Genomic DNA, 144179 nt, shown 5'->3' on the forward strand with positions numbered 1-144179 from the left:
ATCAGGTGTCAACTAACTGTAGGAGTTAGGAGTTACTTTTGCTGGAGAATCATAGCTGGTCTATGAGCATGTAACTTAGTTTACACTGAAGTGGTTCAAAACAGTCTCCTTCCTTGCTTTTTTTTTTTTTTTTTGGCAGGTAAAATCATGTGAGTTACAAAACTGATATGGAAAACAAAGCAATAAGCTATTTTAAATTTCCTTGTATAGGTCCTGTTATACTGTGTCTTAAAAATTAGGTGTTCTAAATATGATTTTACTCCAGTGCAAATTTAGGTTAAAAACTGCAGCTGTGCTAGAGTGGAAAAAAAGATCCTTATTTAATAGAGGTTTGTTTCTTTAGAAACATAGTACATATAGCTGTGAAATTAAAAAGGCAAATAATGCAAAAACATTTCGTCATGGGTGGTATAGCTGGGAAATTAAGAAACAGGTAGGGTGATGTAATAATAAATGAAGGGCATTCTGTGTTTTTTTTCTGTAAATTTTTGATATTCTGTAAGGTTCTTTAACATTTAAGTGGGATATTATTTGAGTGAATTGTATTGAATCTTTTTAACAGTGCCACTTGCTCTTTTGAGGAATAATCCTTTGCAATAGAGAAGAAGAATGTTTGGTAGGGATGGAGCTGGAAGTGTTAGGGAGTGAATATCTTTGTGTTGATTAAGATCTAGAAAAGTCTTCAATTTTTTAAGATCCAAGCATGGTGCTAGTGGGTTGCAAAAAATGGAAAAGTAAGGACTGGATTTATGTGGGTAGTTCTTTTACTATTTCCACATCTTGACTTATCCTTAGCCAAGAACTAAGGAAGTTCTTATAACCAGAAGATGACCAAGGAGGTGTCAGTCTGATGGTTTTACCTGTAATGAGTTGGTAGTGGAGAGAACCAGTGAAAGTGTTGTCTGATAGCATGGCCAAGAGCAAAGGGGCAGCTGCCAGATCAGAGAGCTCAAGGAGCATCTTTTGGGGTTATTCGTAATGGACTCCAGCAAAAAGCACTGCATTGTCTTGGCTGATAAGGACAACTGAAGAGGAGTGTCACCAGCACTCTGGAAGGCTGGGCTTGGTAGTAGGGCTGGATGGTTAAATCAAAGCCTTTCCTGTATGCCTGGAAGAACTAGTGATGGCAAATAGGGGCTTACATCTGTGCTATGTAATCCAGCTACCAGAATTGAGCTAGAAAGCAGTTCTCCACTCCTATAAACTTTACATTTGGAACATGTCTGACTGAAAGCTTTCTGTGTTGTTAAGCTATAAAAGAACTTTATCATTTTATTCTTCACCTTAGCCTAATGTTGTTTCCTGCAGTTTTAGGAGAGCTTTGAGCATCTCCATTTTTTCTGCTGTAACAGCCATTAGGATTCTATATTTGAATTAAGTAACTCAAATTCTATATTGCCAAGAGAGTACATAAAACATGATGTGCAATGATAATCACATCTGTTGATCAGAGTAGAGGATTTATAGTTTAATCTAGTGTTGGAACGTATGCACAGACTAACAAAGCTTCATGTCAGCTCTTGTGTGTTGTATCATCCTTTAAATAAGCTATCTGAGAGTTGCAGATGTCATTTCAGTGTACTGTGGAGGACTCTACATCCTAATCACTTAAAGCGTACAACATACCAAGTTCTTAATAGCATTCAGTTGCTACTGAATGAAAAAACAAATCACCACATTGCCATATAGATTGCCATTTTGTTATGTAATTTTTGGCAAATTTTAGTTGAAAATTACTAATTAGCTAAAGTGATCTGCAGTTTGAAAGTGTCATGGTCATGCTTGATTTGATTGCTTCTGCGTTCCTGTTCTTTGTGAAATAGCTTTTAATGTTATAGCCTTAAAAATGTTACACATGGCATGAATGGATTTCTGTTTTATCAGCTTATGAAAATGAAGACCATTTACTTTGGAAACCTGATGTGATCTCAGAAAGTAAAGTTAAAGAATACCTTTTTGAAACCTCCTTAAGAACAGGAAATGAAAAAATGATTGGCAGAATTCCTGAAGGACTGCATACACGGGACAATGAACAAGTAGGTTTTATATCCTGTTCCATTTGTGACACAGAGCTCTGTAATTAACATGTGGTCTCCTTCTCTGCTTTATACTATAAAGGCACTGCTACTCAGTGTTGGATATTTTGAAGTCAGGATCTTACTTAAAATGTTTAAGCACATGTTTAAAAGTCTTGAGTATTTGAATGTTAGCAGCCTTGTGATCTGTGATGTTTCTGATTGTCATACTGTTGACAAATTCAGCCTTTTTAATAATTTCATATAGTGTTTTACATTTTTTTAGTTAAATCTTGCCTCAGCTTTTGGGTGGTTTTGGTTTTGGCTCTTATTTTTAAATCTTCATTATATGTAAAGATAAATACTTAATTTTTTTTACACTAGATATGTTCACTGCAAGACTAGTTTTGGAGTCTAGATTGGATATTGGAAAACAGACTTTTTCTAAAGACCTTTTTTATTTTATAGGCACTGTATGAACTTCTTAAAAGCAGCCATAATGTTAAAGAAGCAATTGAAAGATACTGCTCAAATGGAAAGGCATCTCAGGGTAAGGGAATACCTGTTTTTTCAGAAAAGTGTGGTTTAAAAAAAAAAAGTTGTGTGGGAAATCCTTGAGTAGGAATCACATTATCAAGCACATCCCTGTCATGATGATTTTAGCCCAAATTAGGTGTAATCTGACAGTTGGCCAGTTGAAAGTTCTGCTACAGTAGTTTGCAGTTTGTAGAAAGGCTGAGATTCTGCGTTTGATCTTCCCTTCTTTCTTCCCCAGCTGTTGTAACCATGAAACAGATTGAGAAGGGTGGGGAGGGATGTGATTCTGCTGCTATAAAGCTGTTCTCACCCACTATTAATTTAGTATCTCTTTGAGATAGTGATTGATTACAGTCTGATAACATTTGTACCAAAATCAGAATGTAGGTTGGTACATAAGTAAGCCCCCACACTGTGTTAGCATTTGTGCTATGCCAGCCCTGAGCAGGCTCTATTGTGTAGTTCCATAGGGCATGGAGAGCGTTCTTTGAGTCTGCATTGGAAAATGGGCTTCCATCTTGTTTGTCCTTATTATTTATTAATCCCTTAAGTGAAAACCAGAGTCTGTCATTTAACAAAGAATGGGGTTTTGTCCTTTATTTTTGCATGTGTATTGTGTGAAGTGGAATGGGTTATGAGCTCTGCTGTAAGTTGATATTCTGGCAGATAGCCCTGTACTCAGATCCAGAGGGAAGCTGCATGTGTGCAGTGTAGGTGCTGTGAGACACAGGTGTCTGCGTGCTTGAGCACTGGCTGGCAACTGAAGTACCACACAGCTGCTCACTCACTTCTGCCCCACCACTTCCTTTCCTGGTGGAAGTAAGAACTAGAGGAGAAAAGTAAAACTTTGGTATTGAGCTAAGAATAGTTTAATAATGGAAACAAAAAAGGAATACAGTAATAATACCAGTGATACTGATGACAATAATAACTGTAATGAAAGGGAAAGACAGAGGACTAAAGCCCCAGGGAGGCAGTGATGCTCCGTGACGCGGGTGCTCAGCACCTGCTGGCTGATGCCAGCCCATCCCCAGCAGCTCCCCCAGCTCCATCCTGGCCATGCTGCTCTGTGTATGGCACATCCCTTTGGCCAGGTCGGGTCAGCTCTCCTGGCCTTGCTCCCCCAGCCTCTGGGGCACCTGAGCAATGCAGAGCACAGGACACTGAAATGTCCTTAATTGCACAGTGTGTTATCAATATTGTTTTCATATGGGATCCAAAACACAGCACTTTACCAGTTACTAGAAAAAAAAGGTATCTCAGCCAAAATCAAGATGCTAAGGTCAAGGTGAAGGGGACAATAAGGACTATAAGAGGAATGCTTTAAAAAGTCATGTACAAGAAGAGATTGTGTAGACCTTGAAGTGTCAGCTGTAGGGCTGTATCCTAAGTCCAGTACCTCTCTGGAATTTAGGTTCCTGTTTCAGGATTGAAAAATACCTCTGTTCTTTTGTGGCTTTGATGCCTTGTGAAGGCTGACCTAGAATAGAGGCTAGATGGGGTTAAAGAACAAAGTAGGGATTTATTAAGAGGCTTAATGGATGCACATTGGGCAGTGCATCCACAAGAGCCCAGCCAGGGCTACACACAAGATGAACCCAAAATGGTCACAAAATGTGCAGCCAGAGATGAGGTCTCTCACTTTTTTAAGTTCTGATTCATTTACATATTGGGAGTTAATTGTCCAGTTACAGCTTTAGGTTATGAAGTCCCATCCTTCTTGTTTTTCTCTCTCATTCTGCCATTGTTTATGCTCTTGGGCCTGAAATTTGGGTTGGTTGTCCTTGGTCCCAAGCTAGGAAAGGAATTGTTTTATCTGCCTGCTCTGTGAAGAGAGCTCACCATCCCTTCATATGAAGCTCAGAACTGCACACTAAAGAACTGCACAGAATCTGAAACATACAAAAGCTAAAACCTGAGGCATCAGCTTAGAGGCCAAAATTCCATCCTAAGGACTTGTAGTCCTTACCCATACCCCATCGCCAGTTCAAATGGAATTGTCATACTCTCATTAAAATGGTACGGGATAGATGGAGGAGTAAGGCCTAGTAGATGAGGAAGAGGCTGTGGATGTTGTCTACCTAGACTTCAGTAAAGCCTTTGACACCATTTTCCTCAGCATTCTCCTGCAGAAGCTGTCAGCCTGTGGCTTGGACGGGGGCACTCTTTGCTGGGATAAAACTGGATGGCTGAGCCCAGAGCATGGTGGTAAATAGAATTACACCCTGCTGGTGTATTCCCCAGGGCTCAGTACTGGGGGCATTTCTGTTTAATATCTTTATCAATGATCTGGAGCAAGTGCACTCTCAGTCCATTAGCAAGCAAAACCAGTTTGGGTGGGAGTGTTGATCTGCTGGAGGGCAGGAAGGCTCTGCAGAGGGATCTGGGCAGGCTGGATCTGGGCTGAGGCCAGTGGTGTGAAGTTCAACAAGGCCCAACGTCAGGTCCTGCCCTTGGGTCACAACAGCCCCAGGCAGTGCCACAGGCTGGGGCAGAGTGGCTGGAAAGGAGCTGGGGGTGCTGGTGACAGCAGCTGAACATGAGCCAGGCTGTGCCCAGGTGGCCAAGAAGGCCAATGGCATCCTGGCCTGGATCAGCAATGCTGTGGCCAGCAGGGCCAGGGCAGGGATTGTCCCCCTGTGCTGGGCCCTGCTGAGGCCACACCTCCAGTGCTGTGTCCAGGGCTGGGCCCTCACTGCAGGAAAGGCCCTGAGGGGCTGGAGAGAGTCCAGAGAAGGGCAATGGAGCTGGGGCAGGGTCTGGGGCACAAGTGCTGTGAGGAGCAGCTGAGGGAGCTGGGGGTGTTTGTCCTGGAGAAAAGGAGGCTCAAGGGGGACCTCATCACTCTCTACAGCTGCCTGAAAGGAGGCTGTGGCCAGGTGGGGATTGGCTTCTTCTCTCAAGAAACCAGTGACAGGATGAGAGGAAGTGGCCTCAAGGTGCATCAGGGGAAGTTTATATTGGATATTGCAAAGAACTTCATGGACAGGGTTGTTAAACATTGGAATGGACTTTCCAAGAAGGTGATGGAATCACCATCCCTGGGGATGTTCAAGAAACAACTGGATATAAGACATTTAGTGTGGTCTAGTTGATATGGTGGTGTTTGATCAAAGGATGGGCTTCATGATCTTGGAGGTCTTTTCCAACCTTAACGATTTAATGATTCTGTAATGCTGTCAATGTCTGTCTCTTCAAGTAGCCTTTATACTATGATCTACTCTACCTACTGAAACTCACTACTGTTCTCAAAAATATACCACTCCAAGGTGAGTTTCTTGGCAGTGAGACTTTCCATGGGGGTGTTTTCTCCTCTTCAAAGGCTGAGAACTCTGTAGTAAGGAATGCAAAATTAATGGGGCTCAGAAAGAAAAAAACAGCTGTGCAGTAGAGCGATTATCACTTTTTATCTGGGAGCAAAAAGGTCTTCTTCAGTGTCTGCTTCCAGAGATACTTTGAAATGTGTGAATGCATTTTGCCCCACTGGCTTTACATTTTAGGCATTACATCCTGAGTGGAAACTTTTTGAATCACCATTATGAATATAAGAGATCTGAAAAACCCCTCCTTGCTTATATATATACCCAAAGCTACAATCAAGATAGGAAATTAACAAGAATCTTGAATGATTTTTGTTGTTGTTTGTCAAACCAAAATCCAGTTTTAGAAAATGTAGGCTTAATTGTTAAAATAAAAAAAAGAGGAGAAAAGAAGTTTGCAGTTTCTCCTTAAGAGATCTGACAGGGTTCGAAGTGACCCCCTGTGGCTCTTTAGGACCAGGTGGTTATTTGGGGTTTTTTTCTGGATTCCCTGATATCCCTTACTTTTCAAAAGCCTGGATCATGTTAACTGTAGTCCCTGTCAGTTGGTGCTGTATGGCTTCCTGACCTAGGTTTGGTGCTGAGGCACTCCTCCTCAGTGGAGGAAAAAGTGTGGAAAAACTACCTCACCAGGGGGTTTATGATACCAGGCAAGGTGTTGTGTGTTCTGGGCAGTCTGTCTCATGCTGGATCCATCTGGCTGTCAGTGTCAGGTTGGAACTGCCCTCTTGATGACAGTTGATCCCATCCTGTGTCTCAGCTGTGATTTACAGTGCCGTGCACCATGGCTGGCATCCAGGCTGGTCCTTGGATCCTGGGTAAGACATGGCCTAGACTGCTGAGTGCCTGGGAGGGTGTGGGCCTAGTACTGCTCTGTGGTTTGCACTGCAGGGCTGTGCTCTCTCAGGCCTTGTTGTCTGTGATGCTCACTCAGAACAGGGCCATCTGTCAAAACAGGATTTTCTTTTGCTCTTTTTTCCAACAACCACTGTTCCTTGTGTCCTGTATAACAAGAAATATTGAGAAAAATTATCATACTTACCACCTCAGTGATGTTTATCAATCACTATTTTTGATGACAAATGTATTAAGAAAAATAAACCTTTGAAATATCCTTTGCCTTCAAGTATGAAAGACTTCTGAAATCAAACTCTTCTAGATCATTCTTTAAATTTAAATTTCAGGTAGGATAGTTTCTCAGTAGGGGAAATAAAATTATCTAAATAACTGAATTACTTTCTTTTTAGAATGCATTTGAATATTCATCCATTAGGAACAATGATTTTATTCTTTGTAAAAGATTAATGAGTGAAATCAAGTTTCTCATGCTACTTTTATAATTATCTAGAAGAGATGACAGCATGGTCAGAAGAAGAATGCAGAAGCTTTGAAAATGCACTTCTTATGTATGGAAAAGACTTCCATCTCATACAGAAAAACAAGGTTAGTATTTTACAGTATTTTCCATTATTAAATGGAAGAGTTGGTAAATTGTATGATACTATGTGAAGGCAATCTGTTTGTCAGAAGCCATACAAAAGAGGGAAATAAGAACAATATTAAAATAAATTTGGCATTTTTGAACTAATTTTTCCTTTCTTTTGCACTAATGTTTCCAAATGTCACTGGAAATACTAGGCATTGTGAGATGAGTTAATATATTGTCTCTGAAATCAGCTTAAGTTGACATTACTTCTATGCATGTATGTGCATTGCAATTCAGATTAAATTCATGCCTTTCCTAGAAGTGAACAGTATTTCTTTACCATGGCTATAGGAGGGGAGAATGCATCTTTGCCTAATTTATTCCATCACCAGGAAGGTGCAAGTTTACAGAATCAGGCTGAGTTCTGTGTTTTCATACGGTATAGTCATCCATAACACTCTTTTCTGAGCAAAAAATTAGTTCTAAGCTTGGTCTGGATTGCTTCTGATTGACTTCTCTGTGCCTGAAGAATAGGCCTTTTTGTTATTTTTATCAAAAAGCAATAGTTTACAATATCAATATTTCCAAATGTCTTGTATACCTCTTTTATGTTTTTGATACTATATTAAAGGGTTTCTTTCTTTAGGAGCCTTTATTGTATTTCAGGTGAACTTTGTAGGGTTGTGATTGCTGTTCAGCAACTATCTGCTGGTCTTACCCAGTAACTGGTTTGACCTATCCTAAATAATTTGGATAGCTGAGATTTTAAATGGACTTTAACAATAAGCATTAACGCATCAGAGATAAAAAATATATTTTCCAACACGGAACAAAACACTTGTGTTGATGTGTCACTATGGTCCATAATTTGTCTAAGAAGTCTGCTGGGTTTTTTCCCCAGGCAAAAGGCAGAAATGTTTAGGGAAAGTTCTGGGATCCAGAACAGATAAGGTGATGTCACTTGTACGTAGGAAGTATCAGCTAGACAAGATTTAGTGTGTGGAGGAGCTTAACAAGATGTGTTTCCTTATCACTGCAGCGCAAAGCTTTGTTAACTGGGACTTCATGCATTAGCATGTGGACATCTGCTAATTTCCTCCCCTTCCTGGCATGTCTGTGCCTAAACTAGCAAGGTTTACTACTGCACCCGAGGCATTTTGGATTCACCACTGATCTTTCTGCATGTTTGGAAGTGCTCAAATATATTTTACTGCCTGACTGTATTGGATAGCATTGTATATTGGATAGAGTTGTAAAACTGGAACTGTGGATGATGTGATGATGATGCGAAATGTTTCAGTCCTTACTACCTTCTCAACAAGACTACAGTTTTATTTTGTTTAAGCATTTACTGCTCTGGGTGGACAATTCTGTTGCCAAAGCCTCCACAGTTCTGGACTTTCCCCAAAGAAACACATATCCAGAGTCTTTGATACTTCACTCCTCTTAGATCATTCATTTGCTCAGCCTTTTCCTTCACAAGAAAGGGTATATCTTACAGTTTAAAAAACGCTTATGTCTAAGTACTTCAGATGTAGATAGAGCTTCAACCTAGATTAAGAAAAAACCATCCAATAATGCATTGAATAGAACAAATGTAATACTTGAAACTATAGGTCTGTTTGAAGTCTGCTAAGATTTGTTCCAAAACAATAAAAACTAAAAATATTGCAGGAGTGGGAATTGGGAAGATGACAAAACCTAAGTCTTTGCATTAATCTTATCGATTCTTCTTGTTGCCCTTTAGGTAAGAACCAGAACAGTTGCTGAGTGTGTGGCTTTCTACTACATGTGGAAGAAGTCGGAACGTTATGATTACTTTGCTCAGCAAACACGATTTGGAAAGAAGAAATATAACCATCATCCAGGAGTTACGTAAGTAAAATGTTATTGGAATGTGTTTCTGTTGCAAATCTATGTAATGTAGAAGACTTCCCCCCCACCCCACTTCTGTCATTGCAGTGTAAATGGCACTATGGCATTTGTAAATGGCTATGGCAACTGAAATGAAATCTATCATCATTTATAGGTCTTGTTTTCTAGTTACATAATAAATTATGGATGCAATATTCTTTTAGGGACTACATGGATCGTTTGGTAGATGAAGCAGAATCCCTTGGAGGAGCAGTACATTCTTCAGCCTTAACATCTAATAGTCGAACAGAAACCATTCCTGACCAACAGCTAAGCATTCTGAACTCTATCACTGCCAATGAGTTGACAGGTAAATCAAGGGGAAAAAAAATAATTGTTGGAACTACGCAAACAACTATTTCATTTGCATTTGTGTTCGTCTGTTTTCCAGCACTGACAAACACTGTAGCTACAGTCTGCCACACTTCAGATGTGAACTGCCTGGATGATGCATTTCCTCCCATGGACAGCTTACCCCGAGCACCAGTTAATCATGTGCCTGTTGGAACAGAAGAATTGCTTAACTTGCCCAGCAATGGTGAAAGTGATTGTTTTAATTTATTTGAGACTGGCTTTTATCATTCAGAGCTAAACCAAATGAACATGTGCAGTGAGGAGGCAGAAAGACCTGCGAAGAGATTGAAAATGGGGATTGCTGTCCCAGAATCTTTCATGAATGATGTCTCTGTAAATAACCTTGGTGTGGACTTTGAGAACCACACACACCACATTACCAGTGCCAAAATGGCTGTTTCAGTGGCTGACTTCAGCAGTCTATCTGCAAATGAGACAAATGGTTTTATCAATACCCACACTCTCCACCAACATGCTGCCCTTCATTCAGAATGACTGTGGAAAACTAAACAAACAGTGGGTACTTTATGCAGTAGTAGTAAACTTGATGGGAGCTATCAGGTTTGCTTAGTCTTTCACTGGAAGTTTGAACTTTATGACATCAGTGATGTCTTTGTATGTATAGAACTATATCTTGATTTATCAAGAGTAATTTCTTTTTTCAGTCCATAAATGTGGAAATGTCATAGGATGTGTGGCAGAGTTTGGGACTAAGAGAACTCTGTGATGCAGCTTTAAGCTCTGCTTCAGTTTTTTTTTCCTAAAGCCTGTAGACGGAGGCCACCGTTTCAAAACCAGCACAGAAGTTCTGAACGGATTGGAGTGGCTTTTTTAGTAAGTTACTTTTGCCGTAATGGATGCAGTGGAATAACAATGTTTACAGGTACCGATCCTAATCCCTGCTCAATGTAGCATTTTTTTTCCCCCCCTTATAAAGGCAGGGATGGGTTTGTTTATTTTAAACTGCACAAACATACAAGGATGTTTTTTAAATGGAACCTTCTCTCATGTGATACTAAACTAGAGCACTTCAGTTTACAAAGCAGCAAATTCATGTTGGTGGAAGCTAGCACAAGGGACTTAAAATGAGTAAAGTGAAGATCTACACTTGAATGCTGTTGCAAAATTAAAGGTCATGGCTACCTTACAAAGAAGTAATCATGCTGCCATAGACATCTGTGTACTTTAAACTTACTGGCTCAAACAGATGAGTTTTTAGGCTATGTTGTATTTGGAAGGGGTTTGTCCACAACTTTGAAGAGTAATGCAATCGTGTACCTTAACTTTCCTAAGGCAGCTGATGTATAAAGCTACAGTCTGCACAGCTTAGGATTTACCACTAAACAGTCTACATTTGGAAGACATCTTAAGTTGTTTGGAGCACTGCAGTTCAAGTGTTACAGTTTTGAGGGACTATCTAGTTTATATAGTAATAGTAGAACCTTGAAGTACATGCTTGAAAGTTTTTATTTAGCGTGGATTGCATTTATTTGTTTTGGCAAGTCATTGGCTTCAAAACGGCACTTCACTTCTGTGGTTAAATAGGAAAGGATGAGTATAAATGCATCCTATAAAAGCAACTATTTAACTTCGTACATTTTTTTATTTTGAACCTTGAGTGCAATTTAGCCATCCAGGATGTTTGTCTTGCAAATGTTTGTTCCAATTGCTGCAGGAACCAAGCATAGTATTGGCTTGTAAGATGTTGTAGCATACAACTTGCAGTGTGTTCTAATGAAAGCCTGAGCGTCCCTTCAGGAGCATTACTCCTGTCCCTCCATACTTTTTCTTTGCACTGTTTGTATTACAAGTTTAATTGCCACTAATTTGTTTTCATTATTCAAGCAATTAAGTTTGCATTGTTGATATTTTCAATAGTTGCTTCAAGGTTGTGGTGAGTAATTAGAAGGTAGTGACTTTAATATTTGAAAGGGAAGAGGGTATTTATTACGCATACTGTGAACTGCATTGATATCCCAAGTTTCAGATGCAGCATATGGAGTTTTCTTTACAGCATTATAATGAAGATTGCTTTGAAGTGTTTATGCAATAGCACATTTATCATATTAAAAACAAATTAGTTTAGCACAGTGGACAAAAGTAGATATGATTTTGTAATCAGTTCTTAACTTAAACATCTGAAATATGTAACTTTAGTAAGTACACAGTAAATAACGGGTAGCCTTGGCCCTGTGTTGTACTCTTGACATCTTTAGCCAAGTTCTCAGCTTCTTACTGCTGTGTTTTGTGCTGAACTTTGTACCTTGTTTCCTTCGTTTATGAATCAGCCCATTTTAAGTAATTTTGTACAATTCTGGCCATAATCTTCCATTGTTACACATTCAAGTTTATCTGTGGGTTTACAGTGAGTGGCTGGTCTGTATAAAAATCATACAAGGATGACTGAATGCTTATACCAGTTGCACTTAAATGAACATGCCCATTTTCATTAGTTGATGCAGTAATATACTCAGTTTATCTATGCATTGCTGGGCTCTTAAAGTAGGCAGAGACTTGTCTAAGGTTTGGGTTGTCAGCAAGTTGAATGGACACTTTAGCTATTTAATAAAGACTTTGACCAAAATTCAGAAAATGATATGAGAGAAAAATGATTTCCGGGTAGTCTAATATAAATGCTGATCTTATTTAGCCTGTTGGCTAGCTAGCTGGTATCGTTTACTTTTAATTCCTTGTTAAAATGAGGCAATAATTTGCAAGATTTCGTAAATATGTAAATTCTTCATATCTTTTTAGATACTCTTCCAATATTTTCTGACTACTTCTGTGTATAGTAACATTTTTGTGCATGCTTGATGTGACATCCATGAATTTGTACCACTATGACTTTATCCATGTAAAATAGCTATTTATTGAACTTTACTTTTAAAAGCTGGACTTACTTTTTTTCTCTCAGTTTAAACATTTAAATGGAGAACTTGTTACTGTTTATTAAAAGAATTGTGTTTTGAAAGTCAGCATGGAGATAACTGAATTGCAACCATGTGAAGAAATTACAATGCCTTGGCTATTACACAGTGAAGCACAATTCTTGTAACAAACTGTGATGAATTCTTTGTCCTTTGCCACGTGTGTTCTTCATACAAACAAACCAAAAAATCCATAATGGGCAATTGCAGTGTTGGTAAATGTATCCTTTTTATGTACAGGGCATCTAAAGAGGGTAGCAGATCCATGTAGAAGTGTAACTGGTGCTGTGATTATAGCAATACCACAGTTGGTCACACGTCATCTTCCCATGCTAGGTTCTTAAGTGTTTAGTCTTCCTCTTGTAATGGTCAAACTGCTGAATTTACTTGAAGGATGTACAATACTGTTTGAAGAATACGAAATTGTGTACAATTAGGTCAGTGAATTGTGCAATTGAAACTGAGAGGCAGAAATATAGGAAAACTTCAGTTCAAGTAGAACACAGTGATACTACTTAATTTAACCAAAGTTTCTAATGAGTATTTCAACTTTGAATGTAAACTAATGGATAAACTGACCAACAGGGACGCTATTTGCCCAGCATTACAAGCACATCGTCTACAGACAGGGAAATGAAATACAGTAATTTGTAAGATAATGACAAGGTTACTATTTTTATTATTCCTATTTTGCATTGAAAGAAGGAGGAAGATGCTATCAATTGTACAATAAAGTAGGAATGGTTAAAGTCTTCCTGATAAAACAGAGATTCCAGTTATTCTCAGTTCAAAGTAACTACCCTGTGCATAACAACAAATCAAGTGACAATCGGAACATGTTTTAGTATCAGATGTTCAAGAGGAAGTCGCTGTTGTTGCATTGGTTTTAATATTTGTACATAAACACTGATTTTTTTGAGCATTATTTTGTATTTGTTGTACTTTAATACCTGGTGTACAGTTCCAGAAATAAATGTCTGGAAACCTTTCTTTATTTGTAAAGCTCTTCATGCATCTACACTAGTGTTTGCTACTTCATTTCCAGAGATATTTTAGCAGTAACTCTGAATGCACTTTTAAGAACTCTGCACATGCTGCCATCTTTGTAGAGGTACACCGAGGAGTGAAAAATGCAGCACATGGTGGTGCAGGTAGCTAATGAGTAATGGTTTCCCTCAGACATTTAAAACATTATGGCTAAAGTATAGCAAATCTCAGATGGGACTTAATTGTAGCTTCAAGGTAACACATTGCAGCAGTGTCACCCAGAGCTCTGACTGTATCTAAGCTGTAGGGAACACATACCTGTTTTCTGGGGAAAGAAAATTCACCCAAATTCATAAATCCATGTCAAGCTAGATTACAGCTGTGTGTACAAAAATTTTACTTGGCTTAGGCCTTAATATTGAACTTAAACAGTTTGAAGTGCTTTTTGCCTTGATTTTCCAGTCCCTCAAGACAACAAGCACTGATCTTAGATCCTGAAAAGCTGTAAAATCTTATGTACCAATTCTGTCAAATGCCAGATGGAGTTAGTGGAGTTCTCTGCTAGACCCAGCATGCTTGTTTTTACAGTGGCTGACACAGTAAATCTTCAAGTGAAGAAATTATTATTTTTTTACTTAGACAGGAGTACAAGCTGGTATAATTCTAAACAGCAGAAATTGTAATTTGCCAAGTAATAAGCTTTGCTTCCCCTGATGGAGACATACAAGGTTGTCTTTCTAATGATGGCCAGTACAATCTGCAAAACAAAATACCTATCCAAAGCATTTCAGTTACAAGCTGCACCTCCCTTTTTTAGTTGTTTAGCATAACGATCAATGTTACAATAAATGATTAGGACTGACCCCATCTAGTTCTTGTTTTGATGCAACTAATTGTTAGCCTTGCAGTATTGGAGTCTTAAAAGTGGTTGTATTTTTGCATGTGTGTATATTTAATCTAAACTCCCCTCAACTCAGTTACGTAACTTACACTTCCATTTAGTGTGGAACCTAAGTTTCTGTCAGCAAAAGGTAAGATTAAGTCCTTAGAGTGCTTAGGCAACAAACAGCCAAGTCATAGGATCATAGAATATGCTAAGTTGGAACGGACCCATTAGGATCATCCAAGTGCAGCTTGCTGTCCAACCTCTTATTCCCCTGCACACAATACCCACTGCACACCATGTGTCTGAGAGCATTGTCTGAGCACTTCTGGAACTCTGGCAGGCTTGGTGCTGTGACCACTTCCCTGGGAGCCTGTTCCAGCCCCCAGACACCTTCTGGGAGAAGAACCCTTTCCTGATATCCTACCTAAACCTCCCCGGGCAGAACTCCAGGCCATTTCCTTGGGTCCTGCCACTGGCCATGAGAATGAAGAGATCAGTGCCTGCTCCTTTGCTTCCTCTCCTGGGAATGCTGAAGACGACAGTACAGTCTCCTCCAGGCAGCACAGACCAAGTGACCTCAGCTGTTCCCCATCAGGCTTCCCCTCCAGAACCTTCAACCTCCTCATGGCCCTCCTCTGGATGTTCTCCAGTAGTTTAATGTCTGATACTGTGGCACCCAGGAGTGCCCCCAGCACTGGAGGTGAGGCTGCCCCAGGGCAGAGCAGAGCAGGACAATCCCCTCCCTTGCCTGGCTGCTGATGCTGTCCCTGATGCCCCCAGGACACGCTTGGCCCTCCTGGCTGCCAGGGCACTGCTGGCTCATGTTCAGCTTGCCATGGACCAGAGCCCCAGGGCCCTTTCCATGGCACTGCTGTCCAGCCTCTCCTTCCCCAGGCTGTCTGTACATCCAGGGCTGCCCCATGCCAGGTGCAGAACTTGGCACTTTCCTTTGTTAAACTTCATATGGTTTGTGATTGCCCATCTAATTTTTTATGGTCTCTCTGCCCTCAAGGGAGTCAGCAGCTCCTCTACGTTTAGGGTAATCAGCAAACTTACTATTCCTTTTCATCCTTTGTCCAGATCATGTATGAAGATGTCAAAGAGCACAGGCCTGATGACAGAGCCCTGTGGAACCCCCCCAGTGACAGGTCCCCAGTCTGATACCACCCCATGCACTGTAACCCTTTGTGCCCAGCCCATGAGCCAGCTCTCACACATCCCATGGTGTGTGTGTCCAGCTGTGACCTGGACATTTTGTCCAGAAGGACACAGTGAGAGAGAGCAATGGAAGCTTTAGTGAAATCCAAAAAGATCACACCAATTGGCTTTCCTACATGTGCTACCTCATCATAAATGGAAATTGGGTTCAACAAGCAGGACTTTCATGAAGCTGTGCTGGCTGTGACCAGTGTCTGAATTGTCCTCCAGCTGTTTTTCAATACTTCCCAGAATAATCTATGATTTTACTGGGCACTGAAATGAGATTGACAGGCCTGTGTTTTCCAGGGTCCTCCTTCTTTCCCATCTTGAAAATCAGGACATTTGCCAGCTTCCAGACAGATGGAACCTCTCAGATTCCCAAGACTGCTCAAAAATCGAGAGAAGTTTTGTAACAACATCACTCAGCTCTTTTAGGATTCTCTGATGAATGAATCCTATCCATCCTGATAGGATGAGTCCTGTCAGACCCCATAAATTTGTAGGGATCCAGCTAGAGCAGCAGGTCCCACACAAGCTCAGGGTCAACTGGGAGCTTATCATTCTCACAGTCATGGTCCTCCAGCTCAGGGCACTGAGACTCCCTTGGTTCATCATCCTATCAATATTATTCTTTGTTACTGTAAGAATCAAGGAAAACACTACCTGTACTCTTGATCCCTCAGACTCCCAGTTGTCCAGGGACCTGAAGGCTCTTTTGATGGCCCTCAGACTTCTCTTTGGTTTTTTTGTCTCTGCCAGTTTGAACAACCAATAGCAGATAGTAATCAAATACCCCTCCTAGACTGAAGAGCTTTCCAGTAACATCCTTTATCTGAGCCCCTGGGAGCCAGCAGACTTCCCGGTGCATTGGGTCCAATTGCATATTGGCCCTCTGTCCTTAGAAGGGAATCTCCTATTACAACCACCCCTTTTTCTCTTAAAAGACATGTTGTGATGGGGAGTACGTGTGGTACAGGTTGTTTTACAAGGCCTCACTATTCCAGAAGGATCTTCACCTATCTCATCTGTTGTCTGCACTTCTAGTTCCAGGGCCTCTGTTGTAACAGGTGCTAGTCCTAATTGTTTTCAGGAGGAGAAGCCTTCCTCCTGGTACATGCAGTGATCTGCTTTCAGCCTTCGTCTTCAGCAGACGCTTGGCTAATTGCCTTGCAGAATTCTGAGTCCATCAGCTTCTCCACTACCATGGAGGTTTGAGACTCCTGAGAGTCTTGAGACTGTAGCTTCTCTGTAAACAACTGGTCAATCACTTACGCATTCACTCAAATACTACTTAACTTGTTTACTTCTTCCTCTGCTCCTTCACCCAGTTACACATCTCTTCAACCACAGCACACCTACTGCAGAAGAACTGTTTGTTGGCCCAGCCCAAGAGGCATCAGACATTTCTGGAGATACATTTGTCATCAGCAGGTCTGTGTCTGGCTGAAGGCCTCTGACATGGCTGGGTCAGTGACTCCAGCAGCTTGCAGGGGAATGAGCTCTGTGGTGCAGCAACACCACAACACCAGAGCTTATGCTAATATTAGCTTACACTAAGAGGACCAAGGCTGAAAGGATCTTTTCGTGGCTCTTCCCCACCAGATAATGAGTCTGTTTATCGGTCTCTATTGACTCCTTCCAGATGGTCAAAGGATCCCTTCCTGGTCATGCTGCTGTGTTCCTGTTCACTGCATTCTGGGTTGCTGAAGCTCCTTGGAGCTGATTAAATCTGCTGCATTGTTCCTGGCAAAGTGGCTGATTGGCTGCCGAGGGCTTCCGGGTCTAGACAGGGCTTGGAGCTGCTGCTCAAGTGCTGCTGAACTGGGGGATCCTATGAACAGCATGACCTAACCCTCACCTCCAAATCTACCCAACCAGTCACTGCTGTTGCTTCACCCACTGACTTGTTTTGTCTGCAAGCTGCAAGGCAACAAACACTACAAGCATAAACCCTGGCTATCAGTTTGATAAAGAACTCTGCTAGTTCTTGTATTTCTCTTCCGTCTCTGTAAGTCAGTCTTGTCCCTCTGACAGGGGAGGAGGCCAGGATGCCCCAGCAGAAATGTGCTTTCCTGCTCCCTTCACCGTGCTGAGCCATGGGCACACTCCTGCCCTGCAGCATGACTTCTTATCCCCACCTGCTCCTTTGCTGCGACTGGCATGCACCTGCCTACTCTGCCAACAGGCCTGACATGTACAGTTCTCAAGGTGGCAGAACATCACCACCCCCACTTGCCGCAGTTCCTGACATGGTTCCCTGTGTTGCCAGGCGAGCTCCAGAACCGGCAGGGGGAGGAGCAACCGGCAGTGGGGAGAAAAGCAGTCTGGCAGGTAGTGAGCAAGTACAGAAACACCTTTATGGGCAAAATAGAATTGTCTGAAAGCACAGCTTTGTAAGACCCAGGGAGTCAAATCAGTCAACTCTGGCATCACCAATGGGCTTCCTACTCTCTGGCTCACTCTGGCCCTTCTATAAGCTGTTTTCTATGAGTTGCTTCAGCTCACTGCTATAGAAGAGAACAAAACAGCAGAGAAAGCATGGGGTGGTGGTGGTGGTGTTACTGTGCTTAGCAAGTCAGATCAGCTCATAGGAGGGTCTGAAGAATAGTGGCCAGGAAAGAACAGCAGGTGTAATAGCAAGAGAAAAGGGACAAATACGCAGCAATATAGACACCCCTTTCCTGCTCTCCTCCTTCCAGAGTGCCATGGGAGCTCCCTGGGGAACCACACCCCTGGATGCAAGTGCCCCTGACATCCAGCTTCCTCCACAGATCAAGAGGTCCCAATAACCTCTGAGAGAGCTGAGAAGAACAGTCAGCTCAGGAGAGAAGGGATCCTCAGAGTCAAGGAGGATGAATCCCCTCTTCAGCAGTGGTGATCACTGCTCTGATACCTTACCAAACAGTGATGACACAAAGAATGTCACCAGAAGTCACCCTGAGCATCTTCATGAAACTTGCACAACCCATGCTGAGCCTGATGCCATTGTCTCAGAGCTCTGCAGGTTAACTTCAGCTGGTTAACTGCTGAAATAGCCAGACTCCTCTGGCAGTGAAGGACTTCCAAATGAATGCGGCAGGCAAGCAGACCATGTAATGCAAACGCCACAAAGCTTTACATTCTGAAAAGGAGATGATGCCTCAGCAGCTAAGCAGGGCACTCTGGCTGCCCCAGCCACTCCCCAGTTTGTAACAGCACAGCATTATTCCCCAGCTCCTCCACTCTCATGAGCTTATGCCAACCACAAATTCATTGGGAGGCTTGCTTGGACTTCTGCAGTTAAATACTGGTTTCATCCTTCTGAAAGCAGTTTGCAGACAGCAGCAAAACTCAACGTGGGAAGCACTGGCCTTGTTTATACCAGCAATTGATTAATGAAGTTCTCTTGCAGAATAGAAGCAATGGAAGTTGTTACATGCCAGGAAGCTTGCCATGAATCACTGGAATCAGGACTGGGAAAGGCTTAAAGGCACACAGGACTGGCACAGCTGAAGCCAGTGGCTCAAGATGGCCTCAAGATGACAGCGCACTGTGCAGGTACAGCTGAGGGCCCATCAGCATGGTTCCAAAATGGGCTTCATACAAGATCAGGACAACAACTGCCTGTACTGCTGCGCTTTTTAAAAGCAAGCTGATACCAAAGGGGTCAGCTGCAAGAAAACCAAAAATAGACCTAGTAACTACTGTGAACTATGAGGATTAGCATTATATATTATACAATTCAAGAGGATAGTGATTCTTACAAACTGCATACTTTTAAAGCACAGGAAATTAAATGGAAAAATACTACAACAGTCCCAGTTACAGACAACTGTGCAATCTGGTAGATTAAATTACACGTCCAGAACTTAGGTTTTAATTTTATGAACTACGTTATGGACAGCTGAACACCAAGTACAACTACAGAAATATCAACAACAGCAGACATCTGAGAACCTAATGATGTAAATAGCTAAATCTTCACCTGTGCATCAAATGTGGACTATTTTCAGAGAAACTCAGTTTTGCTGAATTTCTACAGTTTTTGCTCTCTGGATGATAAAACGACAGTTCTCCCTTACACAAAAATGATGATGAACCTTGAAGTACAGGCACCATACATATTTTATTGACACAGATTTCTCCCATTTTGAATCTATTAATTCAGCTGACAACAGTGTAGTAATTTGAAAAAAGTTCTTCTCCTTGCTTGATGTCTCTGAGGGTGACAAGAACTACACATCTCAAGTGGCTGTAAAAGAAGAAGCAAAACACGTGAAAATGAACAGTTATATCTTCCTTTAAATTGTTTTCAATTCCCCATTTCAAGAAGGTAAACAAGTGGCCTCATCCAGATTAGTTTTGAGTAATATGCATAATGCAGGGCAGGGAACATGGGAAAATGACACTGGAATACAGACAGCAATATAAGCAAAACAAATATAATTTAAAAACCAGCAGCCTATGTGGGTATGCAAAAAGTGTTTCCACTCAATTGCTCCACACAATCATTCAGAGATGAAAAGAATTAGTCAAGTCTGCAAGAGACGCACTTACACAAACAGGAACAGAAGCTACAGCAAAGTTCATGCAGCAGAAGCCATTCCTGTGGACACACCTGTCCACAGGTGCCAGCTGGCTAAAGCGTCTCTCCTAGGGCCCACCACCACCCAGGAAGACGGCTCCTAGCTGCACCAGAGACCTGCTGCCATCTGCAGAGATGGGTCAACGACCACACAATCACTAGGGTGGAAAAGACCTTTAAGACCATTGAGGCCAACCCATGCCCTAACACCTCAACTGAACCATGGCACATCCAGTCTTTTTTTTAAACACATCCAGGGATGGTGACTCCACCATCACCCTGGGCAGACCATTCCAGTACTTTATCACTCTTTCCATAAAAAACCTTTTCCTAACATCCAACCTGTATTTCCCTTGTCATAGCTTAAGACTCTGTTCTCTGGTTCTGTCAGTTGTTGCCTGGTGAAAAAGACCAACCCCCACCTGACTACAGCCACTTTTCAGGAGCTTGTAGAGGGTGCTAAGGTCACCTTTGGGTCTCCTTTTCTCCAGGATAAATACCCCCAGCTCCCTCAGTCAGCTAAAATCAGGAGCTGGCAGGCAGTTTTGCACAGAGAAATGTAGAGGGATAGAAACCCACCCCTCTAAACTTCCTTTTAATGAATGATCATGCCCTAAAACTGAAGTATGCGTTCTGGGAAGGAGAGCACATGCTTTGTGTACTGATGAACCAGGAAGTGGAAAACATAATGAACTGAAGTCTCCACTATTTGAAATTTAGTGTGAGGCCATTTTGAAACATACGAAACAACAAGGTAAATAAGTACTGAGAACTGTTTCATAAGACATAAAAAGATCTAGAAACCAGATAATCTATGTTGTCAGTATGGTATACATGAGTATTGAAAAGAGCACCTAGAAGCAGATGGGATTTTTGTCTGGTAGCAGCACACTGGGAGAAATGATGACCAGAAGACGGTATTTTCTTGGACAGATTCCAAGCAAGAGCAAAATTCCCCCTTCCTGCAGCAGTCCTACAGTTTATGTGCTTTCACACTTCAAGTACAGTATCCAGGCTTCCTGAGAATTTAGTTCTACTGCTTATTTTATTAGCACTTATTTAATTATCTGCAGATTCCAAGTGCATCTTTGACCTTCACTCAACAAACTCTACGTTTTATCAGAAAAGCAATTTTTCCAATATGCACAACTTTCTCCAATGAAATTTCAGAGTACTTAAATAACTCCAGAATTACACTAAAAGTTCAGATCATATGCTCTAAAATTCTTATACATCCTTGAATTAGGAGATTTATCTCAGAAATATTTCCAAGTATTCTAATTTCTGAAAAAAGTTGGACTTTCAAGCCATGAACAGGATGCTGTAATTTTCCTAATTGTACTGTAACTATATGTCCTTATATTGCATAGTATTTTACTTGTCTCTATAAAATTTTAGGTTTCTTCTTGCAAATTCATCTGCCTATTTGTCACATAAGCAGAAGACATAGAGAACAGAGAGTAAGAAGCCTAAACCTGAATTATCCCAGAAGGGCTTTGGTCAAGGCTGAAACAGATTTGAGATATGTACAGAAAAGCTTCAGTACTGTAATACAAAGTACAATTACTGCTTTATGGAATTCAGAAGAATTGCACTATAGTGCAACACTGCTTGTAAAACTGTGTCTTCAAAGATATGCTGATTTCATGTGTGAAAATGTGAAAAAAAGAATGAGGAATCTTGTAACTAAAAATAGTCTATTCAGAAAGGTAACTCCCCCGTATGGTTGCACACTCTTGTGTAACTCATCTTCATACGGTTTGCTTTTCAACCATGTCTGTCTCTTCTTTACACATGCAGTATGCTTTGTATTATACAAATCTATGAGCTCTTTCATTTGCTGCCAACCTCTCTATGTCATGGCTGTAGACGATGTTTGGAAGATACTGTTTCAGTTCTACTGGAAAATGTCCTGGCACGTCAAACTCTTGATAGCACACGTTTGCTGCTTTTTCTAGGAATTAAAAAAAAAAGTTATTAGATAGGGCTTAGAGACATGTAAAAACATCAAATGTGCTGCTGCTACAGAAGAACCAGATACTTCACCAAGCCTGAAAACCATTCCTCTGTTGGGAGGTACTGCGGTCCTCTGAAGGCCTATTTTGAAATACACAAGCGGTATGCAATCAACTACAGGAGCTTTGCCCAGTTATCAACAAGTCAATGAAGAGGCACATCTTGTTTAGTTCCAGGGGTAGCTTACAGTGCTACTAATAGTTCCAAATACAGAGTGTTTGCTTTTACAATAAAAAAAAAATTGGAAAATATTTTTGCCTTGTGGCAAACATGTCAGAAACATAGGCAGGGAGAAAAATCACATACACATGACCTGGAAGAAACAGTTTCATGGGACATCCCTGTATCTCTGTGCCAATCACCAGCAAGCTTTGCTCCTCCAGCAGCCTTTCTGAATGCTACTTGGAGGCAGAAAATCTTTAGTGTAATGCAGGTAATGAAAACCACTTAGAAGCTGAGTATGGTATCAATTCAACTCTTTGTACAGTACAACTGTTCCTGTGAGTTACTTAAGACCAACAGTGACACAGAATAAGTAGTTCCCTTCTTCAGGTCCAACAAGTGCGATTACAGCAATTTCCTAGATTTTGTGCATAAATGTAAGGAAGTCTAAAAAAGGTCTTACAGTTCAAAGTGAGCAGTGATAGAATCTTACTGTACATGTCACCGTGGGTAGTTTTCTCACAAAGCCTTCTAGAACAATACTGGGAAACTTGATCTGCAACTCTAAATTGTCCTAGTCCGGTGATATTTTGCCAGATATCCTTTCCCACCATCTCACTTTTGGGGTGTGTGCCTTTCATTCTACATACCAGGAGGGAAACTGGGGCATTAGTGAGAAACGAAAAAGTGTATTTGAAGTGTTGCTGCATGGAAGGACTCTAACAGTCAGCTGTGACAAAAAACCTCAGAAAAGTTTTACTCCATAAGTGCTTGCTTTAGACAGTACTACTGCCCCCCAAGATCAATTTCCTGTTCTCTCTGTCACTTCAAAATAATTTATATCCATAAAGCCAAACACATTCTTGGAAAATTTACCTGACAACTTACCATGTGAGCAGTTGTTGACGTACTGTCCCACTGCCAGTGGGTTTTGCAGGGTGGCTGTGAGCCAGCTCTCATCACTCATTTGAAAAGGGCCAAGTTGATCTCTTCTGCTGCAAGACCTGAAATGCCCAACAGCATTAGCGTGGATCAAGGCTCCTTCATCTCACACGTTATCTTACTTCCTCTGTAGGAATGGCCACTGCATAAACTTACAGCTGCCCAACCCACCTGGGGTGGAAGGCATGTGCATAGACCAACAGATCCCAAACAGTTCACAGAATGTTTCCGTGATGCTCTTAGTCACACGGTTCAGTTTTAGGTAGTCCCACAAGGAGCAGGGACTTGGACTTAATGAAGTAAGCAGGTTTGAGTAACAGCTCAGAAACATTTCAATACTTTTACACTACATCCTGCTGTAGTACAACTGTTTTCTGTACAGGAAGATCTCTACATCAAAATGCATCTCACTGGTGTTACAGATGAAGACACAAATACATAATGGATCACACCCAACATCTCTCACCCTTGTGCTGTTTGCATTATGAGCAAGGCACAGGTGGATGACAATCACGTACAACTCAGGGTAAGAAACAGAGAAGATGAGGAGTATCCCTGTTTTAAATCAGAAAAGTGACAATCCTCTATTTCTTCTGCTTACCTGTACACTGATCTTGACAGTCCTTTATCGTTCCCATCAATAAGAACACCATCAATGCACCTAAAAATAAAGGGATTGCCAAGGGACTGGAAAAAGATGGGCTCATGCTTTCTGTATACTGTACCTGTTGCAAGACAGATATTATTTCAGAAGAAAATAAGTTAACTGTCAGAATGGGCTTTCAGTCCCCTCCACACAGAAACTCAAAGGAGAGACAGTGGGTAGGACAGAAATCCCCTCTCACTTAGTGACACTGACATCTGTAAACCTACAAACTTTCAGACATAACTTTTTGGGATGTAAAAAATCCCCTCTCAAGTAAATGAGCTGATACGTTATAAAGAGAGAAGCCTCACAGAAAAATCATACAAGGCCTGAAATTAGTATCTTTGGGAGAGGTTGATTAAGCCCTACAGCCAACAAGCGTGCTTCAGAGATGAAAACATCAGGTGATACTTGTACAGGAAAACACAGCTCCAGGAATCTGAAAAATACACACAGATTCAGCAAAGAATCTGAAACACCTCCCTCCATTACCACAGGGATTTTGTTTGGTCCAGGAGATGAAAAATGACAAACCAGCAACAAAATATTTCAGCAGACTGTTGCCCAAATCTGAGGGGAGGATTTAACCTGCCATGACTTCCAAGCAGAGAAAAGCAACCGGCAGGTTGACTGGCATGCCAATTTTCATGAAATTGTTGTCCTGCATCCCTCACACCCTCTGCATCTTCAGCACCTCTGCAGAAATCCTGCACTGCAATCTCACAAGGAGCCAGGCAAAGCCACAGGCAGGCTGCCTTGCCTGTACGCAGGTCCCATGCCCAGCACGGCAGGTCAATACCCTGAGAAGGCATTTCAACAGCCCATCCTCTTGTTTTGCTACAAGAGCTGTCACACGAGACTCTGAATGAGCCTACCCTCACATCTAGTATGTGCCTGAAATCTGAAGCGAGCTGCACAAGTGGTAGGCTCTCTCGCTGTCACTCAGCTACCAGTCAGTCCACGAGTAATCAATGGCAGTGGCCAGGCACTCCAAAATATGCACTCCACTGCCCCGGGAATGCTGGGGCTGCTCCCAATCCTGCATTGCTGGCACAGGCCAGAGACCACAGGAGATGATTTTGCTGTAAGATGAAACATTAACAAACCCAAAGCAACTCAGCAGAGCTGCTATCTTCGCCATACTGACAGAATTACAAACCTTTTAAAGAATGTATGCAAATACAGTTCTGAGAAATGAGGAAGAGAGAAGTACTGATTTTTCCAAACACACTTCATAGAATAAAGTTCTGCTAAATGAAGGTTTTATTTCCATCCTCCACTCTGTACTTCTGTACTTTGAAGAAGCTCATGCAATTGTCTACTGACCTGTGTGGAGACCTCAAACGTCATTTTTCAAATCCTGAACCAAAACGGAAACCCCAAGGAATTCAACCGTTCTGTTCATCTACTTTAAATTTCTCCTGTGCACTTACATTTAAAGAATCTGAGACAAGTCTTGCAGCTGCAGGAAAATCAGGCTTTAACTACTAAATTTTTTTTACAAACAAATTTTTTTTTATATTTCCAAAATAACTCTAAGTAGTTTATAAATATTCTCATGCAGCCTAACTGGGGATTTTGTTAAGGAATGATAGAAAGAAAACCCACAGAACAAAAATTAGTGTAGATCTTTGGCATTCCATGATCAGATGGTTAGAAGTCCCATCTAACTTAATCAAAAATAGGAAAACTCCATTACCAGGATACATAGACACAACTGTCCCCCTGGGAACAAAACCTCTGGTAACAAAGACTCCAGTTCCAGCAGACACCAGCGAACTCCGGTCTCTGCTAACAGTGAACCCAAGCGTGTTGAACAAAACCTCCTCAGGACTAAACACATGCTGACCCTGATGGTTACAAGAGTTAACTTCTGATCGCTTCTGCTCCACAGAAAGTAATTCTAGATATTGACACTTGACTTCTGGAAGTAAGGCCAGAATATCTGCTTGTCTACTTAAGTCATTAATGAACAGAGCTTTAAATGTTTTCAGTAGTGTTTCAAAGACATCTTCATCAGCAATAATTTTGTCTTGAGAGCTTTCAGGAACATATCGAAGGGTCCTGTAAAGAAAATAAAATATTTTAAAATTAGAAACATATATTACTTTTTTTTTCCTAAGTAGAGAAGAGCCATTTTGCAGCACCCAGTAACTTCAATACACTGTTTTTTTAGAAAACCCCAAGCTTTGTTCATGCTTGTTCAAGCTAAAGCTACTGTTCTTAAAACACTGAAAAAGACTGTTTAATAAAAACTAGTACTTGCTCTACTATAAATCCTCATTTCTGAGTATTTACCACAAGTAAGTTAAACCTTACTGAGCTCTCAGTGGAAAAAGCACCGAAAATAAAACATAATTATAATGTTTATTTTAAAAACAAAGAGCTCATTACACTTTAAATTAAGCAATAAAAATATTGCATGGGCAAGGAAGGTTTTAATTTAGTTGCTTATTTTAATTTTGCTACTTATAACCATGTCATAATAACTTAAATTCAAACACTACTTTTACGATGGCATACACATCTTACCAAGAAGGAATTATTTATCTTATCATATAATCTATCTATCTATCTATCTAATCTACTTACCTACCTACCTACAACTTTAAACACCATTTTAAGGTGCCTAAGAATTTAATGACAGCCGAGGGGCGACCAATGCTGAAGCACTTCTGAGTGAGCTCCTGCGGCGCCCCAGACCATCCCGACGAGGGGCAGCGGGGTCTGGGCTGGCGCTCGGGGTCTTTCCCCGCGCCTCACCTGCGCTGGCGGCGGAGGTTGAGGGCGAGCCAGGGCACGAAGCGGTACTTGTAGGAGCGCCAGCGCCGCCGCAGCTCCCGCAGCATGGCGGCCTCTCCCTCACGGCCCCGGCACCGCCCCGCTGCCGCGCCGCGCCCGCGCAAACTGGAACAGCCAATCCGCGCCCCGGACACACACCGGCGCGTTTGTGTCGTGAGCTGCCATTGGCTGCGGGCGGCCGGCGGGGCGGTGAGCGGCGGGCGGGCCGTGAGGGGCAGCCCCGGGGCCGGGGATGAGGGCGGCTCTCGCTCCGCGGGTAACGAGGCACGGTACCCAGGGTGGGGAGACCTGCAGGCACCGGGAATGAAAACGCATAGCTCTGGGTGCACACTTACAGACGGAAATACACACGGTTCTCTCGGAACAATGTTACGTTGCACCTTCTCTGTTGTACTGAACAATCCGAAAAGACAAAATCAGATGAAAAGGTGGTTTAAAAATAATCTAGAAGCGGCCGTTGAAGACCACTCCTTACACTGTCACAGCACCTCTCCAAATCATCCAGTGCCTGCTTCCAGCGATTTTAAGGGCTGTTAGTGCCTCAGATAGTCACAGAACGAATTAGGCTGGGAAAGAGCTCTCAGATCGAGTCCAACCTATCTCCTAATACCACTGTGAGGATCATTGTTCAATTTTCCCTTGAACACCTCCAGGGACCGTGACTCCACCACCTCCCCCTTTCCAATGTTTTATCATCCTTCCTGTCAAGAAATTCCTCCTAATATCCAACCTGAACCTCCCTCAAAGCAGCTTAAGGCCACACCCTCACATCCTGTTTCCCGGGAGAAGAGGCCGGCCCGCACCTGGCTCGAAGCTCCTCTCAGGCAGGTCACCTCTGAACTTCTTTTTCTCCCGGCTGAGCCCATCCCCACCCCCACCTGAGCTCCCTCAGCTGCTCCTCCTAAGACTTGTCCTCCAGAGTTGTGATCCATGACATAAAATGAGCGGCTCAGTTATAGACCTGAGCCTTGTTACACTTCTGTCCACACTTTTAGCTAGTATGTGGCTGTGGTCACAAGGAGACATGAGTTGTACTTTGTAGCATCATAAGCTACTGTAGATTTAAAGCTTCCCACTGCTGTACAGCAAGCAGCAGCATCGAAGTACACAGATTGAAGGGATATATTACAAATCACAAGCATTTACAAACAGGGGCATAAACCCTTTTGGTGCCACATTCTGCCATCACTTATCTCTAAGGTAATTTTAAAAAATGTAGGAAGGAAAACAATAATTCAGCAATTGGTCTTCAAAAATTAGCAGTGGCCCCCAAACCATTCTCTACAAACCACCACTGATGTAAAGATAAGAGTACTGTTATAATTTTTGGCCACCGTTGTCCTTTGGCTGCTTGGATACTTAGTTTCATAAAAATTTTATCTTTGGATGCTGCTCTTTATCTTCAGTTTTAGTTTAACACTGCCAATGAACTGGGACAAAAAGAACATGTATGCATGTATTTTACTTTATTCAGAAAGCAGTTTTAAAAATATGGACCGTTTGAGAATTGGTTTTGGAGTAAACAGAGAAATCAGACCTCAAAACACTCTAAGGGGTTACACTCCCTCCTCTGGACCTGAAATTTTGACAAGGGTTTTGGAAATTTGAGACAGGCCCATCAAAGCAAGTAACTATAAGAATTAACTTACCATCTCAGAGCTTTACAAATGTTTAAAATTGTGCCTTGATTTATTCCATAATCACTTCAATTCCATTGTTGGCCTGCCTCATCTTTTCCAAGAACGGGAGCTGAGGGAAGGGCTAGTGCGAACTGAAGAAATTGAAGGAAAATGCAGGAAAAGGCACAGTGGCCGCTGCAAAGTGCTTCCCTGCCATCTCCTGGCCTTCCTCGGTAATTACAGAAGAAAGGTCTTCGAGACTTGCAACTCGGGTTTCAGCAGCCGTGTGCTATAACCATAAAACAAGATACACGGTCACCACATCACATGTGTGTTGTGGCTCTTAAAAGTAAGGCAGTCACAGCGGGATTCTGATTACTAAGGAAGACTAAGCAATGAGTGAAAAGTTAGTAAGGGAAATAGCTTTAGGAGGTGGGCTGTTAGGTCACAACAGCCATTCACCCAAGTTGCCCACTACCATGTGATGAAAGGACATATGTGGCATTCCAACATGTTCTGGAGGCAGTCCTTAGCCTCAAGGGAGAACTTGCAAAGATGAAACACCACCAGACCTTCAACCTATGACCAACATGCAGAAACGTGATTTTATTCCCACCGGAGAAGTCACACCAGGCACAGAGCTTTCCCTTGGCCTGTGAAAGAACCTGCCTTGTGCACATACTTGGTTCCCTAAACAGGTGTCTGAAATTCACTGCCGTCTGCTGGGCACCAGTCACCTCTGCCATCCCTCGTTCCTGAAAAGGAGGCTGCAACAGCACAAGTAGGACACAGTACTGCAGGATTCAGAACTTCTATAGTAAATCAGATAAAGATACATTATAGTAAGTTTGTCTCCTACTAAATCCTTGCCATGTATTTTCCTTTCTGACATTTCAGGTAGTACATTTTTCTGATTTGAGAAATCAGGTATTAGAATTTATTTGAAGATTTCTGCTGCCAGTTTTTTCTCAATTGATGCACTTGTATCTATCTGCAGAAAGCATCCTACCTAATAAAAATAATAAAAAGTGCAGTCCTTCCAAATACAAAATTTATAGTCATAAGAAAGCCTATAGTTGAAATCTAGTTCCATAAAAAAATTATTAATTTTTAAACTTCCAAAATACCTGGAGAAAGACAAGAACTGAAACAAGCCCTAGCTTTGCAATATATGGATTGCCTGGATGATAAAAGGCTTATGTTTGCAATTAAAATCTCAAGCAACAGAATGATTTCACCAGAAACACAAAACAGACTGACTTCCAACACATGCTTCAATGGCTCCAGAACTGACCTAACCAGCTCACTTGAACAGGTAATTGTTATCTTTGCAGTAATGCAAAATTTAGACAATTTCTCGCTTAAAGGCATAATCAAGTGAGATTTGTAGATACCAGTGCTGTCATAAGAGAAGTTCCTTTCTTCATCAGGAATTTTACAAAATTGGTCTTTGTTGCTGCCCTATATTAGAAAATAAGTCCTGATATATCAAGTGTATGAAATTGTGTATAAACAGTGAAGTGTACCAGAAATATTTTATTTCCATCAGTAAAAGGAATGTGTTTGTCTTACAGTAAGCAAAGGACAAAGTTTGTTCAAAAACTTTTATTTACTATAAAGACAAAAACCACCAAAATACGTACAAATTATACTATATAAAATTGGTTCAATGGGGTAAAAACTTTTAATTAAAATATCTTGATATATTTAAAATAACAAAGGATACAATGAAGCCAAATTTCTTAACCCAGAGATTTCTGTAAAATTTGCTTGCACAGTAAGGTGCTAATAGAAGTTAGCCCTTAAGCCCTGGAAGTCTTAGGAATCAGTCACATAGCAAATATAATTTCATTGTGAAAGTGAACTTTGGTAGAAGAAACTCTATAGGACACCTGAGGTAGTAGAAACTGGAATAAACAGCAGTAGACGTTATTTACAACTTAAGTACCAAATAACATTAAGAACACAAAAATAATTACACAATACAATTTTCAGTCCAGCTTTGATCCAAAGAAAATAAGAATATTACATCACATCTCCATTTAAAAAACACCACAATTACCAGCAAGCCGAGGGAAATGCAAACTCAAACAAATGCATTTGGACACCTAAGAGGCAGTTTGAGTTTGAAATGTGGTAGGCATGGTGATCTACATAGTAATACTGATTAGCTGAGGTTCATCAGTTTATACAGTTTACATTTCTGCCAGAAACAGTATTAATCTGAAAACTGATCTTCCAGTACATGAATTGGCAAGAGTGCATCCTTTAAAGCTTGCACATAGGAAAGACTTGGAAACAATCTTATTAGAATGAGAAATTCTAAAGTGGTCAAAAAAAAGTCAAGTACAAAACAGAGCTACCAAACTTCACATTTCGGTATTATCTTTTTAACTCTTCAAAGTCTGCCAATCTTCAAAAACAAAGGAATGTAAAATTTCCAAAAGAAACACATTCACAACTAATGACATGGTTTGTTTTTTTTTTTTATTAGTATGAGCACTATCATTCATGTAAACGTATCTTTAAGATGTCTTGCTTCCAATTTGTATTATACACTTTTAAGGTACTATAGCTTATTTAGCTTGTCCTGAGTCTTTGAAAATAACCAATTCTATTTGAGTCCAACAATCCAACTGGCTTCTGAAGAGTTATAACATGAACAGTAATTTTTTTCAAAATGGATTAAACACAATCATTATTAGATTAAAAAAGATCCCCATTTTTAAAAAAGCAAAAGAAAAAGCTGCCATTTTCCTTCAGAATTACATGCATCAGAATCTAAAAACCTGCCTTGAAAATAATTTTTAAAAACTGTTTAAAAAAAAACCCCACATCTCCTAAAAACCAACAAGTTTTGCACTACAGGTGAAGCTTTACTTCACATTTTACTTTATCTGGATCTTCAAGTCCAAGTTTGTTTCTTGTTAAAATAAATACCTTTCTTATGGTAATATTTTTAACATTTTCAAATTAAATTACCACTAATGGCTACAGTAAATAGATGATGTACGGCAGAAGGAAAACAGCAGGTAAAACTTGTTACCAGTAGAGAATGTAACCTCAGTTTCTTTACACAAAGAATGAGATTCGCTCATTTGGCACCTGCTCACACTGAAGCACATGCCAAGGTCTCCCATAAAAACTTTAATGGAAGCTGGGTTTGGGGGGCCCTTGACATGAAACTTCTCTACACGATTTGCCAGAAGAAACAGCTATATGAAAAAAAAGGCTCAACAACTTCTAGCATGGTTCAGACTAAGTTACTTTATACAGAACAATCTTGTTTATTAAATAACCTATACTATCAGAGCCTTCAACATCCTTGTTGAAAGTGGCATTTTATCCCAGATTTCCAGCAAATCTGGTTTTAAAACTCTTGTGTCAGGAAATATTCCTTGACACAGCTTGCATCTTTTTTTCTAAAGACTATTTTAAAATATCCCCTTTTCATGAAAGTTAAAAATACAAAGAAAAACTTTGATTTCAAAAGAAATTACATGGCCAGCAGTAAATGCACAGTGAACCATGAGTGCCTGCTCTTACTTTATAGGAAGGCAAATGCTTATTTTAAAGTTTCTGTCAATATTTGGATTTGTAACTCAGAGAGCATCAGGTAATTAAAAGGGACAGAATGTCCTTTTAACCAGTATTGAAAACTTACTAATTGCAGAGCATCTACATGTGAAATTGAACAGTGATTGCAATATTAAAATAGATCTTGAGCCTCTCAGCTTCTAATAGTGCTGAAAAAGTGCTCTAAATAAAATAAAAATCACTTACCTGCTAAATAATCATGCAGATTTAAGGAAAAACATTTTTATGTTAACATAGAGCCAGATGTTTGAAAAGGCACAGTTTACAAATCTCTGCATGAATTGTCAAATGTTGCATACTGAGCTTAAGTAAAGATCTTGATTTGTCAATCACATACTTAGGTAGGGTCCTCCACTGGCCTTATGCTCTTGATGTATCTATCATTAAGGCCAGCAGAATAATATAATTTGCTGCACGTAACTGCACTGCAAGACAGTTACTGTATATTCAGTAGCATTTTCTTCAGTATTTCAGCCTTACAAATAAGTAGCTACCATGTAGTACGGAAGACTGGGTGTTTCAGCAGCTCCCTTGAAGGTGGTCTGTCCTGAGGTTGAAGTTCTAAACACCGAAGAGTCACATCTTTCAAGCCCGGAGACAGATGTGTAGGGATTGATGGAGCAGTAGTTGCACTAGCAATCTGAACAAGGGGAAATAACTTTTTAGAAGTCCGTGATAATGCCTCCTCTCTTAGCCCAAAAACATTCTACAAACTGATATTTCAGCTGATGAATTTTTCTCTATTCAGCATGTTTCCTACTGCAGTTTGAAGATTACATTACTACTTTCAGTTTATTGTCCTTATGCCTATTGCTTTTTAATTTGACTCCCTCCTGATACTTTTCTCCAAAAGTTCTCCTCACAGCAAGATCTTGCAGTGACCATCTCAGAGCAGGCCACAGGAAAAACTCCTGCAGCACACATATGGACATTCTTTAGTTGACTAGCTGCCTTCACTGTTAACTGGCATGAGACACCATAGAGAGAGATGAAGCTGAGCAATGTTACGCCACAACAAGTTACACTGGGTGTGCTTTCTTGCACTGCCTTTAGTGTATTTCTGCTACTACCCCAAAGGCAAATATTTCTCAGAAAGACACAGACCCCTCCCAATCAAATTAATTTTAATGTTATCTATCTGGATTAAAGCAGAATGACTGGGAACACTAGAGTGGCACCAGCAGATTCACAGCAATGCAGAACCAAGACAATTGCATCTCTTAGCACAAGTGATTCTACTTAGAATATTTCTGAGTACTGCTGTGCAATGTCTGTTTTCTGCAAACACTTCCTTTACTTGCAGCAGTATTTTCTTCATTTCTTCATTCATTCTTTGCTCATTTGGCACCTGCTCACACTGAAGTACATGCCAAGGTCTCCCATAAAAACTTTAGTGGAAGCTGGGTTTGGGAGGGCCCTTTAAAACTGGACCTTTAGAATTAAAATAATTAACTGATTTTAGTATAAAAAATGAATGCCAAGATGAATGATCTAGCAAGCAAAGGAAGGGGCAAAAATCATATATAGCATGGCATATTGGAAAATATCTTTCAGCAAAATCTGATTGTGGAACATTAGGCTTTTATAAAAGAACTTTCCCCACTGTGAAATATGAATACTTACACAAATGGTTTATGGAAAAAAGAGCTTTTGTATTTTACAGGATTGTAAGAAAAAGTTAACACCCCAGTCTTCTGACTCTATTCCTAATTTTTTTTTTTTTAGCATGTTATACTATATTTTTAGTGTATAGTATATTTTATAGTGTATATTTTTTATATTTTTTATCTTAGATCAGACATTTCTAAGCAACCTGGTCTAGTATAAGGCGTCCCAGCACATGGTGGGGAAGGTAGAACTAGATTATCTTTAAGGTCCTTTCCAACACAAACCATTCTATAATGATTTTGAATATCATGTATTACTATCTCTTTTTTGGTATCCGTTTCTTTGTTGGTTTTTTTAAGAAGCAAGTATGATTATATTGGTACCAGTATTGCTTCTGTGCTAACAGCTCCAACATAAAAAAAACACCCTATTGCAACAACCCCTGCTACACACTTTTCTAAAATTCATATCGCTGTATACAAGATTACTTGTCTTTTTTTGTAGTATATTGGTAATAACAAAAAACCATACCTTAAATATCAGAGCAAGATGATTGGAGTGTTTCTCTGCGTTCCAAGGAGGTTTAGCACAAGCCATTTCTATGACAACACAGCCAACGCTCCACACATCACAGCTCCTCCCATATTGCTGACCTCTCAGGACCTGAACAGACAGATACCAAAAATCAGATTATATAATTCAAAGTCTCTTAGCTCTAAGTCATTTAGAAGTAAACCTCAACACATCATCAAACAAGTGTATTCTGATTAACATTTCAGGCTAAGAGAATGACCAGTAATGTAAATGCCACAAGATTTACACAGGTCTAGAGATCTAGTAAATAAAATGCCTGACCAAGTGGCAAGCAAAGTACCTTGCAATGGCTAGTTTTTGAGCAAATGGTCATTTGGGCATTAGTAACAACACTTGTGATAACAATATCTTGTAGCAAACTGCTTGAAACAATGACAGCAAGAAAGAAATGTCATCATCGCCATGATCATTCCCAATCTTTAGAACAAAGGCATTTAAAACACATTTGAAGCATACAAAGCAATTTTATGTTACTTGGCTATATGAATTAGCTTAAAGACTTCAAACAAACTTTTTGAAATAACTTTAAAAATTGGTTTCTTACCTCTGGTGCCATAAATGCAATAGTTCCCAACAACTGTCCCTGAAACTCCCCAGCACCAGTTCCTTTTGATGCCAACCTGGCTGCAGCTCCAAAATCAGCAATTCTTAATCTATGACCTGTGCTGTCAATTAGCAAATTGGCACCTGTCAACAGTAAAATAAAAAAACTACTAGTTGGCTTTCTATTACAGGGAAAAAGATGAACATTTTTGCTCTCTTCACCTCAAAATTATAAAACAGTTTGACATTCCCCACCTCAGTATCAAGGAAATCTAAAAATCAAGGATACGGTCTAATAACCTCACTTTTCATTATGCCTGAATGATACTGCACACAGCTTGAGGCTGTTCAAGAGATTTCGAGAGGCAATCAAATTTTCAAAGTAGGGCAAACACACAGGATTCTGGAACAATGCCTGGAGATGGTATAATGGAAGGAAATGGTGACCCAAAGTCCTGGAGGCTTTCATTGCCTGTAGCTCCTCATGAAATTTGAAGTTATTTTCATGATCAAGCAACCCTGAGTTGCTTTAAAGATGTTACAAACAATATAAAGTTTTACTGTTTCAAAAATAATTAGTAAAGACACATATGCCTTCAGTATGTTCTACTTATATTTATATGTCTCCAGTTCATGGACAGCTACAGTGACATTAAAGGGAAAAATTCAGTAAGACTGGTATTTCCCAGTTAAGTTCACATTTTACTCAGGGTGCAACTGTTATTTATGTTCAACTAGGATGAAGTAAGAAAACTCATCACAGTGTCTCCACACATTAGAAATCTAGCCTCTTTATCTTGGTTTGTTCACAGATTTTACTATCATTTCAGCATAAACATTTACATTAATTTAAGTAGCAGTAGTTTTAAAAATGCATGGGAACTTCCTATCTTATTTTAACCAACACAGACAATTTTTCTAAACTATTAGTACAGGTAGCAAATACCCACAAGCTTGCCACAAACATTTTGATTAATTTCAGTAACAATTTGATTAATTTCAGTTATGGAGTTTCTTATAAATGATCAGACAATCCCAGTAGAAGTACCACTCCTGAGATGGTATCTGAGAGAACAAACAGATCTCAGGCCAAAACATATGCTGCTTTTTGAATACTCCTTCTAAAAGAATTTATCAGTTATTCTCACCTTTAACATCTCTATGGATTATCTGATTCTCATGGAGGTAAGAAAGGCCACGTAAAAGTTGTTCTGTGTAATTAATAATAACCGATTCTTTGAAGGCTCCATATTTACTTAACAAATGAGCAACTGAACCCCCTAAAAGACAAAACAATATATTCTATCAACACTTAACACATTCCATTAGTAGAGTGTAACACTGCATCCTAAAACTGGAACTTGATATTAGTATTTCTAAGTTATATTTCTCCTTCCTCTTCCTCCCAAAATTAAAATAATTTTGTAGGTAAAAAGTTATGTAGTTCATTCTTCAATTACTTTCTAAATTGAATTGTACATATTAAAGATGAAAGTCTTCATGCTTCCTAATGATTTTATACTTCTTTAAAAACAACACTTTATCCACACTAACATGTAAACAGCAGAACATTAATTATTTTTTGAGGCAATAGGCAACCTCCAGCAAGTATTCCCTTTAAATATTTCAATTTATGTTTGTTCTCATCCAATACATAGAACTATGCAGACAAGCAAGGAAAAGCAGTATCTTCCTCTGTTTTCGAAAACTGGTAACAGATTCTCAAGATTTTGGATTTCAAACTTTTCTCTCAGAGTATTGTAATATAGTCTGGGCTTGAATGAGGCAAATGCAATTCCTGACATTTAACTAGCTAAATAATAATATTTCAGAAAAAAATTACACTTAAAAGGTTTAGCACTTTAAATTTTGAGAAAATATTTCTTGCACTACTTATTGTAATGACATATACTTGGGAGCTTTGCATGTTAGCACTCTGACCATAATTTAGGGTGCAATGCTTTCATTTACAGCAATTAAGGATGTATAAAACACCACTTGGTAACTGGACAGCAGCAAACATTCATAAAATTAATAAAACTACTTCTCAAAATAAAGACAGATTTTATTGTCCGTACTCTACACATTTATGAAAACATTTCAGTTTTTTTTACTAGATTACCAGTTAAAAGGTTTAAGGTTTGAATTAATTTTTCCAAAAGTACTACTTACTACTTATTTGAAACTTACTTTAAATGTTCTTAAATACCTCTACACAATGCCTGACACAATCTTTATGAAAAATCTTGGGACAAAGTGACAGGTATTCCAAACTTTCTAGGAAAGTTATTTTTAATAATAACCTATAGCTACACAGATACACTGAAAATGCAACAGTTTGAGAGAGAGTAACTTCAGTTGGAAATAAATCAAAATTTAAAACTTCTCACTTGGAGTCAGAAATGGAAAGAAAAGTCAGGGTTTCCAACCAACTGTTTTAAGAGATTAGGTATGGAAAATTCCAAATCACAAAAGGATGCACCATTAAGAATATTGCTACAACCACTTCAGCTGTTCTGTAAGCAGACCTTTACACAGACTGCGAACACAGCAATGAAAATATAAATTCACAACCTCAAGCAACACTAGCAATACCACTAGCAAATACCATTTCAAGACTCAAATGTTATTTGCACCGGTTGTTTACCTGCCATCCATTCAATAAACAGGTTATAGTTGCTCTTCTCACATGTAGCACCCAACATTCGAATAATGTTAGGATGGTTCAGATGACTCATCATCCTTATTTCTTCCCTCAGTGCTTCAACCACCTCTTCTTGCTCAGATGATGTGTTCCTAACATATGTCACCTGTTTTGAAATATGATATTATATCATTTATATAATATAAATATTACTAATTTAAGTACAAGTCCTGTAATTGTCTTTCAGTACAGCAGCAAGAAGAGGTTTTCACCCTCTGAAACTACTTTTTACCTCCAACCCCACCAGCTGAGAACCTATCTCCATGTGAGACAGTCACAGAAAATTAAGAACGATCTTCTAGGGTACAAACAAAATCTTCTCCAAGTAAAGAGTGGGGAAACATCCCTCTTTTCAACTCTGTTTAAACTAGGAAAAAACCCTTGGTTTCCCAATATTGAGAAAAACTAAGAAAGAAAAGGCCTGAAGTGGGATTCTGAACGTCCCTTATAAAATTTTACCAGTTAAATGATAAATGTTTCGCAACTAAAGCTCTTACAGAAATTCAACTTGACAGGTCAGAAGTAATGTAATTGGAGCCAGTCTCAGCTGTGATCCATACCAAATATGACATACTGGTATGCTGCAGGGAATTTCCCCAGGCATCACCATCATCATCTCTCTGGGACCACATGGGAAGTCCCACTTGAAAAGAGTTTCAAAGGAGGAATAACTGATGGCACATACTCTTCCCTTGAGCAACTTCAAAACATTTTCTCTACCTCATAGGTGTAACTTCACTGTAGAACTGATAAGAGTGTTGGGACTAAAACGCCCTCTATTTTGTTACTACTAATTCAACCCTAGGGCAGCTCTAGTGTGAACAATTTACTCACACCTGAAACCTTCAGAAATCTTGACTGAAGCATGTGCCTCTTCTCAGCCACAACTTCTGTATCTATTAATTTAAATAGTAAGATACTATTTATACTATATACTATACTAATATAGTATATAGTATATAGTATAAATAAACTATATACTAATACTTGCCTCCAAGCTAGTTAGTTAGCAAAGCTGAATCACAAGATACAAACACTAAACTATATTTCCTCCATTTAAAGTCACAGGGAAAATATTCTTGACAAGTGAGGAGAAACTATTTAAAATAGCAACCTTGTAAATAGGGCATTCATTTGGAATCAAGTTATCTGGGCTCCATTCCTAACTCAGCCACCATTTTATGAATATGATAGAAGTGAAAATGCACTTGAAGAACTATGGAAGAAAATGGGCATAGAACAAAGGACTTTTTTCACTCTAAGAAGACTAAAAAAGCTTGTATATAAAGTTAATACATGCACATAAAGGTTTTTTAAATTATGTTTCATGTCAGAACACATGACAGGGAAGAAGCAGGAACACAAGAGGTCTGAAAGAAAAAACACAACAAAGTGAGCTACTTTCCTGAAGTATTTACCTGTTTTACAGCCATTAACGTCCCTGTTCCCACATCTTGAGCTTGGTAACAGGAAGAGAAAGCTCCAAGACCAATTTGTTGACCTTTAAGCCATTCTGCATCTTCTCTGTAATGGTGTTTTGCTTTGGTATGTCCAGGCAGGGTTTCCGGTGTCTGCAAATTAAATTCAAAATCAATTCCAAGTTTACTAACATGCATCTAAAATACAGACATTCTAAAGTGTTAGAAAATATCCTAGTTTACATGCCTCTCCTCTCCCTTACACCTCCTTGAACCGCTAGTTACATACGTTCACATAGTTTATAGTTATACAGATGAGAGCACCAGCGTATGCTGTAACCCACATACTCTACTACATGAAACAGAGCTTCCTCTGTGTTACTACATGAAGGTGAAAGGCAAGATTAGAGGACACAAGTAATTTTCTATTCCTTGACTCACACTTAGTTAAGGCTTTAGCTTGTACCTACAGTAAACAAAACCAAAATTAGGTTGTTTTCTATTTAATTCATCCCTCCGATTTCATGCTTTACATGCTGTTATCTCAAAGGATCACAAATAAGCTTAAGATAAGGCTTTAGCTTGCAACTACAGTAAATAGAACCAAAATCGGGTTGTTTTCTGTTTAATTTATCCCTCAAATTTTATGCTTTACATGTTGTTGCCTCAAAGGATCACAAATACAATAACCCTTTATTATTATTTCTTGTGCTTTTTGTCTATTCGCAAATATATATGTATTTTTTTCTGACTAATAAAGTATCTCTCATCTTCTCTCAAGATAGGATGACAAGATCTTTTCCCATTCTTTCTTTCAAAAATTAGTTTGGTTATGTACAATTGCCTTCAAAGTAAATCAGCATTAGGACTCAGTACAGTTCTACTCTTGCTTAAAATTTTTAGTTTTATTTCCTGGTTTCCTCAACTTTACACTTTCTTTTTTGTCACTTTAAATGTTGATACATGATATAGTGCTTCTCTTGCAAACACCTTCTCTAGATTTCTTAATAACATGGAAGGATTCTGTTAGTACCCTCAAATTTATACCCAATTTCCTATGAAAGGGTATTGAGCACCTTCATGTTTTCTATCACTTTTGAAATGTAACAGCACTGCTTTATCATTTCCATGACCCTCAGTTGAGACTTAAGCTAAATTCTCAAACATATACTTACATCCTGCTGAATGATTATGATATCTTCACCATTTTCAACCTGTAGCTGGGGAATTACTGGCAAGGCATCTTGGGATGCTGACATTGCCATAGCAATAGCTAAAGCTTCCTCCTCTTCAGCTTCCATCTTTTCCTTGCATTTTTGATTATGATTTACATCATCTTTGTAAGTATCATCATTTTCTGCCCGCTCAGGAGAAAGAACTGCAACTTCAGACTTGAATGTAACTGTGCCGTCACTTGTTGGCATGGAGGCCTCAAGCAGGTCCTCAATACTGGAATTGAGCTCTGCATTAACATCCAGCCGGCACTTCTCATCTACTGGCGTGAACACTGTCTCTTCACTTGGTATAACTGCACTGCTATTGCCATCACACTGTGAAATATCATTCAGGTCAAGTGTCATACTGCTTTTTAAGGTTTCTCCTTGCTTATTCACATCATTCGGAGTGGGTCGTGATGGCTTTGGCCTATGTACATGACTGGATGGCAATGGCCTGGCTTGGGTGAAAACCGGAGAGAGTTTCTCAGATTCTTTATTTTCAGAACAGTTTCGCTGAAACTGGAGAGAAAGTTTCCGCTGTGTTTGAGGAGAAGGTGAGGGGATTTTGCAGGGAACAAATCCCTGAGGTCTGAGTTTAGAGATATCTGTTACAGTGCCAGCTGGTACAGATGGGTTTGATGGAGACAGAAGTGTTGGGAATAGTGACTGGGAATGACTGGATGAGGGAGAAGAGTTCCCACACTGACTGTGGGGTTTTCCTTTTGTTTGTATGGCTGGTTTTGGTTGCTCAGTGGTTACTGACGAAACAGGAAGTCCCATAGCAAGGCCAGCTAGCATCTCAGAAATGTCATCTGGACTGGCACTCAGTTTTCTGTCACTTAAACCTTTCCCACTTTTCCCTGATAACTGGACAGTATTATTCGGAGTATTATTTTCTGTAGTTTCTGGAGAGTTGTCTGGCACAGGTAGGTGTAAAAAGTCTTCATGTCGGCATTCCCCAGAGTGCATTTCTTCCATGCCCAGCTGAATGGCTTCTGCAATTTCCATTTCATCTGCTATTGCCATCAGACGTCGACGCATCCTTGCATAATGAGTTGAGCTTGTCACACTCAACATATCTAACAGCTTTACAAAAATATGGGGCACTCTTGCTACCATTCTTGCTGCACTCAAAAATATTCTCCGTGACAGTTTGCCAACCATTGAGTGGGAATTGTCAATTGACTGCAAGGCGAAAGTTAAGAGGGAAAGAAGCTTCTTATACCTAAAAAAAGAAAAGTGGTCTTTTATAAATTGACATACTCTAGTTAACTGGTATCAAAAAAGCTGTTTCAAAACAATGTATTTAGTTGTCAGTTCTGAAGTAGGAAGGAGATTTATTGTTGCACTGGTGCTTCAAAAATGCTTCACAGGTCAGTTGTTTTTAAAAAGACACTTACTCTGTAAAGCAAGCATACTTTGCATATAAACATATGTTATTTGTTTACAGGAATTAGAACAGTTACTTCTTTTATGAAATCACCAACAACAAATTCAACAACAAAGACCAAGATTTGTATAGAGTACAAGAAAGTACCTGTCAACTACGGTATCAGCCTGCAAGACATCTCCACAGACAATGTGGGGATAAAATTCACTAGGAAATTCCAACAGAAGCCTGTCTATTAGACAAAGTCGCCCCAGCAGTGCTTGCCAGTTGCTAGATTCAATTTCATTTCCAAGAATACAGTTTAAGACATAATCAACACCTCCGATACCAATGGATCCTATAAAAAAGTTGATAAAATGAAGATTAGGTAATATGTTCAGAGTCTACACAAAGATCAGAACTGTATCACACAGAATTACTCATTGTTTGCCCAAATTAGCCCCCTTCCAAACTGTTGACAGGAATACTGTTCTCTTTGCTATGCTTGTACTTGATAAATTCCAGTATTACTTGCTTGTATAATTCACTTGTATATGAAGTTATTACCAGATTTAAGTATTTCTCTCCCAACTGCCAACTCGCCCGCTTGACCTTTACACATCTCCAATAGCGTTGAGACTGAAAGTTGACTTGTTCGACTGTAAGAAAGTAAAACCAAAAAAAGAACTCCTTTAGCAAATGCTTTCAAGGAAAAAAATCCTATTCGTTATACTTAAAAAATCATCACCTAGGAATTATGTGTAAAATGATTTCACACCACCTTATTCCAGTAAATTTCTATAACCCACTCTTTGTAAGCTTACCTTACAAAGGTAAGGTAAAGATTGTGACATTTTTACAAAGATGCTTCCAGAAATGTAATGTCTATCACTAATATACAAACAAAACCTCAAATTACCTTGTTCTCTTGCCAAATGTAGCCAAATGCATAAAACCACTTCTATTTCACCTACTACTTTAACTTTAGATATTCTCTTGCTAGACTGTTGCTGGGGGGATCTCTAGCTGCAGTTTCAGAAAAAAATGCTGCTTAGAAACTAAACCTTGAGACACAAAACTCAAGCTGGTGGAGTTCTAGTTCATCTAGTTTACAGTACAGGAAAATAAATGGTTGGCCTGGAAGAACAAAGAGGGTAGCCTAGGACAGGAAGACTCAAGCCAAGGGAGTTCACCCTAAATAGCTATCTCCTACCACTACAGTCTGAACTACAAATCAGAACTGTTATGTTACTGCTACTACTTCATGGCAAACGTGTTACAACTTCTGCTGAAGCAGGAAGAATACTGAGGAGTACTTGCTCATAGCTCTAAGGAGAGTCATGAGAAATAGGCCAAAACAACAAAAACAGAGATGGGAGGGATAGGTTCATGCCTACACCTAACATCTTCCTTTACTTTAAGGGGGGCCAAAAGCCCTTACGAAAACAAGCTATACAATCCCTTGCCTGCAAAGCCTACATATTTCAAGCCAGAAGTTTGCAAGCAGCAGTCAGGCTAGCAAAATAATGACATATATTTACAACCCACACATTTTATTTTAACACCAACTGGTTACACATGAATAGCAACAAATGAAGCTTTAAGGTATTTCAGTATTAATCCAAAATTAAGTACATGAGACATCATACCTGTTAGCATCTGCACATTTAACTAGTATTGTCTCTACAACTGGCTTGAGAAGTCGCTGTAGTTTAGTCCTCTCTGCCAAGGTATGACAGGGAGTGTACACCAGCATGGCTCTTAAAGTTTTCTAAGAGAAAGGGAAAAAAAACCATATGAAATCCAACTAGCTACACAATTTAAATTTTTTTAAAGAGACCTAAATAAACATTAAGGAGTTGTAAATTCAGTTCTACATAAATTGTGTTCAAAATGTCAGTGAAATGTCTGAAGGATAAAGAGCTTACTACATATTCATTGCTAAAACTGGTCAACTCCTCTTTGAGAGTGAAAAGACATATAAATACTGTCAATACTTAGCACTGTGGCAAGTGACAGTAAAATAATGTCCTTTCACTTATGATGAGTATCTTGATCACCTCACTTTCAAAGCATACTTAAAAGTCACCAGTGGTGCTTAACAAGTGCTAGGATTCCTGATTTCACTCATCTTCTCCCATTTCCTCCTCCTTCTAAAATGAAGTAATGTGAAATTAGTAGAATACAACAAGTAAACAACTACTTACTAAAGCAGCAACATACACTTTGTAGACAGGGTCAGCACAGACCATGGACAGCACACTGCAGCAGGATTCTACCACCACATCTCCTGAGATACTGGTCTGAGACGACCCACTAGCTGCTCCCAGAGCTCCAGCACTTGTGTTGTTTCCATTGCTGCTTCCAGAGTTTCCAGTGCTTTCACCGTTAGCCAGTAACAGAGCACCACTAACATCATGGGAAAGACGTCTAAGTGCCATCTCTCGTATATTCCAGTTTCGAGAAAACAAGCAGCCAACTAGCTCCATCCCAAATACCTGCAAAGGAAGAAAGCAACATTACAGGAGTCAAAATTAATAATGCTGCAACTTAAGTACCTAACAAGAGCAATCAAAAAGAGGAAAGGTATTTCTAGTTAAAAATCATCAAGGCTGACAGCAAAAATATGTCCAAAGGTACAGTGTATTACAAAAGATTCTGTGATAGAAATAAAACATCATCAGTTAGATGCTACTTGGTTCTGTAAAAACTCTGTTAAGAGCATTTTAATTATTAAGCATGAAGCCAGTTTCAATACATTAACAGTCCTGAAAACAAGGTCTGGCTATACCAGACAAAAATAATGGCAGAAATAAAGGAAATACAAGTTCTCATTTTTAAGTGTATTGACCCCATGTTCAGCTGAACCCATCTTCACACTCTAAAGTCTATTATGTCATTTCACAGAAGAGAATTACCTGAATCCATGGCTCAGCTGAATCTTTATATGTTGAAGGGATCTGCTGGACTCCATAATGAGTAAGGTTAAAATTGCTATCTTGAGTTCTTCTCTGTGATCCAACTGCTGACTGCTGCTGAGATTGTTGCTGAACCATACGAAGAACAGAAGAATCCACAGGGCTTGGCAATTCATGACTACAGATGAAGAACAACACAGATTACAAATTAAACATCTGTGGTAAATAATGCAAGATATTAAAAAATATCAATTAAAGATGCAGAAACAGATAGCTTATTGTACACCAACTGAATCCTCACCTATAGAAATCATGAGATCTCCATTTAGATCTACAGAGTGGACAGATGAGTGGCTCTCTGTTTCTTCTACATTCTTCTGCCCCTGGAATACAGCAACAGGATCATATGCACTGAAGTTTTATAGTGTACAAAACCAGAAGATGGAATAACTACTTCTAGGTTTTACTGAAGAACATTAGTTTCATAATTAATACTTTTGAACTGGGCCACTTTCCACAGCCTAAGCATTAAAATATGGATGCTTAAACTATTTTTTTCTGCATGAAGAAATGCTTCAACTTTAGTACTACAATTAATATTTTAATTTATGAACTGAAATTCAGGTCCTTTTGTACCTCAAATATACAAAAATTTTATTTGTTAATGCAAAATGCAAATATTTATATATTTTATTTGATGTATTATCGAAACATACTTCATAATTCATTATATAACCCTAGCTGGCTTTACATTACTTTTATGCATTCTAAAGACAACTCACAGGAAGCTGAAAGTCTGTTCCTAACCTTGTTCTAATTAGACATAGTGTTTTCACTCAGGTGAATCTCTAAACCTGCAGGCAACTTCTCTATCAGAGCATCGAATTACAAACTTGGTTTGTGAATAACTGATGAAATAAGGTGTATCAATAGTACCTGAATGATACCAAATGTTCAGAGTTACCAGTCATCATTTACAAGCAGATCTCTGGTTTTTTTATTGAGCATAAAACAAACAACTCAAAACCATACTGAGCTATAATACTTTTGCAGGTTTAGAGTCACCAGAACTTGACAAAACAAAGATAACATACATATTGACATGCAGTGGTGGTGTAATTTGTTTCTGCAGCCATCTTCACACACAGTTAGACTCTCCTCATCCAGCATGCCTAACAAACAAATGGGGCACATCTGTTCTTCTTCATCCTTCATACTACAAAAAAAGACATTTCTGATTGTAGAAGAGGCATATCAGAATTCAGAACAGGCTTTAACAGTGAAAAAAGATTAACTTCCAGTTTGGAACAGTCACTTCTGGATAACTTTAGGCTATTCATGAATCATTCTCCTAAACCTTGGTCTGAGTAAGTAAGCAACCAGATTTTTAGAAGCACTGAGTACAGACAACACTTTGTTAAAATGAAAAGGAAACTCACAAAACACATGACATCTTTTCAAACTAGGTCAGATACCAATTAGAGATAGAAAGGCTCAGCTTTGGGCACTTAACATTTTTTCCCTAAGGCTTCTTTAAACAAACCAACCTTCACTTTTTAATTTATCATTTGGGTTTGAAAACCCAAGGAATTCTTATAATTTGAAAACTACCCACATTCTTTTTCATCACATTCCTTTCAAAGTATGGAGTCACAAGGCAGTTTTTAGCCCTTTACAAGAAACTGTAAACACTCTTTGATGAGCATATTAAAACTCAAAAACTAAACAACTACTCAAGAATTTTCTGCCACTAACAGAAACTGATGGAACAGATTCACATAAACACTAACATACACGTCATACACAGATATTTAAAAAACTTATTTTCCCTTTTTTGCTGTTTATTTTTATCCACTTTAATTTTTAAACGGATCACCATTTGCCAAAAAAACTCTTCTAAACTTAAACAAAATGCAATGAAAAGCACAGACTTTTAACCTACTGCAATACTATTTAAATGTGCAAAACTCTAATAACTCATGGCAAAAAAAGTAAATTACAGTTGGCGTGCATCTAAAATTTCACAGGCATCCTGCACTTGTTCACCAACAATATATTTTCAAAATAAAATCAGCTTGTACATGCATTATTCCTATACATATGTATTCCTTTCTATTTCTCTGTAAATGCTTGCAAAGCTATTTATTCCTTGAAAGCTCCACCAAGTAAGCTTACAATTAAAAATAATTCTCCACATGTGCGTGTGTATATATATTAATTAGAAACTTATTTCTGACAAATTAGCAGTAAGCAAAACATATTTGCTAGTCACAGGAACTATCAGAACTGAGTAAACTTCCAACTCAAATGAATCTGATACTCAGTGTTATTCAATTCCTATATCATACAAATTTAGACTTGGACAGAATAGTAGCTTCTCTCATTCAATCGGTATTGCAGGGTGAATCAGTACCACCAGGTGTAGTGGCAAACAACTGAAAATCTTTCATCCTGTAATAAGTGATAACTAATGCAGCAAAGTTCACAATCCTGTGGAAAAAAAATTCCTACAGAAAGCACTGACATAAAAGGAACTGGCTTGCCAGGTAAGTAGTTCCAGAGTAATTATATATTTAACAACTTTGTTTATGCAACTTATTTACAGAGACACGGTTTGGAAAAATAAGTAAAAGATGAAATGAGATTAATGTCAGTCTGTATATCAGAATTACAAACCTGTCTGAACATATTCATCTTACTATATGCTTATTATCACAAAGTAACATATCAAGGTACTCCTTAAGTTAGATTCCACTTCACACAAAACAAAGCCTCAATTAGGCTTGCTGTCTTTGGTCTGACCTCTCTAAATGAAGTAGAGTTTACCCACTAAATAATGCAAGCACAAATTATTTGTTAAAAAAATTAATCAGTATCTTTTCAAAACCATGGAAAAGTATGTACTAAAGAACTCAAGTAGAAGTAGTCAAGGAAAAATATACGAAAGAATAACACATCACTGGAAATTCACAGACAAGGAATGAATTCACAGGCAAGGCATAACTACTATGTTAGTAGCTCTCTTAAAATATTTTAATCAACCATTTTTGATTAAGTATTTTAAAAACATATGCTTGCTTCTGTTTTTATATTTATGTATGTGTTTATATACTGTGCATTTAACCTAAACATTTTTAAGTGTATTGTCAGAGCCACAAGCTTTTCTCCAAAGCAGACAGGAGACAAAAAAATCACATGTATTCTTTTGTTAACATTTGCACAAGTGCTATATTAAAAAAAAAGTTGCAAACAATAGGCTTCCAAAGTTTATGTATGCTTCAATCTGCGCTCAAGATTTAAGTTTGTTTCGCAAAATTATTTTCACAACTTTACTTAACGTTTTCCAAACAGAAGTTACAAAACAAATATGCCCACTTGGTACCACAGTGACTAATGTATGCTTGACTTGATTGCTTGCAAATGCAGAGACTTAACGTGGCTTGAAATGAAAGCAGCTTTGAACAAAAAGAATGTAGGTGATTCTGAAACTACAAAATAAAGCTTGTAATTCCTTTAAAAAATACTAACCTGTTTTCTGAACTAGATGTAGAAGTACTAGATGATGACAATGTATGAGAATTTGACATGCGTGAGACAAACTTCTGGATGGTGTTACGAGATGGAGCTTTGATCCTCGAGCTACGCCTACTGTGATATTTCTGGAACAAACTCTCAACCTAACATCAGAAAAAGATAGCAACAGTCTTATTTATGCTATGAATATCTTGTTATTAAAAGTCATATTAACGAAGTGTAACTACTGCTAACAGGAAAAATCTATTCACCTTCACATTAATGCATTAGCAGTCACGGCAACAATTTCACAAGTCTTACTACTAAAAAGATCACAAGAACATTTTACACCCAAAACTTATCTGCTTATTGAAAATAAATAACAGCTTAAAGTATACATACAATTACTTCAAAATACCCACATTTTTTCTTCCTTTTAACAAATCAGTGAGACAGATCTATAAATCTTAATAGAAAATCCCATGAGTTGAATTACTCATCAAACTACAGCTCTCTACTATTTATACAGTTATGTCTTACATTTGCAGGTAATTTTTTCCACTTACAGAACTCCAGAGACTGAATTAAAGATATAATTATAAACATATACTTTTGCTACTTTGAAATCTAACAGTTTTCAGCATGTTTCAGAGAGTGTCCTGAAGACATTATGGAGTGTATTCTAGATCATCATTACATCTATCAGAAATTGATTACCTCAAAGTTCTTCAGCGTCTTTCTCCACAGCATTGGGTCTGAGGGTTCAAGCTGAAAGACCCTCAGCATAACAAACAGCAGATGAATACAAAATGTCCCACGGCCGCAGCTACAAGTCTGCAAAGAAAAGAATATCCTATGGTTCTACTGACTTGACAATTTTTCCACATTTAAGTGTATCATAGAACATACCCATCCCCTCAACAAAAGTGTTTCATATATAGACATAAATGTTCTCTTGCATAACCTTACAAAAACAGAGAATTCCTAAAATATTATTAAGAAATGCAAACATGAATGCATAAAATTACAACACCAGTTTTCAATTCATTTTCTTCTCCCACCCCCTTTTTTTTTTAATCAACTGAAGCTATTTTTATGCTTCATACTGGAAGTATGACGTCACAAGATGACATCAACCAAACTTAAATGATATGCTTCTGTTCACCCAAACCTGGATGTGTCCCAATATTGCATCACATTAGTACCAAGAAAGCCTATGAAAATGATCTCAATTATGGGTATGAATGAAATTATCACACTATTAAGAGAATTATGTATTTGTAATTTATACACATTTCATGAATAGAGGAATTAACTGGCCAAATTTTAGCGAAGAATATCTAAGGCATATAATTCAGAGCCACTTCTAAGAATGAGTCTTTTTTTCTTTTAGAAGACTCATTCTCTTTTAAAAAAGAGAAACTGTAGACAAATGTAATTTGCAAATTACAAACCAATTTTGGTATTGTATTAGTACAGATTAGAATTTTTAAACATTAATTTATAGAACAGCGATCATCAATTGAACAAATCTGGCTTTGGACAGTTTTCCAAAGTTAACTATGAATTGATAAAAGCTATAGACAAGACAAAGATGTTCCCTACCTGAGGCCCAATAAACACTCTGTATTTATTATCAGGGCTGTCGCCTCCAATTAAGAAAGAGTTGGGTCCTATCTGCTGCAGCAAGTACAGCCTGGCTCGCATCACTTTGTTGACTCGGCGATTTGTCTCCTCAGGGCTGTACGGAGAGAAGCCATCTGGAGATGGGGCTCGTCGAGGCGGCGTTATCCGTCCGCTCTGAAACTACACAATGCCCCCGTCATGAGCAGCCAAAGGACAGAAAAATGTTTAAATAGGTATGGTTTGTTTATTTATTCACAGAGTAAGCATCCCCAAAACCTGGAAGTACTACAATCTCTTCAACTATATGATTTAAAAGGATTACTTTTCTCCCATGCCCTGTAGCCAAGGTCAGAAGAAAACTGAAATTCTGCAGCTGAAACTTGTCTGACATCGGGACACAAAAGGAGTCTTTCAAATTGCTTCTTATTTTCATGCTGTCATATGTTGCCTTACCATATTAGTACTGAATTATCAATTTTAATTCAATCTGATGATAATAAGGGACTTATTACTCAATAAAGAAGATTATTCTATATAGCTGTAACACTAATCTATTTCCTAAATGAAAAAATGCTATGACTGCAGGTTAAAAGAGGGAATATAACTTCAAGATCAAAAGTTTAAGAAATTTCCAAAGAAAACAAAAAAAAAGATACAGCTTGCTCCCTTTTCCACCAGTTAAGCAACTTTTAGATGAGGATGCTTTGGCGTTTTTTTAATATTGTTTCCCCATAATCAAAAAGTAAATGGCCCAAACATTTTGGGAAGATTGTCTTCATTAAAGTTCTTCACATTTCTCACATTATGAGATGCACTAATGGTTCCATCCCATTTCAGATCTTCTGCTTTTATTTGTATGCATTGAATTTCATGTTAGGATGAAAGTAATCACGAATTCACTGTCCATCAGATAAGTAAAATATAAACTGGATTATGATATTTTTTAATGAGAAAAGTTAATATAAAACAAAAACCCCAAGCAAGTAAAAATAGTTGTTTTCTCTTTTTTTAACCTTTCAACTTCTCTTGTCAAGAGGAAAGGACCAGTGCTGCTGTCCTGTAACTTCTGATACTTACCTCTAGTTCAGGAGACTGACAGTACATTTTTTAACTGATACCGGAAAAACTTGTTTAGAACAATGGGAAAATAAAACCAATTACATCTTATTTATCCTTTAATTGCATTGTGAATTGCACTGTGAATTTAACTGTTGATGAGCCTTTTTACAACAAGCTAGAGTGTTAGATATTATTGCTCAAAATATACTCTTGGTCTTTTTTAATTAAGCCAGTTACTCTTGCTCAAAACATTCTATTCTAGATGTTCTCTAGAATGCAGTGATAGTAAGTGTAGACTTCTAACAAAGTACATATATGAAGTCTCCCCTAATTTGTACATAAAGGTAAGTTCTGAAATAGAGGATCACTAGAGCATACCAGTAAGACTTTTCTACAGGAATTTTCATCTCATCCACAGTCCCATCCTTAATGGAATATACCTGCACAGAGAACTGACAGGTAGGAGACACTGGCTAGTTATTTAAAAAAAAAAAAGACAAGAAAAAAACCCCCCCACCAACGAACCAAAAAACCAAACCAAACAAAACAACAACAAAAAACCCCCTCACCAACAAAAAAACTACCAGTAATTCTTCATGCTAATCAAGCTAAGAAAACATACATGTATTCATGATTGAGTACCTATTTTTTTTTTTTTGTTTCCTAGCAAATGAAAGCAGGACTGAAGGAAAAAGAAAAACACACATGAGAAATACCATATGAGATATATAGGTCATTCAAGTGATATTCTGTAATAACCTACTCATATCAGAATCTTGCTCTACAGAGGGAGGACCTACTGCCCCTATAAGCAAGATTGTAGAATATAGCCAAACTGAAAATTACATCACAGCTTGCAACTTACAGGCACTGGAGATACCCTTTTTCTTCTAACACCTGGTGACTCAGATTTAACTGTCCTAGCAGATGATGAAGAGGAACTGCTAGGAGAAGGACTACGTCTTCCTTTTTGCGTAGGTGAAGAAGCAATGCTGTGTCCTTCAGCTTGAGGATCTAGACAGAGTTTGTTCATTTCTGATCCATCTACTTTTCCAGGGATAGGTTTCACCACCTTGCAGGAATTAAACCAGATGTTAAAATTATTAATTGGTAATTTCACATTAAAGCAAAGCAAATTAATCAGTAATCCCTTTGTTGTAATTAAGCTATTATATGGATATCCAAATACTTCTTAGGCCATACTACTAACATTTGAGAGGAATTAGCTTAATGATCTATATGCAACACAAAAGCAAGAACCTTTCTTCCTGTCAATTTGTGCAGCTTATATTAGTTATGGCAGCAACTGATTTGATTCTCAAAGTACTCCTGTAACTATCATTCACGATACCTAAAAAACCAGCTGTTTCCCCATTGGCATAGTAGAAGCCAAAATACTTTTCTTCTCTACAGGTACTGTTCTTATTAAGAGCTATAATACTGGATCCATGCATTCCACATGGTACCAGCTGAAAAATACTAGGGCTACTATATCTTTAACACAATACTTTTGCAAAACAAAGACTTCAAACATGGAGGTAATCCAGCAAAATTAAGTATCCCATTCTTTGTAACAACCAGGTTTTTTTGTCTGCCATACAAGCAAAAGAGCTACACCACATCCAGTATCTGAGCTAACCACTATGCATGGTGGATAGAGGGAGAGTTCAAGCAAAGGGAGCACATACACAATAGTGCTTTGTTGCATCAACACTAAATTTTGACATTGAGAATTGGAATATTTCAAGACATTATTTCAGCTTTCTGCCAGCCAGACCCACATAATGCATAAGAAGAGTAATGTCCCTGGGAATCAAATTAAAAACAGTCACATTGGGAAGATTCAGTTTTAGTTCTTCATTTCTCAATGTCTCAGAGGCTTGACTCAACACTGGAAGGAAGTTCCAAGCAACAACTCAGATAAACAGAGCACATATCTCCTAGAAAGTTCCAGAAGTCTCTTTAAGACAAAAACTGAAAGGGGCTGTCCATCCTCAGGATAGTAAGAGATATCTAGACTCAGTGCCCAGTTACAAAAGCAAACAGGATAGAAGAGAAATATAAAGAGCAGTGAAAACCCTTTTTTTTTCCTCCTATCAATTAATGCAGTAATGCCTCTCCTTGCCTGGAAGATCAAAATGCAAATTCATGTACCTATGGACAAAGTACTTGTGTTAAAAACATCAGAAGTGTCAAATTATAGTAACTGAGAATCTAGAGCACCAAATCTTGTATTAACACACCCACAAACCTCAAGGGAAGTGGGCTGAGCAGGGAAATAATTTCAAGCTATTCAGTAACCCAAAAGCATTTAAATTTTTAAAGTTAAAATTGTGTTAATTGAACCACTGAGGTAATGGGGTTCGGTGCACTTTTAAGTATTTTCAACATTATTTCTCACAATAGAACCAACAGAACCTTATTTCTGTTCCAGAGAAGCTGTCCCCAAACACTTGCCTACTGCATCAGATGATCTTAACTTTACATTAGTGGTACATGGGAGTCATATCAACCAACTATGCTCATAGGTAAGTAATGGGTATTAATCAACCAACATTATACTGAATAGAATTGGAACTACACCTAAAGTACTTCAGGTTTGATCTACCTACGTTTTTTAAAAGCCATTTATGCCAAAGCAAGATCCAAAAGGCTAACAGAACACTGCCACGCAAACCTCATGAGAGCTGAGAGCGGGCAGAAGGAACAGCAGAGTTTGCGTTTGCTCCAGGTTGTAGGAGGTTTTTACTGTCGGTCGCTGGAGGGCAGCAGCGCCGCAGCCGAGCGGGACGCTCAGAGGGCAGCGCCGCGATAACGCCTCGGCTTAAAAACAAACAGCAACAACCGCGGACGCTGCTCTCAGCCAGCCCCGCTGCCCTACAAACCCGCGCAGGACACGGACACGAGCACCACAACTAAGAGCAGAGAAATTGTAAAGAAAAAAAGGTTTCTAATAGAAAGAAATTTAAGAGACTTTTATTTGTAATAGCTGCTACAGATACTGTCCTTCCATCAGTGCCACATACCACAGGGCCTCTTCTGCTTCTTCTTTCCAGCCATTCATGCTTCCAGGCTGGCATACATGTTGCCTTGAGTTTCTCCCTGATCATGCGCTCTTCTGGGCGGTCATCCATCTTCTGCAACCCCCTAAGGGTTTCTTTATTCTCCATGTCACGACTACAGCAAAGAAAAAAAAGTCATAAACACAATTAATTTCAGTTGAAGTATAATGTCACTGCATTCTTAAACTTTGTGCCACCCTATTCTCCCTCTCCTTACAATGCAGCTGCTAAAACATTATTTCCACCAGACCACAAGAAGCCTTCTAAGAGTTACAACTAATCTCTTCTGCCATTTGAAGCAGAATACCTGTTTAGAGGAATATTCTTCAAAATGTGTGCACTGCTTGTAGTACTGAACACCCAGTAAAAATGGAGATCTTGGCAAATACAAAACCAATACAAAAATTACCCTCTATGTAATGTCAAGCCATTCATCAAAGGCTTCACAAATGTTGCCATGTTCATACATTTCTTTCTCAGTTTAAAAATAATTTACAAAATTAATATAAATTAAAGACGAAAAATTCCCATAATCATAGGATGCACAAGCATAAAACTATGTACCTAGTGCCTCTTCATATATTAATTCTGCTCAAAAACAGAGAAGTCATACACTAACACACAGTAAGTACCAGAGAATCACAAAATGGCCTGGGTTGGAAGAACTCAAAGATCATCTAGCTCTGACCCCCTCACTGTGGGCAGGGACACCTCCCACTAGACCAGGCTGCCCTATCCAACCTGGCCTAAACCATATTTAAACTAGACACAGAGGTCACAAAATTAAGGCTGGTGGCCTTGTGACTAATGACTCAAGAGCTCTTAAAATCAGTAAGAGCAAAAATTCACAGCAAGTTCATATCTGTAAAATGAAAATTTAATCCATCTGGGCTTGTACTTTTTCACCTACAGCAGAGTAGTTCTTTGTGATTGCTGGCAACAACAAAAAGGCAAGAAATACTGTCAGACACTGAAAAACAAATATGAACAGTCTGGAAGATTTCCTGATTCTGCTGAGCTATCTGCTAAATCACCAAGAAAACCACATTCTTTAGCAGCACCACATGATCCCCACCCATCTTCTTGAAGCCAATGCTCTTTCAAAAATAAGCAAGCTTGATTAAGCCAACTGTCAGAATGAGATTTTATTCTAAAAATAAAATCACAACTTAAAAAGAGAGAGTATATAATAATTTAGCTACAAGCACTGCTTTCTTCCATGCAATCTCAGCTTCTGAAACATTTAACCATGCAGTCACAACTGCGTTTGTATACGATGACCTAAAAATATATCCCCTGCAATATTCATTGCAATAAAATAATGTGAAAATTACAATTCCTATCTTCAGCAGCATTGTATTACTGAGGTCATTTATCACAAATAAACATGCTCTAAAGAAAATGAGACGTTTTTGCAGGTCAGGAGGAGAGTACTGTTATTTTTTTTCTTCTCTTATTGTAGAGACAAAGGAAACAAAGGATTCTGAGGCAGGAAATAATACTTCCTGTTCAGTGCTGAAACGTAATAAGCAGATGGACACTGTAAAGAAAATATATTTTCTTTCAGGCTAACTTCTAAACCTACTGTTAATAACTGATTTTAGATATGCAGAACTGTGTGATTCTACTGATTAAGGACTTAAAAATGTTAATAAGTAGAAACAAAATCCACCTAAGAATGAATGCTTTTTCAGAGGTAAAGCATTCATTTTAATAAATGCTTATTTTTAAAAGTAATGCAAGTGAATTCCATAACACTGCCTTCTAGATACAGACACAGAAGTAGTGATAATTAATGAAAACCAAAGATATTGTAGCAATAGGTAGAACTCAAAAGAAAAACATCCTGAAAATTTCAAATGCAGAAGAAACTACTGCATAAAGATTCAACTTTAAATTTTTTCCTCAGTGAAAAAAATCTGTTCAAGGACAAAAAATATTTTATATGAACACAGCTCTTAAGTAATATAGGCACAAGTTAAAACATCATTATTTTTATAATAGTTACTTCATGGCATGAACCATCTCAGTTGCATGAATACTTCATATACTAGACAGAAAACACCAGCAGTGAAAGAACGACACAGTATTTCATTTGTTCATATAACCATGATTAACTTCCCAACTGATACAAAAAAAGTCTTTTAGAGGCCCTTGGACTTGAATTCATGAACAATGTAATACAACAGTAGAGGCTTTACAATCTCTGCTTGTTCTCTAAAAAGCAGAAGCAGCTATCTTCCTCTCATGTGACAGCTAAACTGATCTACTCTTTTCTGCACAAAGAACTCTTGTGCTTTCTCTACACGCAGGTGGGGAAGACCAACTGTGTCTGAAAGCTTTTGCTTAGTAGATCAGTTATCTCATGCAGAATTTAAGCTGTATGTATATCCATATGTATTTCTTTTTATTTATGGAGCACAGCTTCTTAAGTGATCAAAACAACTTCATATTTTATATTTTAAATCAAGCCTTGGCTAAAATATTCATTAGAATATTTGTACCTGCTGGGTCTGTAGAAAAACTATTTTTCCTGTGACTGCACCAAACTCCTACATACTACAAGACACCCTCACCTTGTGACCCTGAACCTACACGTTTTTTTGGTTTTTGGTTTGTTTTTTGTTTGTTTGTTTTTTGGTTTTTTGGTTTTTTTACATCTTAAGCAAACTCCTTCATCTATTCCAGGCAAGCTAATGTTTTTCTACACAACAATGTCTAGATTGCCAGTGACAGACCACTGTACCTCAGCACAAAATAAGAACAAGAGATCCAGAGCATATTACACCAAGGACTTCATCCTGCAGGGTACAGAGTATTTTAATCTTCACAGAGCAGCGCCTATTTGTGATAGCCACACACTTAAGTGATTCTCAGGTGGTGTTTAATTTGAATCACAGTACAATGCTAATGAGCAAGCTAAAAACAAACCTCAGAGAACATGCTTGAGCCAGGAGAGCCTTACATTTCTCAACAGCTCACCCTTGTGCTTCATTAGGAAGCAAGGGTTTTGCTCTTAAATGTTTCAGCTTCTCATGAGTAAAAGACAAAAAGATAAAAGGCACTTTTTTTCCAATAAATTTTAACTTTTTAACTTTGCCTCCCTCCCCGAACTCCAAGTATCTTCTAAATTGTATTGGTAAATTTGTATTGGTATTTTCAAACCAACAGACAACATCTCCCGTATTAGCAGTCAACTAATTCCAAAGAAATGGGTCTAAACTGAGTTCTGGAGTACTGAGCAAGGTCATTCATCATACTGTGATGAATACTGGAGTTTAATGCATAAGATCACTGATATACACTTAAACAATTCCATTATTAACTGTGGATTATTTGCTTCATGAATTACAAAACTCAATACAGTAAGATTAACACACTGCATGGAAACAATCACTGCCACATCTTAAAGACCAGAGAAAGTTAAATGTCCTTCATTTCTGTGTCTTAATTTTGAAGACCTGCAAACAGCAATTGAGTAGCTAGATCATTAACAACTTGTTTTCTATGGATCAATGACTCAGTATTTTAAACTGAGGTACGCATTACACATGCTATTTAAGTGAACTATGGTAAAGTACATAAGCAAACTTTACTTCTAACAGCTTAGTGAATTCAGTACTAATTCTCTGCAAGTATTTTTCTTACAAAAATATTTAATGGCATATGAAAGCTCAACTGTAGCTCCAGTTCATTTGCCAATTGTACACTTTATTGTACTTCTCAACAATTAGATGTCCTGGCTTCTCTGCTATCTTGTATGGGGGAAAAAAAGCTTTATCCAATAGCCAGAATGGACACAATTTATTAGCAGCAGGAAGAAAAAAAAAAAAAACGCAAGCTCTGGAAGAGAAGTCAATTCACCAAGAAAGGGAAAGGAAGTTCTATATGTTGTATCTGCAAGTATCCAGTCATAGCAAGGAGAAAAATTATTAGTTGCTGAGTTGTTTGTTGTTTGTTTTTTTTTAAACATTTGTCTGAAGCAAATTAGAAAAAGTAACTTGCATATGAGCAGTGGTCAAACCATGGGGAACCAAAAGAAACATGAACAGAACTAGTCACAAAACAGCTAGGTCAGAACAATCAATGGAGTTACTAAGAGGTTCGATGGAAGAGCACTGGATGAGAAAGGACACATACAGCAGACATTTTATAATCTGTCCAATAAAAATGCTATCTATTATAACAATCAAAAATAGAAGTGACCTTAGATGAGATATAAGGATCTCATTTTGAGGGTCTTAAGCAAGAACTAAGAATATGGTCACCCAGCTAAATGCAATCCAAGCCTCAACAGATCCCAAGAACAGCAGGCTGTTGGTCAGGCTGCCAGGAGGCATGGCACATAGAAGTGCTCAATGTGAAGAACAGAGACAAAAGATTTAGCTATTCCCTGAACTGACGAGGTCAGCTACTAATATGTTAGATAACTTCCTGCCACATTTCCAGCACTGCTCACAGTTTCTCTTTTGCCATTAAGTACTTCTAATGAAATCAAGATTAGTAAATAAGAAACAGAGCAAGATGGACAAGCCATGGTCTGACCTCCTGACAAGTCTCCTGTTCCTTCTCCTGGTGATTTGCTACTGCTGATATCTATCATCTAACTACACATGTCCATACTAATAATACAAAAGGTATGGCACATACTATGAAAATCTTCACAGAGAACTTTCTCATGCTGGTAATAAATGACAGCAACTGCCACTTTATGATAGAATTGAATGTGCTACTTCCTAGAGACAAAGGTACTTGGCTTCCTAAAATTGTTACAGACACTTTAGCTGGATGTTATAGAAGTGTGAAATTTAATTGTATTCTGTTAAGAGTAGTCCCTCAAAGGCTGGTAGGTTAAAAGGCGCAATTGTTGAAGAGAGTATTTCACTGCTAACAGGACAATATTCACAATCAAAGCTCTAACTACACAGACTGAGCCATCCCCTTCAGTGGAACCTCACAGGCCCTGGTCAGGAAGGATCATCCTTCCTCTGAGCCTCAGTGATGAAGGATCAAAACTCCAAAGATGGATGTCAAAACATACAGAGGTAGATTTCCTGCACAGGTTTTCTAGCTCCTATGAAGTAAAATTCACCTATATAAAACATTTGTTTTATTTCTTGCTCTGAAACCATCTAGCTAATCCCTTGAGATACATTACTCAGTAGCCACAGAAAATGAGTTCTCCTACAAAACAAGAAACAACAGCCTCTGTTTGCAACAGATACTTGCTATGAAGTGAATGAAATGGGCTTCTCTCCAGCTATTTCTTAAGAAAGCTAACAGACATCTCACACCAGTATTACAGAAAAGTTCCTAGGGCTCTCTAATTCTTTCTCTCATTATTTAGTCAGCCAGTCACAGTCCAGATTGATCAAGGTGTACCCACAGGTGTTTTCACAACAGCAGTAATGTTACATGATCTCTTGGACTCTATACTTCCATACTAAATGTCTCAGAGAGAGAAGTTGGTACTTAATCTCTAAAACCCTTAAAGTTTATGCCATTATTGAACAGAATTTCTAGGACTTCCAGGAGGCAGATAATTTATATTGATACAAGAGACACAAAGGTAATAATAATAATTGTGTAATTATTTTAATTATGCATTTTGCTTAATATACCCAAAATGAGATTATAAAGGTTCATATACTTATTACTATATGACAAACTTCAGCATCCCAGCAGAGAGCAGAACCCAGTATGCCCAGTTCAAGTTATGCCAGCTGAAGAGAATAGGCAAGTCCTGTCCCCATCATAGTGCAACACAGCACTGGGTCTTCAAAAATAGCAGTAATGCCATGACAAAGACTGAAGAGGAGTGCTCACTGACAGCTATATGACTAGTTCATCAGCACCAGGCTGTAGGATTTCACACATAGGTGTTAGGGATTCTTTCCCCCAGGTCAGCCCACCAGAGCTGTCCTCTAGCTCTTAAGTGGAAGAACAAGTTTTTACTTGTTAGGTATCATGTAAGTCAACTCTCTTTTTAACAGAATCAAATTCTTCACTTCTAGAATGAAATTTGATCTCTTCGGCACCAAACTGATCTTTTGCCCCAGATTCATCAAGGCTGAATGATGAATTCCTAGCTCAAATTAGGAATACTAGCTGAAATGTGATTGGCAAACACAGAGAAAGGATCAGGTCAGAGCACATTATGGCCCTTGCTGATGCAGAAGTCAGAAGCCATTAAAGGAAAGATGGCAATTAAAGGGAGGGTAAAACCCAAAATACAAGTCCTTGAAGTTCTCACTGGAAATGATTTTGATATGCAATATGTCAGGTACATATCCTACTATTTCAAGTGTCTGTCCCATTTTTTAAAGACAGAATTTCTAATTGTATATTAGGTGACTGTCAGAGAAGAATAAAATATCTTCACACATAAATGCACGGGATTAAGAGTTTCTTAGCCAATTTTACTCCCTTGTCACCAGTAGAGAACATCAGATATTTAATACAAAAAATTATGCTTTGAATCAGCTTAAGATACTAGAGTTAAGCAGATAAACCTGCACACCACATTCTCCACCTTCAATGAGAATAGTGGAAATAAGATACAAACAAGTAACTTGAACAGGTGAATTTAAAAGCTACAACCTACTAAATTATTTCTGTAATAGTTATAAATAAGAAAAAAATTAGAATGTCTTGGTGCTGTTCAAAATGGCAGAATCATCAGCAGATACCAAATATTCAGAGATTACTGCTGGAAAGTTATCTCAGCAAAATATGATCATAAAAATAAACAATGAAAAAAAGCAAATGAAAAAAACCTGAAGATTTATATATATATTATTTCTAGAAAACAAACATAACAACCTCTACAAATTTTAGGTCTTAATGACTGCTTAGTTTAGTCCGGCCTCACAGAAGGGGCGAAGGGATGCAGAAAGAAATTTAACAGGACTCCTCCTGCTCTTTCCTGAAGAATGATCTGACTGACATGCTTTCAAGATAATCATTATTTCTTGCCAGGGTTATATTTGTTTCTTAGCATACACTGCTGACAATTACAACCAATTATCATTGTTATCAATCAGTTATACTGAAATGGCAATCAGAAGTCATGAAGCAGGCCCCTAGTATTCTAAGCATCGCAATTTGTTTTTTTAATTTATGTTCTGTTATTTGGTACTCATTTTTTAAAATTTAAGCTTTATCTTTTTTCCTCTTTTCATATTTCTTGTCTATATATTTATCAATCTAAGTCACTCTGAGGAATTTATATCATTAGTGTGATATCATGATATAAAAAGAGTAAGCTATACTAAACAGGCACTAAAGAGAGATATGTCTTGCTCACTGATTGTCAGACCCATTCAAAAAGGCCTTGTGCTCCCAAGATTCATGTATACACTGAATTTTGCTCAAAGGCCAAAGTGGGCTAAATGCTTCTACAAAGATTTCTGACTGTCACAAGAAGCTTTCCTACAATGCAGAAATAACATAAAAAATTCCTTGCAAGTCTATTCTGACTAACTGCTGGGTGAAAAAAATGTAATCCCAGCAACCCTGAACCACTTATGGTAGATACATATTGAAGAGCGTTATCTTCTGTCAGAAGGAGAGAGGCACAGGGGAACTGGCTCTCACCATGAAGATCCAGATTTAGGTTCTGCAGATCCTTAATGCTCACAATGCAGTGGCTTTGCAGGTATAGACTGCTCTGTGCTGAACAGGATTGTCTCCTTTGGAACAACGAGAACTTTTGGTGGCATCTGTCAGCTAACCTAACCACAGGCCAACCATATAGCAACTACACCCACTTTAACGATGGCAGCTACTACTGCAAATGTTTATTTTTTAAAGCAACCATGACAAAAAAAAAAAAAAGAGGAAAAGGCATTCAAAACTTCTGTGAGCATATGGCTAAAAATGATACAGCCTCAGAAACTTATCTTTTGTCTTCTTTAAAATCTACAGAATAAAGAGAAAAGTACAGGAATCTTACCAGATAAGGATGACTGTGTTTAGTGAGACAATTTTTAAAAATTAAAAAAAAAAGTCACTGCAGTTCGTAAGCAATAAAAATATTTTTCCATAATAATAAATCAGGGCTCTATAACAAAACAAGAAAGTCAATATAGGACAGCAAGTATACTCCTTAAAAATATATCATTGTTGCTTATCTTCAGTGGGTTCCTGAGATTTGATTTTAAAACTTTGCTGCTTTCCCATCTTACTTATAACAATGTATTTAAGTTTTAATTTATAGCAATGCATACTCCTTACAAAATGTAAATCTTGATACTAACTAGAAATTACATACTGTCAGAGTAAAAATGTAATGAGCTCATTTCCGTATGATATGGGCCTGGGTAAAGGAAATGGGTATTTTTAGCATTTGCTTAGAAACTGACTTACAAATTGCAGACTCATTCACATAGCAGTGTGAAAGCATAACACAAGAGAAGCATTACTCTATGAGAATTTCAGCTTGTCAGCAGTGACTCGAGGAAAGACACTCTTCCATGCAAATCACATTTGACCAGAAAGCCTTCACATTGAAGTTTACAGATTAACCATTTAATACAGGCTCCTAGGCACAATACATTTGAGTGTGCACAAGCAACTGCTAATAACAGCATCATAAAACATGGGCACCCCCCCATAAAAAGAGAGAAATAACATTACATTGATCTAGAAAGATGCATCAGAATCTGATAATATAGACACATACTGCACTTATGCAAAACATGCTAGTATATGAAAAGGAATAGCCTGATTTCATCAAGACATACCATACAAGAGGAATTAGAAGCAGTAGGAAGCTTTATACAGTACTTCAGGGATGATGTAACAGTAAGAGCTATTAGGTCAGCTGGTATCAGTTTTCCTGTTTGTGAAACATTCTTAAAAAATGAAACCAGCAAAACTAATTCATTTTTATCTAGTGACAAATATGTGGACCTTCTAAGATCAGGTTCATGAAGTATTTGACACAAAGTGCTAAGTCTTAAAGAAACCCTAGTGGTGAACAGAGATGCCTTAATTATGTTCAGATTTCAGTTAGCACACTGACTGCCAGCAGACAATTCCCAACCTGAAGGTTTTGTGGGCTACCAAGAACTGTCATCCCTCTGCTTATAAAAACCAGTGCTCAGAACATACAGCTCTAAACACTGACTGTCTGCATCCCACTCTGACCACTATCCTGAGATCTCTAAAACTATGGCTTCATTCATTACAGAAAAAGTTATAAGTGGAGGGGGGTGGAAGGTAAATTGCACTTCATGCAGAATGTAATCAGATAGCATTCACTTAATATGAATTCAAAATGTTGTGGAGGAAACTGCGGGTGGCACCTTCACTTTTGCCCTTCAGCTGTCCACCAGAAAATGCTTCGGCTACTCGTAATTTCTTGCATTTATTTTGGCAATTTTTAACTCAAGTACTTTTTAGTATTCCCATCCTTGTCAGCTTTAAGAAATATAATCTTTCCTCCAGGATTGTGTGGAGTGATTGTTTAGCAAGAATTCTTAAAGTACCATCACTTTACTGATTACATCACAACTTTGCACACTGAAAGCCACTGTATCCATAAGGGAGTACAAAAAGACTAAAATATATGACCTATTGGAAAAAATAAACCACACTGTGGAACATCCCCAAATCTACACAGATATTTATTCATCTCCCACTACTGCTTTATTCAAACACTCCGGTTTGTACTTACAGTGTAGCTGGAACTACAGGGTAGGTGTAGCTGGAACTACAACATAGTTACAGCTAGAACTACTACATTACAATGTAGTTGGAACAAATCAGTCTCTAACCTCATACAGGACTTTGAGACCGCAAAATACATTGAACATAAATAGTAACATTTTAAAACGAGTAACAAACACTAAGTAACATGAGTAACAATCATATCACCTGTATGTACAGTTGGCAGAATGCTGAACAAGCTCCTACTGCTGTTAAAAACACTTTTGAAAAGGAATGCAGGAAGGCTCTCCAGAACTGCATAGTTAATATTTTACTGTCTTCTCTAATCAGCACCACAACTGAGTAAGAGCAATTACTGCTCATTACTACATTCTGAGATTTCCTCCCAAGGGTAACTTAGGAGCATGGGGTTTGGCTGGGAAGGAGTTACAATAATTGTAACTCCTTAAACTTTCATACATTATTGATTAATCAGAGTAGCTAAATTTACCTTTTCTTTTTATTCATCCAGAAGAATCAGAGAAGGAGGAAAAAAAGTTGTGAAAAACGTGAAACATAGAAACAGGAAAAAACACAGGCAATCACAGAACACAAGTCTCATGGGCATACAAAGGAGTTCAAAAAACAATAAAAAATTAAATAGTTGAACTGAAAAAAATCTCTAAAATACTTATTTCAAAAATACTAAAAAGTAATAGCAGCACTCACTGCTTGCTTTATGACCATGGATAGATATTATATAAAAGTAACTTTACAAAGATTCTTCATTTATCCTAACCCACAAGCACATAAGAAGAAATAATCTTTGACGGAGAAGCCTCACATTGCTGAAGCTACAAAAAAAGTAGGATTACAAAAGAGCTCATTTACTTTCTCATTGAGAAAACTACTGCACTGTTTCTATGACAAGGACCAAAGCTACTTTCAGTGGAAATAATGTATAATTATTTGGAGCGCAGGAATATAGAGATATATGTATACTTCAGGCAGAGGAAACATGTTTTCAATTATAAATCTCTTTCTCTCACCTATTTACCCTTAAAAAAAGAACTCAAGAAGCAGAATTAAAATAATGCACTTAAAATTCAAGTTTAGCTTTACCTGGGATTTGAGCTAAATATTTAATACTGGCATTCGTCATAAATGCAGTAATTAGTACTTCAAACAGTGCATGATGACCGATCTTTCTTTAAAACTATCTGCACATTAAACTTCTTGCTTCATCATAAATTGACTGTCAACATTCAAGACAAAAGGTTATGATTTTCTTTACATTATTGACCAGTTAAGATATCAGTTACCATTTAATCACTTAAAACCAACAACTACTCAGATCATCTCTCCGGTAGCTGGCAGCAAGTCTGTGCCCATCCAAACTTTTCAACAATAAAGTTGAAGCACAACTGCAAGAAAAGACTTCAAGCCATGAACCAGCAACCAAGAAAAATTTGAATTGCCATGGAATTTATCCATAGTAAAGGACCACAAAAGTTTATAGACAAGAAGCAGTTAGTAACCACTTGTGCAGTACCCTCAAGCACTGCTTCAGCTGAGATAGCAGCATTCTGCGAAGTACATGGCTTCAAAATAATAAAAAAACCCCACTAACACAAAAGTGTATTTTCAGATTTTTAAACTGCTCTTCCACATAGCCCAAAAGACAAACATTGTGCTTGTTCTGCAATAGTATACAGGCTTACACTACTCATGTAAGCTCATCAATGCAACCCTCAAACAATCATCTCCTATCCACAGCTGTGTTTGACCTCTACCTCATCTACATTAATTGAACTGATGGAGCAGTTCTCTGAAATTTATACATTATTATTAAGCTTCCATTTTGAACACTAAAATAATAAAACCAAAATCCTTTAATGAATATTCTGAATATATGAAGAATGCTGGGATGTTCCCACATAAGGTTCACAATGTCTAAATATTCTGCATTGTAATGACAACATTCCGTTGCTTCACTACTGCCTCCACACCCAAAGGAATTAACTTTAAATTTTGATATAAAATATGTGGTTAGGCTCTCATGAAACACTAAGGCTTACCTGAACTTTACAGTGACATGAAAGCAGTGTAGTTCTGCGAAACCAGAAAAGCTGAATGTACTAAAGCTTTTATAACATTAACTCTACTAATAAAAATTAAGGTATGCATAAAAGAAAACTTTTTCCAATACGCCAAAACTAAAATAATTACAAACACTTTTGATTGGTTGAAACATCCCTTAACCTAACAGACAAACAAAAAAGTTTCAGGATTTTTCTCAAACTTCTCATGAAACATGTTTGAGAAACTTGTGTAAAGAAACATCTGTCTGGAAGATGACATTTCACTATTACACATAAGAAGTAAGGTCATACTGAAATCAAAATTTCAAGTAAGTAAATTTGGGCTTGTTAAGAAAGCCTTCTAAAGTAATTTTACAGCATGGTTTTCAAATATCTTTATTTGCAGAGTTTATTTAAAAACTGTACCTTTGCACAGAGAAACCCTGCCTTTCTTATTTTACCTTTGTTAACTAAGCTGTTAATCCTGGAGAAATATGCAGGTTTGTAGTTCAGAAGTACCTGTTCTACAACAGAAACTAATCAAGTCATATGTCAACTTCCAACTTTTTTCCTTTTTTTTTAAAAGGTTTCTTCCCTGACTGTGCAGATTTGGAGACTACTAGTATAATTGATGTGGCTGCATTTATATTTGGCCCTTCATCCCTTTAGCTCAGAAGTCAACTCTCAAAAACATCCTCAACTGAAATTATTTCATTATCCCAACTACAATTTTTCCACAGTTCTCACCATGTCTCCCTAAAAAAACAATATGCCCAGTCTATCATCCATTTGAAACAAGCAATCTAAAATAAGGAAAAGTCAAATTACAAATACTTTGGTTTTATTCCACCAACTGATTAACAACAATCATTATTAGGAACTGATAAGTATGATTCAGGCAGCAGTGGAAATGAAAACATTTCTGTAATTTATTTTAAATAGTTGAAAAGAAATTTCAATTGTGAATAGCACATGCTTTATTCAAATTTTCCCAGCATGCTTTTGTTTTTGTAAAAAAGCATCAGAAGTTTGATTTTCAGTTTCACATGCACTGTACTTGGAATATTTTGGGGGCTTTGTGGTTTGTTTTTTATTTGGGGGGGTGGTGGTTGTTAGGGAAAAAAATAACTTTCAGGACAAGTTAAAGCTGTATGGGAAAAGCACATGTGCTCTGTCAATCCCTGGTATAAATATCCCTCACTTATGGAAGGATCATGAACATATTTCATATTCTCTTTTGTTGCCATATAAAGCATTTTAAAAATCAACATATAAAGCATTTTAAAAATCAACATATAAAGCAGAAAGCCTGCCACACAAAGCTCTGTCTACAGGACAGTATTTTCATAGTTCTTTTAAGTTGTAAAGCAAGATGAAAGAACTTTGTATGCTGCTGCAAGCATATCATACATATTCCACCCTACAAGGAAATATCAACATGAGTACTACTTTAATGCACAGATATGTTTTACCTATTACCTGGATCTTCCTATGTACTATGCCTTAATGCTGCCCCCTGCAAAGTTGGATTTCAGATAGTTTCCTTAGAATTAATTCACAATTAACACTTTAATGACAAAAGGTCAGAAAATGTGGTCTTGTTTATGGACACATCTACCTGCTCTAGTGAGATATAGCACAATTGCAGCCCTCATCTCCTAGAGCATCTCCTGGTTTTTAATTTACCACCTAACACTGTCACTGCAACCAGTGTGACACAATTCAGCACTGGATGGAACACACACACCACAGACTGGAGGCTGTGCCACTGCTAAGGGCCACACTTAAACGCAGTCCAGGTGTTTGTGAGAAAATGTCATTACAGCACTGATGTGAATCCAGACTCACGAGGCTGCTGTGCTCCCCTTCTCAGGGCAGGGCACTCTTAGACTTGACATATAAATCTACAGTAAGATTTCAGACTGAAGCCGCCACTGAAAGCTTTGTTTTCTATGCAGTTCACTTCAAAATAACTACTTTCTCAGGTAAAGTTTTAAAATTCGTTTTCCTAAAATTAAATATAATATGAAATATTGAAAGGCTACTAAGAAAAAAACCTGTGTAAATAATCTTTTAAAATCTGTCATGCACAAAAAAATTGCAACATTTTCCCTAGTTAGCTCACTTGAAAACACAAAATCAACTAAGTAGGAATGCCAAATGTTGTCTCAAAAACTGAAGTACAGCTGACAATTTTCTTCTGAAATTTCAACTTAATCATGTACTCATACAATAAAGGGGAAATTCGACACAAAATCTACCCTACAGGCCAGAACTGAACTAGATCACAAAACAGAAATATCAGAAGTACTACATTTTTCTGCCAGATAAAGCAGTTTCCAGCAAGCTGCAACAAAGTTCTAAGACTTTCCTATTTACAAGCAGAATGTGACAGAGCTATTAAGGTATTTTCAGCATTATAATGAAGTCTTTAAAAAAAAGCTGAAGTGAGTCTCTGGGATGTTATCAAACTGAATGTCACACAGAACATGTGTAAATTGGAGGTTCTAAGAGGTTACTGAGAGCTTATTCCAGCTGACAACACAGAAAAAAATTACAAGTTTTTTATTTCTTTACCAAGCAGCTTTCAAAATTTTGAGGAATGAAAAGCAAAAAAGTTAAAATGGTTTTTCAGAGTATTCATCTTAAGCAAACCTACTTAAGGACCATATCCAAATTTCATTTCTTCTTATGTCCTTCTCTGCCACTCTGTATCAATCAAAGAAAAACTAAGATGCTGGGTGTACTTTGTCACTTTGGTCATGGACCTCAACCTCAGACATAAACATCTAAGATTTATAGACTAAGATGATTTAAAGCATTAAAAAATCATACCAAGTTTTTAAAAAATAATAATCAAATGGAGTATCTAAAATATTTATATGCAAGTAGAATTTTTAATTTGCTGCTAGAGTACTCTTAGATCAAGTACTGATTAGAACTAGAGTGGTAACAAGCCTAGAAACATTTTAGGTAATACCCAGGCTCTGAAAAACAGCTATTTACGCCAATCCAAAGAAGAAGGGGCCAGAAGCTATCCTAACTTGGGTAGGTAACCTGTTGAAACAGTCCCATATACCATCTCTGCAGACACAAGGTCAGTTTAAGGAGCTCCTATTCCCTACCTAAGTTATTCATTTCTATTTATCCCTACTGATATAGATCTGACTTCAGAACCAAACCCCGAAATACCACCACATATTTTGAAACTGTAAGATAGAGATGAGAAAATGGAAAATTGTTGGACTGGATTTGATCTCCAACCTAATTCATGTGGTGCTCCAACAATTTCCCAGGAAAACAAAACAGGATGACACTTCTGACAAGCAAGCTTCTTTTACAGTATACACATGCATTGTAAGACAGATTTATTCCAGTGCAGAACATCCCCCACATGCAGAAATAAGATTTACCATACTAAAGACTACAGTTCTGTAGGATGAAGAAAGTCTTATTACTAAAATAAAGCTGTCAGAGCAGAAACAACAGTCCTCAAAGGCTGAAATTTGTTCTCAACTCAGCAAGGTAGCACGAGTTATGACCTTAAGCCAGGAGACTAAATGTATTACAAAGCTTAACACTGAAAGCAAGTCATATCACCTTTTTTTCCTTTTTCTATTCAAGAAGTTAACCCCAAAAGTAACAACTTCCTTTGTTTCTTATTTATTGTAGGAAGAAAATGCTACATTTCCAGGACAGAAAGGAAACATGTCAGTCTGACTAAGCATAAGAATAGAGCTTACAGAGAACTGCAGACCTTGTGCATTCACAAGGCTCCCAGCTGCACCGTCTGTCGCTCCACAGCATCTCCCCACAGAAGCATCTTTGTCAGTCCAAGCTGCAAGTCCATCCAGCCCAGCATCCTCTGTCAAACTGCAACTATCTGTGCGTGCTGTGATAAAACCACACCACAAACTCTGAGCAGCTCCTCCCACTAGATTCCTCCCCACTTTCACCAGCCAATACATGGCTTCAGCGATGAATGAGAGGATACCCCCACATGAATTTGTCTGATTTATTTATCTGCTTTATCTTTCATCTGTTGGTTTACATGTAGACTGTAGTGTGTAGACTCTAGAAACTGAAGGCATGCCATGTGAAATGACCCAAGAGGTTTAAAAGACGCTGAGCTGACCTCAGAGAAAAAGTAAAGATTGTGTTTAATCACCACACCACAAAAGTAAAAAAATAAACCTTTATGCTGAAAATAACTGCAGTACAGAAAATTGTTAAGATACATGCTAGAGGTAAATGCCCATTGTTTATTTGAATATATATGCCACCTCTGTGTACAAATGTAGGTCAGGGAACAAACCCCCATCGCTATAAGCCAGAAAGATTGTAGGCTGGGGAATACAGTAACTTAAGGAAATGACCATAAAGACACACATATGCCTTGAGCTTCCTGCTTCTTCTGAAATCCTCATGCAAGTATTAAAAGAGTTGTAACCATTAAAACTGCTCCTGCAGGCAAGTCAAAAGGGAGGAGAGTGCTCAGGTGTCATCCTGGGATATTGAGAAAATGCACTCATCTACAGGTACAGGCCTTGCTTTCCTTATTTTTGCTCTAAGTTTGTCTTGAAAAGGTCTTTGACTTCTCTAGGCAGAAGATATTCCATGTCTTTGACTTCTTGCTACACTATCAGCATTATTACAAAAGAAACATGCAAGCAATTCCACTGTTTCAATGTTCAGAAAATGTTAAACCAGAAATGCCATTATATGCTACTGATTTTAAACTACACTAAGAATTATGCAATGAATTATTCAATGAATAAGTCCCACTCAAATTAAACTGGCAGAGAGAAAGACCCGAGTGACCTACTTGACCTTTTGGGGACAGAAAAAGGAGAAACTGCAGAACTACAGTGTATGTTAAAACTCTCAAGAAAGCTATCTGTGCCATCAGACATTCAACACACACATCTGTCAGTGTTATCATGTATATACAACTCAGAAGAGGAGAAGAAAGGCAAGCTCCACTTTATTAAGGTTTTCCCTTAGGCAGCTATACTAGCAAAAAAATGTTAAAAATAAGGTCTATTTGCACCATGGTATGTTTAAAAATCATTTCTAAATTATACAAGAAAAAAATCAGAAAATTATTATAAATACTAAAAACTATAAAAACAATAGAAACACAAAACAAAAACAATTAACATCACCACCAAAAAACAAAAGAAAACCCAAATTAAAATCCCACCAAAAAACCAAAACAAACGTCCAGTTAGCTTCCTCCCAAACAGTAAAGTTAAAACAGAAACATTTTGTGTCCTGGAACATGTTCCTTGCAATCTTAGTAGCTCTTCCTGCTGTAGGCATTGAAGTCTCTGACAAAGAGTAAGAAGTCTGTAATTTCCTGCTTCACAAAACTATCAAAACAACTGTCACTTTTTCAGCATTTAACAAGCAGACAGGAACAGATTACTGTACTCAGATGGTGCTAGTGCTTTATTATCTCACTGGAAATGAAACCTCAGCTATGAAGGGAAGCTGGCAGCAGAATTTAAGATAAACAAAACCAAAAAAACCACCTCAGATTTTTGAGGCAGGCAATCTACAATAAAAAGGTAGTCTCTTCCCAAAGTCTAGCAAGAACACGACCAGACACTGATCAAGAAAGATGCATTCTCAGAATCTCTAAAACACATTAGAGTGGTATTTGTCACAACAGAGACAGCATTAGGACAAAGAAAATTACTAATTAAAGTTTAAGAAAGCTTCATAAGGGTTCCTTCTCTTGCAAAGCAAGAGAACAAAAAAGCATTTTGCCGAAGTCAGCTGCATGCTTTCGGTTTCTCTTATCTGACTAAGAAAAACCCCTTCTCTCTTCTTGCATTGCAGCCTGCAAAAAATTCTATGAAAAACAGCTATTGACAGGCAGATATCTGAAAAACAGAAGTTAATTTCAAGCACTGTTAAAATATCTGAGCATGTTTTACAAAGCAATTTGTTTATTACATTAAAAAAACTAAAATGGCCAGACAAAGTAAAACTACAGCAGTTTGTTTCAAAAACTAGAAGAGGGAAATGTGTGTGTATGACTTCGTGTTACATGACTTTTGCACTGAATTGTTCCAAAAAGCAGAGTATGCCAGTTGACTTGAAGTACATCATAATTAAATAAACTTGAAAGGTATGATCAGCACAGAACTGAATTTTACAATCCGATGTCATAGTTAAGCTTCTCCTTAGATGGCTTGTTTAAGTAATAAACAATTTACTATAACAGAGCTGTTAAGAACACAACAGGAAGCGTTCTGCTGGAGATGAGGACTTTGTTTTCTTGTACTGCAGAACATACTCACTGGGACTGTTCTTTGTGTTACCTCTTAACTTTGCATCAAGTCGAAAGCAAACTCACCATCCCTAAAGTTTCAGCTGCATGAGGTAAGCTATAAATACTGCAAGGTACTTGTTACCTGTAAATCATCTCAGAAAACTTTTATACCAGTAATTTTGAAGATTCATCTAAGAGAAAAAGACTCCTTAGATCTGCCTTTTTTTTAGGGAAAGTTGTTTTCCAGTTCACAAAATGCAAATATTGATCCTATACAGTTATTATCTTTACAGCAAAAGAAAACTTGTGTCATTCACATTCACATTTAGTTGAAAGTAATATAGTAGAGAAAACATGGTCTAATTTAGGAGATGTTACTATGTAACCAGCAGCTGGATGCTCGATTTACAACTTATTTCACGTTTCATGGTGCATTAGACAGTAAGCTACTTATCCATATCTGATGATATCCTTCATCCATAGCACAGCATATCATATTCTCTTCTCAGTCCAGGACCCAATAAGCAGAGAGGTTTGCATTTATGTAACTGCATTAATTTAAAAGCAATGTTCTTACTAAGAAGAAAAAAGATCATGAAATCTAGCCCATGAATGGAAGTGCTGTCAAAAAAATCAAGATCAATGTGGGAAGCAACTTATCTGAACTTTTTAACGTAATTTTATTCAATCAACATATTGATAATTTTTGTCCCTTATGAAGTGCAGCAACATACACATGTATGAGAAAAATAAGCGAAAATGTCTATATCTAATTTCAAACACAAATGCACAAGGGTCACTAGTGTCTGGGGGGTGAGGCAGTGGGGGGAAGAAGAAAATGTTATCTTTGTCTGAATTATTTTCTCATTCCATATAATCACCAATTATTTATTACAATTTAAAGTAAATTCTAATATTCTAATGTATACCCCCTCATTGCTTCATTTGATCATTTAAAGCACAATTTCTAGTGTGAAACAATGTTAAGTTGTCATAAGAACAAGATATATTAGAGCTATTCTGGTATTAATGGTGGGATTTAATTGTACTTCCCAGGATCTCCTTGGTAATAAGACACTATTAAAGAGCATTCAATAAATTTACTTAAGTATTAAACTGAAACATAGGTGTAATTAGGAAAGAATATGCACTTAATTTTAAATCTTACGTTCAAACCTTATCTATACAATTTTGCACCTACAAGAACAACTTTATTAAAATGAGCATAGCACGAGTGTCTGAGCTTTCAGGTAACAAAGCCAGAATCATAAGCTCACGTCCCAAAATCTAGTACAGAACCTAACTACAGAAATATTTTGTCTCTCCTTTTGTCCCTACTGCTAAGTGCAGTGAAGGAAAAAAAAAAAGAAAAACACCTGAAAAACCCACAAAGGCAAACACAGAAGAAGAGGCCATAAATGATAATGCTGAAGAGGTCCAGAGTGTTTCAGCAAAGCCAAGTCCTGACTCTTTTCCTTTCCACATCCCGCTGGCAGACACAAATCTTTACCAACACAGACTAGAAGTTTCAAGGCTGTCTGAGAAACAATCTTGTCTTACAAAAGGTCCAGCAGATTGATGGTTTGCAAGTGTTGTCATTTCACTTCAGAACTAACCTAAAAGTTCCAAGCCTAGTAACTTCACAGTGATACTCTTCACTCACAACTTCACTGAGATATTCTTTCTGCATTGTAGTTTTAACAGGAATTTCTGAAACTAATGCATATCAGAGAGTTTTTACTTCAATTTATTACTTGTTTCTCATGAAATCTTGTATAGATTTGAACACCACAATGCTCTAAAATTAGAAAGGCAGTAAGTGAATTCTGTGCTTTCAAGGGTGTTTTAATCTGGTTTCCAGAGCTTTTCCACTTCATTTTATTTCAGGGTTCTCAGGGAAGGTTAAACTAACATTGACTGAATTTTCTATTTCTGTTTAAAAACCATCTCAAGTTCTTCATGCACCAACAAATCCTGGTCCATTAAAAAAAAAAAAAGAAAAAAGCAAAACACCAAAATTTATTGGCTCAAATTGGTGGATACAAGCCAGTTCTCATCACAGACTTTTAACCAAAAGCACCTCAAGCAAGATATGTATTTTGAGAAAAGGAAATTTTCTGCATTAGTCTTGGAAGATTCTTAACTACTTCCAACTTCAAAGTAATTATGTAAATAACATTTAATAATGTGTACTCATTCCTTAACAAGTCAGAATAAACCACATCACTTGGAGAAACTGGCTGACAAATGCACTCTTCTGGTGCTTTGTTCCCTCTGTCAGCTTTAAACAAAAAGGACACTACATTTCTGAAAAAGGTGTAAGACTACTAGTGCCTATTTTCCTGTATTGTACCCTTCCCTTCCTCCAGATTGAAATAGCTTTCCAATTCATATCAAAGCAGCAGTTTCATATCCAAGGAGCAGTTTCATTTTATAAAAACGAAGGTTCCTTATAAGAAACAAGGTTCCAAAGCTGTTTCCAAATTTAGGCTTCACATTTAAGTAAGTGAATCTGTATTTCAGCTGTATTCAAAACCAACCTTTACCCTTCAGCATAAGCAATTCTAGTTAAAGATGGCAGAATAAAGAAAAAAGAACAGAAGAGGCATTTCTTTCCAGAGAACATATAAATCAAATACCAACATGAGAAATTCAAAACTATTAAAAATGTAACTAAAAATTAAAAATTATTTTTTAAAAAATTGAGTAACTAAAATGAGGTTTCTTTTCTGTGTGAACAATTAGACAAAAGTTCTATCAACCTAGAAAACAGCAATACAAGACAATAACATGTTTTAAAACTCCAGTATTAAAAAAAAAACAAAAAAAAACCAACAAACCAAACCAAAACCAAATCACTGAATAAGGGATATGACAGTTATTTTGGAAGCAAGTTCACAGTAAAAATGGGACTGCAATGAATGAGAATCCAACTGGATATAAAAACCAAACAAACAAACAAACAAACCAACCAACCAAGAGGAATTTGCTAGTTTGAAGTTTTGGTATTTTTTCTGAGCCTTTTTCAAGTACCAGCAAGTACTTAAGGCACAAGTGAGGCCCAGCTCATTTAATCCATTTTTGATTTGATGAAGCCAAACTCATCCAGAACTGATTTCTGTAATTCTTTATATCCACAATTATGTTAAAGTATCTTCAGAAAGTAAAAATCTAAATTGCACAGTTCAAAAGAGTATTTATCCTTGCACTTTATTATTTAATTCCTTCTGAAGCAAATTCCTCACTCTTTGTATTAGACTCATTTGACCAATCTACAGATTTTAAAGTGACTTCATGCATTTGCCAGCAGCCATAACTGATTTTACTCAAAATTAAGTGAAAGAAAAATGAGAGCTAATTATATTTAAGAAAATTAAGTCTTATTTGGAAAGATGAGATTGTCTCATCTGCCTTAATAAAGTTTTCCTTCAAGTTTCATGGGTGTTTTTTGCACAATCATAAGTGAAATCTCAGTCTTGTGTTGTCCATATTTCCATAATCTGTTGGAGGAATTAATATCAGAATCCATACAAAAAAAATCAGTATAGCTTAAGCCACAATGTTGTTTTTTCAAGCAACATATTTAAACATAGGAAACACAAACTAGGACTAGGAAATCATAAAAACATGGGAAATAAAAGCCCAAGATGTCACTGAACCAACTTAAGAAAGGGTAAATTATGCCATTTGTTGTAGAGGAAGTACCTTTCACTCAAAGGAAATCAGTAACAACAACTAAACCTGAATTCCCTGAGGTGCTACCAAGAAACTCATCAGCCCTGAGTCAGCACATGAAATGGTAAAGCAGCAACAAATTAAAACAGAATACCAAGAAGTCTGAGCATCGTGGCAGCTTTATGAGTTAAGAGTTCCACTTGTGATTACCCCATTGTGCTACGACTTCTCTAAAAGGACTTTCAGCTTCAGTTGAAACAATGTGACACAGTAATAATTCTATCCTAGAATTTGTCTGATTATTCTAATTTCATAATCTCATTTAATTTTATTTACTTTTCTACACCATGTAAGGGTTTTTTTCCTTTAAAGGAAAAAAAAGTGGAGGAATGATGGCTATACCTCTTACAACTATAAAGTGCTCCAGTTTAATGGCATATTCACATATTCAGAGTTTAAAAGGACTCACAAAAAATCAGCACATGATCAGACATCTTAAAAGTTTAACCACCACCACTGAAACACATTTGCAATATGCTCATTTTACAGCCAAAAGAATACTATTCTGAAAGACCTTTACAAGACAAATGCCTAAGAAAAAGAGAAAAAAGCATTTTCTATAACATGTAGGTAACTAATTAAATTTGAATTTAAAATATTCAAAGGTCAGCCAGATATTTGTGGTTACTAAAGATGTCACACTAGTTTTATTTCTTACCATGAAAACTTGTATGTCAGCAGCAGCATCTCAAATATGGGACAGTAACTGGCTTTCCCAGTTCTCACTTCTTTAAGGAGGCGTGCAAGTGCTTTTCAAATCATTATGAAACCACAATAATATAAAAAAGTCTAGAAATTAAAACTAGTTTTCAGGACACACTGGTGTAACTACAGCTGGGGGAAAGCCTGCATGTGAAACGAGTTGTGACCTTGTGACTGACTAATGGACTGTTTGTGGAAATACTTTTCTCAACAAGTTAATCTTTTACTAGGTACTGGAGTGACCTGACTGTGAACTAGAAGCTGAAGACTCATGTCACCCATTGAATTAATTGCTACATTAAAATGTCAGGCAACCTGAGACAAGCAAAGGGTGACAGAGCCCCAAGCCCATGCAGACATCAGAAAGAAAACACACCTTTGAAATGTTTTGAACAAGGCTGACTGCAGCCCAGAACCAGTGAAGACACACGGTCACGTAATCCTGTCCTGGAAAACCAGAAGGCATTTGCATAGTCAGCCCCAGGAACGCTCAGATGCGTAACACCAACTTGGATCACTCCGAACAGCCTCCACAGGGAAGGTCACAACTTTCAGAAGACAGACTTCCCATACTTGCTTAGTATGTCTGGGTTAAGCATTAGCTAGCCAGTCATGCACCTACACAAAATTATAAACAAGCTGCTGTATGAATATGGAAGAGCAGGGTTCTCAATTCTTACTCCTTGGCTGCCCACTCACAACAACTGAAAGACCAATGCAGTTACACAGAAAGGGTTAAGAATTTTAAATCCTGTCATTATAGATTATTTTAGCAAGTGCAAATAGGTATACAGTAGCCCAACAAACCCTTATCAAAAGTCACCATGGTAAGAACTAACCACTTCCCTTGTGAGAGCCAGCTTCATCCCCTCCCAGTTATAAAAACATGCCATTTATTTGAACATGGAAAGGGAGTAACAGTGCTAGACCCATATTGTCTCATTTCCTATTTCCTTTTAAGTATCAAAATGCAGGTCTTTTCACAATGAGATTCAGAAATGAAATGAGGCATACATTGGGCCTTCAGGAGATAAAGTGAAATGCTGGTTCTCTAAAATGCACTTAAGGGGAGAAAAAGAACAAGAGTATTTTTTCCTCCCCCAAAGTGGTTATAAAGAAACATAAGGAAAGATTGGACAGACTGACAAAAAAAAAAAAAAAAAAAAAAAGCCAAAACCATGCCCGATAATAACTACCAAAAAACTTTGCATAATTATTCATGGTTTCAAGCAAAATTCAGTAGTTTAAAAATATTAATAGCACAAAGTCCATATTCTGTACCTCCACCAAATCAGAAATGTATTTGTCACCATGTCTGATGCACAAATATTTTGAGATCTGGAGGCAATAGTGTCTTCTCAACCAGAGATTAACTGACAATATGAAAAAAAGAGCCTTCCTAAGGCATCAGCTCTCATAACACAAGCTGTGTTCTCCCCACAGAGGGGAGACACAACACTGTTGGTCCTAAGTAGTATAACCAGTTGAGCTCTTTTGCACAGATGACATGTCACATTTCTGAAAATACTGCTGTAGTATAAATCAGTCCTGCATCTGGTTTTGGCTTTGTTCTAATCCAGTTTGCCTGCTTACTATTTGTGCAAATCAGAGCTTTAGCACTTTTGGCTCTATGATCAGAAAAACTTATAGCTTTTGTGACAATGTTAACCAGAGAAGGTAAAGTTCTTCTGTAGTCTATCCCCTCACAAACATTAATGGAACAGACCTGAATTATTTCCCAATAAGCTGGATGAAACAAACTGAGTATTTTTTTCAAAATCTTAAGTCTAACTATTCATAGCTACAGGTCCTAGGCACATTAAAGAGACAGTCACTATCTTAATTTGACCACCTGCACAATTGTATCCTTTCAATCCAGGTTTTAATCATGACAAACCCATGAGTTTTAGATATTTCATAAGTAAGTATGCACCAAAAACTATCAGCATAGCCTAGGCAAAAGCAACTTAAGCGTGCTAACACACTTCTGTGTAGAGGTTCTGTTACAGCCAGGAGGTCTTGCAGTTTGTAGCACATACTACATAACCAGATGTTCCATCCTTCTTTTTCCCCCCAAAGTTCTACAGAGGTACCGAGTGCCTGAAGCATCAGAGGCAATCCAGCTCGCTAACTTTACACGTCCTAGAAAAGTTTTACCTAGCTGCGTGCCACAAGGTGCAGAGAACTCACCCAGCCACTGCGAGTACAACAGAGACGGTAGCTTCATCCTGCAGCCAGCTGCTACAGAGAGCTGATAAGCAGAGAAAGCTCACTCAGAACACTGACAGAGTCCCATGTAACTCCAAGATGGGCATAATGGTAAATTCAGGCACTGATTTTCCTCTGAAGAGGAATTTATGTTTTGAACAAAGCCCACACTAGTTAGTCACAGACTTAGTAATAAACTGCTTTATTTCAGGCTAAGGTACCAATATTACAAATATGGTAGACACACATGAAGTGAACAGTTGCACACAAAGAATACCAATAAAGCCTTATAAGGTTCCTCCACTGTTTAAGGTTTTTCCTAGAGGCTCATTCACAAGATTAAAATCTGAGTTTTTGTCTAAGTCCTAGCTATTTAAGTCTCAACTACTTATGCACATGCAAGTATGTTAAATTCAGTTGAAATACTAATGCATACAGCTAAGCTGCTTCCTGGGAAGAAATACTTTAAAAAAATTATTTGTCAAATTAGAAAAAGTGAAAGACCTATTTTGATGAAGCTCCTTTGGAACTCTGTCTACATGACAGCAACTGGCAGATTTCCTACTAGTTCCCCTTGCTAGTTCCTCAACAGTCTACCCGGTAGGCTGAAAGGAAGCCAAAAATCTAAAAGTTCTGGCTGTGCTCTCCCCTGCAGTCTTGATTCCCAGGGTCTTTAAGTGGCTTGCCCTGGCACTGGACCTCTATTCTCATTTGCAGTCAATTTAAAATAAAGGAATGCAGTTCATATGTAGCTGATTTCAAAGTGTCACAGCAATTCTCCTTTTCCACCTGGCTTTGCTGCGCATCATCGCTAGCAGCAGCAGAACTGTAAAACTCTGCCACAAACATGCAACTCAGAGCAGGTCAGAACAAGCTAACAGTAGAGCATACTAATTTACTGCTGAGACACCAGGGAGAATTAAATACTTCAGCACATTTACCAGGACAAGATGGTTTACTGTTGTACCTGAACGTGCTGGAACTTAACCACACACTGAAAAGACAAATCTTACAATACAGTAGCACTGTTCTGCTTACCATACATATGCTTAACTTTTCATAAAAGAGCTAATCTATACTTCAGAGTTTTCAATATAAATAAGAATTTCAAGATCAAGTATAACTTGTGGGTTAACAAGTGAGTTTAGAAAAATGAACAGTAAGCAGTTTCATTAGTTTACTACTATAGTTTACCATAGTTCATAGCTTCAATAGTTTACCACCATACCAAGCTTGGTTAAAGACACTATTTTTCTGAGAACTGCCACTTTTCACAAAGGTTTGTGACATTATTAGTAAACTGTATCCCAAAGAGCAATAGCCAAGGAAACTTACTGTCACTGTTTTATTTGCAACAGACAGTAAACATTTGAATGAGATGTCATCAAGGCCTTTTTCAAGGACATGTCAGAGGGCAATGTTCAGATCAAACCTTTCCAACAATATTTTTTTCTTCAGAAAGGGAAGTCCATCTTCTACTGTAGAAAAGAGACAGGATTTGCAGGACAGTCTAGGAGTCTGCAAATCCTGACTTCTTTCCATTTGTGGAATAAAAAAGCCCCTCAGACTCAGAAATTCTTTTTGGCTAAAATAATGAGCATTTCTCAGGTACAGGGAACACTTGGCATTGTTTTATATTATACTCTGTACTTTCTAAGCCCTTTTCCTATATTTTCCATTTCTAAGAGAGTCAACTTGGACCCATTGGGCTTTGAAGTATCTATACAACAAAAAAGCATTCTCTTTCAGGATTGAATCCTTTGCTACCAGCAACATAGCAGAAATGAGTGACAACAGTAACCACATTGAACAGAGGATGCTGGCATGCAGCATAAGCCAAAGGCAATGAGCAGGCACAAATCTCCCAGGTCGAACACTTTGCCAGCCCACACCTTTCCTCACTCCGCTTCACCAGTGTATCAGTATATGCTAGTTTACAATGCTGAATTACATACTTACATAAAAACACCTTATAACTTTGAAAAGATGGAAGACATCTTAGCTTAATCGCAAATATTTATTATTTTATTGTGCCCACTCACCACAAAAAAGGGCACTCAGTTTGCATGGTAATCTTCACAGTGAGAGACACCAAGCAGATCCAACTTTTCCATATTGGTTTGGCATAAGGCATTTCTAAAAGGACAACATTGAAGGCCACCTACATTGCTCCCTGCCAAAACTCTGCCTGGCTTCAGGTGTCTCATTTTATACCTTCTTGTCCACAAGCTGGAGGGGAGTGAAGCGGGAAGCTTCTTCTCCCTCTTCTTGTACTACTGGCTTAAAGCAAACGCAGAACAATCTGCATGCCCTTAAGATCTCTCTTCCATGTACTCCTGCCCTTCCTCCCAAGAGCCTCTGGGAAGGGTAAGAAACATGCAGTTGCAACTCAGTAAATTCTTCTCCAGGGAACAAACTCTAACTTTTAGTTAATTTTAGGAAGATGTTTGAGGAAGTGTGTAAACAAAGCTGTGTGGAGCAGAACGTACGAGGCCACCAGTCCAAGCCCTAACCTTGGAGGTTCAAAGAGAAAGCAAGTGATCCTGGTTACTGTGACCCTGCCAGAAACCAGGACCCACCCCCGGCAGGCAGATACTGAAAAACTCGGCTGCATTTAGTGGGCATTTTAGAAATAGTTTCCACACCGTGGAAAACCTAATAAAAACCCCAAAGCCCTTGCACTTTCTACAGGCTGGGACATTCGATTTGCCTGCAGAGATCAGAAGACCTACTGTAATAAGCTGTTCATTACAAATCAATGAAGAACTTACAGTTAAAAACCCCAAAAATCAATGGTAATTCTATCTTTACAGGAGAAGCCATTTTGTGGATCAATATAGAGGAATTACTGAAATATCTTTTTAAAAATGAACTTATGTATATTAGTACAGTTTTAAGAATAACTTCATCCAGCTCCACACAATTAAAAACTAACTCTTCACTATTCCATTTCAAGTATGAACTGTGAAAGAACTTTACTCAACTACAGAAGCCACTTCCTGTGTTTTATTTATATGAATAATCTAACAAAATAATAGGCAAAACAGGTCCTTAATATGAAAGTTAAGTTATCCCAAGTTTTTAAGAATACATTAACACTGTCTCAGTAAGCTTCCATGCTAACCAAAACTGCAATTATTTCTTACATAAAGCCAAGAAATCTGTAATCCTGTAGCCTACAGTTCTGTAGAGGCATTTCCTTTAGTGAAATAACAAACATCTCAGATCTTTACTTATGGAAAGATTTAAGACACTAACTATAGATGCAATGCTAAAGTTAAAACCCTCAATCAGAGAAAAAAGATTTAAAAGACTATTAATATCAGACCTTGCAACTCCACCATCTAAACCCATGAAAGAAGAAACCAAAAAATAAACAAAAAAAAAAGATAAGCAGAAAAACTGTCACTGACTACACAAGAATTTTCAAACTATATATTCAGCAACCAGAAATTAAAAGTACAGTCATAATTCGAAGCAATAGCAATACTGTCTCAGCCATGGTGGTAAACAAACAGCAGCCTGCTAGAGTGTCATAATCTGACAAGCTCAATAAACTGTATGTGAGCTGCAAGCTTCACCACACTTTTGACAGACACTTACATTTCTGTATACATCTCCAAAGGCAGAGCACCTACATATTATCTGAAGGCAAAATATCATCCACTGACCTTAGAAGCCTCCATTTTAAAGAATACTAAGAATTACTAAAATTATATTGTGCAGACATTTTATTGCAATGGAATGGGAGGTAATATAAACACTTTGTATTAAAAAAAAACCTTAACTGTTTCTCAGTTTGTTATGACAAATTAGGGTTAGGGGTTTTTTTCCCCTTCAGCATTTTACATATTTAGCTCAAGCTCTTTCAGCATCCAAAAGGAAAAGTCCTGGAGACAGAAACATGATGGTTATATATTCAAAAATCATCAGGCTTCAAGATGGTATTTCAGAGAAATAACTACTGAAATGAAACACATATATGGACACCCTTGAGGGTGAACTGCCTGCTCCCAAAAGTACCTGACCGTCACTGCTGAGAGCTGAGTAAGAACTCATTTCAGTTTGCTCAAAAGCAAGATGACTGGAGGCTCAAGAAGAGGATGGGGGAGAGCTCAGAAAACAAGATGTCAGATGTGGCCAGATGTCAGTGAGGTGAAGCAAATGCAACCCACTTCTCAGCACTCTATTTCCACCTTCCATAGTGACCCTGGACAAGGAGCTGCAGTACCAAGAGCAGGGTGGGAAATACTAGGAAAGAACTGAAGTTGTCCAGCATAATAATCACATTAGCAGTCATTTCATTACTAATTTGAATACTAGGACAAGAGAAATGAGAGCAGACAGTATTATGCTGTATTTCCACAAATGATTTGAATAGTTTACACTTCATGGACACAATGAAATATATGGAGACACTGTGAAACAAAGGTAGATGGTCCTGAATTAGAGTTTAATCTCACAAATAGGAATACTCCATGACATTTTAAGTTTAAAGAAAAAACCCCACTTTCTGCAAACATCTTAAATTATTTAATCATCACATGCTGAACACTACTAAAAAAAAAAAACCCAAAAACTGGACATTAACAAGCCAAAAAAGAGAGGGACTGATGCCTCTATCACCTTTTATTATGACAATTTAAAAACTATTTCATCCATTTCCAGACAGAACGTAAATAATTTCCAATTTCAAGTTGCTCTTAGATAGCAAGTAAATAGAGCTGCTGTGTTTTCAGGACATTTTACAGCCAAAAGTCAACAAAACTGATCTTCTAAAAGCACACCAACAAACAAACTGCAACAAAATAAAGCAAACAAACCCCCAAAACTCAACAAAAACAAAACCCCCAAATCCTACAGTCCAAGAAACAGACCAAAAAAAAAGAAACCAACCAAAAAAACCCACAACCCCTCCCCCCACCAGCAACAAACCAAACCAAAACCCCCTCAAAACTCCAAACATACAGGAAAAAAATAGTCAAGACACTTCAGCACCAACCAGAACACTCCAGTTCTACTTGTGCAGCGTGAGACTGGAAAGCGGAAGCAACCCTGCAGGCAATACACTCAGCCTTCGGGTAAAGATAAAAAGGGAGGGTAGCAACAGAAAGCAGCTCTCCACTTAACCACGTTCTCCTAGTCATACAGAGACAAGTAATGAAGCCCTTTAAAAGGCTTTTGGCCACTCTGCCTTAAGAAAAAGAATGAACTGTAATTCTAGAGCTTTAAGTGAGCGCACAGCAGATAAAAAGTAAATTAAGATGACCCTCGGGTCTCTGCAGAGAATCCTCTGAGAACACTCAGATTAGCCTCAGAAACTCAGAACTCAAACCAGATCCATCCTCTTATCACCACTTCTGCTGAAAACTAGCTTTACAAGTTTGTTTAAAAAACAGCTACATGGCAACGTATAATTTGTATTTTAAACAAGCTTAAGCTAAGTTTCACCAACACTGGAAGCCAGTGAAAGCCAACAGAAGTATTCCCATAGTCATTACACCCCCAGATGCCTGTTTCTACTCCTGCCTCATGCCTCCCTGCAGCAGCATAAATCTCTGCACAGCTGCACCATTACTTTTGAAAGCGCTAGTACACTAAAAGGTCTTGTGAAGTTCAAATCCATCATACAGAAGGAAAAACTGGTATTCAAATCTTGTGCTCTACATGTTCAGCCTTTGGGTAAGATACAACTGCACACGTCTACACACAGGTATTGCACTGAGCAGACTTAGACTCCACTGAGTGACAGTAGAGACTGAACCTTTAGTATCACTAAATCCAATGAGACAGAAAGCTCCAGATTAGTTAGTTACAATCTATTTACTTTGCACAGGAACAAAGAAACTGCCATACCCGATCAGACCATTTAAGCAGAACTCTACCACTTGCAATAACTAAGAGTGATAAAAATCAGACATGGGAGAGGGTGACCCTCTTCCAAAAGTACTCCCAAGCCACAGAGCACAGAAGAGGTAGAAAGGCAATCTTCTCTCCCCACAGTATCCGCTCAAACTGGAAGCAGAAAATTTGGTAGCTTATTTACATAGATGGTTACAAACATCAAGAATTAGAGACTTGGATAAAATACATAATTATATTTTACCTTATCTGGGAATAGCCAAGATCAATAATAAGATATTTCTTTTTTTTTACCTTAGCTACATTCTGAGAAGAACAGAAAAAGTTTGCATTTCAATGACAAATCCTTGGCCATGCTGTGCGATCACTGTAGATGCTCTCCTGTTCTCACTACAACTCCCAGTGCGCTGTTAGAAGCATTCATGTCCTCCTTTGAAAGTCAAAGGTGCTACAAATTGATAAACATGGCTGAAACTGATGAGCTTTTACTAGCACACTTGTACATACAGACAAAACTTCAGTTTTACAGTGTGACTTTGGTGCCTCTAGCATGCGTCAAACGGCAACTGCAGAAAAATACACTATAAACATCTACAAGGGGAGTCTTGCAGCTGACTAGCGTATCTAGCACACGCCTTTTCAAACACCTAATTTTCATGGAAGTCACAGAGCATGTGGTTATAGCACACAGATGAACTGCACCATTTATTTCCTTTCATTTTTATAAAAACATGATTGCAGCAATATAAACTAATGCTGTACTTGAGGAAGTAATAAGGCATCTACACCAATTTCAGATACAAACATCACTTTAAGGTCTGGATGTTTTAAAAGCATATTGTTAAGCTCAAAGAGAAGGAAGTGCATTTTATCTCCATGGATTTCCCTTATGCGACAAGAAATCATACTACAGTTATCAATGAATTCACTATTTGGCTCTTGTTATGAACAAAAACAATATACCAACAGTAAACAACATATATGGGATAAAAGATTTGAAGTGCTTTATCATGTTGAAGCTGCAATTCCTACGAAAACAGCTCCCTTCTTCTCTTGCAGTGATATAAGACAGCTTAGACCCTTCACTGCTTTTAGTGAAAATATTCACTCTACTGCCTGACATGCAGAATGCTTGGGAGCTTGAAGGAAAAAGGTAATATTTACATCTATAATTCAACAGCAGTCAGTTTCCCTTCTCAGGTTCATTTTGAGACTCAAGAAGTTCTTCCAGCATAAACAGAAACAGAGAATCTATTTAAAAGGAATTAACTGTAATACCAAAGAGACTGATAGGGGGACTTTGGAGCAAGCATATCTTCTAACTCATAGTAGATCCTTATAGGAAAGTACAACTAACTGCATTCAAAGCCTGCCCGATAAAACATTCTTTAAATTATGCCTTTAAGTTTGCGTCTTAATAAATATCAGGGCAACAGCTGCCCAGGCAAATTTAATGTGCATTACTCACATATTTATATGTGAGTAATACACATTTAATATATAAATATATAATATTTATATGTTACTCACATATAAATTAGGCTCTCTCCTCCAGCTGAAAAAAGTCAATATTAAAATGAGGACAGATAGATGTTTTGAATTTTTTAAGCAGCTTGATAAAGTACTACTTGGTCTAATATCTGTTTATTGGTAATACAGCACACAGAATTACTGAGATACTCTACCCATAAATGAGCATTTATGGGTATTTCTGAAGGACAATCATTGTTAAAATTGTCATGTATTTTCAACTGCCCTTATAATAAACTCAAAGCAGACTCACTGAAATACTTAAGAGAAAAGCTTTTGGCATTCAGTGTTTTCTAGGATTTGTTAACATTCCTAGTAAAATAGCACAAAGCGCTTACAAGTATTTTAACGTGTATACACTCTCAACACACTGACTTGGCAAAATGCAGGTACCTAAAAGTAATCAAAATTGCCCATGTGAAAAGGAAAAATTTTCCACAGCTGCTTTGTCATTGCTGCTGTGGGACTAACCAGCCAGGATGGACGCAGCGTTTCACCACTGATGCGACATACATTGACCTTCCTGCACCTCCAACGTTGAGTCTGACTCCCACTTGCTATCACCATGAGACTCAGCCTCTTCAAACATATTCTGATATTCTTTTTTTTTTTCTTGAAAGCCATGAAACTTGATACATTATTAATGCATTACAATATGCAGTACATTACAATATCATGACTTTATAAAAACAAGGATGGTGCTAAGAGTTTATAAAAAGACAAGGCACTCACTAAAATGTGTACATCATTACCGTTCCCCAAAACATTTACTATTTCCTGCTAATCCTTCTGTAAGTACAGAGCCATTTCTTATCTGCACAACCACACCACAACAAGTATTTTCCACTGCCCTAGGAACAGGCCAAAATCCATCTGAATTGCTGAGAATACATATAAACAGGACATTGGTCTAGAAAACTGTTCTTATTACAGTACTCCTGTGGTAATTCAACCTTCAAAAAAATACTCCTGAGGTTTGACTGACAGAAGACACAACTAAAAGAACACACAAGCCATACCTCCAAACAGGAATTATATTTTTATGAGGTTTAAATGATGAGGCAAACTATAAGGCATCATTAAAATAGGTCCCTGGATGTTAATATTAAGTTCTTAAACTACAGAGTACACACCAGATAAAACCTTACAAGAGATACAGGTGAAATTGTCATCTTCACATCAAAATTACCGGGTCGTACTGCAGTGTCTACACACACGTACACCAGTAAGACCCAGCGAGTACACGTTAAAGCTGAAATGTGTTCTAAAGTACTTAAACTGCTTCACTGCGGGCATAAGTTCGTTTCAACATGAATAGCTGCATACAAGTTAAACAGGCAAAATAGTGGCAGATCACAAGAAAGTGGACTTATCAATTAATACATATAGAAGGCAAATATAGGCTGCAAACACCAGGGCACTGAACACAACCACTGCAATTTTTCACCTGGACTAAGCCACGACCTTACTTTCTCCTAGAAAAACAGCGAGAATATTTATGCTTCAAAGTCTTTCCTCTTCTTACTAAAAGAAATCAGTTCTGCATTATCGCGAAGCTGCAAACTAGAATCTGACTTCGGAGAAGTCGAGGGGAGGGGGGAAGGGGAAAATAGAGACATAATAAAGTCGATTACTCAGTTTTGCAGCAAAGTGCTCGGGCAGCGCCCGGGGAGCCCGCAGAGCAGGCGCCCAGCCGCCGCCCGCAGCCCGGCCCCGGCCGCGGCCCCGCGGGCAGCTCCGCGCTCGCTCGCCCCGCGCCCCAATGGCTGCTGACACATCCGGCCCCGGCCCCGCCACCGCCCCGAGCTCACACTTCAAAGCCTTTCGGGACTCCGGCCGAAGTCAAGCACAAACGCACCCCGCAGCCAGACGGGCCGCCCCCCGCGGCTCGGCTCGGCTCCCGCGCAGCCCCGCACCGCTGACAGCTGAGGCCGGCGGGGCAGCCCGGCCCGGCCCGGCCGTGCCCCTCCCTCAGCCCCGGACCAGGTGCCCCGCGGGAAGGCGCGCCCCAGCGCTGCGCTCCGCGGCTGCTCCGCCGCCCCCGCATCCGCTACCGGCCCGCGGCCAGGGGGGAACGGGGCGGCGGAGCCCGCCCGGAGCCCCGTCCGCGGGAACAGCCCCGATGCCGCTGCTGTCACGCAGCGCCCGCCGGGACTGACCCTTGCCCGCCCCTCCAGCCGTAGGCGCCCCTCACCTCGCGGCGGGGGATGGCTCCATCCTCCGCTCCGCGGCGGGGTCCGTCCCCGCCGGGCTCCCCGCCGGCAGCGGCTCCAGGAGTTCGGCGCAGCGGCTGGGGGAGGCAGCCGGGCTGGCGGGGCTGGAGCGCGGCGGCCCGGGCAGGTAGTGGAGCAGCAGCGTCTCGGGGGGCTCCGGCGAGGAGGAGGAGGAAGAGGAGGAGGCGGCTGGGGCGGCGGCGAGGAAGAGGGGCGCCTCCGGCAGTCGGTCCAGCTCCACGCTCCGCACTTTGCGCAGCTGCTTCCGTCTCCAGTCAGAGCGCTGTTCTCGGCTGCCGCCGCCCGCCTCCCGCAAGAGCCCCCCGCCGCTCCCGGCGACGCTCCCCGCCACCACGCCGCCTTTCAGGCTCCCGCAGGCGGCGGCGGCGGCCGCCTCCGCGCCGCCGCCCGAGGATAATCCCGATGACGAGGCGCGATCCCCCGCCGCCGCCGCCATTTTCTCTGTTGGGTCACATCGGGCTCCCGAGCACCGGGGGCCGCCGGCGGACAGCGCGCTGCGCAAACAGCGCCGCCTGCGCAAACGGCGTAGGGCGGGGGCGGACGGCGGGCGCGGATTGGCGGCGGCGGGCGCCGGGGGCGGGGCCGCGCCCGTAGGTGCCGCGGAGCCGCGCCCCGCCCGCCCCCGCGCAGGTGTCGGGGTGGGGCGGGAGCCGCGCCTGCCGCCGCCGCCGCCGCTGCTGCTCCGCGGGGCCGAGGCCGGGGCCGGGGCGGGGGCCGGGACTGCGGCCGGGACTGGAGCCGGACGGGGTCCGTCCGTGCGTGCGGCCAGGCCGAGCCCGGGAGCCGGTGGAGGCGCCAAGCGCGGCCCCGCCCCCACGCGGCCCTCCCCACGTGTGGAAGAGCTGCGGGGGCTCCGGTGGCCCAGGGGCGGGTACGGCCGGCACGGCCGGCCGGGCGGGCGGGCCGGGCTCCCCCGTGCGGGGCGCGGAGGAGCCTTTCCCGGATCTCGGAGCGCTCCCGCTCGCACCCCCTTAATGTGAGCCTCTCCCGTCCCCAGCATTGCCCTGGCAGCCGGCGAGCGGCCGGGAGGAGCGGAGCGCCCGCGGTGCCTCGCTGCGTGCGGCCGAGGAATCGCCTCTCCGGTGTGCCCCTGCTCACCTGGTCGTCCCTCTCTGGAGTCAGTAGGAAATTAAATGCACATCCTCGCTCGCAGCCTCCGCGCGTCCTTCGCCGGGCTGCCCTCAGTGGGCCGGCGCCGCTGCCCCCATGCTCAGGTCCTCCTTCTCCGTGTCTGCAAACGACGGAGAAGCGTTAATGTCCCGGAGCGCGCCCGCCTCCATGTGTGCGCAGGAATGCACATGCAGATGGGCTATACCCTGCCACGCACACCTACCGCTGCGGCTGTTTCCTGAGAGACTGCGAGACAGAAGAAAGGCAGGAGACATCACATGACCGAACCTTGGGAGGTTCAAGTAAATTTTCTACTTGTCGGGATTTTCGCTCGACCGCATTGGGGTGGTTTTGCTTTTTGATCTGAGATGAGAAAACGAAAACCGAATATTGCTGTGCATACAAGGTTGTTTTCAAAATGGTGTGGTTTTTATTGTGTGACTTTAGAAGTCACACAATTCAAAGCACTTAAGCTGAATATTTCAGGCTTATTTCTCAGAATTTGGTGTAACATCCAGGTGTAACATTAACTAAGCGTCACAACAATGATTATTAGTATAGTCAATGTGCTGGGATCAGTGATTTCATCTGAAGTACCAGTTGAGTGAGAATTACCTTCTAACAGAAAGCAGATTCTTTCTTGCCTTTCATATATCATCAGAGGCTGACCTAAACATAGGGTCTTTGCTGGAGGATGTGATGAGGAGATAGGAAGAAGTTTTTCCCTCTAGACAAAAGCCTGAGGACACTCTTTGTGCTCTATATTCTTGCAGAATAATATCAATAGGTAAGGCCTTGAGCGAATTATTTAGGTGGTCTGCCAAGATGCCGCACCACCACTGTCCTTGTGCGAGTTTTTCAGTGAAGGACGCTGTGAGAAGGTCAATTGAATTCATTGTCATCTTGCAAGTATGGTTTCTTTGGGATGAGCAGATCATCTAATATTCTCTTGTAATGTGCCACTCAGAGATATAAATTAATTCTGAGTTTCATAAAGGTAGTATTTGACAAGCCTCTGCTGCAAATTAGAGAGACTTTTCTGGAAGATTCCTAGACCAAGACACATTGACAAAGTGAGAATGTTACTCATGGGAATAAGATAACAAAGTATCCACTTTGTAGACACAGCATGAAATTAGTTCCATGCAAATCAGTGCACTATTATATCTTTTAAAATATTCCTCTCTGCCATAAAATCACATTTACAGAAAAAAGAAAGAAAATAACCACACAAACCCCTATGCTTTTAAAGACATTTCAACAGAACAAGAAGATGACTTTCGGTATTTTATAAATGCTCATCAAATGGAAGAGGAATATCTGTTTGAATAGTGATTGGTTGGAATAGAACAGAATTGATTGGTTGGAATAGAATACAGAGAAGAAGAAGCATATCTTCAATAAAAGTAAATCTAGGAGCTAAGGGTGTATACAACGCGTATGACAGGTCAAGGGGACAGCTCTCTCAGGGTGTAAAGACTCCAACAGGGGAGAAGGAAACAGGAAATTCAAGGAAAATGTCAGAGTGGCAGTGGGGTACTGAGGAATGTGCATGTACACTGAGGTGAAATGTTTTCTGGAAAGCAGCTAAGAACAGGGCAAAATATAAAATACAGGGACAGTGGGAGGCACCACTGTAAGAAATAGCTAAAAGGAGACGGATGCTGTCACCATTCCTGTTAAGGCATTATTTTGCCTTTTGAGTAAGGCCAGTGCTGTCAAGGGTTTGCATTACTTTTGGATAAGATGCAAAGTGGAAAACCCTTAGTATTCTGTCATTTAAAAATGCATGGCATGCCTTGTAATGGTTGTTTATCCTTTCATTACTGTCTGAATTCCAATTCTAATAAAGTACATTCTGCCTATAATCCTTATATTCACCTTACTTTTTTTCAAAAATATGTTTCTCCACAGTGCCTTGGCCAGAGAAGGAAGCACAGTGGATAATAAAACCCACCTTCCATTCCTCACTCTGGAACACTATGTAGTGTACTGCTGGCATGCAACACAGATTTATGCACAATATAAAGGCTCTACCACTTTGAAATCAGAAATTGAACATGCTGGTTGACATCTGTGTTTTCTCATTTGCTCTTAAATTTTTTTTGCACTTAAATAAACAAGTTGACCTGATTGAAAAAAAGTGCAAAACTTACTGAAGAGCTCTGAAAGACACTCAGTTATTTCTTGCACAAATTATTTCCCAGTCAATCTAAAACACAGCTCTAGAAGGTAACCTGAGACTTTTAGCAGTTTTTAGTCACAAGCAACGGCACCCAGGGTTTGTTATGAAACAGAGGCCTTTGGCCTCAAATTAGCATCGTGCAATATTTGGAACATCTACTGTTGTACACAAAGAAACTTCTGTTTGGGAACACACTAAGATTTTGCAAGCCAAGGAGTTTCCTTGTTGCACAAAACTTGTAACAGTGTAATGAATAATCAACAATTTTCAACATGCTAGAGATAGGGATCTGCTGTGCCCCTGAATACATAACCTAGGCATCATCATGCACAAACAGAATAAATATGAGAGATAACACAATCCATAGTTTCTGGTCTTGACTAAACATGCAAAAAGTGTTTTAATACTGTATACAAACTGGATTCTCCATGTCTTGTTAGTCTCTGTAGAAAGACTTATCCCCACCTTGATCTTCTATTCATTCTTTCCGTTGTGAGAAAGGGAAAACAAACCTGCTTGTAAGCCAAAATCCTTTCCTGTTTACTCCTCTGTAATGTAATGGAAAAGTCAAGCAACTAAATGAGAACCAATCTGAGGACCTTTTCATGCTACTTTCCTAGGCCTTACTGAAACTCTGCTGGCATTACTGTTTTCTGTAGAAATGCATTGCCGTCTTGCTGATGCACCATTCTTACTTTATAGCATTAAGGTATACCTTTCAGAAGAAATTTCCTTCAGAAAATCAGGATCCTGTACCACTTCTCAGGAGAGAGGATGTCAGGTAAAATTGAAATCTGTTACAGAAAATTATAGAGGTTTTGTTCACACACTGGGAATCTACTGCTATTTATAAATTTCTTTCCTTAATGTTTTACTTATGCTTTTCATAAATATTTTAAAGGAAAACACATTTAAAGATTTTTTCCCCTCACATTTCAGTCCACATGGTACTGAACTTTTGTTAAAAATGGTTTTTGGATCTGTGAAACTGAGAGTGATGTTTTGACCTAGGTTTCAGACACATAGTATAAGGAAAGAGCTGTACTTAAATCTCCTTGTTCTGCCAAAGCGTGTAATAACAGTTCCCTGATTCCTTTTAAGAAATAATGGTGGTGATGCTACTTACAACACTCCTACATTGTCTAGTCACATTCCTTACACTTAACAATTTTTTCTGCTGGAGCATCTACTCATGAACTGGTGAACCTTTTGGTCTATGTACCATATGATCCAAAGAAAAAAGGTGATCTCTTTCCAAAGAGTTTGCAATTTAAGTATGAAAGACAGGCAAAAACAGGCAACAGAGCAATCAGCAAGCTAGAGCATAGTCCTTGTACAGTATATCTGCTGCCTTGATTTTTTTTTTTATCACTTGTTTGTACATTTTGCACTAACTACTGAAATCAGTTCAATTTTTGACCTCAGATATTCTTTAGAATATTGATAGCTTGATGTCTAACTTGGATATTCTTCTTGGCTGTACTACAGAGGACTTTTCTGGCCTTGAATAAGTCATGATCCTTTCATGGTTCAATTTTTCCCAGCTGTAACTGTGTAACAAATATATTTACCTACCTAAGGCATGACACAAGGCTGAGGGATATAATATTATTAAGTTTCAAGATGAATTCTTGCTCAAAAGAAATGTATTAATGAACTGAGCAAAACCTTTTAAACCTCTTCTCATACGTCACTTATGAAGATCTACCAAAATTATTGCAGCTATAAGCTCTTTTTCTTATATTCTTCCAGACTAGTAAATTGACAGCATAGTTCTCATCTGGATCAACAATTCCATCTATTGCAAACACCACTATCTGTTAACTCTCTGGGGGAAAGCAACTCTACCATTTCAGACTCAGAAAAACACTGAGAGCTCAATTTCCTTCACCCTGCTGCTACCACTGTTAAATCTCTTTCAGTCTAGGTGTTTGTTATTCTTTCTGTTCTATGAGTCAAAGACACAAATAGAAGCACAGCTTTTAATAAATTGTGGGAGCTTTGTTCCTGGAAGCTACAGATTTCCAAATTACCGAGAAACAGATGCAAGAATTTCACTTTTATTTTTGTCTCAACGGGATGGAAGAAGGACCAGTTCCTCACTCCCACTGAAGAGGAACCTACAGTTATTCTTTTCCTCTGCCTGCTGCTCATCACCCTTGCTCTGCCAGAAGCAGAATCACACAGTGCCAGCTGCAGGAACTAGAGGACAGTGACTTGAAAACAGCATAAACATTCAACCACCAGCAAACATTAAATGCCTGGTTGGTATATCTCAGCATGGCTGTGGGCTGTTAAGCAACAGTCCTGTGTGATTGATATATCCAGCACACACCACACAATCCTTTTGAACATGTGCAAAAGAAGAGCAGAAAGGCGTGACACAATTTTACAGAGACCTCTGGATAACTGCCTCCCTGAGTAATTGCCAGATGGACAAGGAACTGGCAGGAAAACTCTCCACAGAGTTGTCTCCCTGCTTGCTTTCTCCAGAGCCAGTGCATATCTGAATAATCGTTTCTGGGTGCAGTAATGGCATCCAGCCTGACACATTCTCTCCCTCCTTTTCACTTCTGTTCATTTCACCCTGGCCCACCAGTCATAATGTCCGTATGCTTCCATTTATGATGGCCAGCAGTGATGGCAGTGCTGTTCCTCTTCCTAAATCCAGCAGGTGGACCTGCCAAGGACCTCACAGCTGTTGGAGGAAATAAAACTCAGCAGCAACATCCATGCCTAGCTCATGATACGACCCCTTTATGCCAAGCCTGCCAATTTTCTGGCACCATGGTGGAAGTGAATCAAACAGCTATCAGCTGTGACAATGTCAGGGAGTCTACAGATCTTAAGAATAGTTCTGGGATCCTTTATGTCCAAACAGTCAGGTCTCTACCGTCACCACCACCAGCAGCCTTTTCTTTAGAAAAGTCTGCATGGCTTTTTATTAAGGCTTTTAAATCTCTGTTATTCCCTCCAGCAATGTAGTTGGCACAACACTATTTATTGCTTGTGTGCCAGTCACAGTCCCTGAGAACAGTGTTTCCAAAGCCTTTTAATCCTGGTGTCCAAAGCTATCATCTAAACTAAACATCTTTAAAAACCATATGATCTGGACATCAGTAGTAGGCATTTGCCTATCTAATGACAGAGTGTTTTCAACATGTTGTTCTTTCAACGTCTTCTGTGCATAAATAAGTAGGAGTCCAGGAGTCTTAAAAAAGTTCCCCATGTGATTTCTGGAAAGAGAAAATTGCACTGGAGATTTCTGAGGAAAGTAACATTTCAGTTCTAGTCTTTGATTGGTATTAAAATCAATCATCTTATCTTTGTAATTCATGAAAAGCTGGCTCCAAAAGAAATATAAAGAAATAAAATATATTTTTGCAAAACAAATTTCTGACCTTACTTGTGTTCTACTTTACTGATATGACATTTTAAAAAAATATTCTGTCTATTCCACAATGTAAACATACCTGTGGAATTTGATTGCTATTCCTGAGGTTTTTCGCTTATAGAGCTCTAGCTGTTCTACATCATAGCTTCCTTTGCTACACCAAATTAATTTGTAATTTTTATGATGTCTGGATACTAATCCTATCAATAAATCATGAATAGAAAAATCCTTTATTTTCTGCACTCTTATCATCCTTATGTTAGGTACTGAAATCACAGAAAATTGCTGTTGCATTAGTTGGTGGTCTTTGACGTTTGTAAAGTGATTTTTCATGTAATATAAATACACGCAAATACATATAAATATGTGTGTTACTTATATATGCTGCTCCTTTAGTGGATTTGGATTAGATTTTGTGGTTTTGCAATTTTGATCATTTCATCTCACTGATGTAACCTAAAAATATTATCAGTGTACAAAGCTGAGCTGACTTCAAATGCTCTACGTGTTTGCACTATGAAAGGCTTTGAGAAGCAAGGAATGACCTTGACAGAACATTTTGTGTGGATTTGGGAGGGGACATTACTCTAATGCTTGCCAAGGTAGGATACACAATTTATTTTGACTGATTGCCTATCTTCCTTGTTCTTTGTGGTTCAAGCCAAAAGTTTTCAGATTTTGAATCAAGGCTTGCAAGTCTCCAGAGCATAACTGACGACTTACAGTTGAAGGTATTATCCATGCAAGCCACTTCCAGTTAGTTGTGTAACAGCCTTAATCCAGTTTTCTGTGCATGACACTAACAGTGCAAGTCAGATCAGTTAAAAAACAAATATCACAATTTCACTTGAACTTCATTAACGAAGGAACAGTACTGAGATGCTGCATTTAGTTTCATTCCTCTACACACAAGATTTGGAAAGTGATTTTGCTTACAAATGTGCACCGATTTCATTATATTCATTTCTTTAGGTGGTTTCTAACATCTTAATTATAAGCTGCATGAACGGTCTCCCCTTTAATTTCTATCCAAGATAAGAATGTGTATTAACACTTTTCCATATTAGTCATGGAAGTCTTGAGATTATAACTACTTGTTTGCTCTGTTTAACCAGAACAAAGGATCCTTCACAGGGTGGTAGCATACCTTTCAGTCTATAGTAAGAACTACTGCAGCCACATTCTAATAACTTCTTTCAGCCTCTGGTGAAATATGTATATATGAAGTATGGAGGGATAAAATAAAATGTAGACTGTTGATATTAAATAAAGAAAATTATACTACTTATTTTTGAGTTCCTAAACCCAGAACTTTCTGAATTTTTCTCAAATTTCTTTGTGTATTCTAACTCCCCATGTTTACTATGAATTGTGACAACACATATTCCTTCTTTCTCACAAAGAACTCAGATTTATTTGGATTTACTTTAGTAGAAACACTTGCACATTATTTCAGCAACAAAATAGCATTTTAAATATGAGGAAAGCCTAGCTTTGATATCTGTTAATCTGCAGGTGTAAACTCATTAAACCTTGAGGAAAGGCACCTTTCTCTTTGTATATGAAAGCACCCTTCTAGTTCAGGTCAATCCTTTATTCTAGTTCAGGTCAATCCTTTATTCTCTTATCCTGCCAGCTAAATTTTAGTAGAGGAGATTTCCTTTTGCTGCATCTTTAAGCAGTACCTAGCTATCTTTTTTTTTTCCTTGACTAGATTCCCTTTCTTTTCCAGATTTCTAAAAATCCCCCCCAGATTCTTAAGACTCAGATTTGCATTGTGGGAATCTTCAATTTCAACACAATGGTCTGATATTATGTATATTTCTGTAGAACATTGTACATGTCCACCAGAAGCTGCTCTTTCAGATTTTGAAGGATTTGGGGTAGTATATACACTACTCCATGAGTGTATAGGTATCAAAGAACAACACGGCTCATCTTTTTATCATATTAAGTAGTCCAGTGTTTGAAGACAGCTGAAGAGCATCTGAAAAGTATAATCAGAGAAAGTTATGAAAGAAGAATATGGCAAATTGGAAAAGCCTGCAGAAAGTTTAAAAAATCCTATTTTTCAAATGCCGTATTTCCCCCTAATAGAAATGGTGTAAAGCAAGTTCTTTAAATATAAAATAAACCAGTACTATTTCTCTAACTCGTGTGAACATGTATGTTAATCAGTCAATAAATACAATTTTTTTATAATTTTTCTTCTTAGTATTGTCTTTGGTTCTTATTTTTCATTCTAAAATATCACTAATGACAGCATATTAAAGAGGTATGTATGTAGATAAACTTCTGTCTTCTCCATTCTTCCCTCTTTTTTAAAGTATTGAAAGTAGATAATTTAAATTCAAATGCATTTTGATGATCTCAAGAAAGGCAAAGTCATAGCTATGAAGAGAAAATGTTTCCATTTTCCCTGCTTTCAACAAAGCATGAGATAAACTGTTACTTTTTGGAATGACAGTGATTCATATCTGAAACTTAGACTAGTTTTGTAAACATGTCAAACAATTTGTTTAAAACCACAACCATAGTATATTTGGTGCAGATGCATGTTACAGAACCATGTGAAGGTGTTTGTTTTGGTACATGGAAAGGCATTCCAACCATCTTATTTTAGTAATTGTACCACACCAAAGACAACAAAAGCTGTCCTGAGATTGAAGTGTATGATGCTTTCAAAGCATGCTCGTTGTGAATATTCAGAAGGTCAGAGGTCTGAATTCCACTGATGTCTCGCATTCTAGTCTTGTTGCAGAAGATGGGAAAGTATGAATGAAAATGTTGCTAGTAAGCCTAAGCTTACCATACGATTTTGTGAGTATTTTGGCATTCATTGGTCTAGAAGAGGATATACACAAGCTCAAGAATTAGAGAGGCAAAATCTGTCTACTTCTCCTTTGCAATCTTAGCTAAGATTTTGCAGAGCACCAGTCATGGCCCTGATGGTTAAACTCCAGGGATAGGGGAAGGATTCTGCTGCCATTCCTGCTCCCTGCACTCCTGGTCCCTAGGCCCAGGAAGGCAACATCTGTGTCCTCTCTTTCCCAAAGCCCAGCTTTAATGATTCTTTAATGATAATTATGTTATCCCTATGAGAAATTCAGTTTCAGAAGAACCTCTTAAAAAATGAAAGGTACTTCTGATAAACCAAAATTCTGTATTGTTATTGTCTCTGAGAGGTATGTTAATAGTGATGTGAAGATCTCCTTAAACACAGTATTTGTTGTTAGGTGAACTGCTATGGGGCTCTACACTTTTAATAGTGTAATTCTGTAACTATCCACGTTGTATTTGTATAACAACTCCTAAAGCACGGACAAATGAAATCACTCAGAAAAGTGCTATGACTCAGAAAAACCATGGTCTAAGCTGGGAATGATATCAGATGAGACCAACTGCTCTGGACACTAGGCATTGGCCCATTTCCTTACGAAATAATAAAAGGGCTTCCATGTCATATCATAGCCTATTTGCCCCAGCAAGTAATATTTTAGAGAGAGATCTTGTGTTCAGTGTTTCTTGGTGTAGATGTCATTGACTACATTTAAGATGCTGTTTCTCTCAGATTCAAACATCAAAGTGCTCTTTCAGAGCAGAATGTTTCATTCTCTTCACTGCAAACAGATGTACTTACCACACAAATTAATAGAAAGTAATCTAGGATTGAACTAATTCATCTAGGTCATTACATTCCAAGGTACTTATTCTGTCTTCCAGTTACAGCAAAAAACCCCTCATGAGTATTTTTAAGCTCTAATAATTTTTTAGATTATATGAGTCAGACAGAGGGGATTGTGGTGGCATTATAGCGAATAACACAGCTCCTCTGCCCTTAAAGAACATGAACAAAAGCTACAACTCCTATCACAAGACACTTTGGGCAATGAATCCTGTTCAATTTTAACTAGTTCTGGGTAGTAGAAATTATGACAAGGGGCTAGGAAGTCTGCAGAATAAAGAGGGCTGTACTGGTCACACCCTCCTCTTTGCCTGCACTGGGTTCAGCAAAAAGCACACTGAGCTGGCCAAAAATAAGTTGATTCAGCATGCTTTGCTGAAAAGGCTCTTAAGCTGTTCCAGACAAAACTATGAGGAAGGATGACAGCGACAACACAATCTATCCTTCAGGCTAAGTCTCCCCCTCTACCCACTGCCAGGTTTTGAACTGCTGCCAAAATGAATCATCTTTACTTTAAAATACATTAGGAAGTTCATGTCTGGCACAGGTTGTTCCTTAGTTCTTTTTAATTGTCTTCCATGACTGCACAATCTACTGAAGGTTTCAAATATAGTTTATATTGCACACCCAGTAATGTGTGGTTTAGCTTCAGGTAAAAAGGCTGGACTTTGTTTGCTGTTATTTGCACATTCATTTGTACAGTGTGATCAGAAGCTAAAACAGGAAGAGGTGAAAGCTAATGAGAACTGATCGAGACTGAAGTGCTTGCTTCAGAAAATTTTACCCTACACTGCTTGACCTACAAAGGCATTCCCTTTCTCCTGTACTTATTGCTTTGGGCTTTTTCTTTGGTCTTGCTTGTACCACAGAAATTGCAATGATTTAACTGAATCAGTTTCTTAAGGAACATATTTCAATCAGAGTAATCTGCTTGTATGGAGATTTGAAGCCCTCTTGAGTTTTTTTTGAATTTCCAGAGATAAGACATTTTATTTAGTATCAGCAAATCTTTCAATTAGTTTTTTTCATCAATAGATCTCAAAACACTTTGTAAAGTAGGTTACTGCCATTTGCTCTGTTTTTCAGATCAAGAACATATGAAATTATTTGCCTACTGTGTGCAAGTAGAAAGTTGGGAATAAAAAAACACTGTCTGCCCAATTCAGTGTTTCAGCCACAAAACTACACGGGGTTTTCAAGTTTTTCTGACATGAATGTACTTTGAGGATCCAATTTCTGCTAACATTTTAATGATACATCAGTGATTTCACAGTAATCACATTAAACTTAAAAAAACCCCTGAAATAATAGGTCTTATTGGTGTACTGTAAAGCGGTGGAGTATTGTTTTATTCTTAAAATACAATAACAGTTCATCTTTTAGGGTTTGCCATGTGAAAAATATTGGAAGCACCTCTAAAATATCTAGAGCCTCTCTTTCTCCATCAAAGTCAGGCCATGGATAATTCATTCCAAAGTTATATTCAGATACAAGTAAACCATCTAAGAGTCAAAGTACAGTGCTATAGCAGGATGTAAATCAACCAACGTGTGAAGATACAACTGCTTTAACAAGGAGCAGGAAGGAATAAACAAGTTTATTCCTTTAAACAAGTACTGAAACACCACCTCATTTTCCATCTATCTTCAGAATGCTGAGATAAGTGGAGCTTATATTATCAGTAAGGCTGTCCTAACACTGGGTTATCAGGTGCTAGTCTGCTGGTGAATATTTTTCTATTAGATGTTCTTCTTCTACCACTGAATCTTAGGGAGGTAGTCATGCCTTCATCTTTGGAGGTTTCCAAGGCTGAGTTAAACAGCCCCACAACTGACCTGATTTTGTGCTGGCAAAAGGCTTGCCTTTAGCAGGAGGTTGATCTGCCTGTTTTCAGGAGAGTCCTTCCAAGCAACACTTCAATAGTCCTGATGTGAATGCAACAGGTCTTGCATTTAAATTGGCCTGTAGTAGCTGAAAAAAAACCCCAACCCACCATCGTGAGAATGGATAAGGTCTTGCAGAATTACTGAATTGGGAAAGTTCTTCATTTCAGAAAAATGGAAACACTCGATTTTCTATGGTATGGTCTCTCTGCTAGGGTAGAAGAGGGATTAATTGGGTTTTTATATTAGCCAGGTCTTGTGTGCAGAAGCATTTTATTTATTGGTCGCTGTCATTAACTCAGTTTTACCGATGAATAAGAAACTGAGTTCCTGTTACAAATGATACTTAGCCCTTTTTTTAGATCTTGGTATTCTTCTTTCCCTTTGCAATAAAATAGAGAAAATTGCAGATCAGCATCTGTCATTGTAGTCTGTAACCTTTTTCTTTGTCTAACGTTTTTGGCCTGGACTTCTGAAGGCAACTGACTTGAAGAAGGATGTGATCATGGGAAAGGCACCACAGTTTCATTTTGTGATCGAGTCCCAGCTAGAACTAAGAAGACAGACACATATTTTGTTCAGGGAAAAAGGCAAACCAAGAGAAGTACAAACATCCATGTTATATGCTGTGCGGGGAATAGTCAATCTGAAACTATAATTTTCATATATTAAATCATTTAATTACCATTACTAATAATTAGAACAAGGCAGGAGAAGTTAAGGGAACAATTCATACATAAAAATGTAATCACATCTTGAGCAGCGTTTGGCATATAGTTTTTGTTCTGACCACAGTGGTAAACTTTGGGTAGAAGTATTATATTTCTAAAACAATGACGTGCTTATCTAGGATATCTAAAATATATTTAGTTTCACACATCTCGATACATTGCTGTATAACTATGAATAATCTTTTATACTGCTGGGTTTTCCCAGAACAGTTGATGATGAATAGTTGCTAAAGTAACACTAAAGCAGAATTAGGGTGGGTATTTATCGAAGTTATCAAAGTTATTTTGCTTGGAGTGGAAGTCAATGGTATTTATTCAGTGTCTCCTGCTAAGCTCATTCAGAGAACAGTATCTTGCTATGAGAAATATGTGTACATCAAGACAAAATTAGAAGCAGACTATATAAACATGAGTACATTAGAGTTCTTGGACACAAATTCACTGTGGTCATTTCACAACTCTAGAAATCATCACTTCAGATATAGAAAAGTAACAAAATTATTATTACTTTTATTATTACTATGAAGAAGTAATATTTAAAGCCCTGGGGGATTTTTCACTAGTTTTTTACTTGTGCTGAAAAAAAAAATTATATACAGAGCAAAAGATACATATTAGGCATATTCTGAGACACTAAATCCAGACTCCTGCTGAATTTTGTTCACAAAAATCATATGTTATCCTTTTATGTAACTGCTGACAGTACCATCAAATGAAGAACAGCTGTCAAACTGTCGGCTCATGCATCTGACATGACTTGATAAAGAAGGAAAATTATATGCAATAAATTAAATGAAGTTTCAATTAAATAATCTTATTTTTGTTGAAAATTCTGAAATATATATTACAATACTTTTGGAAGGGTAAAATGATGTGTGGGCTTTGTGCCAATGCATATTTAAAGAAGAGTACAGTACAGGATATTAAGATACACATGTGGATGACTTGCTGCAAATAAAGCTGTTCAGGAATAGGCCATGGATTTCTACCTGTTCACATTTTACATTTCCAATGGTTGCTGTATGAAGAAAACTCTTTCCTTGCCTCATTTTAAATTAAATAAACGTGTTTCTTATTAATTTGTTTTACTTTAGTTTGTGGGTTTTTATAAACAGTGATTTTTTTTTCACCACCTGAAAATTAGAACATTTTGGGAGCATAAGCCTCCAAACACTGGAGCTGGAGAATACATGTGTTTATAGCGTTCTGGATCACAACTGGTGTCACACTCAAGCCCTGCACTCTGGTCTGGCTTGTCTCCTTGTCCATACTGGATTACCATTAAACATGACTCTCCATCGGAAGCAGATCTGTTCAAGGCATCACCAAATTGCTGAGCCTAGTAACTTGGTCTCAGAATTCCCTGTTGTCCCTGCCCCAGTGGTGTCCCCTCCTGCCTGGACACTGTCAGGGCCTACAGCCATCCTCATCCTCTGCAGTGACATTTCCCATGCACACGTACATGAAGGATGGCAACTGTGGGAGGTCCTGGCATGGCCAAGTCTCATCAGAGCTCAGGAGAAAAGCTGGTGGGATGAGGCTTGGAGGACCTGAGATTTTCCTACAGCTCTGCACACTTTTACTCACCCCACTGTGATATGTGTTCTAGGGAGGGACTGTTTTTCATGGCTGGTTGTAGCTGCCACAGTAGGGAAATTCTGATGGGCAGGTTTTGAAAACAACTGAGAGCAAGATGTGCTGGCGCGGATCATGATAATAAAACAGGTCCCTTCCCTCTGAACACAGACTGACAAGAGGGCTGGACACAGCCCAGTCTACCCTACAACACAACCATGGGACACTGAGACACGACCATCATTTCTGTCCAACCATTGCTTAGCCTCCTTCTACCCAACCGGCCACAAAAACCAGTTAATAAAGGTAAGAAACAGAGGGTCTGCTTGCATTTTACAAGGCAGTTATGTAACCATATGTGCAGAATTTTAAATGACCAACAGTACTGCTTTTATGATCAGAAGTGTCATTCCCTAATATCTGAACTATGTAAATAAAGGCCATGAGTACATGCAGTTAAATGTAGATCAAAGTGTTCCTGATTTCAAGACACAATGCACAAAACAACGTTTTCTGAGTCTGCAACATCAAAGACCCTGAACAAGGCAATACAGATGACTGTCAGCCCATTCATATTTGTGACTTATAATATTTCCTTCTGTAAATAAGAAGAATGAGGAAATTATCCAGTTTATTGTCTTCAGACAGGAAATCACCATATCTGTGTGCTTTGGAGTAACAGCAAATCATCTGTCTGTAGCAGCAGAAGAATTCTAAGGGCCAGAGGATGGACAGGTCCTTGTTATATTACATTGTTGTAAAGATAAGTTACAAACGTGTCCCGCTGCAGGCCTGTGATACCCACACAGCAACAAAGCACAACATGCTTTCTTTTGCACTGGGAAGCCAAGAGAAAAAGGCAGCAAGTTGGCAAAGCCAGTAAGAGCAGCCAGAGAGTATGTGCTTTGCAGCAGCACTCTCCTTCACTGGGACTTTGACTCAGTCATGTGGTCCCAGGGACCTAAACCCAAGTTCATCACCTCAGCTCTCCCATCTGCCTCCCACGAGCAATCCCATGTACTTGCTGAGAAGAAGCTAGAAACACTTGAAGTTTCATCAGGATGTATCAATTACACATCAGAAAGTTCTTGCAATATAGGCAGAGATAAGTATTAATCTCATCACTAACTTAAGGCAATGATATTAAAATTTCTTTTTGCAGAAACCCCTCCTGCCTGATTTTACAGTGATATTTAAAAAGAAATATAAATGTATAGCAAGCAGTGCCTGTTGCCAAGGCAGGCTAGTCTGTCTGTTGCCTCAGCATTGTGAAACAGATGTTGTGAAACATCAACTGAAAGAGGCCTAGCCCAAGACCCAAAAGGGGTGATTTATGCTACTAACTTGAGAAAGAAAACTGTCCAAGACTTTAAAAATAAATAATGCATTGGGCTCTTTTAACTTATTTCTCAAATTGTTGCCAGCTTCATACTGATTTCAAATCTTTATACACTACAAAGCACCCAGCAGTGAAACTTGGCAAGGAATTAGCAGCTGAGAAAGACAGAGGAGATGAATCATGATCATACGGATACAGCGCTGCACGCACACAGTGCAGAAAACTCTGTATTTGTAAATGTAGAGTAGTCATGCAAAATTTCAGTATTCTTTCAGATGCAATGCATTCACACGTTTCAACAACCTATAACATAAGAAAAGTTCTACCAGAGCCATTTTGGAGATCAAAATTCCAAGATCTGAAAGGAAATAAGCATTATACCATCCCTTAGAGCAATGTTTATCTTGCAAGTGATGTAAAGACGCATCTTGCATTTAGACAAATGGAACTGATCTCAAAAAGAAAAAATTGAAAAAAATTATGCGTTCCCTCAGTCTACACTATGTAAAATAAGGACAATTTTAAAGACTACTGAAATCTGTGTGACCTGTACAAGCACTCATCAGCTGGGTGACAAGTGTAAAATGGAGGGAAAACATGCTTTTAACAACACCCAAGAATGACGTTTTCTATGTATGATACTTTCTTCACTGTAAAGAGGTGGTCAGATGCATTGATATTGTATCCTTTGCTCATGTGAATCACTCAATACTACTTACTTAGGAGAACTTACTTCAAAATAGATATGCAGCATCATATTACTCTAAAAGAAAATTGAATGTTATTGAGAGTAGAGCATAAGTTTACTTTTGATTACCCTTATTTTTATAATATAAAGCTCTGTAATTTTTTGAGTCCATGGAAATACACCCTCTAACAGTTGTAATTAGAAGAAGAAAGAAAAAAGAATTACAAACATTTCATGGAATAATTTTATTTATTATTAGTTTTCTTCTTACAGAGCTAGTCAAATAAGTAAACAGTTAGACTAAAGTCTGTGATGACTGACCATGTCTGAAAAGAAAAGGTATTGGTCATTTTGCAGGCTGGATTGGGTTAGAATAATTAGATCAATAAGAATAATTTCTTGTTCAACTCTTCGGTAGATTGTGGTAGGAATTAAAAAAGACTACAGAGTAATTTCTAAATGCCAATACTATTACATTTCTTCAAGGTTACATATCCTCATCTCATATACAGCTGACTGTCTGAGACTAAGGAATGATCATGAGAAAGGTTCATGTTTCTAAATGGGAGACCAAGACTTCTGGGGCAGGAAAGGATTGCAGCAGTAGCACTGTATGAAATTAGTACTGCTGTCATACATAACCTGTGGTATTCTGCCTGGACAAGGGAGCCTCATAGTTGCTTCCATCACAAAAATATAGTACTTTTATGAAATGTAAATGGCTTTATCAATGAGTGATTTATAGCCTAAATTAAATAGGTTATTCTCTGTAAAACCATGTATAGCTTTTTGTCATAACAGGAAAAATTTCAGACTTGATGCTTATATTCTCAACTTATTTCTCATTGCACAAATTGGGGGAATAATTATCTTCATGCCTAGAAAAAACAAAGTGATCAATGAAAGGTTTGCCCCTTTCCTTCCCTCCAAAAAAATCTCTCTTTTTTTTTTTTTTTTTTTGGTCAGCTTGATACACAAGAAAGCCTATGGTCAATAAAAGTAATTTACAGTTTATAAAAGATTAGACTGTTCTTACTGCTGTACAGCATGGGGTGCCTTGCTGAACTCTATTGTTAGAGCTTTGGCTCTGCTTCTCTGTAATGTACCAGATGCTAACAGGGGCAGAGGGACAGATTAGGGAATATCTGCCTTCACTATGGAGTTTGGAATAAAATTTGCATTGGCATTAGTAGGAAAACATATTCCTATGGCACTTATGTTAAAGGCAAAGGAAGATTAATTTCCCTCTTGAAAATATAAAGTAACACATGAATCTAGACATGGGAAGAGGCAGTGGTGTCTAACATAAATAGAAGGTTTTTTATAGCAAAGTGATATTTCAGGGTTAAACATACTTTCTTGGACTCAAAAAGAGAATAGAAAGGTCAAGATCTTTCTTTTTGGCCAAGATGCATTTTCCAAAACACAGCTTATAAAAAGTTTTATCACTGTCTTATGGTGATGAAATAAACTAAACATGCTGGCACTCATGGTGATATGATGGTGATATCTGTGCTGGAATGCCTCTTCATGCCCCATTGTCTGGGGAACACTGGGTAGGTTACTCAGCTGGCCATGAAACTTGTCATGTTGCAGATATTTATTAAGTGCTAACTACAAAAGCATATAGAGTTTAACATGACCCTGATAACTCTTTACAATTGACTAGGAATCTGTTATGGGACATCAGGTCCTGAGGGATTAAAGAACTTGTTACGTATATATTTCTTTCACGCCATTTGAAGGCTCTCTGGTTAGCTGGAATTTCAGTGCAAGAGACTATTTTACCCTTCAGGAAAATCAATGCTCTTACCAGGTTGCACTGCTGGGGACTTCAGATGCACCCACGCACAGCGCTCTCCACAACTGTGAGCCAAGGGACAGAATCACTTTCAAAGGAACAGAGGCACTTTCCTGGATTTTAAGTTACCTGATGTACATGCATGGTTAAGTATCAGTAATCTCTCAGCAGAAGTAAAACCCTGTCACTTGCATTTCAATATGTACAGTGAAAAAAATATTCAGAATATATATTTGAGTATGTCTATTACAGAGCTGTACTTCAGATTCTGTTCCTGCAGGCTTGTGGATGTGAACACTGGAAAATTTAATTCAAAATGTGCATGGCTGTACATTCATGTGTTGCTCTGGAAGCAAAGCTGCAGCCAGGGCACAATGCACACTTAGCAGGATGCTGTGCCCTGATCACAGAGAAAATGGGGCAGCCTTACAAACCAGAGGCTGGCTCTGAGCGAGCTAGGATTGCGTGCCTGGGCTCTGCACTGCAGTTCATCTTATTCTGTCCTTAGACAAGCAGTCACCTCAGGGCCTTCAATGCCCTCAGCCACTCAGAATATTGTCAATACTTAAGGGAAAAAGAAGGAGGAATTGCAGCATAGATAAAAGTCACTTTGAGGCAATAAAATGCCATGTCAGAACAGCAAAAATACATTACTGGATACAGAAAGCAGGCAGACAAAAGGTCTGAGCCGTATCTTTTGCGAGTGGTTTGAACCCATGTACTATAATTCATACTATTTCCACATGGTTTGAACCCATGTACTATAACTACAAACACATGTTTACAAAATTCAGGGTGTTGTCTGCCCACATTTTGGGGAAATACTTCCAAGGGTGAGAGGTTTTCCTACATCTTGCTCACAAAAAGAATCAAATCACAAGTTTAAAGCTGTTAGTAAGAAGTTAAATAGGAAACACAGCTTTCTGTTGAAAATGTCAATAAACAATCAAATTTTATTTCCAAACCATGTCTAATGACTGGTTTAGTAGATGTAGATTTTTGACAATCAGGAAATATGCACTTGTCTCTCATACACACCAGGTGTTTATACTTTTTTTTGATCAGTGTAAGTATTTTTATACAACAAAGTGCCTGTAAACTATAAGCCCTCCTTCTTGTTTCCTTTCAGTTTCTCTAAGCCTTGTAAATACAACCAGTAATGAAATACAGTATGAACATGGAGATACAGGAAAAGAGAAAAAATTGTGTTGAAGTGTAAATTCAAAACTTTTCATTTACCAAAAATAACCAAATATTTTTGTAACCAAGGTTGATTACTTGTGCTGAAGGCTATAGGCTCTTACTGTTGAAATTCAATCTAGCAAGAATCTTTTTTTATGATTCATCCTGGGAAGGTATCATAATTTCCCAAAGCTCAGAGGAGCAGGGCCTCTGTGTGCAAGAAACGGACCTTTACTAAATATTTGTGAAAGAAAGAATACCTACAATGTAAATGCTTCTTGTACTTGAATAAGAAATAATATTGGGGTCTAAAATCTTCCAAAATATGAGAAAATTATCCTGGAATTCTATTTCTCTAAAGACAAAGCAAAGATGTGAACACATTAAGGCTCTTTGCTTATGGAATGGTTACACACAGGTGATACTTTGATTATCATGTATGTTGCATATTTCTGAGAGAATTTATAGCTTTGTTTTCAGGTATGCAGAGGGATGAAATGTAAAAACCTTTACTAGATAAAATTGGGAAAGAAAGGAGACAGATACTGACATTATTTCCCTTTATATTTTAAACATGGACAAATAAGTGTTCTAAGATATAAATTGATCAGTAAGTATGGTCAAATAATACAATACTATTCAGCAAGGTCATAGCTTTGTAACCATGGAACATCACATCCCATGCTAGCTAACACTGAGAATTAAGAATTATTGTGTTGGAAATAGGTCATCCATGATGACAGGAAGTATCAAATTAAGTATTATTAAAGCTGTATAGTAATCAGTCAAGAAAAATCCAAACAATTTTCAGAAGACACTAGCTTGACTTTTCTTTGCAACAACTCAAATAGGGAGGCTATTTGAGCATGCAGTTGCTGAATGAAATACATTTTCTGTGGGTAAAATTCTAGTAACTGAGATTGTCACCACAGGACATCATGAAGAACCTGTGGCACATCCTGGTTTCTGAAGAAGGAATCTCTACTCCAGTGCTGTAGTCAGAAGCTACTCCTCTGAAGTGTGAAGGAAAACCCAAGCACAAATACATTAGCAAGTAAATTTCTTTTTCTGATAAGTGGTTTATATACACTTGCAGATTTTTGAGGCCTTCCAAACAGAACAAGGTTGAAAAGCATTGTTTCAGCAAATTTCCCACTACATAATTAACATTCTTCTGACTTTAACCATCTCCAATTTTCACAGCATTTCCTGTTCCCTTTCACAATGACAGGGTTGTGTTGCAGGGAAATACTTTTAAGGATGAGAGTTTCTTGTGTATCTTGCACACAAAATGAACCTAATCACAACTGAAACAATATTGATTCTGCCGTATTTCAAAGGCAGGCATAGATCAGAGCCTCACTCAAAGCTCAGAAGAGATACAGAAATTGAATGCTAATAGTACAGCCTATCATGCAAACAAACTTCTATAGCTGACAGATGAACATACAAGCTTAGCCGCAAGTGCTTAATTTTAAAGCAGTTCTTAAGAGCCATCTGGGTTCATCCAGAGTACCCCAAAGATTACTTTTACTGAAATTAAACTGGAAAAAGCTGCTGTCAGTTAAAGAGTAGTGTCCCATAACTGTGGAGTGAAGGCCTGCATCGGTTAAGAGCACCAAAGAAACAATGATTAATTTTGTTTTTTTTTCTTTCTGATGAAATGTTAAAGAGAATTAATATGTCTTTTTGATCTGATATTGTGAGTTATTCAATTTTTATTCTTTTCAAGTCACTTAGGCTGGTTACAGAGATTAAAAAATGCTTAATTCTCTGCATAAGATGAGGCATCTCATGAGATTTGGCTCTCAGATTCCTCAGACTTCTATACATACTTCTGTTAACCTTAACATAAAGACATTGACAAATACTTTTTTTTAGAACAGTTTATTTTCTATCTGATCCATCTAATGACCCTAAATACAATTTTGTCTCAAGTACCTTATTTTACTATAAGCATTCTTCTTTCAACACACACAAAAAGAAAGAAAGAAATGGTGTACTACACAGCCTCCTTTTTATGGATGATGGTAGTGGCTCCTGGACTCCTAGTGAGGTACATGGCATTAATTGGTGAGTAATTATACAAAGTAAAAAGCACACACTGATTCTCTTCATGGGAATTTGGACTGTGTTGATTTTTTGGCAGTGGACTGAGACTATTTTTGGTAGCTTTATTGAAAAGAATCCAGGAAGTCAGTTTCATTTTAGTGACGGTATCTGTTAATGAAATACAGGGGATTTCACTTTGGTTAGCTATCTTGTAAGTGATTACTAAATGGGAAAGCTCTTCAGGAGGTGCCTAGTTTACACCATGCTTAGCTAGCAGGGCTAGCTCTCCACAGGCAGCCTGTCTGTCTGTCTCCATGTAATTAGGGCCTTTCTCCTTCAAAAACTGCCAGGCTCTATTTACATCTTCTGTTTTCCTTGTGACCTTGAACAAGAATATCTTCTTGGCCCCAGAGGTCAGGACACGGGAGTATCTGTTTATATAAAACACAGAGTGGTGGCCCTACAGGCTCTGCTTTCTCTCCTGTTTGTCCTCAGCAAACCTACAGCTCTATCACAACCCTGCTTACTCTTAGATAATTTGCAAGTGGGCATCTCTTCACTCCTCCACTTTGTCTGGTCTTTTATGGCAGATGTTTTTTGTAAGAGGTTGCTATCCTCTGTGCTTGCACATTGGAAATCCGTCTGCAAGGATGGGCATAAATCCGAATGGTAATATGGAGAATATTCACAACTGTAGTCATAGTAACATTATGTTGGGTCTTCATTTCACCATTAGACAGATGACTTCTCTTTCTGTCATGTGTTTTTTTGTCATTTCTTCTAGAGAAAAAAAGTCAGTTTAGTCTGCTTATATCCCTTCATACTCCTGGAAAGTCTTCCCTGTAATTTACAGTGAGCTGTGTTTAGCTTTGCCTGTTAGTCCTTACAGCATTAAAATAGTTTGCTTGTGGCTATGTTTCCTTCTGGAAGAGTTTCTAGTAACTTTTAATTGAAATTAAAAGAAGACTAGGAGGTATCTTGCACATCAGTGGGTTTATTTCAGGATGTGGTTACAATTGCTAATACTGATATGTTTAAACTCTTGCCAAATGAAGAATGAAATGCTGCATGAGAAAGAAAATTGTTGCTTGCTTACTGTAAGAAGAAACAATGCAACTAAGTGCCAGTCATGTATCTAGCCAGATTAAATAAATAAATAAGCCTAATTTTAAATTCCATTTGAATCCCAAAGACTTACTCCCAGGAAGGCATCCTGGGAAAAAAAGTGTCCTCTATATATATATAAAAGGAAGAAAAACACCACCATTTTCATTTAAAAAAAATAAGATGAAAAATGTTTTGGTGAATACCTTGAGGTTTTCATATAGCAATTTTTAGTATTTGCTTTTATAGTAGTCTACTCCAAAATGAAATATGTTTTACTTGCTGTGCTGTGGGACATAGCACTATTTTTCTTTTCCCACAAGTCAGTAGCTAGGACTCACAAAAAGCACTATAATAGCGACAGTATTTTCTCTGTGAAGCTCTGTGTAAGACTTCTAGAAAATGACCTGCTGATCATGTGCGAGTAGCCAGAAAGCTGAAGAGGGAGGGAAAAAAATTTGGGGGTGGGGGGGGAGGTAGGGCAGGAAGTTCTATTTAACTCTTCCCTATTCACAGACCAGCTGTGGTGCTTAGGTGCACAGGAAATACACAAGATTGTGGTCAAGTGTACCCAAACTAACAGGAAGCTAGATTTGCAAGAAGCTCTTGAGTATTGCAGGAAGTACTTTCAGTGTATGGGTAGTTTTAGCTCTCTTACTAGTCCAGAGTTGGCCCAGGCTCTTCCCAAGGGACAGCCAGTCACCCAAAACAAAACCTGTGCAGGTCAGCCTGCTGCACACTTGTGAGTCTGCAGGGGAAAGAGCTTGGGAGCATTGTTTATAAAATACATTGTCTGCTGGGACGCAATGTCTTTCATCTGAAATCCTGATCTGAAGGCATCTAAATTAGCCACTTTCTTTTGCTTTGTCTTTCTCTGTTTTTCAAATTTCACTCTGCTGCCAAGATGTAATAGCCAGCTGTAGGCTGCTTACAAGAGGAGATTTCACTTCTCGTCTTCACTGGCTGATTCAATGGTTTACCTGACCTCCCATTTTCCACGTGCTTCTGTTGCACACTTACTGTGGCTGATGATAGTCTCTGAACTCATCATGAGTTCTGAGAGTTTTGAACAGCCAAACTCTCTTTTGGGGGGAACCTTAACGTCTGTGCTTGTCACCTTGTTCTATGGCTACAAGGATCCGGATCTCGATCAAGGTCAGCTGTGAAGCAATGCGACTTTGTAGCAGGGTGCTGGTGGGAGGGCAGGTGTCCAGAGAGTTTTGGGTTTGTGTGTCAGTGTGAAGGGGCTGTGAGGTGGTTGTGATGAGAAAGCAGCAGGGGTAGCCTGTGGTTGGTTGCCCACCTGCTGCAGGGTGACAATAGTATTTCCCTGCCTCGGGGAGATTCGTGTCCTTTGTTAGGCTCTTCAGGGAACGTATTAATCCTCTCTTTATTTTTGCATAGTTCTCACAAAGTCGTACAGATTTTTACGTAAATAATAACAAAATATCTTTTCTCAGCAGCTGATCTTAAAGCACCACAAGAAAACACTGTTAGCCCCATTTCAGTGATGGTGAAACTAAAGTTTGGGGAGCTAAATGGTGTGAGGTGACCTGACCAGCTTCTGGGCAAGTTAGCTCTGAAGAAAGCTTAGGTTTCTTGAGCTGTATCCCGTGACTCAACTCTGTAAAAGGTTAATTAATACAGCAGGATCTAGCCTGTAATAAAGCACTTGATCTCACACACTGTGCCCTGATCTCAGGCAGTAGGAACACAGGTGAGTCTGGTAATTTTCTTGTGATGTTTCTTTCAGTCTTCAAGCTAACCACTGCACTAAAAGGAAGCTGCTGAAGTCTTCTGTCTCTACATATACTACAATGCTAATTATCCTAATTTGGTAAAGAGGAGGCCTTTAGTTCTATGGGAACCATTTGTGCAGCTCTTTGAGGTGTGTTGTATATCACTCATAGTATCTATTCTGTATCAGCAACTCAGGCCTAATTCTTTCCTTATTGCTTTCAAGGAAAGTTGAATTCAAGTGTGTTATTACATGCTGTATTCCTGTGTAGATTGTAGGAGGAAATATCACACAGCATGGAACTGGGTTGTAGGAAGGGAAAAGAATGTCAAAGTGTATTAGTTATTGTACATAAATTGTCAGAAAAAATCCAGAGGAGGTTTGAGGAGCGGGGCTACCTATTCCAAAGCACAGTCTGAAACCCTCTCAGCAACAGAATGTGACCAATCAGAGAATCACAGAATGGGTAAGACTGGAAAGGACTACAGGATCTTCTGCTCCAACCTCCCTGCTCAAGCATCATCCTAATGACACAGAATGCCATTAAACAGCTTCTCTGAAGCTTCTCTGCTGAGTGGAAGTGCCTATTAGGGGCATATTGATCAGCAAATTCCTTGCAAATGGAACTGAAGAAAGAGTAGAGTTCAAGGAAGCCATTGCAAGTCAGCATTTGCAGGTGATCTGCTGTTGCATGCATAATGCAACTGAGGTGCACATGTGAAAACACAGAATATGAAAAATGAAATGTGCAGTTAGCAATACTGACACGTTTATGAGAAAAACTGGTATTGCCAAATACAGGAAAATATCCTCTGTGCAATATCCACTCGGTGACCCAAAGGCTGGGCTCTCAGCCAAGATCCTAAACAAAAGTAATGTGTTAAGATGCACGTACTGTTGACTGGAGCCAAAAGCTGCAGCTTCTTTGAAGGACTGCATGCCTGTACAAGCTATGTGGCATGAGCGCAGGTATCTCTCGCATCAGTGAAATGTGACAAAGTAACACTCTGTCCTCTCAGATATCTAAACTTACTGTAAGAGTTTGATCTTGAAAATGTGCAAGTCTGCAACAGTTGTTTGTCCCTCCGCTGGATGCCTGCTGCACCCGATTCACCAACACCCAGGCTTCTGAGCTCTGGCAAAGAATTTCACCTGTACCAGTACACCCAACTGAGCATTTCCCAAAGGATTTCACTGATGGGATTCACCTGGAATTCAACAGTATTCTGTATTTATATTGAGTATTTCAGGATTTCATGGAGAAAGTCATTAATCAATGGGGAAGGGAAGGGAAGGGAAGGGAAGGGAAGGGAAGGGAAGGGAAGGGGAAAAATATAATCTGAAATGACCCATTGGCATAGTAATGTAAGCAGACTAGGAAACCTAAGCATTCCTGATAAAGTAAAAAGTTCACTAGGAAGTTTATATCTTCCTATTTTAGTCTGATAGTGTCCTAAAGCTGCAATATGAATATTGCTCCCTATCTGTGGGATTCCATCTCTTTACTGATAATTATTCTTACCTGTTTTTAGGCTTCAGATGCTCTCTTTTCCTATATTTGGTGGCAAAAGGTGAATTTAGATGTGCATAATCTCTTTTTACTACCAATCTATGTTCAGAGAAAGTAATACAATTTCAGACTTCTTTAAGTGCTTATTTTTGAAGTCTGAAAAGCAGATTTGTGGTGTGAAGAGTTGTCTGCCAGTAAGTTCATACTTTTTTTGTATTTTTAAAACCTTGAAGTCATAACCACAAAAATGAGTAACATTAAAATTGGATACAAAGTGCTCCGTGTAAAGCTTTTTGTCAGACTGAGTGAAATAAAATTAGACATCCATCTGTTTAGAGCATCAAAGGTCTAAAGTGTATTTCAAATATCTGAATTTATTTTTAGATTTCTTCTGCATAATAAATAGAGGAAAGAAACATACTTCCAAACTGTGTGTTAATGTGTGGATCATATGCTTAAAACTATATGATTTCATTGTTTTAAGTAATACCCAGAAAATCTGGTAAATATTGGTTTTTATGCATATTGTCCCCATGATGTATACAGCTCCATTTGATTTTAGAGGGAAAGAACAATAACACAGTCCTCTCCAATGTATTGCAAATAATTTTACCAGTGTTTTGAAATAAATGCAGAGCTTCCTCTGAGGAATGTGCCTGAGCCTGGGGCTGCAGCAAGGTAGACATGCCCTGATCAGGGGGCAGCTCCTGGCTCCCTGCCTTCCCTTGTCACGGGCCCAGGGCACTGCCACCACTCCCTCGAGATGCTCGTGGTTGCTGGCTGTCCATTGCATGCCCGTCCATTGCATTCACACTGCACTAATGCCTGTCCCACTAACCCCCTGCCTGCACCCTTTCCTGGCAGTTTGCGCAGTCATCACCCCCTGGGCCAGCCAAGCAGCGATGGGCACTTGCTGCTGTGGTGTTCCCTGCCCCTGTGCTTAGCTCTTGGCAAGTCAGGAGGCACTTGGGAGGGGTCCTACAGCAGTGGTATCTCTCTGGTAAACAGTTTCTCTTTTACTGGACCTTGTCAGACGCCCCTGAGAAATTATTTAGACAATTTTTTTTTTTGGTCTTTTTTTCTTCAACAACAAGGAGGACTGGATAATGCCTTGTAATGTGAAGGTTTCTCTTCTGTCATCTGTGAATGTCAAGTACAATTAGAAGCTTGCAGAAGCAGTACAAAAGCTAATCCATTTGGAGTCCTCTTGAGCACTTGACCTCTTTTTATCTTGGGGCAGTGAGCTTCACAGATTAATGAAGTGCTTCTAGACTGTTGGTCTTCAGCATCACTGGGTGTCAGCTTCCCTGAATAGAGATCACCAGGACCACCTTGTTCATGGTGCAAAGACCCTTCCTGAGTGAGCGTGGTCCAGCTGCAAGGCAGCACCACGGGGCTTGTAGGCCAAGGTCACCGTGAGTTGTGGAATCAGCCTGACCTGGGTAAAAGACTACCATTGTTCAAGAATTTTTATTCAATAGCATTTTGGGCAAATTTTGCAATGGAACAAATGAAATTTCCAGTCCAGAGAGAATCAGAAATCTATACATTCAAGACATCCAAGGCCATATTTCACTTACTTTTATATTAATTCTGACTTGGTTACATAAGGAAAGCCTGTGTCATAGAGTGGTGATCTCAAGTTACACCATTTATACCCCATAAAAGGAAAGAAATGCAGAAACAAACCACTAACCCCAGTGGAAAAAAACCACCCCCCAAAAAATCAAAAATCTCTGAGCCTAATCACCACTTGAACATCTGAAGCCCACCCAAAACCAGACTAATAAATGGGCTGATTGTACCACTCCTAAAGGTCACAAATTTGGAGCTATTTCTGACCTGAGGGGAGGAGGAAAAAAAATTCCAAAACCTGGAACACCTTGTATTGTGCAGACTTTCAAAAGTCCTTCTTCAGCTGAAGATATGTCAATTTCAGCTCTTCCCCTTTCCTCTTAGCTGGTTATTAGCAACTCTGGAATCTATGTCTCCACAGACTGGCAGCTGAGGTTTTCCTTGGGGTTGCTTTGCTTTTGCAGCAGTAATTGAGTTGTTATCAGACCCAGTTGTATTTTTGGGCTATGCTTGGGCCAACCCAGAAATGAGTCTGGCACAGGACTTTTGCATTTTGTGTTGTATGTAATCAAGTGTTAACTTTTTGCTGTTTGAGCACCTTTAGGCTGAGGGAGGCTGGTTACAGGAAGTGATGATCAAGTTTGAACAAATCCAAGCATCTGATATTTTCCACCTGGGAGTTATTCATGAATAACAATCATATTCCAGTAATATCAAAACTGCAAATCAGTTGAACAAAACAGTAAAAGATTCAATTCTTAAATTACCATTATTTTGGGATTTTTCTGAATTATCAGACTAAATTCATCTTTAAGTGCTGTAAAGGATAAACATACTGTGCTTATGTAGGGTATTATGTTCAAGGCCCAATGGATCTGCTATTTTGTTCTGAAAGGGAATACTGTACATCTTAGGTCTATCCAAAAGCAGTTCCAGAGGTTTGTTCAAAACAACTTTCCCTCAGAAACTCTGGGAAGCTTCTTTAACCAAAGAGTTGAGCGTAACAGACTAAAGCACAAAATGGCTTCTTTTGAGGTACGTTCAAGCCCTTGGCAGCTTGAGGTGTCCGTAGCAGGTGCTGGATTTGCTATAAGTGGGCAATTTATAAACAAAGCTGACAACTGGGAAAACAGACCATCAGGAGCACGACATTCCTGAGCCGGCGGTGCCTTCCCTATGGACGCTCCCCTTTGGAAGAGCGACCTGCCTGAGCGGGGCCAGCTGCCTACAGTACAGCACAGCCACATCAGGGTGTGCTGCACTACTGCTGGGGGCCTCCACAGACCATGCAAACCAGCCCTTGCTCCTTCCCCCTTCCCTAATCAATGGTTAATTTGTTAATTCTTGGTGCAGCGGTCATCCCTGTCTGCATTTTGTAATGAGAAAAACACCAATGAGGTTTTACTCAGGCTTGCTTTTAGATGTTGTTTAAGGTTTTGTTGTTTTCTGCATAAGCAGCTTGGCTCACCATATATTTGCACTCACATGTTTTTGGAGCTTATTATTTGCCTTCATTGAACATTTTTCAAGTTAGGCTGAAGTCTTGAGTGATTTAGAAATGGTAGAGCATCCTCCAAAGAGGTGGGGTTGTAGGGTTTATTATAACAGATCTGGCTGTAAGGAGGCACTGGTGCTGCACAGCAAACAGCTGGGAGGCTGACCCTGGCCTCCCATTCCACCTCGTGGATTGGATGATCCATGCTTTCATTATGCTTTCTTAGGGCAGCCAGATCCAGTAGGAGCAGAACAACAGAACTGTGTCGTGACTCCTTCACAGGTTTTTATTTGCTTCCATCATGCTAGAATAACCCAAGGAACAGAAGAAAAGAGGGAAAATACCCCTAACTCTTCTTCTGCTACTTATTTTGAGTGAGCATCCAATTTCTCTGAAGGAACTCTGGTGTTTCAGGCCTTCAGCTCGTCCCTCAAAGCACAGGTAGCAAGCAATGCACCTGCTCTCACTTCTCATGGTGTGGTTGCAAACTCACAGTTTCATTACTCTGCCCAGGAGAACATCTGCTTCTGCTTTGCAAGCAGCTCTCCTCCATTCTTCCCTTTTCTTCCACATTCTTCAAGAAGTCACATACACAGAGATATGATCATTTTTATTTTTACTTTTTCACACTCCTGCTCTATCATTCTGCAAAAATGGGGCTGCATGTATTAATCTTAACACTCTTACTATTATTTTTACTTCCTTAGCCAGAAATGAGAGGCAGACCTACCTATAATCCCTATACCAGAGAATACTCAGCAAGGTATTCTTTCAGGGCATTGGAGATGGGTTTGAATCCTTGCTCCATTGGATTGCTACTGGGAATTCATTTAAGGGACACTTCCTCCTGATACCATAGATTCATACTGTATAAGTAATTAAATGTCCATTGGCCTGGAAAGATGTGTTTTGCCCTGGGCAGTAAGCTCCTCAAAGCGGGAGGTTTTTCCTCTCCAGGTGAAGTGAAGCTCTCAGCATCAGCCTATCCATTGTATCTGTGCTCTCCCTGCCATTCTTCTCTTGAAACTCATCCCAGGAGCCAAGGAACATTGATTGAAGCAGATCATGCTGCATCAGATCTGCTGATATTTTTGATTTCAGCAAAGGCACATTTTCAGCAAGTAACAGTTTCAGCACAAGGCTGCTAAGCAGTTAGAGATGTGCTGGCCAGGACACTGATGAGCTCTGACAGGCACTGCTTCAAAAAGAGTGGTGGCAGGTTCTAAAGGCAGAAATCTGGGCGGCTAGTGCTTGCATTGTTACTGCTACTTATAGCCCTAAACCAGAAAGGCCTTTAAACACAGCAATGGCCTATGATTGGGTAGGATTATTTACTGGCTTTAATTTCGGAAAATCTTCAAACACTTTAGTAGACCAAGGCTGTGGGGAACAAGCAGTGAACAGTTTATCTGCAAGCCCTCAAATGTGAACATTGTAAGATACAGAGATATCTGTCCTCCTAATCATCCATGGATGTTATACTGCATTGTATAACAAGGTATAATCTGAAAACACCTTCAGCAATTTTGCAGTGATATTAAGTATATGCTCAATTTTAAACATTTGGATAACATTTGCTAACAGAGGTGATGTTAAGCATATGCCTAATTTACAACGGTTGGGTAACATTTGCTAACAGCAATTGCTCTTTCCATATTTTTGTGATTTATTTTTATAGCTGCTAGAGGTACCAGGAGATCATTTTAAAATGTGCTTAAATTCAGCCTCATTTTGTAGAGCTCTCCAGCATGGGCTAAATATATGCTGAATAGTTTTTCCAAGAAGGGTGTTTTCCAAAATTGACAAGTTTCTCTAAAGAAGCAAAATGCCCCCCTATGTCACAGAGATTGGTGAACTCTTGTTGATTTTTAGAGGTCTGATGCTGTCTGTGTTCCAGTGTCCCTGGAATTTTAAGAAGGCTTCAAAACAGTCATATCCAGCCTATGGAGTTCTGCTCTCATATATTCAGATAAAGAAAAAGAGTCTGTAAAGTTACAAATTAAGGTTTGTTTAGGGAAAAAAGTGATCAGGACACTTTTGTCATTTTATGTGTAAAGAACTATGTATGTGTTTTGTATGTTTTCTGTATAAAATAAATACAAATAAATATGGGACCTTTTCAAGGAACTATTTATCAAACATGAAAATAGTTGTAAGTCAATCAGTCAGAGAAAAAATATAAATGGGGAACTGAGATTAAAAGCAGATATTTATTTATAAATAACTGTAGCTTAAAAACAGCAATCTATAATCAGAACCAATGTTTACACTGATTAAAAACCAGCTTTACTAAAGTAAAGTGCAAGACATTAAAAAAAAATAAAGCAAAATTAAAAGAAACATGGAAACTTGATAAACATTTTTATAAAGAGGAAGCCAGATGAAGTAAAAGACTAATGAAGTAAGGAAAAGAATACAACAGATAACCTAATGCACATATCAGCAGATACTTGAGAGAAAAATTAACTCCTAAGATTGTGAACTGAAGCAGACAACAATGATGGAATATTTCAGCTGGTCAGTACATATAAATTTTTTAAATTATTCATAACAATGCAACTATTAATTGCAAAAATATTAAAGGATCATAGAAAGCTGAAGTTATTACAAAGTCATTAATAAATCAATAAAACAAGATAACTTGTATCTGAACATTTCAAAAAAGCTTGTGAGCTACACAACTTATATGAAATACTCTCTAGAGCCCTAGAAAACATACAGAGAACTGGGAGGCATCTATTTTGAACTAACACTGCTAAGGAGAAACCAATTAAAGAAGTCTAGGACTCATCCCGATCTTGATGTCAGAAAAATAATGTTGATATAGGTCTCAATTCACAAAAAATCAGAGGGTTGGCTCAAAGAAACCTCAAGGAAATAACAGTACACGTACTTTCCCTCTCTCTGATTTGGTACTTTGACAACTGTGTCTGGACTCCTGTGTCCCCTCCACCTCTTGACAATGCAGGAATGAAGCTGGTGTGGGGTGTTCGGGCCCTGAGCCTCTGGGATAGTGAGGAATTGCTGCTGGCCAAGCGGGTGCTGAGACCCTGGAGCAGGCTGCCCAGGGACGTTGTGGATGCTTCATCCCTGGCAGTGTCAAGGTCAGGCTGAGCAGGATTCTGAGCAACCTGGTCTAGTGGAAAGTGTCCCTGTTCATGACAGGTGGTTTGGACTAGCTGAATCTCTAAGGTCTCTTCCAACCCAAATCACTTTATGAGTCTATGAATGTTCTTAGCAGAAATGTGCACATAAAAAAGACACTTAATTTGGTTCTAGATTATATGGTATGATATTAAAAGACACTTAATTTAGTTCTATATTATGAGCTAGATAGCTCATTAATGCATTAAGTAGTTTAAATACTCTACTTAATATGCTACAAATGTAATTCCACTTGAGTGTGTACCAGCTGAATATACTTACCTTTCAGCCTGTGCCATTTTTTGATTTGACCAGTGGCTTAAAAAAAATTTAATACTATTGTAAACACAATTTGCAATTTATATAAGGACTTAGAAGGGGAAGAGGGATGGGCTGTAGATACACAGTGCTCTGGAGGTCTCTGTGGGATTGGCAGTGGAGAAGCAATGTGCACTGCAGAAATGCCAACTCTAAGATTATGCTCTGGGCTCAAACACAAACTAGGCTTATGGAAAGGAAAGCAAACACTAGGAAAAAAGAGCTAAAACGTGTGGTAGATAATCAGGCACAACATGAGAGGACATGTGACTGCTTTAGTAAAGGCTAAAGGCCTTGAGGCTACAGCAAAATGCCTCCTCCCTGGGGAGTGAGGCCCCCCTGTCCTCACCCAGCACACAGCAACCACTGTGCTGTGTGGAGAGGGAGACACCATCTACAGCCACCCACAAGGGCTTGAAACAGCCACAGGAACAGGCACCACACTGCCTTCTGCTATCCCTAGGCAGGCTGCCTCAGTCCTTGCTTGGAACACCTGCATCTCTTTTTGGGGTGCTTGGGTAGCCCATCCAGACTAAGTGATGCTGGAGCAGTGAAGCTGGTGCAGAAAGAAAGAAAAAGCCCACATGGCTCCTAATCAACAACTTGAAGCCATATGGTTTCTTGGCTTAGCAGATGTGTCTGTTTGAGCACGCCCGATCCCTGCTGTGGATGGGACAGCTCAGAGCATGTCTCCATTAGAGTGCTCCTACACTGGGAAGAAAACAGGGATCCATGTCTTGGAAAGACCCTGGAAGAAGTTGAGGTGAAAGCTGAAGAAAAATTGATTACGTAATAGTTTTGTAGCCCAGACTTTATACCAAGGTGAATTCATACAGCTACATGGTCGGTGATCACTGTATGCATGGAGTCCTGTTTGTACAATGCTCTTTGGAAATAATGATATATTTGTGAGCAGATGTCTCCTATCACAGGTCTGAACAAGTTCAGGGAATACAACCATCTAAGAGTTTGAAACTGCCATGCATCGCGTTAGAAATAATGCTGTGCCTGATGTGTGTTTGGTACATCTTGTCCCCCTACTTCTCAAACCAACATCCACACCCTTTCTTTCCATGGGTTAAAAAAGTGGCGTGTTTACTGGCAGTATACTCAAGCTGTGTCCACTGAATTCTGCTGATAATTCAGCTTTGCACATGCAAAAGGGACATGGCCATCAGGCTCTGGGCAACATGCCCCCAAGGTCCTCCAGCTCTGCACATGATACCCCTGCATCCCAAACCATGCTGTATCCTACTGGGCCACCAGAACTTGAAGGGCAGACTTTGTTTTAGGGTTCTGCCTCATGAATAGTAATTTGTTCTGTGGTGAAGAACAAGGGGCTGGCACGTGACAACATGGTGTCTCCAGTCAGTCTGAAATCTCCCAAACCTCCAGCCATGACAAGGAAATATTTATATCTCACATGAACAGCACGCCAACATTTTCTTTCTTGGCTCTTTTTCACACTCAAAAGTACTCTGTATCCACTGATTCTTTCCAGGGGGAGGGCAATAGAAACCGACATGAAGTCAGTCGGATGTCCTTTCATGTCAAGCATCCTGCCTCTCAGAGAGGCTAGGGGTAAGTACTGCAAAGCAGGAAGCAAGAAACCTTGCAAATGTAAAAACCTTGCAAATATAAAGCACATTCACCACCCCTTATACTTGTATTCTTAGCTGATGATTTGTACCAAGCTCAGTAGTTTGCCTCTCTTCTTCATGTGTTTGCTCCCAGATAAGTAAGAAATACTAAATTTCTGCTAGCTCTGGAGTGCAATAATACTGTGTGTTTCACAGGATAACACTAAGGAAAAGGACAATTTCCTACATTTAAAATTGGTTGCCCTTCGATTTCTTAGGTTTGACTTCCATTGTAAAAGGTGTCAAGTGGCAGCTATTTTTATATATTTACAGATTCTTCCCTTTAAATTAACTCTCTGTAGTCTTTCAGACATGTCTCACATGACTTAAACTTCCACTTCTCTTTGAAGATTTCTTTTAATTTCAATAGTGTCCCTTCTTGCTAACCAATATTTCTGATGAATTACATATTAATTTAAATGCTATTTTAATGTCTCCATTATTGTATTATGTATATTGTCCTCATGATCATACTACCTACCATATAACCAAAATTTAAGGCAATAGGAGACTATCTAAGATCAAGTACTCCCTCCTGCTAACATTTATTAAAATAATTTGTAGATTCCAAATATCTGTTTCAAAATAGTAGTTAATAAATAATTTTTAGTAAGATTTCCATGTGCAGACATGGATGTGTCATCACAGGAAATATTTCAGTAAATTTTCCCAGTGTGTACAGCAACATGAAAATATGCTTTATTTTTTTCCCCCATTCCTGAAATTCATCACTGGAGCTGATCTTAACCAAAGCCTTAGTTCAGGGAATGAAGAATAGGACATTTCTGTATGGATTCACAAGGCACTTTCTGTGGAGGGAGACAACACCCTTCCTTCAAGTGCTACTATTAAAGCTCATTAAGCTTTGAGGAGTACAATGGTACTTATTATGAAGAAACATGGCATCATGGAATGGGTTTGGATTGGAAGGGACCTTAAAGACCATGTAGTTCCACCCCTGTGCCATGGGCAGGGAGACTTTCCACTAGACCAGGTTGCTCCAGAAGCTAAAGCAAATGTTTGAGTTCCCCCTCCTTGGACTTTTTCAGACAATGTGTTCTGGACTATTTTTAGTAATTAACTTCTATTGCTACTTAGCTACCTCTGCAGCACGGTCAGAAATGGCACAGTCTGAATTAAATTGTTATATTCCAGTACTTCTTTGGGAGTATACCAGTGTACCTTTCACAAAGGGTGCAAAAGGATGAAGGATAAGACTTTTAATGTGTTTTTAACCTGCCACATGAGAAATGACCTGTTGGAATGGGAAGCTTTCCCATACTCCACTACTGGGCTCAAAGCTTAGCAATTAGTTTTGGTTATCAAATAATGGGCCAAGTTGCCTTCTCTTTGTTTTCAGTAATGTTATTGGCACAACAATGTGCACCAGAGATGCCAAAGATAAAAAGGTTTGCTAAATGTCTCAATACAGAGGGCATCTCACAGTAGCAACAGGATTTCACACAACAGATCCATCTCCTACACAGGCTGCTCCTAAGGATTTCAAACTCACTCATTAGAGCGACCTGTATGGGGACTTTCTGCCTTGATGGCTACACTGATGAACAGAGAGGAATAGAAGGAAAGCAGGTGAAATGGAAATGGAAATTTTCAGTTTTCCTGAAAAAATTAGCAGCAAAAAATACTTTGTTTCTTTTTATCTGATATGTTTCATTTTGCTTCAAGATGCATATTTATTTAGTTACCTTTTCTTTAGTGCTTAAGTCTATTTTAAAAGTCTTTCCCAAAAGAAAAAAAAAAAAAAAGTGGAAAGGCAAAGCTTCTATGATTTCAAAAATTAGCACTTGATTTTTTCAGAATGAACGATGGCAATTCAAAATCTTTGGAACCCTCTAACTTCTTGTAAAATTGCCCTCTGTTTTCTAAACAAAGGTGATCACTGAACTCAGTCAAAATTTGCACATTGTTTCTTCTACTAACACTTTCAGTGACTTTGATGTTAACAGGAACCATTTAGCTCTCTCATTCTCCAACATTTGAAGCAATTTTTGAAGGCTTTCATCTTTCACCCAATTACACGCTTGCATATTCTTTCCCTCCTACCCTCCTAACTTCCTGAATTCTTCCTTACGTAGCCTGCAAAATATTCATTTCCTTTTGAGAACATGGAAGCCTTAATCACTGTGGGTTGCGCAACAAAGACCTCCAGGAAAAGCCTTATTTCAGCAGAAGGACCCACAGCTCCCAGGCAGCGCTGCTGGATCTCTGTGCTTGGCCAAGCTGCCGGCGTGCCCCCAGAGTGCACCCAGGGGCTGTGCCGCCCCGCTGACCTGCACCCACACTGGTGCCCGGTGAGCAGAGCACAGGGGGCAGCTGTGCCTGGGGCAGGGGAATGGGGGGCAGCCGCACACACAGAGCAGGGGACGTGGTGACTGGCTAACGGGGATGACTGGCAAACAGGGATGGCCCGATTGTGCTGGTGAAATCTCCAGGAGCATGGATAAAAAAAGATCGTCCCCACTAACCCTCTTAACTACATTTCATTTTAATGCATAATGTGACACATCAATAAAGCATACAGCTAGCTGACAAAGAGGGACCATTTCTAGAGTAGCTCCATACAATTGTATGTCTGATGACTATATGCTTCAAGAGTCACCTCAGAGGAGAAGCTATATTGCTGTCTATATATCTAGGAGTACCATTTGAGGGTATATAAGGCCTCAGAGAGTAAGGTACTCTATATGCAACAAATTGAGACATTATTCCAGGCATGCCAGAGCACTTAATGGCCTAATTCATCTACAATTTTTGGGCCCTTTGAATAGCTAAATAGTGACTTGTGAATACTCTTAATGACTCCACATCACTCACTGGCCACATAACCTCACCTGTGGGAGAGTGTGGTTCATCCCATGAAACACATGGCTGTAACCCTGGTGAGGAAGGTCCCCAGCAGCAATCTCATTCTGCGGAGGATCAGGTACCTATTAGAGATGCCAACCACAGGATGACAGAGATTTCTGTCTTTCGGGTTCAGACCCATGTAGTGCACATCTTCCTGAACCTCCGAAAGGCAAATATATGAGCTAGTGTCAGCAACACACACTCATGCTCACAGCAATGCAGTTCAGGCAGCATTGTGTTTATGAAAGATATTTGTTTAAGAACTGCTGACAACTTTTTTTCTCTAACAACTTCACTGCTTGATTTGGCAACCAACCCACCTTTCAGTCCTGGCCTCAGACTCAACAGTCTTTGCCACCTTAGCAGCCAAGCCCAGGGAGAAGGAGCAGGCACCCCTGTGCAGTGCCCACGGCCAGCAGCACCTGTGCCATGGCAGCCCCAGAGCTCCAGCTGCCAGCATGGGCTCGTTCCAGGCCTTATATGGAGATAGCACACACCGACCTTGCGCAACTTGCTTTTTCTGGAAACCAGGAATAAATGGTGCTGGCACGGAGAAGTGGCTGCTGGAGCTGGAGCCACGCACAGGCACGCACCCAGACGCACATTTTGTCTCTGCACCCATTGTGCAGCATTCTGCTGTGTGGGAGAGCGCTGGCCTCTGCTCTGTGCCCAGAGCTCCAGGTTCAGCCGTTTGGCTGTGCTCACAGCTCACTGACCTTCCCCCTGCATTTTCAGCCCCATCCTGTCTTGCTAAGGGCTGGCAGGAGTGCTATGAATTTCTCAGGTGCGTCAGTCATGTTTGTTCCCTGTCTTGCATCCAGCTCCTCTCTCCACTTCTGTCTCTTCTGCTTTAAATCTTTTCCCACCTCAACCATTCTCAAACACTTTTCCTTTCTGTCTGCCTTTTAAACTGATTTCCTAGCCAGGATCTTAAAACACAGACATGTAAGATTTGTATGATGTCTGTTGCTCTTGTTGCACCTCAACTCAAATGGCTGAGAGCAAAGCTCACAAGATCATATGTCTATATATTTGCCCAGAATGAAGTTATTCATTAATCCAAGCTGTTGTTGAAGGTCTGGCAAATTTTCTTTGACATAACTACTTTTCAGAACAGTGATAAACACAGCAGCACTGAAAGCCATTACTATGAATAACTTCCAATCCCTCAGGTTGGATCTTTGAGCAGTCTGCTCTTCAAGTAATTAAGGAGAAGCTAATCCCTGCAGGATTCACAGTGCTCGTGGGTCTTCCCAGCCTCGAGGTGAAGGGCAGAGACTTCCACACGGGTCCTTCATCCTCAGATCAACAAATCAAAATCCTTTCTGGACAGGATCCTATTTCACACTTCTCTTTCATGAGTTTAGGAAACAGAGATCCATTCTGGAGGCTTGCACTATCTTTGAGAAGAGCTCTTGCTCTATCATGTGGGGAATGAGCATGGCCCATTTCAGCATATTCTTGTGATTCTAATCTGTCTGTGAATGGAGAAGAAATCCCAATATTTCAAAACAATATTTACAGATCAAATTATCCCCAAGCAGCAGTGGGAGCCTTACGGAAACTGGGGAGAGAATTAAGGGACAGTTCATCTGTCATAAGTGCTGTTCTCTGTGCACTTGCATCTGCACTGCAAGAGCAAAAATGTGAATCTCCAGTTTCTCTCTGAAATCTGACGATTTATTTGTTCTGCTTATATTTGAGAGCAATGAAACAGGATATGAAATGAAATTATACCTCTCTGCACTGCTACAGGGTACTTCCAGGCAAATGCCCTAACCCACAGTCTGGAGTGAAGCCAGAAGTGTCCCAGCATCTGCATTGTTCAGGACAGGGGATGTGCACTAATAGACTGAGCAGGGCCAGACACAGATCTGAGCAGCAGCTTGCATAATGCTTATCAATTAGCAGAGCCCTGGCAAAGTGTGGGCCCCTGGGAGCCCAGATTGCAGCAGGTGAGGTCAGAGTTAGCCCACAGCAGGCCCCTTTCGCAGGGAACAGCTTGAGGAAAGCAGGGTGAAGCCCTGAATGTATGCAGGATGGAAGTGCCATGCTAGCTGCCCTGAGGGCTAGAGAAACCATTTTCTTCACTAGAATAGATGTAGCCTTTCAGTTTGTCTTAGGTGTGTCCCGGTATGCATGAAAAATAATGCTCTCCAGGGGATTTAGGCATAGGGGCCCTTAATATCTGCATCCTAAAGCCCACAGGCAAGGAGATGGGTACCTAGATAGCAACACCAGCCAAGAGAGAGGTGCTATTGGGCATGCAAGATAGCACAGCTACTGTTGCCTGAGGATATTTTTGCCAGAAACTGTAAGTGCTTTTGGTATTTCAAGTGCCTCAACAGGTTAGACAGGTTTTTTTTTTTTAACTGTTTTCTTGCAAAATAGTCACCTGAAACCAGTGCATGCAGCACTGGAGCTCCTCAGCACTGTTTAAAGTCTAGTTTGAGATCTTTGTGTAATGGATTGATCAATTCACTTAGATGTAGCCAGAACTTCTGCTTGCAGCCTGTTTCCCATGCAGCGTTGGCGCAGCACGCAGCAGCTTGTCTCACTGGTGGCATTATCCTGGTACCTGTTTGCTTTTGCAAGGTGCGAGGGAATCAGCAGAGCAGGTCTGCATGCTACAGAAACAGGCAGTGAGTGGGATTTTCCAAAATGTTCCTGGCAAGTTTTGCAGCAGCTGTGGGTCCCTGAGCTTTGTCCATCCCCTCTCTGCATCAATGTGACTGCTTCCAGGACAGAAACTACCAGGCAGATTCATAAAGCAATTGCTGCTGTTATGAGTTACACCATTCTGTTCTGTTGCTATCACTGGATTGGGCTACTCACTTTTCACAGGGGGCGATCTAAATAAATCTCAGAAAACTTGTGAGTCGTTATAATGACTCACTGTCTTACCTATGAGCAGACTCCGTCACTGCAGCTGACTTACATGATCATTATGATGCCTGGAGCCTATTGAAAATTGCCTGATAGGTTTGAGTCTTGTCAACATTTGTGTCTTAACTTTATGATGTGTAGTTGTTTTAAATACACTATTGTATGCCAAGAACTATTCTGTTCAGGTAATTTTTCCCACAGTCCTCTTCAAGAAACTTGAAACTAATAGTCATGTTTCAGTTAGGAGGAATGTTTAAAAGCTCACTGAATGAAACTCAGAGGAATTCCTCATTATCCTGAGCAGAATTCAGCAGAAAAAGAGAGTCCTGTCTTACAGACAGAAACAGAAATGGAGAAAAGCCTGCGCTTATGCTAACAAAAGTCCTTCAACTTCCTGAGGGGGGATTGGGATCAGCTACTAAATGAGAGATAACACAGTTTTTAGTTTTAGGTTTCCTCACATCACTTTTAAATAACAGCATGCATATGAATTTAAAGCATTCTCTATCTTCATGTTGAGCCCACACTGGTAAAAACCAAACAGGGGAACTTTGGTTGATAATGACGCTGTGTGTTACCTCAGAGAACGCAGACCTTCTCTATATCCAGGCTGCAGCCAATTAGTCATGGGGAAAAGGCGGAGATACACTGGATTATCCAGGGAAAGCCAAAAGAATTTAATTTGTAAACAACTCATAAATTAAATATTTTAATAATTTAAACATTTCAGCCTTGAGTCTGCCATGGACAGCATCTCTCACATATGCAAAATTGGTTTATGGAAAATGCTCTGATATAATCTGACACCATGTCAGAGCATATCAGAGGTCTAAAGAAAACTCCGTTTTCAGAGAAGCAAATTATTGGGTTCCTACTCCAGACACCTGTCTATCCTACTCATGTCAGAGAAGTATTGTAAGGTTAGAGTTGCCACTGAGCTGTACATACGACATAGCAATCCCAGATATCCAAACCCAAGTGAGATTGCACAGCATGGGCCAAATTATTCACTGAATACATATCATATACCTCTGCCTTACTGACCTCAAACTGAAAAAGTCTATGCAGGGTTAAGACCTGTTTTATGTCCTTAAACACTGCTAACTCTCTTGTGGGATAGAGGAAACTGCAGTAAGTTAATGCAAAGCAAGATATGCATTTCAGGAAGGACATGCACAAGCAATCAGGACTGTGATGGATGATCTGTGGAGATGTGTTGCCCAATTTCAGCCTTTCATTTAGATATTGGATAATATATCAGGTGCAATATAAATGTTATTCCTTCAGAAAAAGGAGTGTAAGGAGTGTTACAACAGTCAAGATAAATTATATTGTTTTATGTAGCAGGTAAGGGGAGACAAGTAATCCTCTCCAAACAAACCGAGACAATAATATAGCAGGTGAAATATGATGAGCAGAAAGGGTTACATGAAATCTTATTTAGTTGCATAATATTATAGAAATAACAGTTATACATTATTTATTAAAGGAAGCAGAATCCTGCACCCCACAGATCTCTGGAGAGTTGTTGATAATAAGTACAATGTTCTCTCCATAGCGATGCTCTGCTTCATTATTAATGAGCAGTCTCATGAATTAACCACCTCTGTAAGTGCACACAGCACAACTGCCTTTAGGAAGCCACTTTGTTATTCACAGAATCCAGGAACCCTGAGGCTGGAAGGAGGCTGGAATGAGCCTGGGAGATCACCTCCTCTCTCTGCCTGGTACAGACCTCTCAACATTGTCAAGCTTTCAAGCGTCTCCAGCAATGGTGGAAAGATTGGCTTAAATGGCTGTGCTACACCATATGTGATTGACTGCAAAGTGGTTTTATCTCCCACTACCTTGATTAGACAGCTATAACAACTAAAACATCTGAAAAGGAGAGCAGTGCAAGGAAGCACAACTAGCAAACCCAAAAGCTCATTACATCTATAATATACTACGTCCAGGGCATATTGAGCTGCCAGCTCTTTTGGACGCCTCTAGGGAAATCACTGGTGCTTGTGGCAGCAGTAGGGCTAGAGGAGAGCACATGTTGAAGAGAAGGGGTTTGGAGCAGTCTAATGGTTAGTTTTGCTTAGGGCAAAATGTTTGAACTGATTGACTGGCACTCCCCTGGTCAGTTGTCTCCCTTGCAAGTGGGATGTGCTTGTACTAAAGGCAAATTTTGCACATCTACAACTAGCAAACCACTTAAAAACACTGTTTTGCTGTTCCCCCGATCCTTCTCAGATCTTTGATCTGCAGCAGCATCCAAGGTAAAGCTGTTGCAGAGCAGAGGAGGTCCTTGAGAGCAGACTTGGAATTCATGTGCTGCTTCAGAAAAGAACATCCCTAGTGTGGGGAGGCTCAGGCTCCAGCTCACGTGGATTTCAGCAGTTCTACATGACAGTGGTGAAAAGCACCAGCTCATCTGTCCCACAGCTATCCTCACAAGGGCAGTCTCTAGTGTGTCCTCTGCAGGGTGCTCACTTTGTCTGCATTCACAGACCCAGCTACAGGTTACCTTGTGGCTAAGAGTAAGCCGCCTGTAGAAAACTGGTTCCATAGGCTGGGATTAACTGCTCCAGGCTTTGGCTTTGGCAACTGCCTACTAAAGAAGAAGCTGATTTGAAAAGACATTATTGACTCAGCTGCAACATTCAGAAGGTCTTCAGCAGAGGCAGGGCAGCATTTAGTCTCAGTATGGTATCCAAAACCAGCTTGCTCTATTGTTTTTCCTAGGTGTGCCTTTCTTCTTTGTTACCAGGAAAGGGTTGGGGTAGATCAATATACACTTGTCTAGCACTAGCTGCTCAGCATGGAAATGTGATGATTTCACTTTGGATGTTAGAAGCTGCTCTGTACCTACCACACATTAAGGTTGCAATGTCAGCACTCCATCAGACTGTATATTTTCGGAAAAGACCCTGATTCTCCAGTACCTCACCAGTTGCTAAATCAGCACAAAATAGGAGTCAGATTCCGCCATTTAGATGTTTTGTGCAATGTCTAAAGGAGAAAGGCAAGCAGATGATTTTAGATGTATTTTAGGGCAGCTGCATGCAGGACAAAACCACAGTAGCACTACAAGGGGGAAAGGACTGTACTAACCGATTCTGCCTCTGCTGCCTCCAGCTCCAATGCTGCCATGCTCTATCACCATGGCTCTATAAAGCAAAGTGCACCCAGTGGGAGCAATAAGGCACTTACAGTTTATGGAAATGAAGCAGGACTGGGAAATTTATATTGGACTCCCATTTTTCACAACGCCAAGCATCACCTGGTGCTGCTGAAGATGCAGGGGTTTCACGCTCTTTGCACTCACACAGAGCCAGAAGTGAAGGACTCATAAGCCTAAGTCCTGCTGAAGGCAGGCCAGAAGTGGAAGGAGTTTTGCTCCCTGCCCAGATCTGACATCCAGGCTTGAGGCAAATGGGGCACCTGACAGCCCCCTATCAGCCCCACTGGGATACAGAACTAGATGAACCTTTCTCCCTTCAGGAATGTGGGCCGCTTGCTGCAGCAACCCCTGCTGCAGCAGGGTAGCAATGGATGATGCTGTTATGAAAAGACTGTTTTGGGATGAATGCTCTCATAGCTCCCAAATGGAATTTTTGCAAGGCAGATACACCAGGCTGAGCTCATGAGGCAAATGTATGAGAAGGGGAGGGGCTGCTGCTGAGAGAGTAAGGGATGAGCTACAAGGTTTTGCTGTCAGGGAATGCAGATGGAAGCCAAGTCACCTAAAGGCCCAAGGAACAATTTAAAAAGGTTAAAGACATTGGTAGCTCTAAATGGCAGCCAGCCTAAATCCATGGGCATGTTACATTTAAAATTTATTTCAACAGTTAAATTCATAAAAATTAGCTTAAACGTTCAGTGGCTGTGGAAGCATCAGCCACTTATGGTAGGAGAGATTTGTGATTAAGTGGACAAACAGTAATAGATTATATTAACTCTGATTACTTCCGTGTTTCTTTGAGATTAAAATATGAAAATAGAATGAAAATAGTCCTTATTTTTGACATGGCAAATTGAAAGAACTTCCATTCTGATGAGCAAATTAAGGACATATGAAGTGCAAAACGTTTAGTCCATAATCAGCCAAAAAGTTGTATCCAGAGAAATGCTATCAACAAATTGACATTCTGTTGAAGGCTGCAGTGATCTGTTCCTGAATACTCTCTATATACAGTATTTTCAACCATAATTTTGATAAGGGAATAAGGGGTGCATCTACAAAATTGGCTGAAAAATATTGCCTGGCTTTTGGAGGACAGGATAAAAAATAATAAAAAAAGAAGGAAGACCTTCTAGACTGAAAACAGGACTAACATTGAATAAATGACATTGAATAAAGACAGCTGTGATATATTATGAAGTAGAGATCAGTGTGCTGATGCAAAGTGAGTAGGCAGTGGTCCTACTGTAGGACATCAGGCTTGTGGTGGAGGCAGAACAAAAGGCTGTGACAAAAATGGCAACAGTTATACTGTTAAGTATTATCGGGGCTACCATGTGAAAATCGTGGGAGGCAATTCTTCTGTATTTGCTTGGGTAAGGCTTTTCAGCTAAAGGGAATTCTCTACCCTTGGACCCAGCACTTACAGTTATAAACAAATACAGGAAAGTCCAAAGAAGTTCAGAGAGCAAAAAGAGAAAATGCAGCTTGTGAGGAGCTGGATTTTTTCTGACTCAAAAAGAGAGTGCTGGAGAGTGACACACTAGCTGCAACTGCAACAAAATCCAAGAATAAACTGCTTGCCAAATTCAGCATGAGTGGGATAAGGTGTAATTAAGTTAACTAAAAGTCTGCACAGTTAGATAGAAGGAAAAGTTTTCTAACTCCAGAAGTAGTTGCTACAGTAGCTTAGGATCATTGTGGCAACCACGTCTTCCATATGTCTATGTCCCTGTCAATGTACAAATGCTGTTTGGGATGCTGTGGTTATGCTTGATATGGCTTTATGTCCCTACAATTATATGGGAATGTAGAGCTTTCCAGCTCTGCTTTTCTAACTGTTACTGTGCAAAACCTCCTCTGCTATTGTGATCTAAATTCTACTACATCTTTTAATTAGGAAGTTTCCTTCCTGCATATATTGCAACCATTTAAGATAACATTTTGGTACTAACAATGATAATTTCTAGGATAATCACAACATTTTACCTATTGCTCTTCATAGGATAGGATAATCATAACATCTTTAACCTATTGCTTTTAATACTCCTCAAAAAGTGGAAGTTATTATGGTCCTTATTCATAAAGCAGAGGCACAGGAAGGTTATTAGATTGCTGAGTGTTTGTAAAGTACTCTGGTAGTAAAACCAGGCACATAACCCCGGAGACACATCTCCCAGGCCTTTCCCTGCCTGCCAGACCACATTATTTATCCAATAAATTATGCTGGTGAGGACGGAGTACCTAATTCACAGTTCAGACACAGATTGTTTTTCCTAGTAGTGTGCAGAAAACATAATTCTCTGAATGCAGAGGATGTCCTAGCTGGTGACAGTCCAAGGTAAAATCCATTCCACATATCTCTCACAGAATGCAGGTTAATACAGCCTGAGAATTGAGGCCATGATATTAAAGTATAATTACCTCCTTTTTTCTCTGATGAAAAAACATGTTGTTCTGATTGTGAAACTGTCTATGATTTGATTTGGAAAAGTAAGAATACTTGATGTCAACAGAAACTAATATTGTCTAATTAATTAATGTACCTCATGATGCAATATGTAATATAATATGTTTTCTCACAGTATTGTGCTTTCACAGAGCTGCCATTCACTGTAAAGGTTACTATCTTTCCTTTTATTCCAGTACAAAAGCTAACTGTAAAACTGGAAAACTTTCTGGGAAATTTCTTGGATACACAAAGAACATACAGGCCTGCTTTTCGATTTTCAGTGCTTTCTGGGATTCATATAAAGGGTTTTTTGTCAGCTTCCCATAGTTAGATGTGCAGAACCAGGTCCTGCAGGGTTGCGGTTTATTTTGCAACTTTCTCACAACTTTTATAATTGCAGATGTACATTAAGATAAAGTGTGAGCTGTTTTGTAAGATTCTGTTACAATTTGCAGATTCCTGTGTTTCTGGGTTTGCTGCTTTAAAAAAATGCTGCCTGTTCAAGAACAAAACCAGTGAATGCCACAAAAGTGCTGCTTTTTCAATGTTCTTGCTTTCTGTTTTTTACAGACTGCTGTGTGAAAAGCTATGTCACACTTTACATACAAGTAAGGAGGAAATAGCTTGACCCTGTTGATTAATTATTGTTTTGACATTCAGTGTTTGCTTTGGAAAAACTTCTGAAAATCTTATGAAGAGATGAATGCTCATCCTGCTGGGTATCGTTCACATATCAAAAAACTTTCAGTCACCATGGCATTTTCCATTCTTTTTCTATTCTTCTCGTTATTTCTTTCTTTCTGTATCAATTACAAACAGCCTGTGCTTGACAAGACCAAAAAATAGCCATACAACATAGTCCAAACAAAGCAATTGCAGTGACTTCAAAGAAGATTTCTTCAGTCTTTTAGCCACAATTAGATGCCAAATGCTCCAGGAAAAGTCTGTTAGAAAAGATGGTTATCTAATGTGCTATTGTGCAACTCAGTAGTACCTGCCTGCACCCAGAACCCAACCTTCCCAGGAGTGTCAGAGCTGGCAGTGACAGCTAAACACAAATGCTTTATTTAGGATAAACATATTCTGGAATGATCACACAGCTGTGTTCACACCTCTTACTGGTGTCAGCTGGCTAACATCAAGATTAGCATAAACTTTTATCAATATAATAGGGAGGGAAAGAGGAGAAACGTCACCATTTATCCTGATTCAACAAATGTGAGAGTGTCTGTGGCAGCAGGAGATGGCGACCCACATAGCGAAGGCACATACATATACTGGGGTGTGCAAGGCAGGCATGTGTGTTTGATGCTCAGGAACATGCCCACAGGAGACCAGCTTCGGCACTGGGCATAAATATGTCTAAGAAAGAAGCAATACATCTGTGTCCTCCTTAACTTGGTCAAATAATATCCATAATTTGTCATTCAAGTTGTTTGAATATTAATTTTTCACATTATAGATGCAAATTAGTCAAACAACATTTGTTCAATAATTTAAATCCCCTAGTGTTTCAGGAAATAACTGGTTAAATTATTGATAGTTATTTCTACATAATTTACTCAGTCTTAATAAACCACTGAAATGTTGGTCTGAGTAAGTTTGCTCCTGCTGGTATTGTAGCAGTGTCCATATATATGCTTCAGTCCCATGATGTCCCTTTCTGATGGTTTTTGGTTCACAGCATTATCACTGGTGGCCCTGATGACAAGTGCACTGACTTCTTAGACTTCTCTGGTTTGCAAGTAGTGCCTTATGAGCAACCCTGTTAGTTCTGTGCTCATTTATGAAAATTTACTCATGATACCAATATTAGCAAGAAATAAATACAAGTGATGTAAGTGTGAAATCACCCACAGTTTACCCAGTGTCTGAACGTGATGGGACAGCCTCATCTCACGACAATTGAAACTGCGAAACTGCCTGCGCCTGCTTAATCATCTAGCTTTATTTATTTAGGCGAAGTAAAATATCCCTGCGCTTTCAACAGTCTTCTGTCTGCGTCTAGCCAGACGCCTTCTTCCTGCAGGACACCCGCTGCTCCCTGAGCCCCTGCCTTGGGAGGAGCTGGCTCTGCCCAGGGAATGCCAGGGAGCGGAGGAGGGCGCGGTGCCAGGCCGGGCGGGGCGTCGTGGGTCAGGATGGCCCCAGGGAGAGTGCTGCCAGGTCAGGGCACAGCGAGGGACATTCCGCGGCCCAGGCGCTGGGGGACATGGCACACATTGCCCCGGCAAATCCACTCCCGCTGGCCTGGCTGCTGGGTGCTCACAGAGACCGTGCTGGTGAGTGATGCTGAGGAGAGGAGAGACTGTTCTGTTACTCTCACAGACACAGCGCAGGTGATGCTGAGGAGAGGAGAGACTGTTCTGTCACTCTCACAGACACAGCGCAGGTGATGCTGAGGAGAGGAGAGACTGTTCTGTCACTCTCACAGACACTGCTCTCACTCCCTCCTCCATGGAGGGTCCTGTAGAGTTTGCTATCACAGAGGGGCCGGGCAGGCAGTGCTCTCACCATGTGTGCTGCCTCTCAGCAGACAGCTGCGTCTGCTTTTCTGCCACTGAGCAGCTGCACAGGGACGTGGTCACAAGTTTCCATCGCTGTCTGATCCCTTGCAGTTTCTGTAAGTCCCTTGGGCAGGAACCTGAACAGGAAATATTTTCTAGAGTGCAAGGTGCATTTTAGTAGCAAAACTGAAACCATCAATGTCAAGCCTGAAAAGCAGATGGCCGATAAAAGTAAAATACAGTTCATTCAGGAAGCACATGAATTGATGCAGGATGTTAATAACTCAGTGGCTTGGGTGGCTGCACTGCTTCTGGCACAGCAAGACCACCCCACTCCTCAGAGCATAACTCAGCTTTCTGCGAGGTCCCGCTCTGCAGAGGGTCACACTGTTCCTCTTGGCTTCTTCACCTGTAGTCTGCCTGTACCTTGGGAGGCCAAGGATCAGCCAGCACTGGGAAAGGAAGCTCTGAATATTGTAAAGAAAACTGGTTTTGACACAGTTTTCTTTACAATACCCTTTATACAGCAATCTGTAAGAACAAGAGTTCTCTGGCCTGATCCTGACCACATCACTTGTGGACATGTGCATAAAATTCAGGGATACTGCCTGGCAAGGGTGGCCCTGGGGTGCCCTGGAGCAGAATGCCCTCGTGGGCCTCTCAGTGGGATGCAGGGGATCTCTCAGCTCCTCTGGCAAGCCAGCCCTGGGGTCAGTAGTTCAGGGTGGGACTGCACAGTGAAATGTTTTTCAAACCCTTGTGTCCTAGAGAATATGGTTCAGCCTTTCCAGCAGGCTCACAGCACCAGAAAACTGAGATGCCCTGGAGTTGCCATTACCACAGAGCACCTATCATACACTGCAACTCTAAGCTCTTACACAGAGGCTTGCTTTTTTCTTTTTCCAGTAAAAACATTATCAGTTTTTGACAAAACAGTTCTTAAAGTGGTTTGTTTTTCAGCTGAAGGAAAAAATTATCTTGAGGGAAATATCACTTCCCAATTTGTTCTGCTGAGCAGCAGAGATGTGCAGAGCAAAGCAGAGATCTGCAGATGAAGAGCTTGGTCAGCAGCTTCTCCCAGCAAAGTCAAAGCACCAGTAGTTCATATGCGGGAAGAATGCCAGGAAGCCAGAAGTATATTCCCACGTCTGTGTGAAAAATCCTCATATCATATAACAGTACTCATTAAGAAGCATCCACCGGGTATCACAAACTTGATGCTCCTCATTAGTAATTAGGAACTGCACGGGTATAAAAATGTCTCACATTTAAAGAATGAGTAATTATCTAAATTTCTGCAAGTAAATGCAAGTCCAAATTCCTCAGCAATCTCTGAGCAGTTGCAGCCTGCTTTGAACATGCCCTGCTCAGGATGATGAAATTAAGGAGGCTTACAGCAACTTTGACTGGAAAAAAAAAACAACCAGCTCCAACCCCCTCTCCCCCCCCCCAACAAACAAACAGGCAAACAAACAAAGCAAAGCAAAACAAAGCAAAGCAAAGCAAAGCAAAACAAAGCAAAACAAAACAAAACTAAAAAACCCAACCAAAACGAAAATCTAAACCAAAGAAACTCTCGAGCATTTCTTCAGAGCAGCAGATGAGAAAGTACCACAGTTGTTCGGATCTGCTTTTAGACACAAGGGTTTCTGGGGCTGGGAAGGCACCTTTGGGCCCGCTGGGGTTCACTGCTGACCCAGGACTGCACTTGGGTTCGTGCACAGAGCGCAGAGACGGGATCTGGTGCTCTGAGCTTCACCGCTCTGCTGGGCGACAGCTCCAGCCCCTCCGCCTGCTTCTCGGGCTTGTTTGGTTTGGTTTTGCTAAGCACTGCTGCTTTCAGTTCCTCTACAATAACGGAGCTTGTGTACAGAAAGGTCATCCTCAGGTCAAGCCAGGATATTATCTTTTTTTTCAAACCTGGTATGCAGACAATCCTTATCCTGTAGAGATAAAGTGAATTTAGGCATTTTGAAAAAGATACTGGAAAATGTTAAAAATAGTCATTGGACCATTGCTTTTGAATCCTTTCTTTTTCTGTGAGCATCATTAATGTGTTGTAAATGTGGAATAAATGCCCAGTGTCCCTGAAAAGAGCACAATAACATAGCACATCTGGATCAGAATGGGTTTATAAAAAACATTATTAAAATGAACTGACAGGATTAACCACTGTAACTGAAGAAAATAAAATCCACATTTCCCCACTGAATGTGAGCTGCATTTTTACCATATAGGGAAGTATGTGTCTCTTTTCAGCTGCTAGCAAAAATTGATCCAAACAATTCTTTTCCTGATTTTAACTTCAAGGCTAATCAGTGTAATCATTTTCTGTGACAACCCAGAGAGCTCTGTGGTGGTGATGGTTGTTGTTTTTCTAAACATCTCCCTGAGAAATAGATTTTGGCCAAAGGCAATGTCATGTGTTGTCCCCCCTCCTGTGTCTCATTGTTGTGTATCTAAAGCCTGTGCCCAAGGGCAGCTTTTTTCACCCTGGGTATCTGGATATTTGTCTGGGGAAAGGTATTAAACAACTCTGCTTTGCTGCTGCTATGCCCTGATTAGGCAGTTAAAAATTGGGTTAGCAGTGGCATGGAGGATTTATTTCAGGTGCTGTGTGCTCACCAAGGAGTTCCCTTGGTCAGCGTGCTCAAGTGTGTTAGGCTCAGTCCTGTTTTGGTGGACACCATGCAAGCATGCTTGTCCTGCAAAAAGTGTGCTTGTCCTGCAGGTCTGTGATTCTGCAGAGGCAGAACAGCCTGGAGCTGCAGTTTGCTGGCCATGTTGCACTGCTGTAAGGCCACTGCCCTGGGAGGGTGTGGGATCAACTCAGAGAGAACCAGAATGCAGTAACATCGATTACCAGCACCCAGTCTGGTGTCCAGCTTACCATGGCCAAGCTCATCAGCTGAGAGGAGGTTCTCACTGAACAAGAGACATGTATGAGATGTGACTTGTAACACTAGCCCAAGACCACAAGCCCCTCTCCTTGGTCCCACTGGCCCTGTGATGCCTCTCTTTCCTGGCAGAAGGGGCAATCTTCTAGGGAGCCCACTGCCTCTCCCTTTCCTTCCAGCAGCACTGCTTGCAAGACAGCAAAGCAACCTTGCTTCAGCCCAGGTCCACCATGGTAAACCAAGGGAACACCTTGCACAGCAGGACGGGACACTGGGGTCCTCCAGGAAAGACACAGCCAAAGAAACTGAGAGGATTCTTCTTTCAGCAACAGAAGAAAGGGAAATAATTTCACTGATGGACCACCATGCTTTAATTTTTATCTGTTATTATTGATTTTAATAATGCTCTGGCTTGCTGAAGTTAGTTTTGTGGAATATATCTTCTGTTGTGAAAACTGGAATTAGTGTTAACTTCTGTGGGAGCAGGGTTGAACCTCATGGCCGCAGCCCATCCATGCATTTTATTGTCACTTCATCAAACCTGGGAGTAATATAACCAGTCCTGGGACAGTCTGTACAATGCAAAGGCATCTTGACGTCCATAAAAGGCCCCAGATACTATAGAATCAGACCCTACAGATGCAGTTGCAATAGATTATCAAGTATGAAGAAGTTTGCATGGCTACAGTTGGTGAGAGACCAAAGGGACTCTTACCAGCACGATGCCAGCAGTCATGTAGTTTGAGTGAAGGTGGGCAAGCTGGCTCTTTGGCCATGGTGACTGACTTCTCTCTTTTTGCAGCTGGATTCATGGGGAACAAGGCACCTCGAGATCTTTTTTTTGGGGGACAACAGAAGAACAGCAGAAGTTTTTTGGCTGCCCAGCCAATAATCCAAGTGTGTCAGACCAGGGCTTAACTGCTGGGGAAGGTCAATGGAATACTGTCAGAGTAGGAGGTAAGGGATATTTGGGAATATCATACAGCCATTTCAGCTGGACAGCCATCTCCCTGGACAGCCATGCCACAGAGGGCAAGTTCTGAGTTATGGACAGATCCAGCTGGCCCCAGGCAGAGCCTGCCAGACCCTGCTATTTAACTGGAAATTAGAGAAGGCATTTGTCTTCACTGCCAAGCAGGACAAGGCACCTTTGATTCCTAGCCATGACCCCCTCCACCTCAAAATGTGGAGGGTTTTCTAGGGAAAGAAAATGGCAGGATTACACACATTTACCACTCCCTTCCCCTTTGTTCTCACCCAGTCCTCTGCACTGTTTCATTAGGACAGTATTTGGCTCCTGCAATGTACATGAACACATCCACAAAGTGCAGTGAGTCAAACCAACTATCCATCTTTTTCTGCAGGTATCTTGATTTTCTGGATATCCAGCATATCTGAGCACCTGCTTAGACATTGCCAGAATTTGACATGGGAGTATAAAATGATGGATCCTTTCTATATCTCTGCGATTCATTACAAAGTGCTAGGAATCTGTGCAAAATGAGATCATCCAGCCAAAGAGAGTGTGAGAGACAGCTGAAATGAGGAATATACACCTGCACCAGGCAATTCAGCAGCAAGTTATGAACAATTACCTCTCTGCTTGCTGATTATCTGGCATAATGCCCAAGAGAAAAGGGGAGTATTCTCTTCTGCAGGTTGTTGTTAGCCCCTGCAGTCTGCAGACAAAGCAAGAAGCAAAAAAATTGTTGCTGTCTTAGACATCAGAAAGGTTTCCCTTGGGCCAGCTATTTTTGTAAAAGCACCAGGCTAGCTTCAGTTTGCTAAATTTCAGGCACTAACAAGCCTGTAGAGTAGGTTTGCAATGTAAAACATTGGAAAAGTATTCAGTGAGCCAAAAGTCCAGCTGTCTCTGGTGTAACCAGCTGAATTAAGTAGAGCTACATGGGGAGAGGGTGGAGGCTGTGAATTTCATCAGTCTGAGAGATATCTTTGAAACTCTTGTGTTTTCATCATAGAAAAAAGGAACATCTGGACATATTGTGCAAGGGCCACATTCTGCTTTCAATCGTGTTGAGGCAAACCCAGAGTTGTCCCAATGGGACAATCCAAGACTTACCCCAGGATAAACAAGCACAGGATCTGTCACCATTATTTTTGATTTTGTTCTCTCAGTTTAACCTGTTTGTGCCCTGTGTGCACTAATTTTCTGAATTGTTTTCTCCTTAAATGAGATACAGGAGCAGAAGGGAAAATCTAATAAGTCTCCAATTTTTCATTCAGTTGAGATTTTCATAAGTCTTAGCATTCTCTAAAAACCTTTGTCTTGTATCACCCTTTCTGAACTTCTTTTCTCCCCTGGGCAACCTGTATATTATTATTTCTACCTTCCTCTCCCTCTACATTGCTCACTCTTCTTTATCTTCCACTTCCAGTAAACAAGAATTAACAACTGAGAGGTTTGTTGTTGTTTTTATTTTCCCACTGGCTCCAAAGACCTCAGCTAAGAAAACAAGACAAGACAGTTCACTCAAGGCCATGCTGGGAATTGTACTTTTCAACTGTCTCCACTGAATGCCTCTGACACTCCACAAACTATGAAGAGCTGAGGGAACAGGAAGAGGCTGTCGAATGCAGCAGTCTTGTGCTTGTTTGATTTATTTCTAATTTGTCTTAATTTCTCTTCTTACTCTCTGACTAAACCTTCAATTCTGTCATCTTTTGGACAGAGCCAGATTTGAAGCTGCAATTTTTTGAGTGAAAAATAATCTCAGGGGTAAGACTCACAGGCAGGGCGTGATTTTTGGAGATTTGCTCTTGACACCTGAGAAAGTTAAACTTCTTCCAGCAGGGTAGCTTAAACACTTTGTGAAACTAGGGTCTCCATGAAAGTATTCTAGAGAGAAAGGAACCTTAAGTACAGCTTTGCATCCTGAGATGCTCAGCAGAAAAGAGATAGCCCAGCTCCGTCCTGGGTGCTGCACGTGGCTGTTGACTTCTGTGTTTTGTTGCGACATGCAAGGTCTCAGGTTTTGCCCACTCTGCTTTTCCTTTTGCATGGCTATGCATTAGTCACCTAACACATTTTTCTAATATTTGTATTTATAATGGGGAAAAGGGGTACTTGCTGAAGAAGTCCCAGGAAAAATGTCTGCCAAGAATATGGGCACTAGCTTTTCCTACCTGTCCTTGCCTTTCCTCCCACTCTTTACCTCGAGGCACCTGGGAACTTGCAACATATTGTGCTTGAAATCATGGCAATTCTAAGATAGCTGCCTTTTTTTCTGTAATGTTCTTGCCCTGGTAGACATGAAAAAACATCTTCATACAGACATTTTCTGATGCTTCTCTTTGCCAAAACTAGAACAGTGAAGCAGAAGTCGATGTTCAAATAGCCTTGGTGTAAGGACAGTCTGATGCATATAATGCATATAATTTTTAAAAGTTAGCACAAAGAAATGGTTGTTATTTTGCTTAAACTGAGCTCAACTCAGTAGCTAATTAAGTACAGACTTTTTCCATGGTTATGTGCAGTTTTCAAATTCCTATAACACAAACTGTTTCAGAGGATAAGTTAAATACAGAATGCATTGAGTTTGGTACAGAAAGTTTAAAGGTCTGCATTTTCCCACCAAAGCTATTTCATATCAGCTACAGAGTGGGGGTGTGTGTGTGGAGGGGTTATGACCTCTTTTATTTTTACAACCATTGCCATGATTTCATAATACTGGCAGCAGTCACTTCAAGCGAGGGACTAGACTTTATTACTATAATTATATGCTAGTATGTGGGCATAAAACAGAAAAACTTTTCTATAGATAAATGCCAGTAGCAAAATCCTTTTGTCCAACAAGCAGTCCCTTAACAGTGTTATGAATATTATATTGACCTCAATAAAAGCTATGCCAGAAATGTCTACTGTACATGGCACAAGTCCTGTGTTCTTAGGCAGCTTTGTTCTGAGAAATGAACAGCACTGGGAGCATGCAGCACCTTTTCTTTGCAAAGCATGTCAGAGATGTTCACTCATGGATCATAACGGTCCATTGTGAGAGGCAGTGACACCACCTGAAATAGGGGAAAACAGGCAGGGAGGGTGCAGTGGCTGTGGGTTTGTGCAGATAGTGTGGTGCAGATGCAGGACAGGGCGGGCCACAGGGCTCAGCCAGCCCAGCACCCATGAGCATACTGAATTTCTGGGAGGCACAAAAAGGAAGGATGTATCCTGTATGGAGGATGAAGCACTGAGCCCCATCCCATTGCTCCCAGACAAGCCCCCTGTGCTGGCAAGTCAGACCCCAGCCATGTGGGAGCTCCATCAGCCAATGGAGCAAAGATGAAGGGGTTGAGGAATCAGGGAGGACAAGAGCTTTGTTGAGGTCCATCACTCTTCTTTAGCACCTTCTAAGGCCTTTCAGCCCAGCTATGAGAGTTGCAGAGCCACGGTCCTACCAGCCACCTAAGCCTGCCTTGTGTGAAGCCTGGGCTTCTGGTGATGCATGAAATTAGAGTGCAGCCTGGTAGTTCACAGATCAGGGCCTGTGCAGGGTGGTCCCTTGCAGCACAGAGAGCTCTGGGAGAGGTGGCAGCAGCAAACCTCCAAATGTGAGAATACTGAAGAGAAAAAACTTTTAGCCTGAGCAAAAGCTGACTTTGCCATCTGAAGTGATTTTAGACTTGATGACTCTCATCTCATGAATCTGCACCCCTATTGGGCAGAGTGGGACTGATGGCTGGTGAGGCAAGGGCCCCAGCAAGGGACTGGTTCCCTTGGCAAAGGCTAAGAAGGCATCACTAGCTATTTAGCAAATACTAAAAAAAGGGACACGAACCACAACAAATTATTGATCTTGATTTTTTTTTTCTTCGCATTTTCAATAATCCTATCCCTGTTTTCAATAAGATGATAGAGAAATACAGAGTAGTAGATCCATCTTTGAGGTATTTTATTGGTTTTCTCCAGTGCCTCTTTCCAGCTGTGTTAAATTTTCCATTAGTGAATTATATAAATAACTGCTTTGTCTCATGTTAGCTGGAGTTAGTAAAATTACTTTTTGTGAATATTTTACAATAACATTTTTGAGTACTTTAGTTGTTAGTGATCTGATTTTGACTGGTAAAAAATGGTATTTGCCATTTTTAGCATGTGGAAGCAGTATTGATTGTATGGCTAAATAGCAAACTGTTATTATTAACCATTTGTTATCAGTCTTAAAAACCATGCAGTACCCAATGTGTTTCTTCATGACTGAGACACAGGGCAAATAGTGTGAAGAATTTACACTTGAAGGCCCGATTCCTCTGAGCTGATTTTCAAAGTTGTACTTACTCCCTTTTCAGTATGGTGGATCTGGTATTGACAGTATTAACAACCCTGTAACTAGATTGAAATTTGAATCAAAAACTACCACATGCAAAAGTCATGATGCTGTTCAAGTGTGTAAGGACAACCAGAGCTGATC

The 144179-nt window shown here is 39.5% G+C and overlaps 3 protein-coding genes across 7 annotated transcripts in view; 1 reads left to right on the plus strand and 2 right to left on the minus strand.

Moving 5' to 3' along the window:
• MIER3 (MIER family member 3) overlaps window positions 1-11683 on the plus strand; it is a 21048-nt gene extending 9365 nt beyond the window's left edge. For 2 of the 3 annotated variants that reach the window (XM_054288153.1, XM_054288170.1), the window contains exons 8-13: window positions 1885-2036; window positions 2484-2565; window positions 7221-7315; window positions 9046-9173; window positions 9377-9522; window positions 9604-11683. In XM_054288153.1, the coding sequence (XP_054144128.1) occupies window positions 1885-2036; window positions 2484-2565; window positions 7221-7315; window positions 9046-9173; window positions 9377-9522; window positions 9604-10061 (1061 nt within the window). In that variant the 3' untranslated portion in view covers window positions 10062-11683. The remainder of the gene's footprint in view (window positions 1-1884; window positions 2037-2483; window positions 2566-7220; window positions 7316-9045; window positions 9174-9376; window positions 9523-9603) is intronic. The other variant, XM_054288162.1, reaches the window with a different exon arrangement.
• Window positions 11684-19710: 8027 nt separating this feature from the next.
• On the minus strand, window positions 19711-26763 carry SETD9 (SET domain containing 9). 2 transcript variants are annotated; one of them, XR_008483823.1, is made up of 7 exons: window positions 26660-26763; window positions 25596-25960; window positions 23852-23975; window positions 23197-23312; window positions 21979-22084; window positions 20103-20257; window positions 19711-19797 (listed from the first exon to the last, which is right to left on the minus strand). XR_008483823.1 is itself a non-coding variant. In XM_054288204.1 (6 exons), the coding sequence occupies exons 1-6, from the start codon at window positions 26743-26745 to the stop codon at window positions 20185-20187; spliced, it is 870 nt and encodes a 289-aa protein (XP_054144179.1). In that variant the 5' UTR covers window positions 26746-26763; the 3' UTR covers window positions 19716-20184. The 2 variants fall into 2 exon arrangements, 1 of the variants encoding a protein (XP_054144179.1); XM_054288204.1 differs by having other exon boundaries at window positions 19716-20257.
• A 4027-nt stretch (window positions 26764-30790) lies between these two features.
• Window positions 30791-89029, minus strand: MAP3K1 (mitogen-activated protein kinase kinase kinase 1). 2 transcript variants are annotated; one of them, XM_054286899.1, is made up of 20 exons: window positions 88927-89029; window positions 53510-53660; window positions 51349-51555; window positions 49404-49604; window positions 48516-48632; window positions 47814-47962; window positions 45380-45501; window positions 44587-44668; window positions 44286-44463; window positions 43575-43865; window positions 43017-43138; window positions 41935-42026; window positions 41536-41725; window positions 39957-41223; window positions 38782-38934; window positions 37307-37469; window positions 35808-35939; window positions 34661-34803; window positions 34054-34185; window positions 30791-32554 (listed from the first exon to the last, which is right to left on the minus strand). In XM_054286899.1, exons 2-20 carry the CDS (start codon window positions 53651-53653, stop codon window positions 32405-32407), a joined length of 4035 nt encoding a protein of 1344 aa, XP_054142874.1. In that variant the 5' UTR covers window positions 53654-53660; window positions 88927-89029; the 3' UTR covers window positions 30791-32404. The 2 variants fall into 2 exon arrangements, with proteins under 2 accessions (XP_054142874.1, XP_054142882.1); XM_054286907.1 differs by lacking the exon at window positions 88927-89029 and adding an exon at window positions 87789-88285.
• Between the last annotated feature and the right edge of the window lie 55150 nt (window positions 89030-144179).

Source organism: Melozone crissalis, unplaced genomic scaffold, assembly GCF_028551555.1.
Source record: "Melozone crissalis strain CALT ecotype California unplaced genomic scaffold, PUWL_Pcris_2 ptg000005l_1, whole genome shotgun sequence".
NCBI classification, from domain to species: domain Eukaryota; kingdom Metazoa; phylum Chordata; class Aves; order Passeriformes; family Passerellidae; genus Melozone; species Melozone crissalis.

Coding starts and splice junctions, on each gene's coding strand:
- SETD9 (XM_054288204.1), bottom strand. CDS start 26,745: ATGCTGCGGGAGCTGCGGCGGCGCTGGCGCTCCTACAAGTACCGCTTC. Junction 25,961..26,659: donor AACCTCCGCCGCCAGCGCAG/GTGAGGCGCGGG, acceptor TTTTCTTTACAG/GACCCTTCGATATGTTCCTG. Junction 23,976..25,595: donor AGTTGTGTCTATGTATCCTG/GTAATGGAGTTT, acceptor GTCTTGCAACAG/GTACAGTATACAGAAAGCAT.
- MAP3K1 (XM_054286907.1), bottom strand. CDS start 88,264: ATGGCGGCGGCGGCGGGGGATCGCGCCTCGTCATCGGGATTATCCTCG. Junction 37,470..38,781: donor CGTTAATGGCTGTAAAACAG/GTAAATACTTCA, acceptor ATTTCAAAACAG/GTGACATATGTTAGGAACAC. Junction 34,186..34,660: donor TTGCATTTATGGCACCAGAG/GTAAGAAACCAA, acceptor CTGTCTGTTCAG/GTCCTGAGAGGTCAGCAATA.